Source organism: Mesoplodon mirus (genome assembly GCF_964341445.2).
Source record: "Mesoplodon mirus genome assembly, chromosome: 5".
NCBI classification, from domain to species: domain Eukaryota; kingdom Metazoa; phylum Chordata; class Mammalia; order Artiodactyla; family Ziphiidae; genus Mesoplodon; species Mesoplodon mirus.
In genome coordinates this window covers 34,958,228-35,102,406 of record NC_138980.1, presented here as the reverse complement: position 1 = coordinate 35,102,406, position 144,179 = coordinate 34,958,228, and the positions used below count along the sequence as shown (strand labels likewise).

Here is a 144,179-nt window from a genome sequence, read left to right as displayed (position 1 = left end):
GGGGACTCTTGCTCACTCAGGCCTAGGGGGAGGGAGGGGCACGGAGTGCGGGGCGAACCTGCAGCGGCAGAGGCCGGCGTGACGTTGCACCAACCCGAGGCACCCCGTGCGTTCTCCCAGGGAAGCCGCCCCTGGATCCCGGGACCCGGCAGTGGCGGGCTGCACAGGCTCCCGGAAGGGCGGTGTGGACAGTGACCTGCGCTCCCACACAGGCTTCTTGGCGGCGGCAGCAGCAGCCCCAGCGTCCCACGCCCGTCTCTGGGCTCCACGCTTTCAGCCTCGACTCGTGCCCGTCTGTGGAGCTCCTTTAGGCAGCGCTCTTAATCCCCTCTCCTCACGCACCAGGAAACCAAGAGGGAAGAAAAAGTCTCTTGCCTCTTCGGCAGCTCCAGAGTTTTCCCGGACTCCTTCCCGGCTAGCTGTGGCACACTAGCCCCCTTCAGGCTGAGTTCTCGCCGCCAGCCCCAGTCCTCTCCCTGCGCTCTGACCGAAGCACGAGCCTCAGCTTCCAGCCAACAATGTACTCTTTGCTAATAACTTTCCTTTTTCTGTCCCTTCTCTGTCTTTAAAAAAACCATTATTTCTGCAGGTCTTTGGACCTCCTTTCTGCTTGCTAGATGAAATGCTGCCTGATTCATGAGTCGTTTAATAAAGCCTATTAGATGTTTAAAAGTTACTCAGTTGAATTTTTGTTATTTAGCAGATTTGGTGGCAGTGATAGGATCTGAGGTGAACTTCTGATGGCATTTGGGGACAATGAGAAACACAGATGTGGTACGAGGGAACCCTTTGAGTTCACTGTCTTTCTCATTATCTCTGAGGGCTATGGGTAAATTCCTCTTGGTTCTGATCTCTACTCTCTTTCCCTTGAGCTCTCACTCTCGTTGGCTTTTTAGTTTGTAATTTCCAGGTGTTTGAGTGGAAAACTCCAACCCTTTTTTCTGTCCCAAGATCCACATGGGGACTGTTAGTGGCAGCTTGCAGTTCCCCAATCATGTGGAGCTCCTATTCCATAGTCCCCATTTATTGAGGTCTGCTGGATCAACACTTTCCCTACTCCACAATTCCACAGAAATTTCTGGTGGTGCACACAGAGCTTTCTCTTGGGAAGTCTGCAGTAATTAGGTTTGTGCCGTGACCAACACAACCTACTGCACCTGGATCAACATTTCTGGGAAAGGTGAAACTCGGTTATGTGAGCTCACTGAGTAAGCCCCTTGGCTGAAAGAGGTGACTCTTTTGGTGGGGTCTTTCTTTGACTTATTTGATTTTGATTGGTTTGGGCCATGGGGAACATGGCTGTAAAGTGCACTCTGAACATTGGGCATTATCTTCTTTCCACTAATAATAATACGCTTTCTGGTGCACTGTATCCCCTCAAGAGTCTTTAATGTGTGTTCATAGCTGCGAACCACCAAGCAAATGATCTAAGACTGGAATGTCAGAAAAGAAACAAGGGAATGACCAAATTTAAAATGGAAACCTAAAGCTGTGACCTGTGAATATCACAAGGATTAAGCAAAAAGTGTCATGACATATGGATACCACACAAAGGATCAACAAAATTCACAAAGCTGTGAGAACTACAGGGTAACAGCTGAGTGGTACTAATGCCTTAAATTTTGAACACATTTCTCAGTAAAGCTGAGACTGATCAAAAGAGGGAAATGTTTAAAAAAGGAAACTACAGGCCTCAGATGGAGTCACTTGTGTTAGGCCCCAGCCCCACTGCAGCAAACCAAGTCTTAATACCTAACTGAATAGCAGTGTCAACTTTTCCCAGGAATGTAACCTCTAGCCAGCCAGCCTCTGGCATCTCCTGGTCAACTGTAAGAGGTACTCCACTGGTAGACCCCTTCAGTTTCCCTTAGGAAGGTGACTTTGCCTGAAACAATGCATTCTTTGATGATAATTTCTTTTTTTCCACCTCATTCTTTCATTTTCTGTAGCTTTTTAGAGCTCCTTTCTACTTGCTAGATGAGATGTTGTCCAATTCATGAGTCATTTAATAAAGACAATTAAATCTTTTAAAATGATCAGTTGAATTTTTGTTTAACAGGTCTTTTCAGATATACTCAACACGAGTTCATAACAGATTAGAGTAGGTCTGGTCCAACGATGGATGTCCTTTTAGAAAGAGGGAACTTTGGACACAGAGACCTGCACAGAAGATAAATATGTCCTCACCACATGAAGTAAGAAGGAGCAAATTGGCATGATCTGTCCACAAGCCAAGGAATGTAAAGGGTTTTTGGAAACCACCAGAAGCTAGGAGAGAGGCCTGGAACATTCTCCCTCACAGCATCCAGAAGGAGCCAGTGCTGCCAATAGCTTGATTTCGGAATGTCAGGCTCCAATGCTTTGTTAGGGGACCTGAGTAGACTAATATAGTTCCTAAGGCAGCAGTAGGCCTTAAGTATTTGTAGGATAGCCAGAGGCCGGTGCACCTGGAGTAGAGTGAAATGATGGAACAACAGCAGAGGTCAGAGGAGAGTGTGAGGGTGGTAGGCACATCATGTATTGATGCACTGGCCTGCCATGGTGCACTGACATTGGCTGTGAGTGACATGGAGCCTAAAACTGACCAGATGAGGCAGCTTCACGGGATCCTCTGTTTCCTTGAGAACAGGCACTAGGATGATGTTGTCAATCAAGGTAGTAGATCAGACTGGGTTGGTAACAGTGGCAGTGTTGTATGGGGTTAGAGCCCAGACATAATTTGAAACTCGGGCTATTAGAATTTCTTGATGGCTGGAAGTTTGGGTGAGAGGAAGAGTCAATGGTTCCTCCATTATTTTGCACAGAAAAAAAAAACCCAGCATGATTGAGTTGCTATAACTGAGATGCAGGTTGTCACCCATGGAGAATAGTGCTGGAGTGTGATGAGTCCAACTCTAAGTGTGTCGGGATGGAGATGAAATCAAGACAGGCTGAAGCAGAACATAAACCAATAAGACTTACTAAGTTTACTACAAGTTAAATTTTTTTCAAAAATGTTACTAGAAACATTGGTCCAAAGAGTGAAAGTAACTGCTAGCAGTTGAATCAATACGTAAAAATGGTATTGTCCTACAAGGGTATGGATGACTAACCATTTTCAAAAGAAAGATATTTGATATAAAATGGTATATACCATTTATGTTTTCAAAGAACCAGCTGTGAATTTCATATATCTGTTCTATTTTTTTAGTCTCTATTTATTTCTGCTCCAATCTTTGATTTCTTTCGTTCTGCTAACTTTGGGTTTTGTTTGTTCTCCTTTTTCTAGTCCCTTTAGGTGTAAGGTTAGATTGTTTACTTGAGGTTTGTTTTGTTTCCTGAGGTAGGCTTGTATCACTGTGAACTTCCCTGTTAGAACTGTTTTCGTTATATCCCATAGATTTTGGAATGTTGTGTTTCCATTTTCATTTGTCTCCAGTTATTTTTTTATTTGCTCTTTGCTTTCTTCAGTCACTCATTGGTTATTTAGTAGCATATTATTTAGCCATCATGTATTTTGGGGGTTTGCCATTTTTTTTTCTTGTAGTTGATTTCTAGTCTCCTGTTGAGTTCAGGAATGATACTTAATATGATTTCAATCTTCTTAAATTTATTGAGACTTATTTTGTTACCTAGCATGTGGTCTCTCCTGGAGAATGTTCCATGTGCACTTGAAAAGAATGTGTATTCTGCATTTGGGGTGGAATATTTATATAGATAGATAGAGAGAGAGAGGGAGAGAGAGAGAGAGAGAGAGAGAGAGGGAGTGAGTCAGTCCATGTGATCTAATGTGTCATTTAAGGGCAGTGTTTCCTTATTGATTTTCTGTCTGGATGATCTGCCCATTGATACAAGTGGGGTGTTAAGTTCCCTACTGTTATTGAGTTACTGTCATTTCCTGTCTTTTTGTTTGCTAATATTTATTTTATGTATTTAGGTGCTCCTATATTGGGTGCTCCAATATTTACAACTAGTATTGCTTCTTTTTTGTTTGATCCCTTGATCATTATGTTATGTCCTACTTTGTCTCCTGTTAGAGCCTTTGTTAAAGTCATTTTGTTTGATATAAGTATTCCTACCCCAGCTTTCTTTTCATTTCCATTTGCATGGAATACCTTTTTTTATCCCCTCACTTTCAGTCTGTGTGTGTTTTTAGATCTGAATTGAGCCACCTGTAGGCAGCATATATATGGGTCTTGGTTTTTTTGATCCATTCAGGCCCTCTTTTGATTGGGGCATTTAGTCCATTTACATTGAAAGTAAATATTGATTGGTGTGTATTTATTGTCACTTTGTTTATTGTTTTCTGGTTATTTTGTAGTTCTTTTTTGTTCCTTTCTTCTTTTTCTTTCTTCCCTTGTGATTTGATGACTATCTTCAGTGTTCTGTTTGGATTCCTTTCTCATTTCTGTGTGTATATCTGTTATAGATTATGGTTTATGCTACCATGAGATTTTGTGTAACACCCTATATATATGTGATTATTTTAAGTTCATATCTTAAGTTCAGATGCTTTCTAGGAACCCTGGATCTTTACCACCACTACCCTCCCCTCAACATTTAATGCTTTTTCTTTCTTTCTCTTTCTCTCTCTCTTTTTTTTTTTGCTGTGCCACACGGCATGTGGGATCTTAGTTCTCCAACCAGGGATCAAACCCATGCTCCCTGCATTGGAGGCGCCATGTCCTAACCACTGAACCACCAGGGAAGTCCCACATGTAATGTGTTTTGTTTTTTTTTTAAATTTTTTTGCGGTACGCGGGCCTCTCACTGTTGTGGCCTCTCCCATTGCGGAGCACAGGCTCCGGACACACAGGCTCAGCGGCCATGGCTCATGGGCCCAGCTGCTCTGCGGCATGTGGGATCTTCCCGGACCGGGGCACGAACCCGTGTCCCCTGCATCGGCAGGCAGACTCTCAACCACTGCGCCACCAGGGAAGCCCCACGTGTAATGTTTTGACATCATATTTTGCATCTTTTATTTTGTGTGTTTTCTTAAACTACTTATTGTGGATGTAGATGATTTTACTACTTTTGTCTTTTAAACTTCCTACTAGCTTTATAAGTGGTTGATCTACTACCTTTACTGTATGTTGTCTTTACCAAAGAAATATTTCCTTTCCTAATTTTCACATTTCTAGTTGTGATAGTTTCTTTTCCACTTAGAGAAGTCCCTTTAATATTTCTGGTAAAGCTGGTTTAGAGGTGCTGAACTCTTTTAGCTTTTGCATGTCTCAAAAACACTATCTCTCCTTCAAATCTGAGTAATAGTTTGCTGGGTGGAGTATTCTTGGCTATGTGCTTTTCCCTTTCATAAGTTTTTATTTATTTATTTATTTTATTTTTGGCTGTGAGTCTGTTTCATAGACAGGTTCATTTGTGTCATATTTTAGATTCCACATATAAGTAATATCATACGGTATTTGTCTTTGTCTGACTTACTTCACTTAGTATGATAATCTGTACTTGCATCCATGTTGCTGCAAATGCCATTATTTCATTCTTTTTTATGGCTGAGTAGTATTCCATTGTATACGTGTACCACATCTTCTTTATCCATTCATCTGTCAATGGACATTTAGGTGGTTTCCATGTCTTGGTTATTGTGAATAGTGCTGCTATGAACATAGAGGTGCATGTATCATTTTGAATTACAGTTTTGTCCAGATATATGCCCAGGAGTGGGATTGCTGGATCATATGGTAATTCTGTTTTTAGTTTTCTGAGGAACCTCCGTACTGTTCTCCATAGTGGCTGCACCAATTTACATTTCCACCAACAGTGTAAGAGGGTTCCCTTTTCTCCACGCCCTCTCCAGCATTCGTTATTTCCTACTAGTGTATTTTTTATATAAATTTATTTAATTTTCTTTATTTTTGGCTGCCTTGGGTCTTCGTTGCTGCACACGGGCTTTCTCTAGTTGAGGCGAGTGGGGGCTACTCTTCGTTGTGGTGCGCGGGCTTCTCATTGCAGTGGCTTCTCTTGTTTCAGAGCTCTAGAGCGCAGGCTCAGTAGTTGTGGCACAGGGGCTCAGTAGTTGTGGCTCACGGGCTCTAGAGCGCAGGCTCAGTAGTTGTGGCTCACGGGCTTAGTTGCTCTGCGGCATGTGGGATCCTCCCAGACCAGGGCTCGAACCTGTGTCTCCTGCATTGGCAGGCGGATTCTTAACCACTGCTAACCACTGCACCACCACGGAAGCTCCCTACTAGTGTATTTTAAATTTCATTTATTGTATTCTTCAGCTCTGATTGGTTCTTCTTTATATTTTCTAACTCTTCATAAAAATCCTTGCTGTGTTCATCATTCTTCTTCCAAGTTTGTTGAACATCTTTATGATCATTACCTTGAATTCTTTATTCATTTGATTGCTTATCTCCACTTCACTTAGTTCTTCTTCTGGGGTTTTGTCTTGTTCCTTCATTTGGAACATATTCCTTCTAATCCTCATTTTGTCTAATTCTCTGTGTCTATTTCTATGTATTAGGTAGGTCAGTTTCATTTCCCAATCTTGTAGATGTGACCTTAATGTAAGAGACAACCTATGGTGCCCAGACGCAAACTCCCTTCTGGACCCCTGTGCTGTATGCTCTGGGGGTGCTCCCTAGGTGGGCTTATGGGTCCTTCTGTTGTGGTGAATCTGACCACTGTGGGTGCACTCATAGGTGGGACTGTTCCCTGGCCTGTTTGGCTCCCAGGCTTTGCTGGCCCACTGGTGGTTGGGGGCCAGGTCCTGGAGTGACTGGTTGCTCATCCCATGGGGGACCGGGGACAGGTGCTGGCCTGCTGGTGGGCTAGTAAGCCCCCAGAGCTTATAGGCTAGATGGAGGACCCCAAAATGGTGCTTTTCAACAATGATGTCCTTTTGGTAAAACAAACTCCCCAAAATGGCTGTTGCCAGCCAGCATCGGTGTCCTCAAAGGGAATCCCAGGTGCCTCCTGCCTCTCTGGCATGTCCTCCAAGATCAGCAAGTGGGACTGAACCAGTCCTGCAGGGAGACTAGGGCCTCATGGTCCGGCTTCCCATGGTGGAGCCTTGGGTTGCTAACCTCAAGCCCCAGATGTGAGGGTGGGGATGAAGGGCGAGGTCACCCCATGTCAAAGGTCACATGTCTGACAGAGTCTGACCCTGCCTTGAACGTGGTGACGTCACTGTCTTTTTTCTTAAATAAAGGGCATAGGCCCAAGGCGACCTTAAATTGGGCAGACCACTGGCCCAGGATGTCACCAGACCCCCATCCCATCCTGTCCAGTCCTGGCTCCCTGGGGAAACTGAATCAAGACACACACATTGTTTAAAAAAAAAAAAAAGACACATTTGGCTTCAGGAGGGTATGCCCACTCGGGACCAGGTTCAGCTCAGAGCCCAGGTCGAGGGTGGGCTGGTCAGCCACAGATGTCCTTTTGACCTGTCACTGAAGAGGCAGGAGCGGGTCTTGGGAAATTGTCCAATCAGAGCCCTCCATGAGAGGGTGAGCCCAGAGCACCCTCCAATCAGAGCTGGGGGCAGGCCCGCTGGCACCCTACATGGACCTCGCCCTCGCCCAGCTGCTGTGCTCACCTGCCACGTGCACTCCCAGGTGTACCGTCCCCATCGCTCTCACCTGCCTGGGCCGCGGGGCCACAGGGCCGCAGGGAGAATGCCCCTGAGAGTCAGGAGGGCTGGAAGCAGCCATGGATCCAGTCCTACCCCAGGGCTCACGATCCAAGTCTCCACCCTGTGCCCTGGGGTCAGGTACCGGCGTCCTGTCTGGACCTTACGCAGGGCTTCCACCCCAGTCCTTCGCTGGGCAGTGGTCGGAGGGAGGATGGGACGACCACTGGTTGCAGGGTGGGGGTGGGGTGCAGTTCGTGTGGCTGCAGGGGACCCACCCTGGACCTGATGGTTCTGCGTTCACTCTGACCACAGGTTTCAGCAAAGGTAAAATAACGGATCTTTTCCCAATTTCCTCCACTTAGTGAAAACAAGTGTTTCATTTCTGTTCTTTGCCTCCTGGTGGGGACGCTGTTTTGCCTTGTGCTGTTCTGGGGCTTAGTCTGGGAATGCAGCTGGGGAAGGAGTCACATCCGGCACAGGCAGAAAGTCCTGCCAGCACCCAGGAGAAAGGGGCCAGGTAGCAGGAGGACAGGCGGGGTGGAAGCTGTGCTCAGCCTGAGCAAGGTGCCCCGAGCTGGGAGCTGCCCCTCCCCACCCCCAGTGTGAGTCAGGCCCTTGAGTACCTCAGGCACACGGAGATCACATCGGGCCGTGCCTGGCACCTAACAGCCCCTTCCTAGCACAGGCAACTAACCTGCAACGTGCTGACAGGGCCCTGGCCTCCTCCAGGCACGCGGGGACAGGAGAGAAGAGGCTTGGGACCAGAGATGCACTCCTGAGATGTGGGGGTCCCCCTGATACCCTGAGGATTCCACTTCAGGCCCCCCCCCTCTGCCCCTAGCCCTCCAGGGCTCCCACCTCCCTGGGCAGGAGGGGAAGCCCAAGTCCTCCCCCGTGGCAGGCTAGGCCCTGCATGACCTGTGCTGTCCCCTCCCTGCCCTCACCCCCTCCCTCTCTCCCCCTCGCTCACACTGCTCCAGACACACGGGCCTCCTCACTATTCCTCCAACACACCAGGCCTGGTCCTGCCCCAGGACCTTTGCACATGCTGCGCCCTCTTCCTGAAACAGCCTTCCCTGTTCTCTCTAGGGTGGCAGGAACTCCTTATCTTCCATGTCTCACTGTGAACATCACTTCCTCCGAGAAGCCCTTCCTGACTACCTTAGCTCAAAATCTTGACTCACTTTCACCCGTTCACCTTCTATTTTCTTTTAGGTGCTTACATTTTGTGAATCTTGTTTCTCTATTTATTTATTTGTCTCTCTCCTTCCCTTAGAGCTGCCAGGTCCTGTGAGGTAACCCCTAGTCAAATGTGGCTCTTTAACCTTCAATCAGTTAAAATTCAGCTCCTTACAGGAGCTCAGTAGCCACATGTGGCTGGCGGGTGCTATATTGGACCCTGTTGATAGATAGCATCCCTATCATTGAGTCAGATCCTGTCCCTCCCCTGCTCAGACACCTCCCAGAGCTCTCAGTCTCCCAGAGTTGAAGCCGAAGTCCTCAGGTGGGTTTTGAAGGCCCCACGGGGTCTTTAGCCCCCCTCTGACTTCAGTCCCTTTATTCCAGCCACACAGGCCTCCCTGCTAGTCCTTGAACACTACCTCAGGGCCTTTGCTCGGGCTGATTCTTACCTGAAACAATCTTTGCTGGGACAGTTGCAGAATGATTGTTTGAGCCCTGGAGAACTCCCCCAGCCTTGCCCTTGGGGCCCTTGGCTTTCATCTCCTTAATTGTTTTAATGGTCCCATTGTCCCAGATTTGGCCAGTAGGAGCCCCTTCCAACTGGCTCCTGGGCTGTAGTGACAAGCCCTCATCATTTTGTGAGCACTGCCTGGCTTTCAGGCGTAACTAGATGCTCCAGGATTACTGTCCTAGCCTCGGGATCATCTTTGTCGACATGCAGATTTCTGAGCTCAAGCCTGGTGCTTCTAGTTAGAGGATTCCTAGGAGAATGACTAACTTTTTAAATTAAAAAAAAAAAACTTCCTGGTGGGTTAAGGTGGCAGGAAAACTAGGAGGGAGGTGGGTGTGATTATAAGGGCAACACAGGAGACCCTTGTGGTGATGAACATACTCTGTATCTTGACTGTGGATAAATGAACCCAACCAGGTGTTACAATTGTATAGAACTTAACACACACACACACACACACACACACACACACACACCCCTGAATAAAATAGATTGTATCAATGTTAAGATCCTGGTTGTGACATTGTACTATATAGTTTTGAAAAATGTTACTACTGGGGAAAACTTGGAAAAATGTAGAAGAGATCTCTCTGAATTATTTCTTACAACGGCATGTGAATCTACAGTTCTCTCAATAAAAATTTTCAATTAAAAAAGAGACATACTGGGAATTCCCTGGCAGTCTGGTGGCTAGGACTCTGCCCAGTCACTGCTGAGGGCGCAGGTTCAATCTCTGGTCGGGGAACTAAGATTTCCAGAAGCCACGCAGCATGGTAAGAAAAAAAAAAAAAAGACATACTAACAGAAATGTAAGAAAATGGTTTCATGATGGGAATGCCAATAACATGAGAGGCCATAAAAAAAAAATAAAAGAGTACATGGCCTGCAGCTTCCAAGCAATGATCGTGTAGAGCTAAATGAATGAATTTCCCCTGTCACTGTCCAATCTGCTTTTCAGAAATAAACAGATTAAAATTCAGGATGAAAAACAAAAAGAAAACGGGTGACACAGAGAAGCAGCTTCATTTGGGACCCATTGTTTTCAACCACAAATATTATAAAATTCCTTAAAGGGATGATCTTACCAGTTATATTCGTGGAAAACACAGCAATAAAACCAGAGAGACAGGAAAACAAATGAAACCAAATGGTCACAGACAATTAAAATCGATCACTGATATTCTCTGATCACTGGTTGGCTATCTATATGCTTTCTAGTACAAATTAGGAAACTATTTGTGGGGGGAACATTTTATTTTGATATAATTTCAAGCTTACAGAAAAGTTGCAAGATCAGTACAAAGAACTCCTGAATATTCCCTTCACCCAGTTTTACCAACATTAATAGCTGGTCCCTTTTGCTTTTTCATTTTCTTTGTGTGTATATATACATATGTATATATAAATTATGCATATTTTCCCCCTTAACTGTGGGAGGAAATTGCATTCTGTGCCCCTGTAACCAAGCAGGACCCTATGGGGCCTTTGTAGGACAAACCCACCCACCATGTCCTCCACCTTCCTCTTGTCTGTAAAAAAACCTTTAGCCTCCTAGGCCTTCCTCGAGTTCCAAAGAATAAATTCAATCAGAGAAGGGAGAAAATGCAGAAAGAAAGTAAAACAGCCAAGTAAGACGAAATAGCAATGATTTAGCCATTAAAGTCAAGGACCTTCCGTTCCTCCTCAAGGGTTATAGATCATATTCTGAGCCGTGTCCTTTGAGCTGTTTTGCAGATACTGAAACCACCTCTAGGTGGATGAAGTAAACTGCATGACGCCCACAAGCACGTAGACCCCAGACCAATTGGAACCAAAAGGTTTATGATGTTGACGCCTGATTACCTCACCACCAACCAATCAGAAGAACGTCCACCAGCTGATCACTCACACAAAAACCACCCCCTCCCTCACGCCGTCTTTAAAACCCTTTCCCTCAAAACTATTGGGGAGTGAGTCTGGGGCTTTTGGGCACTAGCTGCCTGGACTCCTGGCTTGGCGCCTGCGATAAACACTGCCCTTTCCTTCACCACAAGCCGGGTCAGTAAACTGGCTTTACTGCCCGCAGGTGACCAGACCCAGTTTGGTTCGGTAACATCCTCTTTATTCTGAAATACTTCAGTGGCTGTTCTGAAACAGTCAACTAGGAGGTTTTGCTAGTGAAAGGGCGCCGTCTTGTGGTCACTATTCTCCACTGAACGCTTTCTTTGTATATTGTGGATACAATTATTTGTCAGTGTCTGTTTCACAAATATTTTCTTGCTGTGGCTTGCCTGCTTGCTTTCTTCATAGTGCCTTTCAATGAGCAAATGTTTAAAAATTTAATGACGTACTTGATCTTTCCTTTGTGTGTATTTGCCACATTTTGTATCCTAGCTAAGAAATCTTTGCCTAACCCAAGGTCACAAAGATTTTTTTTAAATATTTATTTATTTATTTGGTTGTGCTGGGTCTTAGTTGTGGCACATGGGCTCCTTAGTTGTGGCAGGTGGGCTCCTTAGTTATGGCATGTGAACTCTTAGTTGTGGCATGCATGGGGGATCTAGTTCCCTGACCAGGGATGGAACCCGGGCCCCCTGCATTGGGAGCATGGAGTCCCAACCACTGCACCACCAGGGAAGTCCCAAGATTTTTCTCCTGTGTTTCTCCCAGATGTTTTAGCGTTTTATTTCTTACATTCATTTCCATGATTCACTCTGAACTGACTTGTGTACACTATATTATGATGAAGTTATCGTTTCTGAATCAACAGACATGCCCTTAAGAAGAAGACCTATAAGAATTTTCAATTCTCCCAAAATTGAGCCTGTTAATTTAATGCAAGTAAACCAGCTGCACCCCATCCTGGACACCATCCACTGCACATCTGAGCTTCTCCAAGTGCCTGAGATAACAGTTCAGAGCCAGGAACTGCTCGCAGAGCCCCCAGGCCTGTCCCAGCCTCACCTCAGTCACCCTGGCAGCCCTCCCTGTACCAGAAGCATCCTGCCTAGAACCTGGAAAAAGGCTGGGGATGGGTCCCTAAAGGCGGAGAAGGGGCGGTTAGGGCAGGGTAGAGGCTTCTCTGTGTGTGATTGGAATCAAACAGCTGTGCAGGGCCCTGGGGAGACAGCAGAAGCAGCAGGTGCTCAGAGCCACTCCCCTGTCCCCATTGGGATACATTATATTTATTATATATGCTCTTTATATGGTTAATTTTTGTCCCTCCCCACTGGAATCTAAGAAGGATGAGGGCAAGGATTTTTGTGTTCGTTTACTGCTGCCTTCCCCCGTGCAGACAATAGAGTCTGGAATACAGAGATGCTTAAAGAGCATTTTTTTTGAGGAGTCCCCATGCATTTTTCCCGACTACACCCAATACAAATACATATATAGGTACAAAAGTGAAAACATGAGGTAGGTCGCCATCCAGTGGCCACCATGGGATATCACAAGGCATATATTAGTAACAGAAGCAACACGTAGAGAAATGAATAAAATATGACCCCATTTCCCCAAGAAATAAAAGACTTTCAGGGGAGAAACATTCCAACAATGGGAATGTCTTTTTATACGGGTGTGTTAGCATGAGGAACGTGTTCGGAGAAATAAGCATTTATTGCTTATGCGAGCGGCAATTGCTTATCAGAGTAACCTGGGCGCTCAGGGATTAGCGGGAGGCCACACCCCCAGCAGCATCCCTGGGCCTCTTTAGGCGATAACCGCGCCCACGTAGGCGGATCCCTGATTAACCACGCCCACAACTTAATTTTGGTTTCAGGAATGACCTAGAGGGGAGAGGCCGGACATTGAGTCCCGCGGGGGGGGCGGGGGAAATCGCCTTTCTCTGCTCGGCGATTGGAGGATGCTGTTGGCCCGCCCATCTTCGGGGCTCCACCAGTCCCAAGCCGAAGGCTTGCCACTTTTCCGCTCCCAGCAGCCCTGGAACCGGAAGCGGAAACGGCAGTCGTGGAGTGGGGCGGGTGACGCGGGCTGCGGTTACCTTCGTGCGACATCCTCCTCCAGAGGGAGGTTTTTCCTGTGTCCACCGCAGGTCCTGGCCCCGCGTCTGCTCGTCGGCCGAGGCTGGAGGAGTGGCGGGCGGCGGTGGGAATGGGTCAGAGGGCGGGGCATAGTTCCAAGAGTAGGGGGCGAGGTCATTAAAAGCGCGAATCCCCGGGTCCAGCCCGGGTGGAGGCTGGTGGGATGGGACTGAGCCCTGGGGGTTTTGGTTGGCGCGGGACCTTCTGACCCCCTGGGCCTTAGGACCCGGGTCGGACTCACTGTAGGATTTTGGGGAAGGGTGGGTGTAGGTGAGATATAAGTGCAGCCTGGTTTCCATTGGCTCAGCAAATCTGAGCTCCGTGCAGAGGGGTCAGCGTTGGGTCTGGACGGCGACGTGGACCCAGGCCCTGTTTCCTTGGGAACCGCGAAGATAAGATGCCTGTGGATTGTATGTCCGGAAACCCCTTATCTGAGCCCTGCACCTGGGTGGAGATGGAGACGGATTCTTGGTATCTAAGAGAATCAGGCCTGACAGGCAGGAGAAGGACGTTGTCTTCCTTCTGATTGGACTTCGGTCAGAAGCTGTGCTTTTAATGGACAGAGTATTCAGCGAGGTAGACGGGAATGGTTTTAAAGGGAGTTGTTTTGACACTTTACAGCTGTAGCGTGTTCTTGGAGGATACGTTTCCTGCTAATTTTGCAGCTGGCTTCATCCGCCCTCCCAGCATGATGAATGACAGGGCAGGTACTTTCTCAACTGATTTTTACTATCTCACTCGTGTCCCGTCAGACCTTCTGCTCAGCTGAGCACCAGTCTTGGGCGCCAGTCGTGGCCCCAAGCCTTAATCAGCTCTCCGGTGGTAGTAGGCAAGTTGCTAAGCCTCAGAGCCTGTTTCCAGCCTGTAAATCGAACGTACATAACAGTACGTGCATTTAGCAAGTGATGTGTGGGATGTAAAGTGTGGATTATTATTGGAATTCCCTGGCGGTCCAGTGGTGAGGACTCTGAGCTTTCACCGACGAAGGCCCGGGTTCAATACCTGGTCGGGGAACTAAGATCCTGCATGCTAAGCGGTTTGGCCAAAAAAAAAAAAAGGTGTTAATTATTGTTAGTGTCAGCTCATCATTGTGGTCGTTCTCCTCATATTAAAGTCTTAGACCCCTGAACTGCAGGCAGCAGAATGATAGCACTTACGACCTTGAACTTGGGAGAAAAGACTCTAGTATCAAATGAACGGTCTAGAGCAGTGATTTTTCAACCCTGGGACAGTTTTACCCCCAGGGACACTTGACAATATCTGGAGACATTTTTGTACCACCTGGGGGGTGGAGGTGGGGTGCTACTGGCATCTAGTGGGTGGAAGCCAGGGATGCTTCTCAACACCCTGCCCTGAATGGGGCCACACTTACAACTAAAATTATTTAATAGTGCAGTTATGGAGAAATCCTGTTTAGAGTGAGTGATGTGTGATGTGGAGTAGACATTCATTAGATACCGTGATATCGTTATTATTCTATTATTGGTGGGTTTTCACAGAGAAATGATTGTCTTCCAGATCCAAAGTAATTCCTTAATCTTAACGAAACACCATTTCCGTATTTGCTTTTTAATGAAATAATTCAAAGAAGTGTACACAGATTTTGTATACAGAAGCAATATACAGATTTTAACACTTAGCCATATTTGCTGCACACATTTGTAAAACAGTATGGATATTTCTCCCCCTCCCTCCCCAGAGGTCACCATTTCTAATTTGACATGTAGTCTTGTAGTGTATATAGGCTTTTTTAAAACGTGTGTGCTCTTAAGCAACACATGGTAATTTTTTGTGTGTTTTTAAAAACTGCCATAACAGCATCCTACTGTTAGGATTCATTGCCAGCTTTTTTTCTTTTCCTTCAACGTTATTTTTGAGATTTAGTTTTTATACACCAGGGTTTCTGAAATTCAGCACCGCTGACGTTCAGAACCAGATCATTCCTTTTTGAGGGTCCTTTCTGTGCACTGTAGGGTGTGGACCAGCATCCCTGGTCTCCTTGCACCAGATCCCAGTAGCAGCCCCTCCGCAGTCAGTCGTGAGGTTCAAAACTGTCTCCAGACACTGCCGGGGGTCCCCCCAGGGAGCAAAATTGCCCTTAGTGGAGAACCAGTTTATACAAAAAGATGTAATTAGTTCCTTACATCTGCCTTGTATACGCCATGACTTACTTAACCATTTTCTTGTTGACAGTGTTTTGGTCTATTTTCTCAGTGTTTCACTTTTGTTACCCACTCAGGTCCTCGGAGTCTGTAATCAATAGAAATTGATAAGAGGCCAGAGGAGAAATTCAGGAAAGGCTTCTTTGGGACTCGCTGTGAGGGAATGAAAACAAGCAACAGGTGCCCTTGCTCGCCCTCCGAGGGGCTTGGATGGTTCCGTGAATGGGGTGAGGCGGGGGCAGACCTGGGTCGGGCCGGAGGGATGGCTTAGATGGTCTGCCCCCACTGCCGGTGGTGCCGTGTGCCGGGATCATGCACAGGACCCTGCTTTTCCTCAGCACCCCAGAAATGGCAGTTGTGTTTTGGCCTTTTCCTATCTTACGTTCTTAATTGTCCCCGCTGGGCATGTTTGCAGTTACTTTTAGTCCCTTAGAGTTTCTTTGTATCCTGTTGAAGGAGAAGATGTTTGTCCAAGGGCAAGGGCAAGCACTGCAGTGAAGGGTCCCAGCCTATCTCACTTTCACACACACCACCCATCCTTGCCCTTGAATCCTGTGTGCAGCTGTGACAGTGGTCCAGAGAGGTAGTGCACAATCACAGGATCATTAACAGTTTGGTGACACAATTTTTATGGAGCCCCACGTTTAAATATCACGACTTACGTGGAACACTTATGTGATTTGTGTCGCTAAGTGAACAAATTCTCTGTGTGAAAAATTGGGCAAAGTATGGTACCAAACGGTATACTGTGAAAAGAGGTCCCATGCTAGTCCCCATGTCACTTGGTTGGGCCCATTGAAAGCCTTCAGAATTTCCAGGTGCTTTTGGGGTTTTCAGATCTCTGCGTGTATCAACATGTGATCTTCTGTAAGTCTGAACGACCACTGACCTGTACGTTTTAAATTGTAATAGAAACTGCCAGATTGTTGTTGGAATGGCTCCCAGGGTCTGAGAAGGGCTGTTCTCCCCCATTCTGGCCAATAGCTCTGAAGTTCATGGTCACACGGAAGGGTTGAGTCAGCCCTCACTTGTGTGGCTGGGTTCACCTTACTCACCGAAGCTAGCTTTGCATCTTTTTGAAGTTTCCTTCTATGGCAAGATTCCCTGGCCAGGTTTTGCAGAACTAGAAGATTTGATCCTTCTATTAATTTTAGTCCACAGTTCTTTTTTTCCTACCATGTCTGACTTCTCAGAGTGAATTCTGGAAATTTTCAGTGTCCTACATGCTGTGGTTTTTCTGTTGTTCTTCTTTCACGGAGGCGTGTGCTCTCCAATATGATAGCCAGTAGCCACATATCTTGTTTTTATTTAAAGAGTTTAGTGTGTATTTTTAAAAAACAGCTTCATTGAACTATAACTCACATACCATATAATTCACCATTTAAAGTGTATGCTTTAGTGGCTTTTCGTATTCAGAGTTGTACAACCGTCATCACAGACATCTTTAGAATATCTTCACTACCTCAAAAAGAAACCCTATACCTTTTACCTGTCACCCCCTATCTCCCCAACCCCTACCCCCGCCCTAAGCAACCACTAACCTACCTTCTTTCTCTATAGATTTCCTTCTTTGGGGTATTTCACATGAATAGAATCATATAGAATGTGGTCTTTTACGATTGGCTTCTTTCATAATGTTTTCATGGTTCATCCATGTTGTAGCCTGTGTCAGAATTTCCTTCCTTTTTAAGGCTGAATAATATTCCCGTGTAAGGATGGATCCCATGTTTATCCATTCATCTGATGATGGACACTTGGGTGGCTAACACCTTTTGGCTGTTGTGAACATTTGTGTACAAGTATGTGTTTGAAGCTGTTCTCAACTCTTTTGCTAGATCCCTAGGAGTGGAATTGCTGGGTCATGTGGTAACTGTATGTTTACTCACTTGAGGAACTGCCAGACCTTCTTCCACAGCAGCTACACCATTTTACATTCCCACTAGCAGTGAATGAGGATTCTGATTTCTCCACATAACACCAAGACTCGTTGTTGTTTGACTCTTTGATCCCAGCTGTCCCAGTGGGTGTGAGCGATGCCTCGTCGTGGTTTGCGTTTGCACTTGCCTGGTGGCTCATGCTGTTGAGCATCTTTTCATGTGTTTATTGGCTCCTTGTGTATCTTTCTTGGAGAAATGTCTCTTTAGCTCCTTTGCCCACTTTTACTGGATAACTTATCTTTTTATTCTTGAGTTGTAGGAGTGTTTAAAAATCCATTCTAGATACAATTCCCTTATCACATATATGATTTCCAATTATTTCCTCCTATTCTGTGGATTGGCTTTTCACTTTCTAGATCATGTAAACACATCCCCAGCCTTGCCCCAACCCCTGTTCAGTCACCCTGGGTGAGCCCTCCAGCACCAGAAGCATTCCTTCTAGAACCTGGAAAAGGTTGGGGCTGGCTCTCTGGGGAGGTGGGGTGTGGGCGAGGTGGGGGTCAGGGCAGAGCAGAGGCTTCCCTGTGTGTGATGGGAATCAAACAGCTGTGCTGGGCCTGAGAGAGGCAGCAGAGGGACAGGTGCTCACAGACACTCCCCTGTTCCTTACCTGTGTACTGTGCCCTTAACATGTGCCCCCATACTGGGATATATTATATTTATTATATATACTATTCGTTAATACGGTTATTTCCTGTCCCTCCTTACTGGAATCTAAGAAGAGTAAAGGAGTTTTGCGATCATTTACTACCATACTGTCCAGTTCGGAGAACAGTCTGGGACATAGGAGATGCTTAACAAGTATTTATTAGAGGAATACGCTGCATTTTTCTTTGTGCGCACACAAAAAGTCTTTGTAAGGTTATACAAAATGCTGGTGATGGTGTTTGTCTTGAGGGAGGGCTCTGGGGGATGCGGTATTTGGATTGAGAGGATCTTTTTATTGATAATGAATTGCCACAAAAAGTCCTTAACCTTCAAATAGTTAGACCCTGTGCTTTGGTTTGGGCCAATTATCATATTTATTATTTAGTAAAAGAAAAAGATATAGTTGCACAAAAGTGTGTATGAAATGATGCCACTTTTGGAAAAAATTGGAAGCATCATAAGAAAACCCTAAATATGGGTGTATCATTTGACAGCCTTATAAGGATGAAGAAAAATAAACAGGATTTCCCTGTTCTGGACGTTTCCCATAAATGGAGTCACACACTATGTGTCATTTTGTGTCTGGCTTCTCTCACTGAGCATCCTGTTTTCAAGTTCTGTCCACATACCATGTGTCAGTGCTTCATTCCTTTTCAAGACAGAATAATATTCTACTGTGTTGATGGCTCACATTGGGTTTATCCACCCATCTGTTGATGGACACTTGAGTTGTTTCCACCTTTCAGTTGTGAATAATACTGCAGTGAACATTGATACACAAGTATCTGTTTGAGTACTTGTTTTCAATTCCTTTGGATATATTCTGTTGACCTAAAACAATAAAACAGCAAAATGGGTTTATTTGGGAACAGCAAAATTGCAGTCCTGGACTTGTAATTTATGGTGAGCCACAGGCAAGTCTGGAGGACCAAAGAGAGCAGGATTCTTCTATAGAGGAGAAGGGGGAGCTGGGAGGGGCTGTTATAAACAGAGTCCATTGGAGGAAACTGGGGGTTCAGAGTGTAGTGGTTTTTCCTTGGCTGAGTGCTGATGCTCCCTCATCGGCTGGGCTGTTGCCAGGCGAGGAGGAATTCTTCCTCCTCCTGCTGAGTAGTAAAGTAGTAAACTTCCTGCTAGAGATGCAAAGATATGTCTCTTCCTATTGAGTTAGAAAGGCTTAAGAGCGCCCCCTTTTGGCCTCCCGAAATTTTACGTGAGGATTTTGTTTATTTTCACAATACCTAGGAGTGGAATTAATGGATCATATGCTAATTCTCTGTTTAACTTTTTGAGGAACCACCAAACATTTCCATAGCACCTGCCCCATCTCACACTCCCACCAGAAGTGTACAGGGGTTCCAGTTTCTCCACCTCCTCACCAATGCCTTTACTCAAGGCTTTTTTTAATTTTCTGTGTCCTGATGCTCTGACAGCGGGGGCCTCAATGACCCTAGAGGGATCTGCCCCTCCCAGGGGTAGCCAATCCCTAGAGAGTAAACAACTCACCCATGAGTTCACCTTTCACACACAAACCAGCCAGTGCAGAGCTGCATCCCAGCCCCTCCTCTACGGGGTTCCCACACTCAGGGCCACTGTCCCCCTGTCCTAGTCACCCCAGCAGCCCCTCCTCCCCAGAGCCCTGGAATCATGCAAACTAGCCGATCCTGAGCCTGCTCACCCTGCCTGCCGGCTCCTTCCCCAGGGAACCGCAATAAAGCTTCTTGCCCACATTCTCCCTTCATCCCCCTGCCTCCTGAGCATGCCTGGTGCTTCTCCGTCTGGCCCTGTGTGCCCCCTCCCCTGGGGGGGGTTCTGTGAGAACACATTATCTTTTCAGTGACATTCACCTCCTAAACTGCTGGCCTCGCCATAGCTGAATAATAATAATCCCTGCATCTCAAAACAGCCAAGACTTGTTATGTTCCATTTTTTAAATTATAGCTTAATGAAATCTATTTTATCTTTTTTTTCTTCTTTTGTAGCTCATGCTTCCTGGGTTCTATCTAATAATTCTTTGTTCCTAGAACTCAAGGATAGACCCTAATGTTTCTTTCTCAAAGGTTTGCATTTTACAGATGGGCCAACAGGCACATGAAAAGATGCTCAACATCACTAATTATTAGAGAAATGCAAATCAAAACTTCAATGAGGTATCACCCCACACCAGTCAGAATGGCCATCATCTAAAAATCTACAAACAATAAATGCTGGAGAGGGTGTGGAGAAAAGGGAACCCTCCTACACTGTTGGTGGGAATGTAAATTAGTACAGCCACTATGGAGAACAGTATGGAGGATCCTTTATTATTTTTAAAAATATTTATTTATTTGTTTGTTTTTATTTTGCTGCACCGGGTCTTCTTAGTTTCGGCACAAGGGATCTTCGTTGCGGCATGTGGGATCTTTAGTTGTGGCATGTGGACTCTTAGTTGCGGCATGCATTTGGGATCTAGTTCCCTGACGGGATGGAACCCGGGCCCCCTGCATTGGAAGCACGGAGTCTTAACTGCTGGCCCACCAGGGAAGTCCCTGGAGGTTCCTTTAAAAATGAAAAACAGAGTTACCATATGATCCAGCAATCCCACTCCTGGGCATATAACCGGAAAAGACAAAAAAACTCTAATCTGAAAAGATACATGCACCCCATTGTTCACAGGAGCATTATTTACAATAGCTAAGACATGGAAGCAACCGAAGTGTCCATTGACAGATGAATGGATAAAGAAGATGTGAGATATATATATATATATACACACACACACACCACATATATACATATACATCTACACAGTGGAATACTCCTCAGCCATAAAAAAAGAATGAGATAATGCCATTTGCAGCAACATGGATGGACCTAGAGATTATCATACTAAGTGAAGTAAGCCAGACAGAGAAAGACAAATACCATATGATATCACTTATATGTTGAATCTTAAAAAATGATATAAATGAACTTATTTACAAAACAGAAATAGCCTCACAGACATAGAAAACAAACTTATGGTTACCAAAGAGGAAAGGTGGTATAAATTAGGAGTTTGGGATTAACAGATACTACTATATATGAAATAGATAAACAACAAGGTCCTGCTCTATAGCACAGGGAGTTTTATACTCAATAAATTTGTAATAACCTATAAGGGAAAAGAATCTGAAAAAGAATATAGATAGATAGATATGTATAACTGAATCACTTTGTTGTACACCAGAAACTAAAACTATTTACAACTATAGTTGTAAATCAACGGTACTTCAATAAATAAAAAGCTTTGTACTTTAGCTTTTACATTTAGATCTATAATCCATCTCAAAATAATTTTTGTTTATAGTGTGAAATTGGGATTAGAATTCATTTTTATATGGATTTCCAGGTGTTCCAGAACCATTTCTACCTTGAATTGCCTTTTGGCAAAATTAATTGAGCATATATATAGGGTTTACCACTGGATTTTTAAATTCCATTCCATTGATTGATTCAACTGTCCTTATGGCAATACAACACTGTCTTGATTACTAGATGTATTAATTTGCTGGGGCTGCCATAGCAAAATACCACAGACTGGGTGGCTTAAACAACAGAAGTTTATTTTTCTTCCAATTCTAGAGGCTTAGAAGTTCAGACTTCTAAGATCCAGGTGTCAGCAGTGTTGGTTCTTTCTGAGGCCTCACCTTGGCTTGTAGTTGGCTGTATTCTCCCCTTCTCCCTGTGTCCTCACGTGGTTGTCCATCTGTGTGTGTGTGTTTGTGTGTGTCCTAATCTCTTCTTATTAGGACACCAGTCAGATTGGATTAGTGTTGGAGTAAAATGAGGATTAGGGAAATTCCCTGGCTCAGCACTTTCACTGCCTGGGCCCCGAGTTCAATACCCAGTCTGGGAACTAAGATCCCAAATGCCTCGGGGCATGGCCAGAAAAAAAAAAAAAAAAGGGTTGGGAAAAAAATAAAATGAAGATTAGGATCTCATTTTGACCTAATCACCTTTTTAAAGATCCTCGTCTCCAAATATAATCACATTCTGAGATGTTGGGGGGTCAGGGCTTTGACAAATGAATTGGGGGGCACACAATTCAGCTCTGTGACATTAAACACTATCCTTATACTAAAATTCATAGAACTGCACACTGAAAGAATTAAATCAATTTTACTGTTTAATACTCTAAAAATAAAAAAAAGAAGATACAACAAGTGGTTTGTGTTGGATCTTGGTTAGGACAACCAGCTATAGAGAACACTTGGGGATAGTTAAAGGAAAGGAAGATACAGGCTATTGTCAACTAAAAAAAAAAAGCACAACCTAAAAGTTGAGAATTACATTTTATTCAGTGGACATTCATAGGACTTCAGGCCCGGGAGACAGCATCTCAAATAACTCTGAGAGACTCCTCCGAAGTGGAAGGGGGGAAGCCAGGATATATAGGAGTTTTTGCAACAAAAGCAGGTAGAACAGAAAATGAAACAGAAAATGAATTTTTCTAGTTACAAGTAAAATGGTCAACGGTATAGAAGTTTATAGTTTTTTACTCCAACTCAAGTTGGAGGGTATTTTTTTTTTAATTTCTGTGAACTTTATTGACCCTCGCGTGATACAGACCCTGTGCTTAAGAATACACCTTGCAGCACTACCCAGTTATTGCTGTATTTTATAGCAGCAATACACAAGCCATGTTTAAGGAAGAAAATATAAAAATGCTTATAAATAGACCTATGTTTTGCCAAAAGGAAGGTACAAAATGCCACATTCAAACTAAATGCTTCAAATGACCAATTGAAGGAGCTTCCCTGGTGGCGCAGTGGTTAAGAATCTGCCTGCCAATGCATAGGACACGGATTCAATCCCTGGTCTGGGAAGATCCCACATGCCATGAAGCAACTAAGTCCACGCGCCACAACTACTGAGCCTGTGCTCTAGAGCCCGTGAGCCACAGCTACTGAACCGACATGCCGCAACTAATGAAGCCCATGTGCCTAGAGCCTGTGCTTCACAAGAGAAGCCACTGCAATGAGAAGCCCTCACACCACAGCGAAGGGTAGTCCCTGCTCACCACAACTAGAGAAAGCCCGCGCGCAGCAACGAAGACCCAACGCAGCCAAAGATAATAAATAAACAAATATATATATATATATATATATATATTTTTTAAAGACCAATTGGAGAACAAAACCGTCAGAGTGGGAAGGTCTGTGGCATTTGGTTACAGTGAGACAATCACAAGACTGTGACAGTGCCGAGGCCCCCAGACCACGTGGGTACAGCCAGTGCAGAAAACACAACTTCAAAAAGGTGTCGACAACCAGCCAGACACAGCCAGCCCACTGAACCCACGTCCAAAAGGCTGTCTGTGCTTCTGGGTGAAGCCACCCAGCCATCAGCAGTGTGGGCAGATAAACCACTAACTGCTGGGGTTCAGCGTCCAGAGCCTTCTGAGTGGCAGTCAATCTACCTTGAATGCTGAGCTCACGGGTCTGGCTAAATACCACCAGTGAGTGGTTCATAGGCCCGAGGCAGCTCTTGTTATAGCTCTGGTACCTGGTCTGTCTTTTAATAAAGGACTTGAAGTGGACAAACACTAGCCTCAACCAGATGCCCTTAAAAACATACCAGCTGGGATTTTCCTGGTGGCGCGGTGGTTAAGAATCCACCTGCCAATGCAGGGGACACGAGTTCGACCCTTGGTCCAGGAAGATCCCACATGCCGTGGAGCAACTAAGCCCGTGCGCCACAACTATTGACCCTGAGCTCTAGAGCCCGCCAGCCACAACTACTGAGCCCATGTGCTGCAACTACTCAAGCCCACGGGGCTAGAGCCCGTGCTCCGCAACTAGAGAAGCCACCTCAATGAGAAGCCCGTGCACCGCAACCAAGAGTAGCCCCCACTCGCCGCAACTAGAGAAAGCCCGTGGGCAGCAACGAAGACCCAACGAAGCCAAAAATAAATTAATTTTTTAAAAAATCAGGGCTTCCCTGGTGGTGCAGTGGTTGAGAGTCCGCCTGCCGATGTAGGGGACACAGGTTCGTGCCCCGGTCCGGGAAGATCCCACATGCCACGGAGCAGCTGGGCCCGTGAGCCATGGCCACTGAGCCTGCGCGTCCGGAGCCTGTGCACCGCAGCGGGAGAGGCCACAACAGTGAGAGGCCCGTGTACTGCAAAAAAAACAAAAAACAAAAAAATCAACTGATTTTCTTCATCTACAGAAAGTAACAAACCAGGAGAGATTGTAGGGGAAGGTGACCCACTTTCAAAAGCCTGTCAAAGCACATCTTCCCCTAGAAGCTTCATCAACAGAAGACGTTTCCAATAAACTCAAAAGAGTAATTTGCTGCTTTACCTGGCAGACGGCGCTGTGTTGTTACCATCCAGTGACTGCAGGGCATCTACTAACTACTCACGCCACCTCACTTAGCTGGGATCCCGTCTACCAATCAGTGTAACCATCACTCATGTTAGACTCTGGCGTCAGCGTCAAGTCTTGAAACCACTGTCCATTTGCAAATCTGAAGAACTCTAGATCAGAAAGCTGCTGTGTACGCTGGCACTCTCAAGATCAGACAAGCAGCACGCCTTGGGGAACACTGCTCCATTTCTTTGATTCTTTCTCCAGCAGTGGACAAAACTGATCTTTGGCTTATGCCTCACATAGGGAAACAAACAGCTCCCTCGTACAGAATACTCTCCGAAACACAAAATGAAATATTCTCAATTTTTATTGTTCAAGTTAAACTTGCACACTAGCAATTCGGTTCTATTTCCCCTAACCAAAATGTACCCCTTATAGAAATTAATAACAACCCAAATCTACTTTTCATTAAAAAAATCACGACAATTTTAAGAGTTTAAAAACTAGCTCCATTCCATTAACAAACCAAAACAATAACCACCCCTCAGGCGTCTCTAGCTCAGGCCTCTGTCCTCTCCCTGTAACTCCCAGGCCAGTAGGCCAGCAGATAACTGACCTTCCATCCTCAAGTTTACCCAGGAACTTCCCTGCTTCCAAAAAGCCTTTGTATTCCACCTCAAGAACTATTACTCCAACAAGAGATGACAACGATTCATATCAACAAATTTAAAAAATGTCACACATACTCAAATCAGTCAAGAATCGCTGCAAGAACTATTTCCCATTCCAGAAACCCAGGGGTTATTAACCCCCTTGGCAAGCAAGACCCTGCCACAAGCCAAGAAGAATACAGACACCTGGCTGACAAACTGGCGGACACCAGCTCCTTTAAGAAAACCAAACAACCTTCCCTCGAGGTCCCCGGGAAGACAACAATTTTACAAATCAGCAATATTCATGAAGGGTATTTTCTGAAATGAGCAGTCATATGAAATGCTATTAAGTGTTTTCGCCTAACAATCAGAATATTAAGAGTTTTCAGGTCCAATGGAAACTTTTTTTTTTTTTACTTAATAAAATTTTATTTAAGAGAAGAAGAAAATACAGCTTTACACTGTAACAAAGACTTAAAATCAATATAAGATAAAATATAAATGACTTATTTAAAATAGAGTAAACAATGTCTAAAGCACCATCCAGCATGAAACTTGCTAGTGAGAACCACAGAGCCACCAGATAGGATTGATGCAAGTGAGTAATTCTTTCCCCAGTTTTACATGAACTTTAATTTTGAATAAGTCTAATCAAAGTTTATTCTTCCCATAACTTTCTAAGTTTCTAGAAACACAAGAAGGTAATCCAAGTGTGAGATAAAAGAGCACTAAGAAGTGAAGGTTTTAGTAAATTAGGCATTGACTTTGCTTAATTATAAAGGATTCTAAAAAGAAAAGCTAATAAAATAAGCATAAAGTCAATGGCTACTTAATTAAAAAATTCTACAGGAGTTTTAACTCTTTGTATAGAGTATTTTCTCAGGTTTTCACATGATGAAAGCAGTAATAGTTCTTTGTTCTGGGCCTTTAAGCATTGATTGCCAAGTGTTAAACTGACTAAGGGAGCTGTTTCTGGGTTGCAGTAAAGAGGCAAAGAATAAGTAGGCTATTAACAGACATTCTCTGCAGCAAACCTCATTCTAGACAAATTCAACCTAAATCAGAAAAATGTTCAACCACGGGGAAACCAGCAAGAAAAACACATATCAAAACACAGTACTCTGAGTTTACAGAGAATGAATGCACTACCACTATAAACAGCGATGTGATGGATCTCACAAGCATAATATTGAGACAAACTCAGAAGAGTACATTTTGTTTTGAACAGATATGCAGCCATATTTTCAGTAAAAACACGTGAAAGACTGTTCACAGCAGCACAATTCATAAGAATCAAAATCTGGAATCAACCAAATGTCCATCAACGTTAGAAGAGATAAACTGTGCTACATCCATTCAATAAAATATTACATAATAATGATAATGAATAATTACTGCTAGATATATAATATCAAATGAAAGAAGCCAGACACAAAAGCATATACCCTGCATGATTTTATTTATACATAGTTCAAAAAGGGCACAAAACTGTGCAAGGGTGTATTACTAACAGTGTTCTCTTTCTTTGTCTGAGTACTGGTTACATGAGTGGATTTACTTCCTGAAAATTTGTAAAACTAAACTCTGATGACGAGTGCACTTTTATGTTTATTTTTTAAGTTTACCTAAAAAATTACACAAATATATGCTTCCTTTTTAGCATAATTTTAACTTGTAAAGAGATGTCTTTTCACAAAGCCAAATATGTGTTACACATAAAGGTTTGAAAATACAAATTGATTCAACTTGGACATCTTTTGTGGTTAGAAGAAAATTATTATTCACTTGGCTTCTGAGATTTTTTTCAAAGATGAGGACAACATAGCTACAGACAAAGAAATAATTAGAATATTGGTTGTGTAATTCATCAGAAAAATATCTAACGAATATTTGAGGTTGTTCTTTTATTGACATAATCTGAATTCTATTATTGAATGTTACATTGTAAAATCCTAATTATTGACTGTTTGTCTTGTGCCTTACAGTGCAATGAGGATCACAAATATTATATAATTTCTCTTAACATCTCTATGACATAATTTAAGTAAGTGTTGGGGCAAATATTGTCATTAGGTTCTGTCTGATACTGAAATCAGTGCTATATGTGCACTAGACTGCAATTTCTCTGAGAGTGGATATGCATCTTACTCAATATTTTGGCTGCTTCTACTACTTTCTTGGCTGGTAACAGGTAATATGTATCTACTAAAAGCCTACTAAAACAATGGATGTACTAAATGATAAAAACATGACAACTTTGAGGTAATCCCTTTACACAAGGATATAAAATTACAGGATCTCCAGAATTTCCAATCGAAAGGGTTTCAATGGTCTTGGATAAGAAATGATTGTTTATTCTATCATAAGCAGCATCATTAATGACTGATAAGGTTAGAAAGGGTTGAGGTTTACAGAGATGCTGTGTTTAGGAAGAATATTGAGGAATCAAGCCAGTAAACATTAGCACTGATTAAATTCACCTCTCAGAGTAATCATAGTTTTCACAGTCTTACCTAACCTTTTTTATTTATAAGCCCATTGAGAGAAGGAACATCACTCACTAGTTTATTTTGTATGCAAAGCTACTAGTTAGTTTATGTTCTTGCACACACACACACATATATATATATATATATATGGTCATTTATCTATATATCTATATGTATAGATATAGACATGTGGATATAGATGTATTGATATATATGGAGAGATATTTGATTGAATGGAAGTCAACATTTTCATTTTCCTCCTTTAAAACAAAGGATGCATTTCTAATTTTATAGTACAAAGATATGAACACAAATCACAAGACACTGAATTCACCTTTAAACACTTCGTTTTACTTAGAAAATAGAGCAGGAAATTCATTAATAGTTTCCTGAAGTCAGATTGTTCTAAAGGCACGGAATCACTGCATTTCTAGGAGCATGAGGAATAATTATTCTACCTTTACAAATATGTTAGTCTCAACAACTTTCACAAACCTTTGTGAGGAAATGGTGTAGACACTATATTAGTTACTTGCATTTGAAAATTTGCTAAAACTGCTAGAACAATTTATGAGTAATGGTGGAAATGCTGCAGTGCCTTGAGCCATCACTCTCTTGTCCTTCAGAGTACAGGTCAGGTACCCCACTTTACCAGGATATCATGACCATCAGCTGCCAGGTGTTTTCAACTGCACTGAGAGCACCTGGGCTTCATAGTAATAGATGTTCTCCATGTGAACTTCACCTTGCAGAATCTGTGTTCTAAATTCTTGAATCTGCAAGTGAAGTATTGATGAAATCCTCCATGGCTGAACATTTCTCTTGAAGTCATCTCGTAGGGTTAGTTGTTAAATGACATTAAATGCCCTAATGCATGTAACATATGTGGTACATTCCCTGGCACATAGTTGTTGATGGGGTGTTTTCCTTCTAGATTCAAGAGATGGTACCTTTCTTATTTCTTCTTCATTTAGAGATTGTAGCAGCTTTAATATTTAGCAGGAGCTGTTGTCTTGCTTTCTTGTTGATGAGGTTGACCACAAACCCAAATGTTGTGGCCCACTGAGTCTCACTGTGAAAAATCTTCAGTCTCTCACACCCCAATTTTCCATCCAGAAGGGTTAGGACAAACAAGCTTGAAGAGCTCAGAATGCAAAGTAAGTAGTGCTTGATCTGAGAGAAGCTACTGGAGACCCCTTGAGAGTAGCCAAAGACAGTGAACCAAAGGGCTTGGTGGTACTTTCATCTGCATCAAGGAGCAGTCCCCGGAATCTTTAGCACCATATCGCTGTTATGAGTTGTTTTCTTATTATTTAGTGCTTCCTCCTCTTGAAGAGAGAAACCAAGATGGCATAGTAGAAGGATGTGCTCTCACTCCCTCTTGCGAGAACACCAGAATCACAACTAGCTGCTGGACAGTCATCGACAGGAAGAGCCAATGGAAACTTATTTAAGCTTTTCTTGCTTTTTCTTATGTCAGTTAAAATAGTTCAGTTGCTTTAGGGATATCACAGACTTTTTGTATTTCAGAATTTTCTAGCGACACAAAAAAACGGATCTAAAAAAACATTTCCTTGCAGTTTACAATGCACACCTGAAAACTGTGGCATCTCACAACTGTGGATGTGCTGAGACGGGTTCTGCACGCCCGCTGGGGCCTCGGGGTCCGACTTCTCACGGGGGAAAGGTCCCTGGCCCTTGGGTTGCTGATCTCAAGCCCCAGAGGCGGGGGAGGGGACGAAGGGCGGGGCTTTCCCGTGTCAAAGGTGAACCTGCTTTGCACGTGGTGATGTTAACTGCGAGTCTTTGTTTTTTTTTTTTTATATAGCTTTTTTTTTGGCTGTATGTGGGCCTCTCACTGTTGTGGCCTCTCCCCTTGCGGAGCACAGGCTCCGGACGCGCAGGCCCAGCGGCCATGGCCCACGGGCCCAGCCGCTCCACAGCATGTGGGATCTTCCCGAACCGGGGCACGAACCCGCGTGCCCTGCATCGGCAGGCGGACTCTCAACCACTGCGCCACCAGGGAAGCCCGAGTCTTTGTTTTTAAAGGGAATATTTCCACAGTGACCTCGGCCCTTGCAATGTCCGGCCTTCTCTCATCCTCACTCCGGATATGTAGCGATCCGCGGGGAAACTGAGTCTGGACTACCAGGTGCAAGAGGAGGACACAAGGGAGCCGCCCAGCTGTGGGCAGATGCCACAGGGTCGGCCAAGCAGGGAGCCCAAGTCCAAGGCAAGAGGATAAGCTACGCGTGTCCCTGTGGCCTGTCACTCAGGAGTAGGGGCGGGGTCTGTTTAAAATGTCCAATCAGCGGCGACTGGGTGGGGTCCGGACAACCTGCAATCAGAGTAGGGTGGGGTGAGGAGGATTGAGCATGGGGGCGGGGCAAGGATTACTGTCCAATCAAGGCCAGGGGCGGGCGCAATATCGGTCCCAAGAAGAGGCTGTCCGCCCTCTGCGGCGCTTGTACGCTCGCCGAGCTCGTGCGCGCCTACCCCGCGCAGCCTCAGGTTTACGTTCCTCATCGCTCTCACCTGCCCAAGTCTCGGGGCCGCTGACATGACGCTGGGGAGCGCTCAGAGCGAGGCGGAGATGGTGAGTGCCCGAGCCGGGGCCGGAGACAAGGAGGGGCTGGTTCGAACCGGCAAGGAACCCGCTGGAAGCTGACGCGGTCTCGCGTCGCCCTCCCCGCTCCCCCTGCTAGCCTCCACCCCAATAAGCCCTCCGCCCCGGGGTGGGGTCTTGGCGTCCTGTCCCGTCCCCACGCGGGGGTCCCTCCCCGAGTCCTTTGCTGGGTGGGGTCGGAGGGAGGACAGGACTTGGGGAGGCTGCAGGGGACCCGCCCTGGACCTGACGGTTCTGCTTTCACTCTGGCCTCAGTTTTCAGTAAAGGTAAAATAACGGATCCTTCCCCCCTCCTCTTCCACTTAGAGTAGTAAGTTCCTCAGGTCTGTTCTTGGTCTCCTGGCGCGGAGCGTGTTGTTTCGACTCGTGTTGTTTTGGGAAGGTTCTCAGGAATGTCCTGTCTTCCACTGCAGTTGTGGGGAAAATGCAGAAAGTTCCCTGGAATTAATTGAGGAAACCTCAGCTAAAGTTCGAGTGGGAATGGGCCTATAGGGAGAGCTCTCTGCGTCCCCCTCCCTCTCCCCAAGCTTCATCAATTACTCCAAACAGGTAGAGACCACCCTCTACATCTCCAACCGGAAGGCGCATCTTACTACCCAGCAGAAAGAAGAAAACCTCTCTGGGCCAGGACAGCCCAGCCACTGAGAAGCCTCCATATTTTGGACGCCCAGCTCCTCCAATGGACTCCTCGGTTATTACAGCCCCTCCAGACTACTCCTTTTCCCTGTAATAGTAAGCGCCCCGTCATTATCCTCTGGGTTTACCGGTGCTCCGTCATAGATTGCAATTACTCCCTCTGTGGCTGAACTCACTTTTGCTGGTAAGATAAGTGGCTGTTACACTGATAAACTTGACAGGACACTGAAATAAGGTCGACAAAGAGGTGGATTCATGTCTTTATAAAAATAATAGTGACTCATCCATACAAGGTACAGAGTTCCTGACGCTCTGGTCCTGTTCCATTTCCTGTTAACACGTGGCATTCAGATTAATGAAAATTCTGTAAAATGTGACCTGTAAAAGCAACTAGTGTTCAATTCTGATTAACAAACAGTGTGTTACCATGAGGGTATTAGCTGATAACTGTTACCTGGGTTCTTGGAGCCCTTAATCAGTAGAAATAGATCAGGCCAGGTGAAGAGTTCAGGCAAGGCTTTATTGAGGTTCGTGCTACAGCATGAGGGAGCGAGAACAAGTAACTGGTGCCTTTGCTGGATCCAGGAGGAGGGGCGGGCTGGTCCCTTAAACGGGGTGAGGGTGGGGGTAGGTGGGTGGGTCGGGCCGGAGCGGTGGCTTAGATGCTCTGGCCACCTCCTTGGTGCTGTGTGCGGGGATCATGCACAGGATCCTGCTTTTGCTCCCGTATACCTCGTTAGTGGCATTTGGGTTTTGGCCTTTTTGTATCTTGTTCTTAATTTGCCCCCACTGCGCATGCGTGCAGTTATTTTTAGTCCCTTAGAGTTGCTTTGCACCTGTTGCTGGAGGAGATGGTTGTCCAGGTGCAAGCACTGCAGCAAAGGGTCCCAGGTCCCAGCCCGTCTCAATACCTGTCTTCTGAAAGGAATAAGCAGGATCCAGTTATTAAAACCATAAAAGTGCCCTAGAATTTCCCTCCTTTACGTTATCCGTGAACACAGGTGGAAGCAGGGATCCTGCAGGCTGCCATTCACACTCTGGGAGGAGGGTCTTTGTCTCCTGTAAATGACCCACGGAGCTTGAAGCAGGGGCATGACCTGGGGTGGGGGACAAGCTGAGCACAAAGCTGAGCCTGCGAGGGAGGTGAAGAGAGGTGCCCTGGGGTCTTGCTGCCCCCCTCACCCCATGCAGGTGGCCTCCAGACCATGGAACTACCACAGGAGGAGCTGTGGACGCCGCGATCATGAGGGGAGGGGATCCGCTACGTGAGGTGCTTGCCGTGGGGCTGCTCTTAAATCGTGCGACTTTTGCATTAAGTTAATGATGCCAAAATCATCTTGGCTTTCTGTGCACCGATGCGGAACCGAAATAGGGAGACAGAGTTTTGAGGAAAAGAAAGAAAAGCTGGGCTTCCCTGGTGGCGCAGTGGTTGAGAGTCCGCCTGCCGATGCAGGGGACACGGGTTCGTGCCCCGATCCCGGAAGATCCCACATGCCGCGGAGCGGCTGGGCCCGCGAGCCATGGCCGCGGAGCCTGTGTGTCCGGAGCCTGTGCTCCGCAACGGGAGAGGCCACAGCAGTGAGAGGCCCGCGTACAGCAAAAAAAAAAAAAAGAAAGAAAGAAAAGCTGGATGCTTTGCCAGGCAAAGGGGGGGACACAGTAGGCTAGCGCCTCAAGCACTGTGCCCCCCTCGAGAGGGTAGAAGTTTTTTATACTCAGGACTCTCGTCTGGGGTAGGTGATAAGGATCAAAGTTGTGAAGGTGTTGAATTTTTTTCTTGCATTATTTCAAACTGGTCACAGCTGGCGTTAGGCAGCCTGGCAACCGGGTCTGGTATCCTTGAACTTACAGGCCTCTGGCCTTCTTTCTGAAATAAAGAGCGCTACAAGGGAGTGTAGGGGGAGAAGAGTGCCAGGTGCAGAGTGTAATTCATGTGGATTCCTAGGGTAATCAGCTTTGTGAAGGACAAGTCCAGCTACAAGTGTTTGTTAGTAGTAACAGCTAAAGAATAACCAAGGTTGCTTATCTCTTTCAGGCCCCTTGGCTGGTCTGTGCCTAAGCTCTCCTGTTGCCAAGGTGACCTCTGTCCTGATTCTTTGTTATTATTCATACCTTTACCAAGCAGTGTGTCGTCTGATTTTGCCCCTTCAGTTTCCAATAAGTGAACGTTAGTTCGTAAATCACCAGTAATGTCACACAGAAGTTTCTCTGGGGTTTCTCAGCCCCAGTCTGTTTCACACGTGCTGGTGTCTGAGGCTCAGCTCTCCCCATTGACTCTTGTGTTCCAGTGCCTTTGCTGCCTGGGTTTTTCCAAGTGTTTTTTTTCTTTTTTTGGCTGCACCATGGCTTGTGGGGACTTAGTTCCCGGGCCCCCTGCAGTAGAAGCGCAGAGCCCTAACCTCTGCATTGCCAGGGAATTCCCCAAGTGCATTTTTTGATTAGTTAGCAATGCTGCGACAGGCATTCTTGTTTTTATCTCCAAGTGCGAGATGTGACTTGAGTTTCTGCACTTCAGAGAAAAAAGCGTGGCTTTGTAGCTTATGGATAAGTTTAAATTTATTCAGAAAATGCTGGTCGTGTCTGGAGTGTATTCTTGCCCGCCTGTTTATTTCTTCCTTGTGGTCCCCGTCGCTGAGTGACCTCGATAAATGCTTGTCCACCTCGAATGGGACCCAGGGTCTCTTCGTGGTGACGTAGGGTTCTTACCGGACAAGGGTGTGGTGGTTCATCTTCTGTGTGATGTGTGTATTTGTATGTTTATTGATTTCTTCAGTTTTCTTTAGATGCTCTGGGCATGAATCCTTTTTCGTTTGCAGGCACTGCCAATATTTTCTCCCCGTGTGTGGTTTATCTTTTCATCCCCTTTATTCTGTGCTGGTGAATGGACTCAAGGTTAACAGGTCCATCTCCTCCTTTGTAGCTTCTTTTTTATTTTCCTTATAGAAGAAAAATCTGTATACAGAAGTCGTGGGACACTTGCCTTTAACTTCTTCTGAAAGTACTTCCCTGGCGGTCCAGGGTTAAGACTCTGTGCTTCCACTGCAGGGGGTGCGGTTTGGATCCCTGGTCAGGAAACTAGGATCCCTCATGCCTCGGGGCTCGGCCAAAAAAAACCCCCCAAAATCTGCATTAAATGGATTATTATACATGACATTGACAGTGTTACCCAGCCCCCTACCCCACTGCCCGTAGACAGCCGTTTGTCATCACCCTGTGGGCCAGTGCCTGCCCCGGAGGAGATTCCTGCCCCACGTCCATTCTTTCCCCAGGTCTGTGGGTCCTTCTTCCTGCTACTGCTGTGTGGCCCCAACTACTGCCCGGACTTAAATGCTTTGATGTGTTTTAGGGAAAGTTCTTCCACCTTGTTCTGTAGGAAACTTGGCTATTCTTAGACATTTGGCTCTCATTTCAGTTTTCAGAAGTAGTTTTTCATAAACAAACCAAAAAACCCGACCTGGTTTTGGATGGAATGGAATTTTGTTAACAGTCTGCATCTGTTTGGGGGAGTTGCCATCAGGATGGCATCGCGTCTCTTTTCCGAGAACTCGCGCTCTCTTTCTTTCTCCTTTGATGTTTTGGGTAATACTTTATAGTTTCCCATTAAGATCGTTTCAGGGACTTCCCTGGCGGTCCAGCGGTTAAGAGTCCGAGCTTCCACTGCAGGGGGCCCGGGTTTGATCTCTGGTCGGGGAACTAAGATCCCGCAAGCCAAGTGGTGTGGCCGAAAAGAAAAAAAAGATCATTTTATGTCCTTCATTAGAGATTGCCGTGGAAGAAACTACAGCTCTCCGCACTGTGTCTGTTTTACTTCCACACAGAACATTTCACTTCTGATACTTCTGGTCACCAGGGCTATAGGGGTTTCCCAGACCCAGCAATTCCGTGACACCAACCAGGTGTCCTACAACCCAACTCAGTTCTGACACCGTCCACCTGGAGACAGTGGCAGACCCCCCACAGGTTAAGGGCTCAGTCCCTAAGGACCGTCCCCCCACTTTAGATGCTAATCGAAAGTAGTTGGTCCCTAGGTTGCCCACAACTTCTGTCTGACTTGGCTACAGATCAGAGTTTCCCATAACCCCCTTCTCAGGTTCAGTTAATTTGCTAGAGTGGCTCTCAGAACTCAGGGAAACATTTGCTTATGTTTACCAGTTTAGTGAAGGATATGATAAAAGATACACACGGCTGTCCAGATGAAGAGATAACACAGGACGAGGTCTGGGAGGGTCCCGAGTGCAGGAGCTTCTGTGCCCCTGGACTTGGGGTGTGTCACCCTCCTGGTGTGGATGTGTTCACCTTGAAGCTCTCAGAACCCCCTGCTACTGGGATTTTATGGAGGCTTCTTCACACAGGCGTGATCACTTATTCACTCCGTTTCCAGCCCCTCACCCCTCTCTGGAGGGTGGGGGGTGGGGCTAAAAAGCCCAAGCTTCCAATCATGGCGCAGCCTTTCTGCTGACCAGCCCCATCCCGGAGCCCACCCAGTTGCCTCCACAGAACAGAAGATGCTCCTGGTGCTTTTATCGCTTAGGAATTTACAAGGGTTTTAAGAGCTCTGTGCCAGGAACCCGGGGTAGACATCACTATGTAAATTTTGTATTATTTCACAGACATACTTTAGGACTTAAAATTTCTAACAAATTGAAGAGGTGCCATTAAAGTTAGTTTTAATAGTCTAGGTTATCTTCTAAGAATGTCTTTTAGCTGCTGTTACTAGTGATTCAGAATGCACCAAGATCTGTTTTTGTATTGCATTTCTGGAAACTTACCAAAAACCCTATACTCTGATTATAAGCTTATTCTCTGATTCAACTTCTTTGTGGATCTTCCATATGTAATACTTAGAGTTATTTCATGTTGGACTGTATTTGATTTACAATGTGATAGTTTCAGATGTACAGCAAAGTGATTCAGTTATACATATATCTATTCTTTTTCAATTTCTTTTCCCATTTAGGTTATTATGGAATATATATTTTTAAATTTTATTTAGTTATTTTTGGCTGCATTGGGTCTTCGTTGCTCCGCGGCATGTGGGATCTTCCCGGAGCAGATCTCGAACCGTGTCCCCTGCATTGGCAAGCAGATTCTTAACCACTGCACCACCAGGGAAGCCCTACTATGGAATATTGAGTAGAGTTCCCAGTGGTCTTGTTGGTTCTTGTTGGTTATCTATTTTATATATAGTAGTGTGTGTATTTTTTTAAATTAATTAATTTTTATTGGAGTATAGCTGCTTTACATTGTTGTGTTAGAGTACTGTGTGTATGTTAATCCCAAGCTCCTAATTTATCCCACCCCCCAGGTTTACCCTTTGGTAACCATAAGTTTGTTTTCGAAATCTGTGAGTCTGTTTCTGTTTTGTAAATAAGGTCATTTGTATCATTTTTTCAAATAAGATCCAACATATGAGTGTTATCATATATTTGTCTTTCTCTGTCTGACTTACTTCACTTAGTATGACAATCTCTAGGTGCATCCATGTTGCTGCAAATGGCATTATTTCATTCTTTGTAATGGCTGAAAAATTTCATTGTATATAGGTACCACATCTTTATCTATTCATCTGTTGACAGACATTTAGGTTGCTTGCATGTCTTGGCTATTGTAAACAGCCCTGCAGTGAACACTGGGGTGATGTATTCTTTCAAAGCATGGTTTTCTCCAGATATATGCCCAAGAGTAGGATTGCTGGATCATATGCTAGCTCTATTTTAAGTTTTTTAAGGAACCTCCATACTGTTCTCCATAGTGGCTGTACAAATTTACATTAATACCAACAGGGTAGGAGTGTTCCCTTTTTCCCACACCCTCTCCAGCATTTATTATTTGCAGACTTTTTGATGATGGCTCTTCTGACTGGTATGAGGTGGTATCTTGTAGTTTTGATTTGCATTTCTCTAATAATTAGCGATGTTAAGCATCTTTTCATGTGGCTCTTGGCCATCTGTATGTCTTCTTTGGAGAAATGTCTATTTAGGTCTTCTGGGTTTTTTTTTGTAAGATTTTTAAAAATTTTTGATGTGAACCATTTTTAAAGTCTTTTTGAATTTGTTACAATATTGCTTCTGTTTTATGCCTTGGTTTTTTTAGACACGAGGCATGTGGGATCTTAGCTCCCCGACCAGGGATCGAACCCACCCCATGCATTGAAAGGCAAGGTCTTAACCACTGGACTGCCAGGGAAGTCCCTTTCTGCCTATTTTTTGATTGGGTGTTTTTTGTTTTTTGTTTTTTGTTTTTTTGGCGGTACGCAGGCCTCTCACTGTTGTGGCCTCTCCCGTTGTGGAGCACAGGCTCTGGACGAACAGGCTCAGCGGCCGTGGCTCACAGGCCCAGCCGCTCCACGGCATGTGGGATCTTCCCGGACTGGGGCACGAACCCGTGTCCCCTGCATCGGCAGGCGGACTCTCAACCACTGGGCCACCAGGGAAGCCCGGGTGTTTGTTTTTTTGATATTGAGCTGCATGAGCTGTTTGTAAATATTGGAGATTAATTGCTTGTTGGTTGCATGGTTTCTAAATACTTTCTCCCATTCTGTGGGTTGTCTTTTTGTTTTGTTTATGGTTTCCTTTGCTGTGCAAAAGCTTTTGAGTTTAATGAGGTCCCATTTGTTTGTTTTTGTTTTTGTTTTCATTACTGTAGGAGATGTATCAAAAAAGATCTTGCTGCGATTTATGTCAAAGAGTGTTCTGCCTATGCTTTCCTCTAAGAATTTTATAGTGTCCGGTCTTACATTTAGGTCTTTAATCCATTTTGAGTTTATTTTTGTCTGTGTTTTTACAGAATGTTCTAATTTCATTCTTTTACATTCAGCTGTCCAGTTTTCCCAGCACCACTTACTGAAGAGACTGTTTTCTCCATTGTATATTCTTGCCTCCTTTGTTGTACATTAATTGACCTAGGTGTGTGGGTTTATCTCTGGGCTTTCTATCCCGTTCCATTTACCTATATTTCTGTTTTTGCATCAGTACCACATTGTCTTGATCACAGTAGCTCCGTAGTATAGTCTGAAGTTAGGGAGCCTGATTCCTCCAGCTCCATTTTTTGTTGACCCAAAGATTGCTTTGGCTATTTGGGGTCTTCTGTGTTTCCATACAAATTAAAAATTTTTGGTTCTAGTTCTGTGAAAAATGCCATTGGTAATTTGATAGGGATTGCATTGAATCTGTAGATTGCCTTGGGTAGTATAGTCATTTTGACAATATTGATTCTGTCAATCCAAGAAAATGGTATATCTTTCCATCTGTTTGTGTCATGTTCAGTTTCTTTCATCAGCATCTTATGGTTTTCATAATACAGGTCTTTGCCTCCTTAGGTAGGTTTATTCCTAGGTATTTTATTCTTTTTGGTGCGATGGTAAATGGAGTTGTTTCCTTAATTTCTCTTTCTGCTCTTTTGTTGTTAGTGTATAGAAATGCAACAGGTTTCTGTGTATTAGTTTTGTATCCTGCACCTTTACTGAATTCCTTGATGAGCTGTAGTAGTTTTCTGTAGCATCTTTATGGTTTTCTATGTATAGTATCATGTCATCTGCAAAGAGTGACAGTTTTACTTCTTCTTTTCCTTTTATTTCTTTTTCTTCTCTGATTGCCATGGCCAGAACTTCCAAAACTGTGCTGAGTAAAATTGGCGAGAGTGGACATCCTTGTCTTGTTCCTGATCTTAGAGGAAATGCTTTCAGCTTTTCACCATTGACTGTGATGTTAGTTGTGGATTTGTCATATATGGACTTTATTATGTTGAGGTATGTTCCCTCTGTGCCCACTCTCTGGGGAGTTTTTATCATAAATCGGTTTTGAATTTTGTCAAAAACCTTTTCTGTATCTATTGAGATGATCAGATGTTTAAAGTGGTGTATCACGGTGATCGATCTGCAGATATTGAAGAATCCTTATATCCCTGGGGTAAATCCCACTTGATCATGGTGTATGATCCTTTTAATGTATTGTTGGATTTGGTTTGCTAGTCTTTTTTTTTTTCTTGCCCATGCTGTGTGGCTTATGGGGTTTTAGCTCCCTGACCAGAGATCGAAACCAGACCCTCAGCAGTGAGAGCATGGAGTTCTAACCCCTGGACCACCAGGGAATTCCCATGGTTTGCTAGTATTTTGTTGAGGATTTGTGTGTGTGTGTTCACCAGTGATATTGGCCTGCAATTTTCTTTTTTTTTAATTAAATTAAATTTAATTAATTAATTAATTTTTGGCTCTGTTGGTTCTTTGTTTCTGTGCGAGGGTTTTCTCTAGTTGGGGCGAGCAGGGGCCACTCTTCATCGCGGTGCGCGGGCCTCTCACTGTCACGGCCTCTCTTGTCGCAGAGCACAAGCTCCAGATGCGCAGTCTCAGTAGTTGTGGCTCATGGGCCTAGTTGCCATGCGGCATGTGGGATCTTCCTAGACCAGGGCTCGAACCCATGTCCCCTGCATTGGCAGGCAGATTCTCAACCGCTGCGCCACCAGGGGAGCCCTGCAATTTTCTTTTTGTTGTGGTATCTTTGTCTGGTTTTGGTATCAGAGTGATGGTGGCCTCATAAAATGAGTTTGGGAGTGTTCCTTCCTTTGCAGTGTTTTGGAATAGTTTCAGAAGCAAGGCATTAACTCTTCTCTAAATGTTTGATAGAATTCACCTGTGAAACAGTCTTGTTCTGGACTTCTGTTTGTTGGGAGTTTTTAAATCACAGTTTCAATTTCAGTACTTGTGATTTTTCTGTTCATATGTTCTATTTCTTTGTAGTTCAGTCTTGGGAGATTGTACATTTCTAAGAATTCCTCCATTTCTTCTAGGTTGTCCATTTTATTGGCATATAGTTGCTTGTAGTAGTCTCTTATGATCCTTTGTATTTCTGTGGTGTTTGTTGTAGCTTCTCCATTTTCATTTCTAATTTTTTTGATTTGAGCCCTCCATTTTTTTCTGGATGAGTCTGGCTAAAGGTTTATCAGTTTTGTAGTTTATCTTTTGAAAGAACCAGCTTTTAGTTTCATTGATCTTTTCTATTACTTTCTTTGTCTCTAATTTCTTTCATTTCTGCTCTGATCTTGATTTCTTTCCTTCTACTAACTTTGGGTTTTGTTTGTCTTTCTTTCTCTAGTTGCTTTAGGTGTAAGGTTAAGTTGTTTATTTGATGTTTTTCTTGTTTCCTGAGGTACAACTGTATTGCTGTAAACTCCCTTCTTAGAACTGTTTTTGCTGTGTCCTGTAGGTTTTGAATCGTGTTTTTGTTTTCATTTGTCTCTAGGTATTTTTGATTTCTGCTTTGATTTCTTCAGTGATCCATTGGTTGTTTAGTATTATATTGTTTAGCCTGTATGTGTTTGTGTTTTTTACAGTTTTTTCTTGTTGAATTATAATTTCATAGCATTGTGATCAGAAAAGATGCTTGATATGATGCTTGATATGATTTCAGTTTCATAAATTTACCGAGGCTTGCTTTGTGGCTCAGCGTGTGTTCTATTTTGGAGAATGTTCCATGTGCTCTTGAGAAGAATGTGTATTCTGCTGCTTCTGGTTGGAATGCTCTATAAATATCAATTAAGTCCATCTGATCTAGGGACTTCCATGTTGGCGCAGTGGTTCAGAATCTGCCTGCCAGTGCAGGGGACACAGGTTTGAGCCCTGGTCTGGGAGGATCCCACATGCTGCGAAGCAACTAAGCCCATGCGCCACAACTACTGAGCCTGTGCTCTAGAGCCTGTGAGCCACAACTACTGAGCTCGCATGCCACAAGTACTGAAGCCCCCGCACCTAGAGCCCATGCTCCAAAACAAGAGAAGCCACTGCATTGAGAAGCCTGTGCACCAGAATCAAGAGTAACTCCTGCTCACTGCAACTAAAGAAAGCCCATGCGCAGCAATGAAGAACCATCACAGGCAAAAATAAATAAATAAATAGGCATTAAAAACACTCAGTGTATAAATAAATAAATAAAAAATAGGGCTTCCCTGGTGGCGTAGTGGTTGAGAGTCCGCCTGCCGATGCAGGGGACATGGGTTTGTGCCCCGGTCCGGGAAGATCCCACATGCCACGGAGCGGCTGGGCCCATGAGCCATGGCCGCTGAGCCTGAGCGTGCAGAGCCTGTGCTCCGGAACGGGAGAGGCCACAACAGTGAGAGGCCCACGTGCTGCAAAAAACAAGACAAAACAAAAATAAAAAATAAAAAAATCCATCTGGTCTAATATGTCATTTAAAACCTATGTTTCTTTATTGGTTTTCTGTCTGGATGGTCTGTCCATTGATGAAAGTGGGGTGTTCAAATTCCCCACTATTATTGAGTTACTGTTAAGTTCTCCTTTGATGGCTGTTAGCTTTTGCCTTATATATTGAGGTGCTCCTCTGTTGTATGCATATATATTTACAATTGTTATATCTTCTTCTTGGATTGATGCCTTGATCATTATGTAGTGTCCTTCTTTGTCTCTTGTAACAGCTTTTATTTTCACGTCTGTTCCATCCGATACGAGTATTGCTGCTCCATCTTTCAGTTGATTTCCATTTGTGTGGAATACCTGTTTCCATCCCTTCACTTTCAGTCTGTATGTGTCCCTAGATATGAAGTGGGTCTTTTGTAGACAGCATATGTACGGGTCTTATTTTTGTATCCATTCAGCCAGTCTGTCTTTTGGTTAGAGCATTTAATCCATTTATGTTTAAGGTAATTATCGATTTGTATGTTCTTACTGTCATTTTCTTAATTGTTTTGGATTTGTTTTTGTAGGATTTTTTTGTTCTCTTGTGATTTGATGGCTAACTTTAGTGTTGTGTTTGGATTCTTTATTCTGTTGTGTGTGTGTATCTATTGTAGATTTTCGGTTTGAGGTTACCATGGAGTTTTGATATAGCAGTCTATATACATACAAGATTGTTCTCAGTTGCTGGTCTTTTAATTTCAGATGCATTTCCAGTATCCTGTATTTGTATTTTCTCTTCTCACAATTATTGGTTTTGATGTTATATTTGTATGTGGATGATTTCCTACCTCTGCTGTATGTTTGCCTTTAGTGGTGAGCTTTCCCATTTATAATTTCCTTGTTTGTAGTTTTGGCCTTTTCTTTGCCACCTAGAGAAGTTCCTTTAGCATTTGTTGTAAAGCTGGTTTGGTGGTGCTGAATTCTCTTAGCTTTTGCTTGTTTGCAAAGCTTTTGATTTCTCCGTTGAATCTGAATGAGAGCCTTGCTGAGTAGAGTATTCTTGGTTGTAGGTTTTTTCCCTTTCATAACTTTAAATATATTGTGCCACTTTCTTTGGGCCTTTCTGTGGGAAAATTTCTGCTGGAAAATCACCCTATCGCCTTATGGGGATTCCCTTTTATGTTATTTGTTGCTTCTCCCTTGTTGCTTTTAGTATTTTCTTTTTGTCCTTAATTTTTGTAAGTTAAAAAAATCTTTATTTATCTGTTTGGCTGTGCTGGGTCTTAGTTGCGGCACGCAGGATCTTCAGTCTTTGTTGCGGCACGTGGAATCTTGAGTTGCAGCATGAAGGATCTTTAGTTGCGGCATGCGAACTCTTAGTTGTGGCATGCAATCCCTTAGTATGGCATGTGAACTCTCAGTTGTGGCATGTGGGATCTTCCTGGACCAGGGCTAGAACCTGTGTCCCCTGCACTGGCAGGCGGATTCTCAACCACTGTGCCACCAGGGAAGCCTGGGATTGTAGTTCTTGATTCAGGTGTCTGCCCCCTGGTGGGTGAGGCTGGCGAAGGGCTTGTGCAGACTTCCTGGTAGGAGGGACTGATTCTTGCCCACTGGTGGGTATAGCTGGGTCTTGTCCCTCTGGTGCGCAGGGCCGTGTCAAGGGGTGTGTTTAGTGGGAAGCTGTAGGCTCAGAAAGACTGTCTTCTGATGGGCAGGGCTGTGTTCCCGCCCTGTTGGTTTTTTGGCCTGAGGCGTCCCAGCACTGGAGCTTACAGGCTGTTGGGTGGGGCCAAGTCTTGGTGAGAAAAATCTCAGCCTCCAGGCGGGTTCACACCAATGAGCACTCCCCAGAACTTACACTGCCAGTGTCTCTGTCCCCACAGTGAGCCATAGCCGCACCCCCGCACCCCCCCCCCCCCGCCTCCACAGGACATCCTCCAACATCAGCAGGTAGGTCTGGCCCAGCCCCTTATGAGGTCACTGCTTTTCCCTGGTGTGCTCGAGACCTTGTGTGCCTCCTCCAAGAGTACAGCTTCTGTTTCCCCCAGTCGTGTGCAATTTCGGTGATCAAACCCCAGTGGCCTTCAAGCCCAGCTGGTTTGGGCACTGTGCCTCCTGATGCCAGACTCCCAGGCTGGGGAGACGGATGTGGGGCTCAGAACGTTCACTCCTGTGTGCGAACTTTCCAGTGTAAATATTTTCTAGTTTGTGGGTTGCGCAGCCGGTGGGTGTGGAGTTTGATCTTGTCGTGATTGCGCCCCTCCTGCTGTCTCTTCCTCTTTGTCTTTAGATGTAGGGTAACTTTTTTGGTAGGTTCCGGTGGGTTTTGGTCAGTGGTTGTTCAGCAGTTAGTTGTGATTTTGGTATTTTCATGAGGGGGGCGAGCTCACGTCCTTCTACTCTGCCATCTTGTCTCCAAGCCCCGACTTCATAGAGTTTAATTGTCAAATATAGTGTCTCTAGAAAATGCATAAGCCACTGCAGGACCCACCTAAACCTACTAAAGTGGACATCCACGGAAGGACGGCCAGGCCAAGACCTGGCTGAATCCCTCATACCAGCCCCCGCTCAACATGACTCCCAGACAGGCCTCCTCTGTCGGGTGAGTGACAAGTGTGTGCCTCCCTGGGTCACTGTGTTTTAATTCTGTGTGCTTTCTTTGGAGTGCAAATGGCATTGTGTCAGTTTTCCGTTACTCAGTGCTGTTAGCTGCCTGTGGGATGGCAGTCTGGTCACTTTTGCTAGTCTGTAGGGCCCTGTGATGGGGCTGCACCCTGTTCATTTCTTGATTCTACTGCTAGTAGCCACTTGGGTGGCCTCGAGGGTTTTCTGTTATGATATGTGCTTCTGAAAACTTTGGAAATCATATACACTTGGATGTCTCGGCTTCATCTTCTCCAAATTGCCCATATTACACACACCCCTGTTTCTCAGCCCCCAAACATTTTCTCCCCTGTTTTATGGTTGCCCTTTAGGAGGGGGATCAACCCTGCCCCCCACCCAAGATGGGCTTGGTTGTCAGGATGATGCCACTTGTACCAAGAGGATCAGAAGACAGTTGGTGATCTGGGGACATGGATGCAGGTGGATGCTCTTGCAGGTGGCCAGAGGAAGTGCTGGGGGGGCCTCCGTTGTGGCTGGGCGTTTATGAGGTTTCATCTTCCCACCCACAGGATGCATGGCACTCGTGGGCCTCCGTATCCATTCACATAGACTGGGCCGGGCAGGGGAGAGGGTGGGGCTCTGAAAGTTCTTCCTAGTCAGACCACAGATCACATCACGAATGGATCCAGCCTCTTTTTTTTTTTTTTTTTTTTTTGCGGTACGCGGGCCTCTCACTGTTGTGGCCTCTTCCATTGCGGAGCACAGGCTCCGGACGCGCAGGCTCAGTGACCATGGCTCATGGGCCCAGCCGCTCCGCGGCATGTGGGATCCTCCCGGACCGGACACGAACCCGTGTCCCCTGCATCGGCAGGCGGACTCTCAACCACTGCGCCACCAGGGAAGCCCCAGCCTCTTTATTGTAATTCACCTCCGATGTCTGCTTGATGACTGACACACCTCATCTCATCGAATATGAACTTGTCTGAGTGTGAAGTTTAGAAGCCTAGTGTCCAAGCAGTGTAATTAAGACAAGCAGACGTCGGAAGAGTGTTGGAATCCGCTTAATCCCAGGGCATTGGAGAGGGGCGGGAGACACACTGGGGGATTCCGGGCTTTGTTCTACTATTTCTGCCATGCTTTTGTGCAGCCTTGCCAGGGCTGTCTCCCCACATGCAATGAAAGGCCCCTTCAGGGAAACTGCCCCTGCCCTGGCTGGTCAACGAATAGTCCTCAGCCAATCGGTCAGCAGCTCCATGGAAAGCATCTAAATACAAGCCATCTGCTGCATGTGGCTAGAGTATTTTGGGTATTTCCTGAGTGCCACCTGTGTTGTGGGTCCACAAGGCCATCGTCACGTGGGAGATGCCAGGGGCACTGGTTCACCTCTGTCCTGCTAGCACCAGTTCACTTCAGGAAGGAGGCCTCTGGAGGGGTGAGCCTGTGTGGTGCTGCATGCACAGCCCAAGGAATCCAGGCATCTGGTGCCAGCAGCCTGGTCTCAGGGCCTGGGAGGGCCTCGGCTCCAGCAGGGCCCAGGGAGTGGCCGTCGTGGTACGCCACTGCTCTGTAGCGGTAGGAGGGCTACCAGATGCCAATGGGCAGTTAACGGCGCATGGTAAATTGGGCCTGCCGGCCTACAGACCCCTGGACATGTGAGATGGTGGTGTGTTTGTTCCAGTGGACAAACCTACACTGACATGTCGCCATCACCCACAGTCCACAGTTGACTTTGCATGTATGTTCTGTGGGTTTAGATGAAGATGCGTCCACCTTTATAGTGTCCTACGAAACATGTTCACTGCCCTAAAAAATGCCCTGTGCGCCTCCTAGTCACCCCTCTCCCAACCCCGATCCCCGGCAACCACTGGTCCTTTTACTGCCATCTCCATAGTCTTGCCTTTTCAAATAAATTTAGAAAGATCTTTTGATATGCTGTGATTTTTCTAATCTTTTGATATGCTGTGATTTTTCTTCTTTAGACCGTTGAAGTGATTTTTTTAAATTATTTTATTTATTTTTATTATTTTTGGTTGTGTTGGGTCTTAGTTGCCGCACGTGGGATTTTCGTTGTGGCATGTGAAATCTATCGTTGCAGCGCATAGGCTTCTCTCTAGTTGCGGCCCACGGGCTCTCTAGTTGTGGTGCACGGGCTCCAGAGTGCATGGGCTCTGTAGTTCGCAGCATGCTGGCTCTCTAGTTGAGGTGCGCAGGGTCAGTAGTTGTGGCGCGTGGGCTTAGTTGCCCTGTGGCATGTGGGATCTTAGTTCCCTCACCAGGGATCAAACCCATGTCCCCTGCATTGGAAGGTGGATTCTTAACCACTGGACCACCAAGGACGTCCCCTGAAGTGATTTTTGAACGTTGAGCCAGCGTTGCATACCTGAGATAAATACCACTTGGTTATGGTGTATAATTCTTCTATATTATTGGATTCAGTTTGTTAATATTTTTTAAAAATATTTATTTATTTTGACTGCACTGGGTCTTAGTTGTGGCTTGTGGGATCTTCCTTTAGACATGCGGGCTTCTCAGTTGCGGCGTGCAAACTCTTAGTTGCGGCATGTGGGATCTATTTCCCCAACCAGGGATCAAACCTGGGCCCCCCCATGGAGTCTTACTCACTGGACTACCAGGGAAGTCCCCAGTTTGTTAATATTTTGTCTGGGATTTTTACATCACTGTTTATGAGAGAGACTGGTCTATAGTTTCCTTGTCATGTCTGTGTCTGGTTTTGTTATTAGGGAAATGCTTACCTCATAGAATGAGTTAGTGCACATTCCCTCTGCTTCTGTCCTCTGAAACTAATTGCAGAGAATTAATTTCTTCCTTAAATGTTTGGTAGAATTCACCAGTGAACCCATCTGGATCTGGTGTTTTCTGTTTTAGAAGGTTAGTAATTATATTATTTTTTATTTTACTTTTTTATTGAAGTATAGTTGATTTACAATAGTGTGTTAGTTTCAGGTGTACAGCATAGCGATTCAGTTTTATACACACACACGCCCACATACATATCTTTTTCAGATTCTTTACTCTTACAGGTTATTACAGAATATTGAGTATAGTTCCCTGTGCTATACAGTAGGTCCTTGTGGGTTATCTATTTTATACATAGTAGTGGGTATATGTTAATCCCAACTTCCTAATATAGCCCTCTGTCCACGCCCCTTTCCCCTTTGGTAACCATAAGTTTGTTTCCTATGTCTGTGAGTCTCATTCTATTTTGGAAATAAGTTCATTTGTATATTTTATTTTCTTTTACTTATTTATTGTTGTAGATTCTACACATAAGCGATATATGATATTTGTCTTTGGTTTACTTAGTATGACTATCTCTAGGTCCATCCATGTTGCTGCAAATGGCTTATTTCATTCCTTTTTATGGCTAAGTAATATTCCATTGTATGTGTAGCACATGTTCTTGATCCACTCATCTGTTGATAGAAATTTAGGTTGCTTCCATGTCTTGGCTGTTGTAAATAGTGCTGCTGTGAACATTGGGATGTATGTATCTATTTGAATTACAGTTTTGTCCAGATATATGCCCAGTAGTGGGATTGCTGGATCATATGGTAATTCTGTTTTTAGTTTTTTACGGACCCTCCATACTGTTTTCCATAGTGGCTGCACCAATTTACATTGCCACCAACAGTGTAGCAAGGTTCCTGGAAGGTTACTGATTGTTCATTCAGTTTCTTTCATAGATATAGGACTATTCAGATTATCTGTTTCTTCTTGTGTTGAGTTCTTGCAGGCTGTGTCTTTCAAGGAATAGGGCCGTTCCATCAAGGTTATTAAACTTGTGGGTATAGTTATTCATAGTATTCCATTATTACCCTTTCAACATCCATAAGAGGTGTAATGATATCCCCTAGTTCTTTGCTGATAATAATAATTTCTGTCTTCTCTAATTTTTTCCTAGTTAGCGTATGATTTTATTGATCTTTTCAGAGAGCCAGCTTTTGGTTCAGTTGATGTTCTCTACCAATTTCCTGTTTTAAATTTTATTGACTTCTCCAAATTTTAGTATTTTTTTCTTCTGATTACTTTAGATTTAATTTGCCCTTTTTCTAGTTTCTTAAGGTAGAGATTTCGATTTTTGATTTTTGATCTTGCTTCTTTTTAAATATATCCTTTCAGCGCTTTCTCTCTCTAAGCATTGCTTTCACTGCATCCCTCACATTTTTAAAAACCTTATTTATTTTACTTTTGGCTGCATTGGGTCTTCGTTGCTTCTTGCGGGCTTTCTCTAGTTGCGGCGAGCAGTGGCTGCTCTTTGTTGCGGTGCACGGGCTTCTTATTGCAGTGGCTTCTCTTGTAGCAGAGCACGGGCTCCAGGCATGTGGGCTTCAGTAGTTGTGCCTCACGGGCTCTAGAGCTCAGGCTCAGTAGTTGTGGTGCACAGGCTTTGTTGCCCTGCGGCATCCGGGATCCTAGGTCCTTGACCAGGGATCAAACCTGTGTCCGCTGCTTTGGAAGGAAGATTCTTAACTACTGCACCACCAGGGAAGTCCCCCATCTTATATCTATGTCCATGTATCCACACATCCAGAACCTTCCAAGCTTTTGTACAGATCTCCCATTCTAGCTGGTGTCTCTTCTTCCTGTCTCTTCTGCCTGAAAGACTTCCTTTCCCTTTTCTGGTAGTGCCGGTTTGCTGGGGATGGATTCTTTCAGCATTTGTGTGTCTGACTCAGTTTCCATAGTGTAGAAAGGTGCTTCCTCTTAGTATAGACATTTTCTGTGACATACAATTTTGCTCTGAGCATTTTCAATATGTTACTGCAGTGTATTTGCACTGGCATTATTTCCAGTGAGAACTCATGTGTCAACCTTATGTTTGTTCATCTGTGTATTATGTGTTGTTTTTCTCTGGGTGCTTGAAGATATTCTCTTCATCTCTGGTTTTTGTTTTGTTTTGCCTCACTGCCTGGCTTGTGGGATCTTAGTTCCCTGACCAGGGATGGAACCCAGGCCCTGGGCAGTGAAAGCATGGGGTCCTAACCACTGTACAGCTGGGGAATTCCCTCATCTCTGGTTTTGAGAAATACAGTTATGACAAGGCTTGGTGTAGATTTGTTTCCCGTGCTTGGTGATAGTCAACCTTCTTAGATCTGGGCTTTATATTTTTCATTCCCTTGGAAAAATTCTAAGCAATAATTTTGATTATTATAGCTAGAAGATTTTCTTCTAGCTTCCTTCTCTCATTTGGGAATCCAACTACATGTTTAAAGGTAGGGGTCCTTTCACAGCTCACAGATGCTCTCTACATTTTCTGATACTTTATTGCAGAGTTCACATCTTTGCAGTGACCCATCCTTATGTTCACATCTCTTTTTTCTATAATATTTTATCTGCTTTTAATGCCATGTAGTGTGTGTGTATATATATATATATATTTTTTTTAATTTATTTTATTTAGTTATTTTTGGCTGCATTGGGTCTTTGTTGCTGCACACGGGCTTTGTCTTGTTGTGGCGAGTGGGGGCTACTCTTCGTTGCGGTGCACGGGCTTTTCATTGTGGTGGCTTCTCTTGTTGCAGAGCACAGGCTCTAGGCGTGTGGGCTCAGTAGTTGTGGCGCACGGGCTTAGTTGCTCCGCGGCATGTGGGATCTTTCCGGACCAGGGCTCGAACCCGGTCTCCTGCATTGGCAGGTGGATTCTTAACCACTGTACCACTAGGGAAGCCCCTCCATTCAGTGTATTTTTCATCTAAGGTGTTGTAGTTTCCGTGTCCTGAAGTTTGATTTGGGTCTTTTAAAATAATATCTCCATTCCTCTATATAAGGTTTTTGTCATATAGAACAGGGGTCCCCAACTCCCAGGCCTGTTAGGAACCAGGCCGCACAACAGGAGGTGAGTGGTGGGCAAGCAAGCGAAGCGTCATCTGTCCGTCCCCATTGCTCACACTGCCGCCTGAACCATCCCCACTCCCACCATCCGTGGAAAAATTGTCTTCCACAAAACCAGTCCCTGGTGCCAAAAAGGTTGGGGATCACTGATATAGAAGACAATTATAAAAGTTCCTTCTCTAATGTTAACATGGTGTCACTGCTGGGGTGTTTCAATAGATTGATTTCTCTCATCATCATGAGTCTTGCATTTCAACATTTTCAAAATTTTTATTTATTTTTTGGCCACACCTCGAGGCACATGAGATCGTAGTTCCCCGATCAGGGATGCAAACCATGCCCCCTGCAGTAGAAGTGCGGAGTCTTAACCACTGGACCGCCAGGGAAGTCCCTACGTTTCAGCTTTTTCGAATGCCTTACGTCTGATCAGATGGCACACATTATGAACTTTACCTTGATGGGTGTTTGGTATTTTCATATTCCTGTCAATATTTGATGGTCCTGAATTCACAGAATCCTGTTGTTTACTTCTTTTGGGCCTTGGGTTCCGTGTCAAGAGCTTTGCACTTCTCCCTCACAGTTAATTTGCACAAAACTTCACACTTAAGTCCAAACTAAAAATTCTCCAAAATAATATTCCGATTGGAAAAATAGGCCTGTGTTTTTTTATTTTTTAATTTATTATTTTTATTTTATTTATTTTTGGCTGCGTTGAGTCTTTGTTGTTGTGCGCAGGCTTTGTCTAGTTGTGGTGAGCGGGGGCTACTTTTCGTTGCGGTGCGTGGTAGGCCTAGTGTTCTCTTAATGGCCTAGTGTTCTTCCAGAAAGATGGCCAGTGAAGATTACTGGTGGCTGTTCTGATTTCCCTCTGGGTTTCTGACAGTTTGGAAGGTGCATTAAAAAGAATACCACCTCCCCAGCCCTTCAGTGTTTTCCCATTGTTAACCACATCTGTAGATCTGATGCTTGTCTCATGTGCTGAGAGCTGTGTTGGGCAAGGAAAAGGGAGATAAAACAGTTGTTGTCATTTGAAATGGGTGATCTTGATGCAGACATGGTTCATTTCTAGAGCATGTCTGTCATTTCTTCATAGTACACACGGGGACGAAATAAACCAGGAATGGTCACAGTCTAACTGCTGGGGAAATAAGTTCAAGATGTCAGAGGTGCTTGGGGAATTCCCTGGCAGTCCAGTGCTTAAGACTCCATGCTTCCACTTTAGGGGGCGTGGGTTCAATCTGTGGTCAGGGAACTAGGATCTTGCATGCTGCTGTGGCTTGGCAAAAAAAGAAAAAAAAAAAAAAGATGTCACAGGTGCTGTTAGATCTACGGGATGTGATGAGATCAGTGAACAAGAGGACTCTGGATAGAGTGGAAAGGTCCAACTCCTAAGGCTTAGGTTTGAAGCTGGGGGACGACAGAGCCTTGGGTGAACATAGTATGACTGAGTCCAGTTCCCCTGGGCTGTGAGCTGCACCAGCCTTCCTGCTCGCACTGGAGGACGTGGGTTTGTTGCTCTAAAATATGTGTTCTGTTTCAGGACTCAGTGGTCTTTGAGGATGTGGCTGTGGACTCCACCTGGGCAGAGTGGGCTTTGCTAAGTCCTGTTCAGAGGAACTCTACAGAGGTGTGATGCTTCAAACCTTCAGGAACTTGGCCTCAGCAGGTAGGGGTGGCATCATTCCTTCACTTGTCCTTTTAGAGAACAACTTATCTTACTCTGTTGACCTTGTTCCAAGATTTGGGCTGAGAAACGGGCACACGTTAGCAAACACACAGACGTGGTCACAGGCCTCATGGAGTCTTGAGACTAATGAACAGCTTTACTTTGAAAACAAAGATCTTCTTAAACATCTTTTAAGATGTTTTAAGCTGACTTTTTAAAAAATACTTATTTGGCTGCACTGGGTCTTAGTTGCAGCACGCGGGATCTTCATTGCCACGTGCGAGATCTTCCTTGCAGCGTGCGGTTATCTAGTTCCCCCACCGGGGATCTAACCCAGGCCCCCCCTGCATTGGGAGCATGGAGCCTTAACCCCTGGACCACCAGGGAAGTCCCTAAGCTGACTTTTTATTTCTCTCTGGAGGCTCCTTAAACTGATAAGCGAGCATAGTTTTCAAATGTTGGGTTGGGGCACCCTTATCTGAGGAATCCTATGCTTAAAACGCACTGCAGCATCAAAAACATAAACAGTCACAAATATTGGGAAATGTGTAGTTATAATAATCGTAAAAAACTCAGTCCTTTCATCATTAATGATTATGAATTTTTTAAAATATTATTTATTTATTTATTTTTGCCTGCGTTGGATCTTCGTTGCGGTGCACGGGCTTCTCAGCGCAGTGGCTTCTCTTGCTGCTGAGCATGGGCTCTAGGCGCGCGGGCTTCAGTAGTTGTGGCTCGCGGGCTCAGTTGTGGCTCACGGGCTGTCGAGCGCAGGCTCGGTAGTTGTGGCGCATGGGCTCAGTTGCTCCGTGCCATGTGGGATCTTCCCAGACCAGGGCTGGAACCTGTGTCCCCTGCATTAGCAGGCAGATGCTTAACCCCTACGCCACCAGGGAAGCCCGATTATGAATGTACATCATCCATATGTGGAACAACAGTGATGTAGGTGATCAGTGGGGAGAAACCAAAGCGAGACTACAGTCTTGCTGTGAAACAAAGACACCCTCCTGGAGTCAAATCCTACAAATGTACCGAGTGCGGGGGCGGGGAGGGCTTCAGTGGAAACCCAAGTCTAGACCCCCGCCTTCAGTGTGAGGCTAGACGGGTCTCATATCTAAGCGTTGATGTGAGATCTGACGCTGTAGACAAAACCTGTCCATGTCAGGAATGTGGGATGGCCTTTCCTTTTCTCTCCTCTTCAGAAACATGTCTCCCTGGTAAATGCCACGAGAGGAATGTGGCAGAACTCTATCGTCACTCATCTTTTCAGACATGGGAGTGGTCACAAGCGAGCAGAAAACCTATGAAGGGAAAGAACACGGCAAGGTTCTTATTTATTGCTCTGCCCTTAGATGACCCGTGACTACTCATAATGGAATAAAGTCTTGGGAATATAAGGAATGTGGGAAAGGCTTTCGTCGTCATTACATGACATAAAAGCCCTCACCGTGTTAAGTGTGAGATGTGGGAGAATCTTTATTCATTCCTCACACCCAGCAGCACAATTATGGTTGAATAACATCTGCTTACTGACTGCAGTGAGTCTGCGAGGAACCATGTGTTAGCTCAGGAGGATGGTGGGAGAGACCTTATCAGGAGATCTCGCCTCGTGTTCGCCAGGTTTGTGCAAGGAGTAAGGGGGCAGGATTTGTGGATTGGATGTACTCATGGGGTCGCGTATGGAAAGAATGTTAGTAATTCTTACCTACAGAGCTGGAAAAATGGAGTGGAGCTCACTCGTAATTGGGGAAAGTGGAAAAAGTTCCTCCAGATATTGATACAATAGGTTTGAGTGCTGAGCTGATCTTATTTCTGGTTTGGACAATACTTTTGTGTTTTTAGACATGACTATACAGTGGCCTTATGGGTGTTCTCCATCCCCATCAGAGCAATGGTGTGGTTTTATGCTCCACGGATTGTTTAACAGAACCTGTCCACTGTTCCGTGAGTGCCAGCAGTATGTGCCAGGTCAACTGTTGGGCTGTCAGGCAGCTGTCTTTTGTCAGCCCCTTCTCTTGTCCACAAGCAGATGAACCACAAGCAGATGAAGTCCAGCTTCAAGACCCTACTGTATGGTACCCAGAACTTTATTACAGACTTTGTAATCTGGATGTTTTCCAGAGAATGTCTGTACTTGGAATAGGATTCGTCTCGCCTGCCTTTTTTTTTTTTTTTTGATGCAAAATGATCAGATGAATCCTCTGATGCGACAATGGCTGTGCAGTTGCATTTATTTTTAAAATATATTTATGTGGCTGCACTGGGTCTTAGTTGCAGCACACGGGATCTTTAGTTGCGGCATGGGGGCTGTTAGTTGTCACATGCGGGATCTAGTTCCCTGACCAGGGATCGAACCCAGGCCCCCTGCATTGGGAGCATGGAGTCTTAACCATTGGACCACCAGGGAAGTCCCTGCAGTGGCATTTAAACCTCTAAAGAGAGTAGGGCAACTGTAACACAGAAATTTACTAGAAATAAAAATGTTTCTTCCCCGAAGACAGGGTCCTAGGTTACCAAGCAGTGGAAATATCCCCAAGTCTAGATGGTCTTTTGCAAAGATCTGCATGGCTCTGTAAAAAAAAAATCGAGATGAAGTTCACAAAACCTACAGCTAACCATTTAATGATATACAATTTGGCCCGTTCACTGTGCTGTGCAACCCCCATCTCTAATGTGAAAGCCTCTTCCTCACACCAGCACACCCTGTACCCTTTAGGCTGTGGCTCCCGATTCCCCCTGTAGCCTTCCCGGCAAGCGGTCCTCTACTTCCTGCCTGTATGGATTTGCCCATTCTGGTGACTTCATATACAGGCAGTCACACGGGGACTTCCCTGGTGGTCCAGTGGTTAAGACTCTCCCTGCAGGGGGTGCAGGTTGGACCCCTGGTTGGGGAACCAAGATCCCGCATGCCAGGCTGCATGGCCACCCCCCCACCAAAAAAAAACCAGTCACACAATATGTGATCATTTGGGTCTAGTGTCTACTCAGCATAATGTTTTTGTGCAGCATGTGTCAGTACCTCTTTCCTTTTTATGGCAGAGTGTGACTGCATTGTGTGTGTGTACACCACAGTTGGCCTATCCATTTGTATGTTGATAGATATTGGGGTTGTTTCCACCTTTTGGTTGTGGAAGAAAACCCCTGCTGCTCTGAGCATCCGTGTACAAGCTTTTTTTTTTTTTGCGGTACGCGGGCCTCTCACTGTTGTGGCCTCTCCCATTGCGGAGCACAGGCTCTGGACACGCAGGCTCAGCGGACATGGCTCACGGGCCCAGCCGCTCCGCGGCATGTGGGATATTCCCGGACCAGGGCACGAACCCATGTCCCCTGCATTGGCAGGCGGACTCTCAACCACTGCGCCACCAGGGAGGCATATTTTAATTGGGACCTGGAAGCCTCACAAATGAGGAAATAATAAAATGGCTTCATTGTAAGAAACAAACCGAAAATGATTAGAAACGGTGGTGGCTGAATTAGAGAAAGCCTCAACCTCCGTCTCCAGCTTCTTTATGTTCTCTTCTTTCTGAATTGCCCTGCTCTGCCCTTACTGCTCTCCCTCCTCCAACACCAAAAGAAAAATATATTGAATGCGAGGTAGAAAATGAAAGCAACACCAAGTGTAAGGAGAAGCCCATGAGCAGAGGGGAACCTGCTCTATCTACAGCCCTTGGACTAGGATAAAACTTAGGAACTTGACTAAGTATTTTCCAGCTCCCTTACAGAGACCCTTTAGCTTTTGCTAAGGAATTTGATCTTACAGTAAGAACTTACGACCCTGGATATTCAGAGTTGTACCAGCTCGTACACTGTCTAGTCTCTGAAAGTAAAGCAAAAGAATGGCTCTAAGAATGGCTCTAAGACATAAATTGGAAAGCACCAATGGAGGATTTCCATAAGTGTGAGGCTACAGATTGCCAGAAATGTAGAGAAGTTGCCCACAAGTTATATCAGGCTATTCCAAAAATCTTCCCACAGAAAACAGACTGGGCATGGGACTTCCCTGGCAGTCCAGTGGTTAAGACTCCACGCTCCCAATGCAGGGGGCCCGGGTTCGACTCCTGGTCAGGGAACTAGATCCCACGTGCCGCAACTGAAAAATCCTGCATGCCACAATGAAGACCCAACGCAGCCAAATAAATAAATAAAAAACAAGTATTTTTTAGAAATAAAAGAGAGAAGAAAACAGACTGGGCAAAGGTCCATCAGTGTAAATAGAGGCCAGGAGAAACTATTTGATTATTTGAAAGATTTGAAAAAACAGTCAAACAACACTCTGGCATGGATCCAGAGAGTTTTGTAAACCATCAGAATGATTCAGTATTACATTCTATTTTTCTCAAAGGATTAGATGAAAAATTGGTATGCCTGGTTAAGAGACATGAACTTGATTGGGCTACTATGCATACTAATGCCCTTGTCACTACTGCTGATAAGCTTTCTAAAACCTTATGGAAAGGAGAGAAGGAAAAAGCTGCCAAGATTATGACTGCGCAGCTACAGCAGTTTGGCCGCCCTCCAAAACTCACCTGCCCAAATTCCAGCCAGGCTTGAAAGGATCACACCTGCTTGTATTGCAAATAACATGTACATTTTAAAAGGGAGTGCCACAAATTCAAGCGAGACTTGGAACAAGGTAAAATTAAAAAGGAAGAGGGGGTGCTCTGAGGATTACGAGAGGGTATTTTCCCCTCCTCCTCACAAATACCTTAGGGGAGACTGAAATAACTATCAGGAAACTTCTAAGGCCCTGTGGACACAGGGGCTCCATTCTCTGTCCTTAATCCGACCCTTATTCACTGCCCTCTCGCTCGGGGTCAACAATCGATTCTAATGATAGGGGTTTCAAACTTTCCTGTGTAGGTTTTAAAATCAGAACCAATAATTGTTCAGCTAGGAACTGTCACAGAAAGACATGTATTCCTTTTGGTGAAATGTGCTCCAATTAATCTGATTGGATGAGACCTTTTAGAGGCATATAATGCCCCTATTGCCTTTTCACCAATAGGTGAAATGATTTTAGATTTAGAAGCTGTAGATGCTGAGAACATAATTACTGAAAAGTGAATGGTTATGAAAATCAAAATTCAGACAAATCAAGAGGAAATTAATGATTTGCTGTTACAGGACAGCTGCATGTAAATCAATGGAGATAGAACACACCCTTACACCATGCACAAAAATAACTTCACGATGGCTTAAAGAGTTAAACATAAGACATGAAACTCCTAGAAGAGAGCATAGGCAAAACATTCTCTGATATAAACTGTACCAATGTTCCCTTAAGTCAGTCTCCCAAGGCAATAGAAACGAAAACAAAAATAAACAAATGGGACCTCATTAAACTTACAAGCTTTTGCACAGCAAAGGAAACCATAAACAAACAAACAAAAAAACTAAAAGACAACCTACGGAATAGGAGAAAATATCTGCAAATGATGTGACTGACTGACAAGGGCTTAATTTCCAAAATATATTGGGTGGGCCAAAAAGTTTGGGTTTTTCCACAATATCTTATTGGCCAACCCAATACGAACAGCTCATTACAACTCAACAACAAAAAAACAACCCAGTCGAAAAATGGGCAGAAGACCGTAATAGACGTTTCTCCAAAGAAGACACAAATGGCCAATAGGCATGAGAAAAGATGCTCGACATCACTAGTTATTAGAAAAGTGCAAATCAAAACTACAATGAGGTAATCACCTCACACCAGTCAGAATGGCCATCATTAAAAAGTCTACAAATAACAAATGCTGGAGAGGGTGTGGAGAAAAGGGAACTCTTACACTGTTGGTGGGAATGTAAGTTGGTGCAGACAGTATGGAGAACAGTATGGAGATTTCCTCAGAAAATAAAAATAGAGTTACCATATGATCCAGCAATCCCAGTCCCGGGCATATATCCAGACAAAATTATAATTCAAAAAGATACATGCACCCCAATGTTCATAGTAGCACTATTCACAACAGCCAAGACATGGAAACAACCTAAATGTCCACGGACAGAGGAATGGATAAAGAAGATGTGGTACATATATACAATGGAATATTAGCCATAAAAAAGAACGAAATAATGCCATTTGCAGCAACATGGATGCAACTAGCGACTATCATACTAAGTGGAGTAAGTCAGAGAGAGAAAGACAAATACCCTATCACTTAAGTGTGGAAATTAAATATGGCACAAATGAACGTATCTACAAAACAGAAACAGACTCACAGACATAGGGGAACAGACTTGTGGTTGCCAAGCGGTGCAGGGAGAAGGGAGAGGGATGGGAATTCAGGGTTGGTAGGCGCAAACTATTACATTTAGAATGGATAAACGACAAGCTTCTACTGTAGAGTGCAGGGAACCATATCCAATCTCCTGGGATAAACCATAATGGAAAAGAATATTTTAAAAAGACTGTACGCATAAAACTGAGTCACTTTGCTGTACAGCAGAGACTGGCACCACACTGTAAATCAACTATGCTTCAGTAAAAAAGTGATTTGCTATTACAAGTGCCTAAGGAATTACGGTCATCTTCCTCAGATATTGGGAAAATTTAAATGGCTACTCCTATTAAAGTAACTACGGATAATTCCAAGCCTCTACCTAATATCTGACAATAGCCATGCAGACCGGAGGCATTAAAAGGAATGAGACCTATTATTCAGGATTAAGAAAAGACGTATAATTCCTTGCACCAGTCCCTGCGATACTCCCAGTTTACCAGTAAGAAACCAGATGGAAAGGCCTGGAGGTCGGTTCAGGACCTGAGGGCTCTAAGTACTCTTGTGATTCCCCGCCACCCTGTCGTCCCCAATCCTCCCACACTGCTCTCAGCCATCCCATCAGACACCTGTTATTTCCCAGTAGTTGACCTACGGAGCGCATTCTTGAGGATTCCAGTAGAAAAAGAAAGTCAATACCTCTTCACCTTTACATGGGAAGATCGCCAATCTACTTGGACAGTTATGCCACAAGGCTATACTGAAAGCCCTACTTATTTTTCTCAAATACTTAAAGCCTGTTTGGCTGATGTACACTTTCCTAATGACTGCTCTGATTCAGTACGTAGATAATTTGCTCTGTGTTCTAGAACTGGACAGGATTGCCAAGAGACACTGTCCACTTGCTGCAACAATTAGTGTCAAAGAGGCATAAAGTGTCCAAAGACAAACTACAGTTCTGCTCACCAACTGTGCAATAATTAGGTCATTTAATATCTAAGGAAGGATTGTTGATTGATTCTGAAAGGATTAAGGGAATCCTAGCTTTCTCACTCCCCCAGACAAAGAAACAGCAGAGAGGATTTCTAGGTCTAACTGGGTATTGCAGGAATTGGGTACCGACTTTCTCCCTCGTGGCCTAATAACCTCTATGCATTACTCAAGTTTCATCAGCCAGAGGGACTTCCCTGGCGGTCCGGTGCTTAAGACTCTACTGCAGGGGGCACGGGTTTGATCCCTAGTTGGGGAACTAAGATCCCACATGCTGCAGGGCATGGCCAAAACAATTAATTAATTTAAAAATACTTAAAAAAAAAAAACAACCTGATCAGCCAGACCCAACTGAATGGATGAACAGAAGGAGAGAAAGCTATAAATGCCCTGGAATCTGCACTAGCCCAGGCTCCAGCTGTGGGCCATCCTAACTATAAACTACCATTTTCCCTCTTTGTGGCTGAAGACAGAGGACACGCCCTGGGTGTATTCACTCAGAGGCACTGTGACCACAGGGTGTTATAGTCGCCCTTTAGATTTGGTGGCAGAAGGGCTCCCACCCTGTATGGGAGCTATTTCGGCGACTGCCCTCTTTATGCAAAGCTACTGAAGAACTTGTCATGGGGTCTCCTCTGGCTATCTGTGTTTGAATCTCTCTTAAGTTCCCATCATACTCAGCACTATTCTGTGAGTTGCTTGGCCTCTTAGGAAGTATTGTTAACTCTCATCACCCAGTATTACTTTCGCTTGCTGGTGTAACGGTCTTAACCCTGCAACTTTGTTTCCAGCATCTCAAGATGACTGCATTATACTATCTTCTAACTCTGAGGACTGACGTGCAAGAAGTTCCCATTGATAATTCTGATTTAATTTGGTTTACAGGTGGATCCTGCTTAAAAGGACATGATTGAGCTGGGTTTGCAATAACTTCAACAGAAATAAGTGAAAGTTCTTATTTACCAGACACCAAATCAGCCCAACAAGCTGAACTGATTGCATGACTAGGGCTTGTCAGTTAGCCAAAGGTCAAATAAACAATGTCTATACTGACAGCTGCTATGCCTTTGGAGTGGCTCGTGATTTTAAAATGCTGTGGAAACAGGATTTCTCACCTCTTCTGGTCAGCCTGTAAAGAATGGACAGCTCATCTCAACACTATTAGACTCCACTCAATTTCCCAGACAGCTCACGATCATGAAGATACCTGGGCATTCCAAATCTGACTCAACAGAGGCCAAAGGACGTGGACCGGCTGATGCTGCAGGTAAACAAGCTGCCTGAAGTCTTGTCCCTGCCCAGTTTCAAGGATCTCCTCTGCTTGATCATAACTCTGACGAAACTTAAGAAATTTCTTTTGCAGGCTCAGGAACTGGCTTCAGAAAATGAAGAGCAGGGCTGGAAGAAAAAAAAGGGGGGCTATTTGGATCCCATCTCACAAATACGGAGTATCTGCGTGCGGTTGTTTAGGGGTGGCTGGTCATTACTGGGTGTTTTGGGTTTTTTTAATTTAGTTATTTTTCGTTGCCTTTACTCCAGCCAGGGCATTCCCTGGCCCACGGGCACCCGAGAAAATGGTATTATAGGGAAAACAATGTATCTGGAAACCTTCTCCCACTAAAGCTCATAAGATTTATGACCTATGTTCTGTCTGTCCTAAATATAATCCTGGTAAACCCCTTCATGGCTCGCAAGGCCACTTCCCCCTCCCTGAGGAACCCTTGTAGGTTTGGGCAACTGGACTTCATCCACGTGCCTTCCTCTGAAGGCTATAAATGCATCCTGGTCGTGGTCTGCATGCTTTCACACTGGGTGGAGGCATTTCCTTGCAGAAGGCCAGTAGCCTTAGCAGTAGGCAAATTACTATTGGAAAAAAAATAATTCCACTTTGGGGAATTCCTTCTGATTTGCATAGTGACCAGGGAACCCATTTTACTGGACAGATTATTAACTCCACTGGTCAGATTCGGCCGCTAATGCAACATTTTCACTGCACCTATGACCTCAATCCTCAGTGGTAGTAGAAAGGACCAAGAGCACTATTAAAACACAAGTGGCTAAATTTTCAGAGGCTTTTCATCTTCCATGGCCAAAAGCTCTTCCCTTGGTAACTCCTCAACCTTAGTTCTACCCGCTTTGGTAAACATCAGTTGTCTCTCTTTGAAATAATTACTGGGCAGCGACCTATGCCTTTAGATGAAGGTACCTATGAACCAGCACTGCTTAAAGGTCACATTCTACATTACTGTTAGGGACTCATCAAAGTGCTTAAAGAAAATGAAAAATTAGTAACTGATTCCTTCCACAGTGAGCTCCTGGGAGACGAAGACCTTATTAAGGGTCACGGGTTACAGCCTGGAGATGTCGTCTATTGGAAAAGACGTCAAAAAAAAGGACTCCTTACAACCACATTGGAAAGGACCATACCAGCTACTCTTAACAAATCCCTGTGGGGCAAAACTTAAAGGACTAATCTCTCTCTCTCTTTTTTTTTTTTTTTGCAGTACGCGGGCCTCTCACTGTTGCGGCCTCTCCCGTTGCGGAGCACAGGCTCCGGACGCGCAGGCTCAGCGGCCATGGCTCACGGGCCCAGCTGCTCTGTGGCATGTGGGATCCCCCCGGACCGGGACACGAACCCATGTCCCCTGCATCAGCAGGCGGACTCTCAACCACTGCGCCACCAGGGAAGCCCAAGGACTAATCTCTTGGCGTCACATCTCTCACCTCAAAAGGGCCTCCCCTGCTGAATGGACTGCAACTCCTATTTCTGACACCCCACTTCCACTAAGAGAGGCTCCATCAAACCAGGATGAGAAGAACACGACAACAGTGGTAGACAGCTAACCCAAGAGTCCAGACCAGACCTGTAAGAAACTGCCTCTCTCCATCAAAATGTCTTCCTCTCTATCAAAATTGAAAGTTATGGGACTTCCCTGGCGGTCCAGTGATTAAGACACCCCGCTTTCCCTGCAGGAGGCATGGGTTCCATCCCTGATCAGGGAACTAAGATCCTGCATGCCGCACGGTACAGCCAAAAAATAGAAAAATTGAAAGTTATTGTTCTATTTCTAGCTATGTTCTTAGGCCAATGTTTAGGGTGGAAAGAAAACTCTTTAGTAAAACTATCACAAAGTATACGTACTGGGGGAGGTTAACTGATTGTTGGATTTGTCATCAGATTGCTCCGTCAGTACGAGGCCGATTAAACCCCTTGTAATTCCCGTCACTGACTTTTCAGATGTTCCTAATGTTATACCACTTACTCAGACACACCTCCCTCTGGCCTAAGTTTTAAGTTTTCAGGTTCAAATTCTCCAAAACACTAATATGTCCGTCCCTTGACTGACACTATCTTCGTTTCTTAGAGACGGCACACAACTCACCCCCGGCCCCCCTCACTCTATCCCTTACTGTTTTTTGGCTGTGCCGCACGGCATGCGGGATCTTAGTTCCCCGACCAGGGATCAGACCTGAGCCCCCTGCAGTGGAAGCGCGGAGTCGTAACCACTGGACCGCTGGGGAAGTCCCCATGTCCTGTACTTAATTAACAGATGTCTTAGAGAAAAATACGAGTCACGTATGCCAGCAACTCCCCCACCTCCAATATCATACCGATAGCTTTTGGAAAGTCTGCAGAAGAAATGGCCCACGGTTTAAATACTGTGTTAAGGGAACTTCCAGTTAACGAAGCCATCAACAAAAGCGCTCTAGGTGGAGTCACTTGTGCTCCCCCAGGTTTTGTCTTCATATATGGTATTGGAACTGACCCACCTTCCCAAGGGTATTCACATACATGTCTGAAGAGCTGGCAAGTAGAAGGTTTATTTGATCGGGACGTTATGTTACCCCATTGTCTATCCAGAAAGAGACAGATGGGACCTCCTTTTTCTCCCCATTACAGAGTCAGGAGATCCATGCGAGGAGGATACCAAAGAAACCTGGTGGCAAAGTCTTTTTGGAATCTTGGTTCCTAGCGCAGGAGTATATGTAAACAGGGGTACGCTTAGAAACCTATCAGCCACCATTAGTCAAATGGTTGAAGAAACTGCAAAAAGCACTGCAGCACAGCAGAAATCCTTTGATTCCTCAGCCCAAGTTGTGTTAGATAACAGAATTGCCTTAGATCTCCTACTGCCCAAACAAGGAGGCGTTTTGTGCTATTGGTCACACGGGTTACACTTATGTTAACACCTCCAGAGAGGTTGAGACACACCCGGAAAAAATTTTCCGAAGAGCAAAATGGTTACAAGATGTAAGAAAGTGATCCTTTAAGTCAGTGGTCCCCAATCTTTTTGGCACCAGGAACCAGTTTCATGGAAGACAGTTTTTCCATGGACCGGGGCGGGGGCAGGCAGGTATGGTTCAGGCAGTGACGTGAGTGATGGGGAGCAGGAGATGAAGCTTCGCTCGCCTGCCTGCCGCTCACCTCCTGCTGAGCGGCCCGATTCCTAACAGGCCGAGGACTGGTAGTGGTCCGCGTGCCAAGGGTTGGGGACCCCTGCTTTAAGTGACCTTTTTAGTCAGCTACCCTCAGGACTAGGCAACGTTTTCCGCTTTGCTTTACAGACAATTGTTATTTTCATTATATGCACTACCATCCATTTCCCTTCCTGGCTATCAAATTACTCATAACATGTATCACTGCTTGTTCTAAGCAAAAGCACACATACAATGATTGTACAACAAACTGAGATGACTGATCAAATGTATAATCTATAAAACTTGCCTTCATCAATATATTTCTATGATTACTGCATTAAATTACTTTGGTAAAATATATAATGATGCTTAAACAAGTTGAAACTGCTGATCATTTCTATAGTTCTGTATAAGGTAATGGACATACACAATGCACATAAAGTACAATTGGCCTAAGTCCTATAGGACACCTTAGAATTGGCTACCAGTCCTTGCCAAGCATCCTACTAGTGCATTCCCCCTGCAAAAGGCAAAAAAAAGGACCGGGCTCTCAAGACCCAGCATGGAGGGACATGATGAATTGGAGGCAGGTAAGCAACCACCTCGGGACCAAATAGTTGATCATCTAATGCTTTCTATCAAAAGATTTATGATCAAAAGGGGGAAGATGATGAGGGAAATCATAAATATTCTGTGGCAGGACAATCAACTAAGAAAGAAAACAAAAAAACAAATGACATGCTCCCTTTGTGGCAAGCTTTTCCCAGTGTTCAATGTGCATATCTATATGATACATTAACCGGACCTCCTCAAAGCAGCAGGATGAAATCAGTCTTTGAGAAAAAGATGACCCTTTTCTTTAGACGCCTGCATTTCAATATTGTAATTCTATGACTAATATATTTCTTTTTCATCTCATACAAGGGTACATGGGGGTCGCACTGACCAAAGGCTTGTCTGTACATGCAATATTAAGGGGAAAAAAACCCAACTTGTTGACTGAACTATGTACACAGTGCTGATCTGTCAATATGAGACATAATTTGTCTCAAAAATGTATAAAACTGCATCTCTGACTCCTGATCAATGGAGCAGTTTTCAGACTTTCTGAGAATGTTTCCTGGGTTATAATCCTCAGTTTGACTTGAATAAAATTCTTTTCTTTTTTCTTAGCTTGACTGTTATTTGATTTTTCGTCAGCAGGCCTCACTACTGAAATGGAAATTACACCTTCAGGAAAGGGCTATACTTGATGTCAAGGGCCTTTCCAGAATACAGGAGGATGTGGCTTCCCCCATGCTCAGCCCCTTGCCCTCTGACATGAAGATACAGTTAGTGTCGGCCTAACAGCTGTGAAGCCCCTTGGGACCAACTGTCTGACATGGGAAGGGAGCTGGTGTTCTCCACTGTACACAAGGCCGCCTGCTGGAAAGCTGTGCTGTGCTTTCCTGCTAGTGGCATATCCCCCGTCTAGGAGGGCTTGCCTGGCAGAGTTGATGGTGGTGTGCCTGGTTCTACCACTGGCCCTCAGGCTCCCAAGGACACAGATTTTCACTGACTCCCGAGCAGTAGCCAGTGGGCTCACAGTCTGGTCTGGACAATGGCCTCCTTGGGGCACCTCCACTTGGAAAGAGATGGCAACACACACGCCGATTATGGATACTTGTGGCTCTGCCTACACATGCCAACACCACAAGGAGATACTCACCTGTTCCAGAGCCCAACGTAAGCCACCTCTCACAGTATGACACAGGTCCAGACACAGCTACTCCTCCAGAGATGCATACCTGCTAACACTGGGTCCACAGGGAAGTGGCAGTGCTCACTGGTGTGGTATACAGGCCCCTTGCCTTGGCTCCAGCCTAAGTGGTGGTAGATAGTTGCCCCCTCTGCTCTCAAACAAAACTCTGGAAGCCCCCCAGGTAAGCACGTGCATACACCCCGGGCTGACAGACCCTACTTCCGGTGAGAAATTGATTTTATCAGGCCACTGCCGCCCTCTGCTAGAGGTAGTGGGTATTCAACCACTGTCATTGATTCCTCCCCTGGACTTCTGCCACTCCCTCCAGAAATGCTGTAATCTCCTTCTTGACCAGGTATGTGCCCAACCCTTACGGCCCACCAGGCATCATGGATTCAGATCAAGGTACCCATTTCACCTCCCAGTCTGTTCGGTCATGGGCTCTGGCACATGGACTCTTGTAAAATTTCCAACTAACTTAGCAGCCCCAAGTGGCTAAACTTAAAGAGAGATACCATGGTCTACTCAAAGGCAGGCCCCCCCAAGCTTTTAAACAAAGGTGGTCCCCAAAATGGACAAAAAAACATTACCACAAGCTCTAACACTGCCTGACCCCCAGCCCTCAGATCTCCACACCCCACCATACACGCACCAGCTGCCAGTCTTCTCCACGGACGACTCTCTGTGAGCACGTAAAGGGAACCCTCAGCCCTCTGACGTCAGGCGTCGTTCACATCTGCTCAGCAGACGAATGCTCCCCTTGCCCACCATCTCACCATCTTCCACGCACCTAATCAGGTCAATCAAGGGCTGGTTGTGCAACGTGATATAGAGAGAAAGCCCCCAAGGAGACAAGCCTCTACCCAACGGCTTAGAGATCATGATTATACAGATTTTATTGGCCCACATGATGGCCCAGGACTAGCCGCAAATCTTAAGGCCACTGGCTTCACCTCACTTTCTGAACAGCTGGTTTGTTAAACCATATTCATCAAAGGTTTTGCAGGAGATTGAAGTTATAGCTGCAGGGCCCACTAGTGCAACGCACGTGGATCTCAGAGAAAAGACAACGAGGCTCCCCACCTAGTGGATGCTGGTGTCGTTAGGAAATGAAATCCACGGGGGAAACCCGGGATCCAGTGTCACTATCAGCAGAAGTGGGCCAGGTCCCTACCCGACTTTAGACCAAGAGACAAACAGCCTCTTGCCCCAAAGCAGCTAAACACAGTATCCACACTTCTCAACTCAAAGGAGGCCCCAGCAAGCCAGCTGCACATCTGAGTCTCCTTGGTTGTGGCTCTTAATGTGTACAGCCTGGATAGCAGGGTTGCTCGTGGACCCCTGGAGCCTAGTGCTGCCCCAGGAGCTGTGCAGGAACACATCAGCCAAGTGCATGACTAGGTCACGGGACGGCTGAGTGCCAGTGCAGGCAGGCCCTGTGAGAAGAGCTTCAGCTGGCACACGACTGGGTGTGGATTCTAACCAGAGCTCACCTCTCTCCACGTTACATGGTGCCAGTAGAAACGATGCTGAAACAAGTATCTCCCTCCTTTTACAAAACCTCAAGTTATATACCCCAGGCAAAACGGCCTTCCCAGTGTTAACCGAATCAGACCCAGATGGCTGGCAGTTTGGGGCTGTCATGATCCTACCGTGGTTTCATAGGGTGAACTCTGGATCCTGAAGCTGTAGGCCACAATGTGTGCCTACAATTAGCCCACCAGTGTGTCCGGAATCTGTGTGCGTCATGGATGGGATCCCCACAAGGCTCGGTCTTGGACACGGCACGCCCTTCCCAAGATGCACCCCTACTGCTCTGATGGAGCTTACTGATCCGCTCAACCACCAGCAGAGCCTGTGCTTGTAGTTGTGCCCTGCCCAGGCCTCCAGCAGATCTGCTCGGAACTTAACACCTCTTAGCCACTCTGCCCTTCACGGGTCTCCACCTGGGAAGGCCACCCCAAGCACACCAATGTCTCGGTGGGTGACGTCTCAACCCAAGAGAATTACGAGGGAAATCGTGCTCCCCGAGCTCGTGGGACAGTGGGACCTTCCCCTCCCAGACTGCCTTCACATCAGCAGGGAAGAGACTGGTGATGGTCAACCTGAAGGTCAAGCTGCACCACTGCCTCCAGGTGATGGACGCTGAGGGCCCTCTAGAAGACTGTTCTCGTGAAATCGCTAATTCCTTGCTGCACTCACAATACTTACTAGGCACTACTGTATAGAAAATAGGTAACTGATAAGAACCTGCTGTACAGCACAGGGAACTCCACTTTGCTGTACAGTAGAAACTAACACAACATTGTAAAACAACTCTACCCCAGTAAGAAAAAAAAGCAAAAAACAAACAAACAAAAAACAAACAGTAGGTCCCCTGCCAACTGCATGGCACCAGTAACGTCATTTGGCCTTCATGACAAGTCAAGCCGTGTACTCTAACCCCCATCAGCCACGGGGGGCACCTCCTCCCAACGGTCCTACCTTGACCTACCTAGAGCCTCTGATCAGGGGCCTCTTGCCGCCGTGTGTGCTGGCTGATGCGCTGATGACAGCGTTTGCTCCCCACCCGATGTGCCCACAACAGATCCGACTCCCACATTATTCCCACCACCACCTTCCGTACTCAAAGCTGCTGCCCTCCTTTGTACCCACAGCGAAGGCACTAGCTGCTCCCCGACATACGCCAGAATCCCCTCCAACACAACGACCAAGTAGGCCACACCTGCCAGGACAAATGTATTTGTGCAATCCTCTGACAGCAGCCTCGGCCTTACAAGCAAAACAACGCTGTCTCTGTCTCTACGCGGGCCAGACCTACATCCCCAGGTCACTAACCTGCAGTGCCTCACAGTGATCAGCTGTGTGCTAATTCCCTCCAAAATACCTTGAGCCTCAGTCAGGCTAAACAAAACCCGTAATCAGGACCCCATACGGGGCACCCTGAGGGTAAGCATCAGGATAACCAGAATAACTAACCACCCACACCTCGTGGTGGTACTTTCTTTTCTTTTTTTTTTTTTGCAGTACGCGGGCCTCTCACTGTTGTGGCCTCTCCCGTGGCGGAGCACAGGCTCCAGACGCGCAGGCTCAGTGACCATGGCTCACGGGCCCAGCCGCTCCATGGCATGTGGGATGTTCCCAGACCGGGGCACCAACCCACATCCCCTGCATTGGCAGGCGGGCTCTCAACCACTGCGCCACGAGGGAACCCCGTGGTGGTACTTTCTAAAGGCTACTAACTGTATGCAGGCACAAAGACTGCCCCTCACCCTGTACACTCACTGCCCCCAAATGACAGCTAACACCTCATTCAGATTCTGCTTTGGACCTGCCCCGAGCAGTCAGGAGCAAGCCCGCTGGACCCTGCCCAGTCTGCAGCATATCCACAGAGATAACCCCTATGGTTACAATACTGTTACTTTTAAGATCCCGGCACCCTTCACTCTTCTGACACTTCTCCACTAGAGCTGTCCTGCTCACATACAGAAAGGGCCATTCCTGTCCCTGTCCTGTTGGGACTGGCCATCACCAGTGGGCTGGGGGGCATAGGAATAACATCAAATATTAAAAGCCACCCAGCAGGGAATTCCCTGGTGGTGCAGTGGTTAAAAATCCACCTGCCAATACAGGGGACAGGGGTTCGAGCCCTGGTCCGAGAAGATCCCACATGCCGTGGAGCAACTAAGGCCGTGTGCCACAACGACTGAGCCTGAGTGCCAAACTACTGAAGCCCACGCGTCTAGAGCCCGTGCTCCTCAACAAGAAGCCACAACAATGAGAAGCCCGCGCACCACAACAAAGAGTAGGCCCGTCTCGCTGCAACTACAAAGAGCCCGCGCGCAGCAACGAAGCCCCAACGCAGCCAAAATAAATTAATTAAAAGAAAAAAAGCCACCCGGCGATGACCAACGACCCTAAACAACCACATGCAGACGCCGCACCGTGCTCAGAGTCTGATGCAGCAACAGCATGACTCACAAGCACAAACACTGATGATTAACCAAGTGAGCCTCTTCCTTGCAGGGCACCTCTTGCTGTAGGAACCCTAACTACTCAAGGCAGCATAGGCCAACCAACCTCCAGAAGACGTCTTAAGACATACAGGTCATGCAGAATGGAACTAAAGTATTTCAACTCCACACTCCTGAGGTCCCTGATTTGTTCCCGTGGGTCTTGCCATCCACTGGAGGAGCAGTGGCTGAGAAAAGGGTTTCAAACTCTATGGAGTCTTCGTCACAGGCTTCATCACTGTTGCCCTGGTTAAATGTGTGCTACAGTGGCCTCAGTATCTATGTCCTTGGACATATCTGCTACTCAGAGGATTGCTATTTCTCATTCCGAGGCATCACAGGATGGATCATCGAGGGTTTAGCCCAGCTGCTCCATGGTACCGCTGCTTTGGCATCCATTCTGTTGGGCCAAGCAGCCTTCAGGGTCCTTGAATTGACACTAGCCCCTTGCATGAGTGCATGCACTTGACGGCAGCCCCCAGAGTCATGAACAAACATAAGTTCCTCATATGACTTCACCAGTGGCCCTCGTGATCAACAGTCTCCCCTGCTTCCCCTTGTGCACCCCTTACGTAAGACCCCTGTGGAGCTTACCACAGAGATTGTCAGAGTGGATCAAGGAAACAAGACCCAACCATAGGTTGTCTACAAGAAACTCACTTTAAATATAAAGATGCGAATAACAGAAAATGGATGGAGAAAGACATACCATGCTAACACCCATCAAAACTAGAGGGACTTCCCTGGTGGTCCAGTGGTTAAGACTCCACACTCCCAGTGCAGGGGGCCCGGGTTCGATCCCTGATCAGAGAACTAGATCTAGCACGGAACAAATGAAAGCCCACATGCCGCAACTAAAGATCCCATGTGCTGCAACTAAGATCCAGTGCAGCCAAATAAATATTTTTTTTTTAATTTTATTTATTTATTTATTTTTAGCTGTGTTGGGTCTTCGTTTCTGTGTGAGGGCTTTCTCTAGTTGCGGCGAGCGGGGGCCACTCTTCATCGTGGTGCGCGGGCCTCTCACTGTCGCGGCCTCTCCTGTTGCGGAGCACAGGCTCCAGATGCGCAGGCTCAGTAGTTGTGGCTCACGGGCCCAGTCGCTCTGCAGCATGTGGGATCTTCCCAGACCAGGGCTCGAACCCATGTCCCCTGCATTGGCAGGCAGATCCTCAACCACTGCGCCACCAGGGAAGCCCCCAAATAAATATTTTAAAAAAATAAATGCAGGGCTTCCCTGGTGGCACAGTGGTTGAGAGTCTGCCTGCCGATGCAGGGGACACGGGTTCATGCCCCAGTCCGAGAAGATCCCACATGCCACGGAGCGGCTGGGCCTGTGAGCCATGGCTGCTGAGCCTGCGCGTCCGGAGCCTGTGCTCCGCAACGGGAGAGGCTGCAACAGTGAGAGGCCCGCGTACCGCAAGAAAAATAAATAAAACTGCACAGCCATTGTCGCATCAGAGGATTCATCTGATCATTTTGCATCAAAAAAAAAAAAAAAGGCAGGCGAGACTAATCCTATTCCAAGTACAGACATTCTCTGGAAAACATCCAGATTACAAAGTCTGTAATAAAGTTCTGGGTACCATACAGTAGGGTCTTGAAGCTGGACTTCATCTGCTTGTGGACAAGAGAAGGGGCTGACAAAAGACAGCTGCCTGACAGCCCAACAGTTGACCTGGCACATACTGCTGGCACTCACGGAACAGTGGGCAGGTTCTGTTAAACAATCCGTGGAGCATAAAACCACACCATCGCTCTGATGGGGATGGAGAACACCATATGGCCACTGTATAGTCATGTCTAAAAACACAAAAATAGTGTCCAAACCTATTGTAGTCTCGCTTTGGTTTCTCCCCACTGATCATCTACATCACTGTTGTTCCACATATGGACGAAGCACATTAACAATTCATAATTGGGCTTCCCTGGTGGCGCAGGGGTTAAGCATCCGCCTGCCAATGCAGGGGACACGGGTTCCAGCCCTGGTCTGGGAAGATCCCACATGCCGCAGAGCAACTGAGCCCATGCGCCACAACTACTGAGCCTCTGCTCTAGAGCCCGCATGCCATAACTACGGAGCCCTGCGCCACAACTACTGAGCCCGCGAGCCACAACTAGTGAAGCACGTGCGCCTAGAGCCCGTGCTCCGCAACACGAGAAGCCACTGCAATGAGAAGCCTGCGCACCGCAACAAAGATCCAACACAGCCAAAAATAAATAAATATTTTTAAAAATTCATAATCATTCATGATGTAAGGACTGATAGTTTTTCACGATTATTATAACTACACATTACCCAATATTTGTGACTGTTTATGTTTCTGATGCTGCAGTGTGTTTTAAGCATAGTATTCCTCAGATAAGGGTGCCCCAACCCAATATTTGAAAACTGTGTTCGCTTATCAGTTTAAAGAGCCTCAAGATGGGGCTTCCCTGGTGGCGCAGTGGTTGAGAGTCTGCCTGCCGATGCAGGGGACACGGGTTCGTGCCCCGGTCCGGGAAGATCCCACATGCCGCGGAGCGGCTGGGCCCGTGAGCCATGGCCGCTGAGCCTGCGCATCCGGAGCCTGTGCTCCGCAACAGGAGAGGCCGCAACAGTGAGAGGTCCGTGTACCGAAAAAAAAAAAAAAAAAAAAAAAAGAGCCTCAAGATGGAAATAAAAAGTCAGCTTAGGGACTTCCCTGGTGGTCCAGTGGTTAAGGCTCCACGCTCCCAATGCAGGGGGGGCCTGGGTTCGATCCCTCGTTGGGGAACTAGATAACCGCATGCTGCAAGGAAGATCTCGCACATGGCAATGAAGATCCCACATGCCGCAACTAAGACCCGGTGCAGCCAAATAAATATTTTTTTAAAAAGTCAGCTTAAAACATCTTAAAAGATGTTTAAGAAGATCTTTGTTTTCAAAGTAAAGCTGTTCATTAGTCTCAAGACTCCATGAGGCCTGTGACCACGTCTGTGTGTTTGCTAACGTGTGCCCGTTTCTCAGCCCAAATCTTGGAACAAGGTCAACAGAGTAAGATAGGTTGTTCTCTAAAAGGACAAGTGAAGGAATGATGCCACCCCTACCTGCTGAGGCCAAGTTCCTGAAGATTCGAAGCATCACACCTCTGTAGAGTTCCTCTGAACAGGACTTAGCAAAGCCCACTCTGCCCAGGTGGAGTCCACAGCCACATCCTCAAAGACCACTGAGTCCTGAAACAGAACACATATTTTAGAGCCACAAACCCACGTCCTCCAGTGTGAGCAGGAAGGCTGGTGCAGCTCACAGCCCAGGGGAACTGGACTCAGTCATACTATGTTCACCCAAGGCTCTGTCGTCCCCCAGCTTCAAACCTAATCCTTAGGAGTTGGACCTTTCCACTCTATCCAGAGTCCTCTTGTTCACTGCTCTCATCACATCCCGTAGATCTAACAGCACCTGTGACATCTTTTTTTTTTTCTTTTTTTGCCAAGCCACAGCAGCATGCAAGATCCTAGTTCCCTGACCACAGATTGAACCCACGCCCCCTAAAGTGGAAGCATGGAGTCTTAAGCACTGGACTGCCAGGGAATTCCCCAAGCACCTCTGACATCTTGAACTTATTTCCCCAGCAGTTAGACTGTGACCATTCCTGGTTTATTTCGTCCCTGTGTGTACTATGAAGAAATGACAGACATGCTCTAGAAATGAACCATGTCTGCGTCAAGATCACCCATTTCAAATGACAACAACTATTTTATCTCCCTTTTCCTTGCCCAACACAGCTCTCAGCACATGAGACAAGCATCAGATCTACAGATGTGGTTAACAATGGGAAAACACTGAAGGGCTGGGGAGGTGGTATTCTTTTTAATGCACCTTCCAAACTGTCAGAAACCCAGAGGGAAATCAGAACGGCCACCAGTAATCTTCACTGGCCATCTTTCTGGAAGAACACTAGGCCATTAAGAGAACACAGGCCTACCGTGCACCGCAACGAAGAGTAGCCCCCGCTCGCCATGACTAGACAAACTCTGTGCACAGCAACAAAGACTCAATGCAGCCAAAAATAAATAAAATAAAAAATAATAAATTAAAAAATAAAAAAGAACACAGGCCTACTTTTCCAATTGGAATATTATTTTGGAGAATTTTCAGTTTGGACTTAAGTGTGAAGTTTTGTGCAAATTAACTGTGAGGGAGAAGTGCAAAGCTCTTGACACGGAACCCAAGGCCCAAAAGAGGTAAACAACAGGCTTCTATGAATTCAGGTCCATCGAATATTGACAGGAATATGAAAATACCAAACACCCGTCAAGGTAAACTTCATAATGTGCGCCATCTGATCTAATATAAGGCATTTGAAAAAGCTGAAACGTAGGGACTTCCCTGGCGGTCCAGTGGTTAAGACTCCGCACTTCTACTGCAGGGGGCGTGGTTTGCATCCCTGATCGGGGAACTACGATCTCACTTGCCTTGAGGTGTGGCCAAAAAATAAATAAAATTTTTAAAAGGTTGAAATGCAAGACTCATGATGATGAGAGAAATCAATCTATTGAAACACCCCAGCACTGACACCATGTTAACATTAGAGAAGGAACTTTTATAATTGTCTTCTATATCAGTGATCCCCAACCTTTTTGGCACCGGGGACTGGTTTTGTGGAAGACAATTTTTCCATGGAGGGTGGGAGGGGGGAGGGTTCAGGCGGCAATGTGAGCAATGGGGACGGACAGATGACGCTTCGCTTGCTTGCCCACCACTCACCTCCTGCTGTGCGGCCTGGTTCCTAACAGGCCCGGGGGTGTGTGTTGGGGACCCCTGTTCTATATGACAAAAATCTTAAATAGAGAAATGGAGATATTATTTTAAAAGACCCAAATCAAACTTCAGGACACGGAAACTACAACATCTTACGTGAAAAATATACTGAATGGAGGGACTTCCCTCGTGGCACAGTGGTTAAGAATCCACCTGCCAATGCAGGGGACCGGGTTCGAGCCCTGGTCCGGGAAGATCCCACATGCCACGGAGCAACTAAGCCCGTACGCCACAACTACTGAGCCTGCACTCTAGAGCCCGCGAGCCACTATTACTGAGCCTGCGTGCCACAACTACTGAAGCCCACGTGCCACAACTACTGAGCCTGCATGCCTAGAGCCTGTGCTCTGCAACAAGAGAAGCCACCGCAATGAGAAGCCTGTGCACTGCAACAAAGGGTAGCCCCTGCTCGCCACAACTAGAGAAAGTCCGCGTGCAGCAACAAGAACCAAAGCAGCCAAAAATAACTGAATAAAATAAATTAGAACTATACACACACACACACACACTGCATGGCATTAAAAGCAGATACAATACTGGAGAAAAAAGAGATGTGAACATCAGGATGGGTCTTTACTGCAAAGATGTGAACTCTGCAATAAAGTATCAAAAAATGTAGAGAGCATCTGTGAGCTTTGAAAGGACCCCTACCAACTAAAAATGTAGTTGGATTCCCAAATGAGAGAAGGAAGCTAGAAGAAAATCTTCTAGCTATAATAATCAAAATTATTGCTGAGAATTTTTCCAAGGGAATGAAAAATATAAAGCCCAGATCTAAGAAGGTTGACTATCACCAAGCACAGGAAACAAATCTACACCAAGCCTTGTCATAATTGTATTTCTCAAAACCAGAGATGAGGGAATTCCCCAGCTGTACAGTGGTTAGGACCCCATGCTTTCACTGCCCAGGGCCTGGGTTCCATCCCTGGTCAGGGAACTAAGATCCCACAAGCCAGGCAGTGAGGCAAAACAAAACAAAGACCAGAGATGAAGAGAATATCTTCAAGCACCCAGAGAAAAACAACACATAATACACAGATGAACAAACATAAGGTTGACACATGAGTTCTCACTGGAAATAATGCCAGTGCAAATACATTGCAGTAACATATTGAAAATGCTCAGAGCAAAATTGTATGTCACAGAAAATGTCTATACTAAGAGGAAGCACCTTTCTACACTATGGAAACTGAGTCAGACACACAAATGCTGAAAGAATCCATCCCCAGCAAACTGGCACTACCAGAAAAGGGAAAGGAAGTCTTTCAGGCAGAAGAGACAGGAAGAAGACACCAGCTAGAATGGGAGATCTGTACAAAAGCTTGGAAGGTTCTGGATGTGTGGATACATGGACATAGATATAAGATGGGGGACTTCCCTGGTGGTGCAGTAGTTAAGAATCTTCCTTCCAAAGCAGCAGACACAGGTTTGATCCCTGGTCAAGGACCTAGGATCCCGGATGCCACAGAGCAACAAAGCCTGTGCACCACAACTACTGAGCCTGAGCTCTAGAGCCCGTGAGGCACAACTACTGAAGCCCACATGCCTGGAGCCCGTGCTCTGCTACAAGAGAAGCCACTGCAATAAGAAGCCCGTGCACCGCAACAAAGAGCAGCCACTGCTCGCCTCAACTAGAGAAAGCCCGCACGAAACAATGAAGACCCAATGCAGCCAAAAGTAAAATAAATAAGGTTTTTAAAAATGTGAGCGATGCAGTGAAAGCAATGCTTAGAGAGAGAAAGTGCTGAAAGGATATATTTAAAAAGAAGCAAGATCAAAAATCAAAAATCGAAACCTCTACCTTAAGAAACTAGAAAAAGGGCAAATTAAATGTAAAGTAATCAGAAGAAAAAAATACTAAAATTTGGAGAAGTCAATAAAATTTAAAACAGGAAATTGGTAGAGAACATCAACTGAACCAAAAGCTGGCTCTCTGAAAAGATCAATAAAATCATACACTAACTAGGGAAAAATTAGAGAAGACAGAAATTATTATTATCAGCAAAGAACTAAGGGATATCATTACACCTCTTATGGATGTTGAAAGGGTAATAATGGAATACTATGAATAACTATACCCACAAGTTTAATAACCTTGATGGAACGGCCCTATTCCTTGAAAGACACAGGCTGCAAGAGCTCAACACAAGAAGAAACAGATAATCTGAATAGTCCTATATCTATGAAAGAAACTGAATGAACAATCAGTAACCTTCCAGGAACCTTGCTACACTGTTGGTGGCAATGTAAATTGGTGCAGCCACTATGGAAAACAGTATGGAGGGTCCGTAAAAAACTAAAAACAGAATTACCAAATGATCCAGCAATCCCACTACTGGGCATATATCTGGACAAAACTGTAATTCAAATAGATACATACATCCCAATGTTCACAGCAGCACTATTTACAACAGCCAAGACATGGAAGCAACCTAAATGTCCATCAACAGATGAGTGGATCAAGAACATGTGCTACACATACAATGGAATATTACTTAGCCATAAAAAGGAATGAAATAAGCCATTTGCAGCAACATGGATGGACCTAGAGATAGTCATACTAAGTAAACCAGACAGAGAAAGACAAATATCATATATCGCTTATGTGTAGAATCTACAACAATAAATAAGTAAAAGAAAATAAAATATACAAATGAACTTATTTCCAAAATAGAAAGAGACTCACAGACATAGGAAACAAACTTATGGTTACCAAAGGGGAAAGGGGCGTGGACAGAGGGCTATATTAGGAAGTTGGGATTAACATATACCCACTACTATGTATAAAATAGATAACCCACAAGGACCTACTGTATAGTACAAGGAACTATACTCAGTATTCTGTAATAACCTGTAGGAGTAAAGAATCTGAAAAAGATATGTATGTGTGCGTGTGTGTATAAAACTGAATCGCTGTGCTGTACACCTGAAACTAACACACTATTGTAAATCAACTATACTTCGATAAAAAAGTAAAGTAAAAAATAATATAATTACTAACCTTCCAAAACAGAAAACACCAGATCCAGATGGGTTCACTGGTGAATTCTACCAAACATTTAAGGAAGAAATTAATTCTCTGCAATTAGTTTCAGAGGACAGAAGCAGAGGGAATGTGCACTAACTCATTCTATGAGGTAAGCATTTCCCTAATAACAAAACCAGACACAGACATGACAAGGAAACTATAGACCAGTCTCTCTCATAAACAGTGATGTAAAAATCCCAAAGTATTAACAAACTGGGGACTTCCCTGGTAGTCCAGTGGGTAAGACTCCATGGGGGACCCAGGTTTGATCCCTGGTTGGGGAAATAGATCCCACATGCCGCAACTAAGAGTTTGCACGCCGCAACTGAGAAGCCTGCAGGTCTAAAGGAAGATCCCACAAGCCACAACTAAGACCCAGTGCAGTCAAAATAAATAAATATTTTTAAAAAATATTAACAAACTGAATCCAATAATATAGAAGAATTATACACCATAACCAAGTGGTGTTTATCCCAGGTATGCAACGCTGGCTCAACGTTCAAAAATCACTTCAGGGGACTTCCTTGGTGGTCCAGTGGTTAAGAATCCACCTTCCAATGCAGGGGACGTGGGTTTGATCCCTGGTGAGGGAACTAAGATCCCACATGCCACAGGGCAACTAAGCCCACGTGCCACAACTACTGACCCTGCGCACCTCAATTAGAGAGCCAGCATGCTGCAAACTACAGAGCCCATGCACTCTGGAGCCCGTGCACCACAACTAGAGAGCCCGTGGGCCACAACTAAAGAGAAGCCTATGCGCTGCAACGATAGATTTCACACGCCACAACGAAACCCCCACGTGCTGCCACTAAGACCCAACACAGCCAAAAATAAAAATAAATAAAATAATTTAAAAAAATCACTTCAACGGTTTAAAGAAGAAAAATCACAGCATATCAAAAGATTTTTCTAAATTTATTTGAAAAGGCAAGACTATGGAGATGGCAGTAAAAGGACCAGTGGTTGCCGGGGATCGGGGTTGGGAGAGGGGTGACTAGGAGGCGCACAGAGCATTTTTTAGGGCAGTGAACATGTTTCGTAGGACACTATAAAGGCGGACGCATCTTCATCTAAACCCACAGAACATATATGCAAAGTCAACTGTGGACTGTGGGTGATGGCGACATGTCAGTGTAGGTTTGTCCACTGGAACAAACACACCACCATCTCACATGTCCAGGGGTCTGTAGGCCGGCAGGCCCAATTTACCATGCGCCGTTAACTGCCCATTGGCATCTGGTAGCCCTCCTACCGCTACAGAGCAGTGGCGTACCACGACGGCCACTCCCTGGGCCCTGCTGGAGCCGAGGCCCTCCCAGGCCCTGAGACCAGGCTGCTGGCACCAGATGCCTGGATTCCTTGGGCTGTGCATGCAGCACCACACAGGCTCACCCCTCCAGAGGCCTCCTTCCTGAAGTGAACTGGTGCTAGCAGGACAGAGGTGAACCAGTGCCCCTGGCATCTCCCACGTGACGATGGCCTTGTGGACCCACAACACAGGTGGCACTCAGGAAATACCCAAAATACTCTAGCCACATGCAGCAGATGGCTTGTATTTAGATGCTTTCCATGGAGCTGCTGACCGATTGGCTGAGGACTATTCGTTGACCAGCCAGGGCAGGGGCAGTTTCCCTGAAGGGGCCTTTCATTGCATGTGGGGAGACAGCCCTGGCAAGGCTGCACAAAAGCACAGCAGAAATAGTAGAACAAAGCCCGGAATCCCCCAGTGTGTCTCCCGCCCCTCTCCAATGCCCTGGGATTAAGCGGATTCCAACACTCTTCCGACGTCTGCTTGTCTTAATTACACTGCTTGGACACTAGGCTTCTAAACTTCACACTCAGACACGTTCATATTCGATGAGATGAGGTGTGTCAGTCATCAAGCAGACATCGGAGGTGAATTACAATAAAGAGGCTGGATCCATTCGTGATGTGATCTGTGGTCTGACTAGGAAGAACTTTCAGAGCCCCACCCTCTCCCCTGCCCGGCCCAGTCTATGTGAATGGATACGGAGGCCCACGAGTGCCATGTATCCTGTGGGTGGGAAGATGAAACCTCATAAACGCCCAGCCACAACGGAGGCCCCCCCAGCACTTCCTCGGGCCACCTGCAAGAGCGTCCAGCTGCATCCATCTCCCCAGATCACCAACTGTCTTCTGATCCTCTTGGTACAAGTGGCATCATCCTGACAACCAAGCCCATCTTGGGTGGTGGGCAGGGTTGATCCTCCTCCTAAAGGGCAACCATAGAACAGAGGAGAAAATGTTTGGGGGCTGAGAAACAGGGGTGTGTGTAATATGGGCAATTTGGAGAAGATGAAGCCGAGACATCCAAGTGTATATGATTTCCAAAGTTTTCAGAAGCACATGTCATAACAGAAAACCCTCGAGGCCACCCAAGTGGCTACTAGCAGTAGAATCAAGAAATGAACAGGGTGCAGCCCCATCACAGGGCCCTACAGACTAGCAAAAGTGACCAGACTGCCATCCCATGGGCAGCTAACAGCACTGAGTAACGGAAAACTGACACAATGCCATTTGCACTCCAAAGAAAGCACACAGAATTAAAACACAGTGACCCAGGGAGGCACACACTTGTCACTCACCCGACAGAGGAGGCCTGTCTGGGAGTCATGTTGAGCGGGGGCTGGTGTGAGGGATTCAGCCAGGTCTTGGCCTGGCCGTCCTTCCGTGGATGTCCACTTTAGTAGGTTTAGGTGGGTCCTGCAATGGCTTATGCATTTTCTAGAGACACTATATTTGACAATTAAACTCTATGAAGTCGGGGCTTGGAGACAAGATGGCAGAGTAGAAGGACGTGAGCTCGCCCCCCTCATGAAAATACCAAAATCACAACTAACTGCTGAACAACCACTGACCAAAACCCACCGGAACCTACCAAAAAAGTTACCCTACATCTAAAGACAAAGAGGAAGCCTCAAAGAGACAGCAGGAGGGGCCAATCACAACAAGATCAAACTCCACACCCACCGGCTGCGCAACCCACAAACTAGAAAATATTTACACTGGAAAGTTCGCACACAGGAGTGAACGTTCTGAGCCCCACATCCGTCTCCCCAGCCTGGGAGTCTGGCATCAGGAGGCACAGTGCCCAAACCAGCTGGGCTTGAAGGCCACTGGGGTTTGATCACCGAAATTCCACACGACTGGGGGAAACAGAAGCTCTACTCTTGGAGGAGGAACACAAGGTCTCGAGCACACCAGGGAAAATCAGTGACCTCATAAGGGGCTGGGCCAGACCTACCTGCTGATGTTGGAGGATGTCCTGTGGAGGCGGGGGCGTGGGGGGGTGGGGTGCGGCTATGGCTCACTGTGGGGACAGAGACACTGGCAGTGTAAGTTCTGGGGAGTGCTCATTGGTGTGAACCCGCCTGGAGGCTGAGATTTTTCTCACCAAGACCTGGCCCCACCCAACAGCCTGTAAGCTCCAGTGCTGGGACGCCTCAGGCCAAAAAACCAACAGGGCGGGAACACATCCCTGCCCATTGGAAGACAGTCTTCCTGAGCCTACAGCTTCCCACTAAACACACCCCTTGACACAGCCCTGCCCACCAGAGGGACAAGACCCAGCTATACCCACCAGTGGGCAAGAATCAGTCCCTCCTACCAGGAAGTCTGCACAAGCCCTTCGCCAGCCTCACCCACCAGGGGGCAGACACCTGAATCAAGAACTACAATCCCAGGCTTCCCTGGTGGCACAGTGGTTGAGAATCCGCCTGCCAGTGCAGGGGACACAGGTTCTAGCCCTGGTCCAAGAAGATCCCACATGCCACAACTGAGAGTTCACATGCCATACTAAGGGATTGCATGCCACAACTAAGAGTTCGCATGCCGCAACTAAAGATCCTTCATGCTGCAACTCAAGATTCCACGTGCCGCAACAAAGACTGAAGATCCTGCGTGCCGCAACTAAGACCCAGCACAGCCAAACAGATAAATAAAGATTTTTTTAACTTACAAAAATTAAGGACAAAAAGAAAATACTAAAAGCAACAAGGGAGAAGCAACAAATAACATAAAAGGGAATCCCCATAAGGCGATAGGGTGATTTTCCAGCAGAAATTTTCCCACAGAAAGGCCCAAAGAAAGTGGCACGATATATTTAAAGTTATGAAAGGGAAAAAACCTACAACCAAGAATACTCTACTCAGCAAGGCTCTCATTCAGATTCAACGGAGAAATCAAAAGCTTTGCAAACAAGCAAAAGCTAAGAGAATTCAGCACCACCAAACCAGCTTTACAACAAATGCTAAAGGAACTTCTCTAGGTGGCAAAGAAAAGGCCAAAACTACAAACAAGGAAATTATAAATGGGAAAGCTCACCACTAAAGGCAAACATACAGCAGAGGTAGGAAATCATCCACATACAAATATAACATCAAAACCAATAATCGTGAGAAGAGAAAATACAAATACAGGATACTGGAAATGCATTTGAAATTAAAAGACCAGCAACTGAGAACAATCTTGTATGTATATAGACTGCTATATCAAAACTCCATGGTAACCTCAAACCAAAAATCTACAATAGATACACACACACAACAGAATAAAGAATCCAAACACAACACTAAAGTTAGCCATCAAATCACAAGAGAACAAAAAAATCCTACAAAAACAAATCCAAAACAATTAAGAAAATGACAATAAGAACATACAAATCGATAATTACCTTAAACATAAATGGATTAAATGCTCTAACCAAAAGACAGACTGGCTGAATGGATACAAAAATAAGACCTGTACATATGCTGTCTACAAAAGACCCACTTCATATCTAGGGACACATACAGACTGAAAGTGAAGGGATGGAAAAAGGTATTCCACACAAATGGAAATCAACTGAAAGATGGAGCAGCAATACTCGTATCGGATGGAACAGACGTGAAAATAAAAGCTGTTACAAGAGACAAAGAAGGACACTACATAATGATCAAGGCATCAATCCAAGAAGAAGATATAACAATTGTAAATATATATGCATACAACAGAGGAGCACCTCAATATATAAGGCAAAAGCTAACAGCCATCAAAGGAGAACTTAACAGTAACTCAATAATAGTGGGGAATTTGAACACCCCACTTTCATCAATGGACAGACCATCCAGACAGAAAACCAATAAAGAAACATAGGTTTTAAATGACATATTAGACCAGATGGATTTTTTTATTTTTTATTTATTTTTGTTTTGTCTTGTTTTTTGCAGCACATGGGCCTCTCACGGTTGTGGCCTCTCCCGTTCCGGAGCACAGGCTCTGCACGCTCAGGCTCAGCGGCCATGGCTCATGGGCCCAGCCGCTCCATGGCATGTGGGATCTTCCCGGACCGGGGCACAAACCCATGTCCCCTGCATCGGCAGGCGGACTCTCAACCACTACGCCACCAGGGAAGCCCTATTTTTTATTTATTTATTTATACACTGAGTGTTTTTAATGCCTATTTATTTATTTATTTTTGCCTGTGATGGTTCTTCATTGCTGCGCATGGGCTTTCTTTAGTTGCGGTGAGCAGGGGTTACTCTTGATTCTGGTGCACAGGCTTCTCAATGCAGTGGCTTCTCTTGTTTTGGAGCATGGGCTCTAGGTGCGGGGGCTTCAGTACTTGTGGCATGCGAGCTCAGTAGTTGTGGCTCACGGGCTCTAGAGCACAGGCTCAGTAGTTGTGGCGCATGGGCTTAGTTGCTTCGCAGCATGTGGGATCCTCCCAGACCAGGGCTCAAACCTGTGTCCCCTGCATTGGCAGGCAGATTCTGAACCACTGTGCCAACATGGAAGTCCCTAGATCAGATGGACTTAATTGATATTTATAGAGCATTCCAACCAGAAGCAGCAGAATACACATTCTTCTCAAGAGCACATGGAACATTCTCCAAAATAGAACACACGCTGAGCCACAAAGCAAGCCTCGGTAAATTTATGAAACTGAAATCATATCAAGCATCTTTTCTGATCACAATGCTATGAAATTATAATTCAACAAGAAAAAACTGTAAAAAACACAAACACATACAGGCTAAACAATATAATACTAAACAACCAATGGATCACTGAAGAAATCAAAGCAGAAATCAAAAATACCTAGAGACAAATGAAAACAAAAACACGATTCAAAACCTACAGGACACAGCAAAAACAGTTCTAAGAAGGGAGTTTACAGCAATACAGTTGTACCTCAGGAAACAAGAAAAACATCAAATAAACAACTTAACCTTACACCTAAAGCAACTAGAGAAAGAAAGACAAACAAAACCCAAAGTTAGTAGAAGGAAAGAAATCAAGATCAGAGCAGAAATGAAAGAAATTAGAGACAAAGAAAGTAATAGAAAAGATCAATGAAACTAAAAGCTGGTTCTTTCAAAAGATAAACTACAAAACTGATAAACCTTTAGCCAGACTCATCCAGAAAAAAATGGAGGGCTCAAATCAAAAAAATTAGAAATGAAAATGGAGAAGCTACAACAAACACCACAGAAATACAAAGGATCATAAGAGACTACTACAAGCAACTATATGCCAATAAAATGGACAACCTAGAAGAAATGGAGGAATTCTTAGAAATGTACAATCTCCCAAGACTGAACTACAAAGAAATAGAACATATGAACAGAAAAATCACAAGTACTGAAATTGAAACTGTGATTTAAAAACTCCCAACAAACAGAAGTCCAGAACAAGACTGTTTCACAGGTGAATTCTATCAAACATTTAGAGAAGAGTTAATGCCTTGCTTCTGAAACTATTCCAAAACACTGCAAAGGAAGGAACACTCCCAAACTCATTTTATGAGGCCACCATCACTCTGATACCAAAACCAGACAAAGATACCACAACAAAAAGAAAATTGCAGGGCTCCCCTGGTGGCGCAGTGGTTGAGAATCTGCCTGCCAATGCAGGGGACATGGGTTCGAGCCCTGGTCTAGGAAGATCCCACATGCCGCATGGCAACTAGGCCCATGAGCCACAACTACTGAGACTGCGCATCTGGAGCTTGTGCTCTGCGACAAGAGAGGCCGTGACAGTGAGAGGCCCGCGCACCGCGATGAAGAGTGGCCCCTGCTCGCCCCAACTAGAGAAAACCCTCGCACAGAAACAAAGAACCAACAGAGCCAAAAATTAATTAATTAATTAAATTTAATTTAATTAAAAAAAAAGAAAATTGCAGGCCAATATCACTGGTGAACACACACACACAAATCCTCAACAAAATACTAGCAAACCATGGGAATTCCCTGGTGGTCCAGGGGTTAGAACTCCATGCTCTCACTGCTGAGGGTCTGGTTTCGATCTCTGGTCAGGGAGCTAAAACCCCATAAGCCACACAGCATGGGCAAGAAAAAAAAAAAGACTAGCAAACCAAATCCAACAATACATTAAAAGGATCATACACCATGATCAAGTGGGATTTACCCCAGGGATATAAGGATTCTTCAATATCTGCAGATCGATCACCGTGATACATCACTTTAAACATCTGATCATCTCAATAGATACAGAAAAGGTTTTTGACAAAATTCAAAACCGATTTATGATAAAAACTCCCCAGAGAGTGGGCACAGAGGGAACATACCTCAACATAATAAAGTCCATATATGACAAATCCACAACTAACATCACAGTCAATGGTGAAAAGCTGAAAGCATTTCCTCTAAGATCAGGAACAAGACAAGGATGTCCACTCTCGCCAATTTTACTCAGCACAGTTTTGGAAGTTCTGGCCATGGCAATCAGAGAAGAAAAAGAAATAAAAGGAAAAGAAGAAGTAAAACTGTCACTCTTTGCAGATGACATGATACTATACATAGAAAACCATAAAGATGCTACAGAAAACTACTACAGCTCATCAAGGAATTCAGTAAAGGTGCAGGATACAAAACTAATACACAGAAACCTGTTGCATTTCTATACACTAACAACAAAAGAGCAGAAAGAGAAATTAAGGAAACAACTCCATTTACCATCGCACCAAAAAGAATAAAATACCTAGGAATAAACCTACCTAAGGAGGCAAAGACCTGTATTATGAAAACCATAAGATGCTGATGAAAGAAACTGAACATGACACAAACAGATGGAAAGATATACCATTTTCTTGGATTGACAGAATCAATATTGTCAAAATGACTATACTACCCAAGGCAATCTACAGATTCAATGCAATCCCTATCAAATTACCAATGGCATTTTTCACAGAACTAGAACCAAAAATTTTTAATTTGTATGGAAACACAGAAGACCCCAAATAGCCAAAGCAATCTTTGGGTCAACAAAAAATGGAGCTGGAGGAATCAGGCTCCCTAACTTCAGACTATACTACGGAGCTACTGTGATCAAGACAATGTGGTACTGATGCAAAAACAGAAATATAGGTAAATGGAACGGGATAGAAAGCCCAGAGATAAACCCACACACCTAGGTCAATTAATGTACAACAAAGGAGGCAAGAATATACAATGGAGAAAACAGTCTCTTCAGTAAGTGGTGCTGGGAAAACTGGACAGCTGAATGTAAAAGAATGAAATTAGAACATTCTGTAAAAACACAGACAAAAATAAACTCAAAATGGATTAAAGACCTAAATGTAAGACCGGACACTATAAAATTCTTAGAGGAAAGCATAGGCAGAACACTCTTTGACATAAATCGCAGCAAGATCTTTTTTGATACATCTCCTACAGTAATGAAAACAAAAACAAAAACAAACAAATGGGACCTCATTAAACTCAAAAGCTTTTGCACAGCAAAGGAAACCATAAACAAAACAAAAAGACAACCCACAGAATGGGAGAAAGTATTTAGAAACCATGCAACCAACAAGCAATTAATCTCCAATATTTACAAACAGCTCATGCAGCTCAATATCAAAAAAACAAACACCCGGGCTTCCCTGGTGGCCCAGTGGTTGAGAGTCCGCCTGCCGATGCAGGGGACACGGGTTCGTGCCCCAGTCCGGGAAGATCCCACATGCCGTGGAGCGGCTGGGCCTGTGAGCCACGGCCGCTGAGCCTGTTCGTCCAGAGCCTGTGCTCCACAACGGGAGAGGCCACAACAGTGAGAGGCCTGCGTACCGCCAAAAAAACAAAAAACAAAAAACAAAAAACACCCAATCAAAAAATAGGCAGAAAGGGACTTCCCTGGCAGTCCAGTGGTTAAGACCTTGCCTTTCAATGCATGGGGTGGGTTCGATCCCTGGTCGGGGAGCTAAGATCCCACATGCCTCGTGTCTAAAAAAACCAAGGCATAAAACAGAAGCAATATTGTAACAAATTCAAAAAGACTTTAAAAATGGTTCACATCAAAAATTTTTAAAAATCTTACAAAAAAAAACCCAGAAGACCTAAATAGACATTTCTCCAAAGAAGACATACAGATGGCCAAGAGCCACATGAAAAGATGCTTAACATCGCTAATTATTAGAGAAATGCAAATCAAAACTACAAGATACCACCTCATACCAGTCAGAAGAGCCATCATCAAAAAGTCTGCAAATAATAAATGCTGGAGAGGGTGTGGGAAAAAGGGAACACTCCTACCCTGTTGGTATTAATGTAAATTTGTACAGCCACTATGGAGAACAGTATGGAGGTTCCTTAAAAAACTTAAAATAGAGCTAGCATATGATCCAGCAATCCTACTCTTGGGCATATATCTGGAGAAAACCATGCTTTGAAAGAATACATCACCCCAGTGTTCACTGCAGGGCTGTTTACAATAGCCAAGACATGCAAGCAACCTAAATGTCTGTCAACAGATGAATAGATAAAGATGTGGTACCTATATACAATGAAATTTTTCAGCCATTACAAAGAATGAAATAATGCCATTTGCAGCAACATGGATGCACCTAGAGATTGTCATACTAAGTGAAGTAAGTCAGACAGAGAAAGACAAATATATGATAACACTCATATGTTGGATCTTATTTGAAAAAATGATACAAATGACCTTATTTACAAAACAGAAACAGACTCACAGATTTCGAAAACAAACTTATGGTTACCAAAGGGTAAACCTGGGGGGTGGGATAAATTAGGAGCTTGGGATTAACATACACACAGTACTCTAACACAACAATGTAAAGCAGCTATACTCCAATAAAAATTAATTAATTTAAAAAAATACACACACTACTATATATAAAATAGATAACCAACAAGAACCAACAAGACCACTGGGAACTCTACTCAATATTCCATAGTAGGGCTTCCCTGGTGGTGCAGTGGTTAAGAATCTGCTTGCCAATGCAGGGGACACGGTTCGAGATCTGCTCCGGGAAGATCCCACATGCCGCGGAGCAACGAAGACCCAATGCAGACAAAAATAACTAAATAAAATTTAAAAATATATATTCCATAATAACCTAAATGGGAAAAGAAATTGAAAAAGAATAGATATATGTATAACTGAATCACTTTGCTGTACATCTGAAACTATCACATTGTAAATCAAATACAGTCCAACATGAAATAACTCTAAGTATTACATATGGAAGATCCACAAAGAAGTTGAATCAGAGAATAAGCTTATAATCAGAGTATAGGGTTTTTGGTAAGTTTCCAGAAATGCAATACAAAAACAGATCTTGGTGCATTCTGAATCACTAGTAACAGCAGCTAAAAGACATTCTTAGAAGATAACCTAGACTATTAAAACTAACTTTAATGGCACCTCTTCAATTTGTTAGAAATTTTAAGTCCTAAAGTATGTCTGTGAAATAATACAAAATTTACATAGTGATGTCTACCCCGGGTTCCTGGCACAGAGCTCTTAAAACCCTTGTAAATTCCTAAGCGATAAAAGCACCAGGAGCATCTTCTGTTCTGTGGAGGCAACTGGGTGGGCTCCGGGATGGGGCTGGTCAGCAGAAAGGCTGCGCCATGATTGGAAGCTTGGGCTTTTTAGCCCCACCCCCCACCCTCCAGAGAGGGGTGAGGGGCTGGAAACGGAGTGAATAAGTGATCACGCCTGTGTGAAGAAGCCTCCATAAAATCCCAGTAGCAGGGGGTTCTGAGAGCTTCAAGGTGAACACATCCACACCAGGAGGGTGACACACCCCAAGTCCAGGGGCACAGAAGCTCCTGCACTCGGGACCCTCCCAGACCTCGTCCTGTGTTATCTCTTCATCTGGACGTCCGTGTGTATCTTTTATCATATCCTTCACTAAACTGGTAAACATAAGCAAATGTTTCCCTGAGTTCTGAGAGCCACTCTAGCAAATTAACTGAACCTGAGAAGGGGGTTATGGGAAACTCTGATCTGTAGCCAAGTCAGACAGAAGTTGTGGGCAACCTAGGGACCAACTACTTTCGATTAGCATCTAAAGTGGGGGGACGGTCCTTAGGGACTGAGCCCTTAACCTGTGGGGGGTCTGCCACTGTCTCCAGGTGGACGGTGTCAGAACTGAGTTGGGTTGTAGGACACCTGGTTGGTGTCACGGAATTGCTGGGTCTGGGAAACCCCTATAGCCCTGGTGACCAGAAGTATCAGAAGTGAAATGTTCTGTGTGGAAGTAAAACAGACACAGTGCGGAGAGCTGTAGTTTCTTCCACGGCAATCTCTAATGAAGGACATAAAATGATCTTTTTTTTCTTTTCGGCCACACCACTTGGCTTGCGGGATCTTAGTTCCCCGACCAGAGATCAAACCCGGGCCCCCTGCAGTGGAAGCTCGGACTCTTAACCGCTGGACCGCCAGGGAAGTCCCTGAAACGATCTTAATGGGAAACTATAAAGTATTACCCAAAACATCAAAGGAGAAAGAAAGAGAGCGCGAGTTCTCGGAAAAGAGACGCGATGCCATCCTGATGGCAACTCCCCCAAACAGATGCAGACTGTTAACAAAATTCCATTCCATCCAAAACCAGGTCGGGTTTTTTGGTTTGTTTATGAAAAACTACTTCTGAAAACTGAAATGAGAGCCAAATGTCTAAGAATAGCCAAGTTTCCTACAGAACAAGGTGGAAGAACTTTCCCTAAAACACATCAAAGCATTTAAGTCCGGGCAGTAGTTGGGGCCACACAGCAGTAGCAGGAAGAAGGACCCACAGACCTGGGGAAAGAATGGACGTGGGGCAGGAATCTCCTCCGGGGCAGGCACTGGCCCACAGGGTGATGACAAACGGCTGTCTACGGGCAGTGGGGTAGGGGGCTGGGTAACACTGTCAATGTCATGTATAATAATCCATTTAATGCAGATTTTGGGGGGTTTTTTTTGGCCGAGCCCCGAGGCATGAGGGATCCTAGTTTCCTGACCAGGGATCCAAACCGCACCCCCTGCAGTGGAAGCACAGAGTCTTAACCCTGGACCGCCAGGGAAGTACTTTCAGAAGAAGTTAAAGGCAAGTGTCCCACGACTTCTGTATACAGATTTTTCTTCTATAAGGAAAATAAAAAAGAAGCTACAAAGGAGGAGATGGACCTGTTAACCTTGAGTCCATTCACCAGCACAGAATAAAGGGGATGAAAAGATAAACCACACACGGGGAGAAAATATTGGCAGTGCCTGCAAACGAAAAAGGATTCATGCCCAGAGCATCTAAAGAAAACTGAAGAAATCAATAAACATACAAATACACACATCACACAGAAGATGAACCACCACACCCTTGTCCGGTAAGAACCCTACGTCACCACGAAGAGACCCTGGGTCCCATTCGAGGTGGACAAGCATTTATCGAGGTCACTCAGCGACGGGGACCACAAGGAAGAAATAAACAGGCGGGCAAGAATACACTCCAGACACGACCAGCATTTTCTGAATAAATTTAAACTTATCCATAAGCTACAAAGCCACGCTTTTTTCTCTGAAGTGCAGAAACTCAAGTCACATCTCGCACTTGGAGATAAAAACAAGAATGCCTGTCGCAGCATTGCTAACTAATCAAAAAATGCACTTGGGGAATTCCCTGGCAATGCAGAGGTTAGGGCTCTGCGCTTCTACTGCAGGGGGCCCGGGAACTAAGTCCCCACAAGCCATGGTGCAGCCAAAAAAAGAAAAAAAACACTTGGAAAAACCCAGGCAGCAAAGGCACTGGAACACAAGAGTCAATGGGGAGAGCTGAGCCTCAGACACCAGCACGTGTGAAACAGACTGGGGCTGAGAAACCCCAGAGAAACTTCTGTGTGACATTACTGGTGATTTACGAACTAACGTTCACTTACTGGAAACTGAAGGGGCAAAATCAGACGACACACTGCTTGGTAAAGGTATGAATAATAACAAAGAATCAGGACAGAGGTCACCTTGGCAACAGGAGGGCTTAGGCACAGACCAGCCAAGGGGCCTGAAAGAGATAAGCAACCTTGGTTATTCTTTAGCTGTTACTACTAACAAACACTTGTAGCTGGACTTGTCCTTCACAAAGCTGATTACCCTAGGAATCCACATGAATTACACTCTGCACCTGGCACTCTTCTCCCCCTACACTCCCTTGTAGCGCTCTTTATTTCAGAAAGAAGGTCAGAGGCCTGTAAGTTCAAGGATACCAGACCCGGTTGCCAGGCTGCCTAATGCCAGCTGTGACCAGTTTGAAATAATGCAAGAAAAAAATTCAACACCTTCACAACTTTGATCCTTATCACCTACCCCAGACCGAGAGTCCTGAGTATAAAAAACTTCTCTCTACCCTCTCGAGGGGGGCACAGTGCTTGAGGCGCTAGCCTACTGTGTCCCCCCCTTTGCCTGGCAAAGAATCCAGCTTTTCTTTCTTTTCCTCAAAACTGTCTCCCTATTTCGGTTCCGCATCGGTGCACAGAAAGCCAAGATGATTTTGGCATCATTAACTTAATGCAAAAGTCGCACGATTTAAGAGCAGCCCCACGGCAAGCACAGCACACCTCACGGAGGACACACTACCGCCAGCACTGCTGGGAGCGGATCCCCTCCCCTCATGATCGTGGCGTCCACAGCTCCTCCTGTGGTAGTTCCGTGGTCTGGAGGCCACCTGCATGGGGTGAGGGGGGCAGCAAGACCCCAGGGCACCTCCCTTCACCTCCCTCGCAGGCTCAGCTTTGTGCTCAGCTTGTCCCCCACCCCAGGTGATGCCCCTGCTTCAAGCTCCGTGGGTCATTTACAGGAAACAAAGACCCTCCTCCCAGAGTGTGAATGGCAGCCTGCAGGATCCCTGCTTCCACCTGTGTTCACGGATAACGTAAAGGAGGGAAATTCTAGGGCACTTTTATGGTTTTAATAACTGGATCCTGCTTATTCCTTTCAGAAGACAGGTATTGAGACAGGCTGGGACCTGGGACCCTTTGCTGCAGTGCTTGCACCTGGACAACCATCTCCTCCAGCAACAGGTGCAAAGCAACTCTAAGGGACTAAAAATAACTGCACGCATGCGCAGTGGGGGCAAATTAAGAACAAGATACAAAAAGGCCAAAACCCAAATGCCACTAACGAGGTACGGGAGCAAAAGCAGGATCCTGTGCATGATCCCCGCACACAGCACACCAAGGGGGTGGCCAGACCATCTAAGCCACCGCTCCGGCCCGACCCGCCCACCTACCCCCACCCTCACCCCGTTTAAGGGACCAGCCCGCCCCTCCTCCTGGATCCAGCAAAGGCACCAGTAACTTGTTCTCGCTCCCTCATGCTGTAGCAGGAACCTCAGTAAAGCCTTGCCTGAACTCTTCACCTGGCCTGATCTATTTCTACTGATTAAGGGCTCCAAGAACCCAGGTAAGAGTAATTAGCTAATTCCCTCATGGTAACAGTTTGTTAATTAATCAGAATTGAACACTAGTTGCTTTTACAGGTCACATTTTACAGAATTTTCATTAATCTGAATGCCACGTGTTAACAGGAAATGGAACAGGACCAGAGCGTTAGGAACTCTGTGCCTTTTATGGAAGAGTCACTATTATTTTTATATAAAGACATGAATCCACCTCTTTGTCGACCTTATTTCAGTGTACTGTCAAGTTTATCAGTGTAACAGCCACTTATCTTACCAGCAAAAGTGAGTTCAGCCACAGAGGGAGTAATTGCAATCTATGACGGAGCACCGGCAAACCCAGAGGATAATGACGGGGCACTTACTATTACAGGGAAAAGGAGTAGTCTGGAGGGGCTGTAATAACCGAGGAGTCCATTGGAGGAGCTGGGCGTCCAAAATATGGAGGCTTCTCAGTGGCTGGGCTGTCCTGGCCCAGAGAGGTTTTCTTTCTGCTGGGTATTAAGATGCGCCTTCCGGTTGGAGATGTAGAGGGTGGTCTCTACCTGTTTGGAGTAATTGATGAAGCTTGGGGAGAGGGAGGGGGACGCAGAGAGCTCTCGCTATAGGCCCATTTCCACTCCAACTTTAGCTGAGGTTTCCTCAATTAATTCCAGAGAACTTTCTGCATTTTCCCCACAACTGCAGTGGAAGACAGGACATTCCTGAGACCCTTCCCAGAACAACACGAGTCGAAACAACACGCTCCGCGCCAGGAGACCAAGAACAGACCTGAGGAACTTACTACTCTAAGTGGAAGAGGAGGGGGGAAGGATCCGTTATTTTACCTTTACTGAAAACTGAGGCCAGAGTGAAAGCAGAACCGTCAGGTCCAGAGCGGGTCCCCTGCAGCCACCCCAACCGCCCTCCCCAAGTCCTGTCCTCCCTCCGACCCCACCCAGCAAAGGACTCGGGGAGGGACCCCCGCGTGGGGACGGGACAGGACGCCAAGACCCCACCCAGGGGCGGAGGGCTTATTGGGGTGGAGGCTAGCAGGGGGAGCGGGGAGGGAGACGCAGGACCCCGTCAGCTTCCAGCGGGTTCCTTGCTGGTTCGAACCAGCCCCTCCTTGTCTCCGGCCCCGGCTCGGGCACTCACCATCTCCGCCTCGCTCTGAGCTCTCCCCGGCGTCATGCCGGCGGCCACGAGACTTGGGCAAGTGAGAGCAATGTGGAACGTACACCCGGGACTGCGTGGGCCAGGCGCGCATGAGCTCGGCGTCCTCATGAGCTCGGCGTGCGCACCAGCGCAGCATAAATACAAGAGCCACGACCACGGGGGCCGAAATTGCGCCCGCCCCCGACCCTAATTGGAAGGTGCTCCTGGGACCCGCGCCCTGATTGGGCGGAGTTCCGGGACTCCACGCCCTGATTGGCGGATTTCCAAATTCTCCCTAGACCCTTGATTAGGCAGCTCTCCAGTCCCTACTTTCAGATGAGAGGTTAGTCCTCCAGGCCGTCCCCCGCCGTCCCTAATTTGAAGCATCACGGACTCCCTGGGAACCCGAGCAAAAGGCCGGCTGAGGTCACGTGTTGTCTGCCTCAGACGGTACCTACGTGGCCTCCTTCCCGGGACGTGTCTCCGAGCGGAAGCCCCTCCCTGCAAGGTGGACTCGCCGTCCGCCCGCCACTCGGCGGCCCCTCGTGGTTGTCCTGCTGGACCTGGATGTCCTGACTCAGTTTCCTTGCGGAGCGCCCCATGTCCGGAGCGGGGACTGGAAGGACGAGAATGGGACAGGGCAGGAGGTGCTGTTCTGGTGACCTTCGGGGTCAGGGGTCGGCCCGATGCGAGGTCATCCTGGGTCTGTGCCCTTTAAGAACAAAGACTCAGTGATGTCACCGCGTGCAACGAAGGGTCAGGCTCCGTCCCACAGGTGACCTTTGACACGGGGAGGGCCCGCCTTCCATCCCCTTCCCCATCTCTTGGGCTGGAGGTCAGCAGCCCTCAGCCAGGGACCTTTGCCCCGTGGGAATTCGGACCCCCAGGCCCCAGACTCCGTGCAGGACTGGTCTCAGCACAGCCACAGGTAAGAGAGGCCACAGACCTCAGGGGTGCATTTTACACTACAAGGAAATTTATGTCAGATCAGGCTTTAGTCCATGTGAAATTTGAAACGTTAAAAGCTATTATTACCTTTTTCAGATTATAAAGTGATGGTTGCACATGTGAGCGACATACAAAAAACTGAGTTTTACACTTAAAATAGTGAACGTGGGCTTCCCTGGTGGCGCAGTGGTTGGGAGTCCGCCTGCCGATGCAGCGGACACGGGTTCGTGCCCCGGTCCGGGAGGATCCCACGTGCCGCGGCGGGGCTGGGCCCGTGGGCCATGGCCGCTGAGCCTGCGCGTCCGGAGCCTGTGCTCCGCAACGGGAGAGGCCACAACGGTGCGAGGCCCGCGTACCGCAAAAAAAAAAAAAAAAAAAAAAGAGTGAACGTTATGGTATGTGAGTTACATCGCCATTGAAAAAGAATTAAAAGCAGTAATAGCCATGATAACTCTACCTCCTGGTCACCACTAAAATGTTTTCTGACTCTAGATTTGCCTATTCTGGATCTTATATATATATATATATCATACAATATTGGCCTTTTCTGCCTGATTTTTTCCTCAGCATGTTTTCAAGGTTCATCCACGTTGCAGCATGTGTCAGAACTTCCTTCCTTTTTGTGACTATTATTCTCATCTTATGTACAGGTAACACTTTATCCATTCATCCACTGATGGACATTTGGAATGTTTCACCTTTTAGCTATTTTAAATAGTACTGCAACCAGCATTCATGTACATGTATTTCAGCATCTGTTTCAGTAAAGGCAGGAGTGGAATAGTTGGGTCATAGGCTAATTCTATGTTTAACTTTCTGAGGAACTACCAACATCTTACCTGCAAGTGGCTGCACCATTTCACATTCCCACCAGCAGTGTACAGGGTTCTAATTTCTCCATATCCTTGACATTTCTTTTCTGATTTTTTTATTCTACTCATCCTGGTGGTTGCAAAGTGGTTATCTCATTGTGGTTTTGACTTGCATTTCCCTGATGATTAGTGGTGAATATTTTCATGTCTTTATTGGCTATTAGTATGTTATCCTTGGATAAATGTCTATTTAACTCCTTGGCCCGTTTTTTAATTGAGTTGTTTGCATTTTTGTGACTGACATGTTAGGCTTTTTAATGTGCTCTGGATAATGAAACCTTATCACATTTATGATTTGCAAATACGTTCTCCTACTCTGTAGGGATGTCCTTCCGGTATCCTGTGATGCACGAGAGATTTTAATTTTGATGATGTCCAGTTTATTTTTTCTTGTGTTCCTTGTGCCTTTGGTGTCATATTAAGAAATCATTATGAAATCCAAGTTCACAGATTTATCCCTGTGTTTCCGTCATTCACTGGGTTACCCAGGATAGCCTGCGGGGTGGGGATGGGATTCTCAGCAGACACTTTCAACTCCAACTCCTGGGACTGGAAAGAAGCTCCTGGTAAAGCAGGTGTCCCTAGGTAAATTTTTAATGCGAAAGCCTGTGAAGTTTAAGGTATATCACTCTTTTAAATGGTAATCATCCATTCCTATGGGAACATACTTTACTTTCATATTTTCATAATTAAGCTATCAATGTTAATTTTGTTTTGTTTTGTTTTGCGGTACACAGGGCCTCTCACTGCTGTGGCCTCTCCCGTTGCGGAGCACAGGCTCCAGATGCTCAGGCTCAGTGGCCATGGCTCACGGGCCTAGCCTCTCCGCGGCATGTGGGATCTTCCCAGACCGGGTCACGAACCCGCGTCCCCTGCATCGGCAGGCGGACTCTCAACCACTGCGCCACCAGGGAAGCCCCCAACATAAGTTTTTAATCCTTGATCATTTTAAGCTAATTTTAAGTTGGGGTTTTCTAAACCCCAACATTGTTTAGAAAAACACTGCTACTACTAAACATTTGTTCTTATTTGTAAAGCTTAGAAGTGAGATTTGTGAAGTTCTAAGAAACACTGATTGTAGAAAAAAGGGATTTTATGAAGACACTATAGCCATTTGTGGAGGACTGACATCACGGTGATACTGCTCTCTCCTTTCTTACAACATGCTTTACCTTTCCATTTATTTAGTTTGATGTCATTCAATATAATCCTACATTTTTTTACATTAGGTTCAATCTTTCATTAGACTTATTTTGACACGAGTGTCATTTCTACTTTTGGACACATTATCTTTTAAATTAAATCTTCAACCTCTTTTCCATAGTGATTAGAAATGTAATGACTTTTTTTTTTTGGTCTGTGTTGGGCCTTCATTGCTGTGCGGGCTTTCTCTAGTTGCGGTGAGCAGTGGCTACTCTTCATTGTGGTGCGCGGGCTTCTCATTATGGTGGCTTCTCTTGTTGCAGAGCACGGGCTCTAGGCACGCGGGCTTCAGTGGTTGTGGCACGTGGGCTCAGTAGTTGTGGCTTATGTGCTCTAGAGCTCAGGCTCAGTAATTGTGGTGCACGGGCTTAGTTGCTCCGTGGCATGTGGTATCTTCCCGGGCCAGGACTTGAACCCGTGTCCCTTGCATTAGCAGGCAGATTCTTAACCACTGCACCACCAGGGAAGCCCATGACGTTTATTTTTATATTGAGTTTGCATCCAGAAAACCTGTTAATCTTTTTTTTCCCTATGGTTCCCTTATATACTTTTGAAGTTCTATATACACAATTGTTTCAGCTATGAAACAAGATAAGTTACTTTTTTCTTGCTTTATAATTCTTGTACCTATTTCTCATGACACCGGCTAGGATATCCAGTAGACTGCTGATGGGGGCAGGACTATGGGTATTCTTGGTTTGTGTATAATTTTATTAGACAAGTGACCTTTTGCCAATTGACAGTTCTCATCTATTCCTTACTAACCAATATCTCAGAAACAGAGGCCTGATTGAAATACAGAGGCATTGATTTGGGATTTGTTAGGACTTCAGCCTGGGAGATGCAGATTCAAGAAGTGCTTGAAGGACTTCCCTGGTGGTGCAGTGGTTAAGCATCCACCTGCCAATGCAGGGGACACGGGTTCGAGCCCTACTCTGGGAAGATCCTACATGCCACAGAGCAACTAAGCCTGTGTGCCACAACTACTGAGCCTGTGCTCTACAGCCCACAAGCCACAACTACTGAGCCCGCATGCCACAACTACTGAAGCCCGTGTACCTAGAGGCCATGCTCCACAACAAGCCACCGCAATGAGAAGCCCGCACACCGCAACAAAGAGTAGCCCCTGCTCGCTGCAACTAGAGAAAGACCGCGTGTAGCAATGAAGACAACGCAGCCATAAACAAACAAACTTTTTTTTTTTTTTTAAAGCCTCTGCACTCCCAATGCTGGGGGCTCAGGTTTGATCCCTGGTCAGGGAACTAGATGCCACATGCATGCCACAACTAAGGACCCAGTGAGCCACAACTAAGACCCAGCACACCCAAATAAATACTTTTTTAAAAAAGGCAAAACTACAAGGCCACACTTAGTTACATAAGTTGTTTGTAAAAAATTATAATTAGGTCCGGCAAGAAGTAAGGGTGCTTGTTAAGCAAGGATGTGTTGGGGTCTGAAATTGTTACACAGTTCCAAAGGGGGACCTTGAGAACATAAGGTCTCAGATTGGTGTACTGTGTTCTGAATAAAACTGGTCGTGTTCTTGGGTCTGGTCATGTTCAAAAAAGTTCAAGTTAACAGTGGAGGAGGGACCTATCCAAGACCAGATCCTCGATAGTTGCCTGACCCCATTTTTGTATGCCTGAACTATTCCCTTATAATTACAACTTGCCTTCATCATAAATTATTAATTAGTCATTCATAAATGTTGAATAGTATAAAATGTTTTTCCACATCTATTGAGAAAACTTGAGATAGTGTGGGTTTTTTTTATATGGGTTATGGTGCTACTGTGGTGAGTTATATTAATTGACATCATAGTATTTTACTAAAACACACATGAAGAAAAATGCAAAAAGTATACATTTGACAGAAATATTATGATTTAAGCATCCATGACATCACAAACCAGACAATGTACATGTGACATCCCACTTGGGTTGGTGCCCTGTCAGAAGCCCCACCCTGCTCACAGCCACCAATATCACACTTTTTAAAAAAATTGCATTAATTAGTTCAGGGAAGAAATCTTCACTCTTTTTTTTTCTGTGACCCACACCACATAGCTTGCAGGATCTTAGTTCCCCAACTACGGGTAGAACCCAGGCCCTCAGCAGTAAAAGTGCAGAGTCTTGACCACCGGACTGCCAGGGAATTCCCACCATACAATATGACTGACTCTATAAATGCTGTATATTACATCCCTGTGACTGACTGACTTTAAAAGGACTGGAAGTTTGTTTCATCTCCCTCACCTATTTCACTCATTCTCCTTACTACCCTCCATTCTGACGACCACTTGTTTCTCTGTATCTGTGAGTCTATTTCTGTTTTGTTATGACTCTCCATGTTTTGTTTTTTTCATTCCACATGAGTGAAACCACACAGCATTTGCCTTTCTCTGCCTGAGTTATTTCACTTAGAATACCCTCTAGTGCCATATATATTGTGCCAAATGCTAAAATTTCATTCTTTTCTATGACTGAGTACTATTCCATTGTACATACATGCACCATCTTCTTTATCCACACTTCTGTTGAGACATTGAGGTTGCCTCTGTACCTTGGCCATTGTAAATAATGCTGCAATGAACATAGGGGTGCATATGTATTTTTGAATTACTGTTTTCATTTTCTTCAAAAAATACCCAGAAGTGGGATTGCTGGATCGTACAGTAGTTCTATTTTTATTTTAAGAAACTCCACGTTGGGCTTCCCTGGTGGCACAGTGGTTGAGAGTCTGCCTGCCGATGCAGGGGACACAGGTTCGTGCCCCGGTCCGGGAAGATCCCACATATCGCGAAGTGGCTAGGCTCGTGAGCCATGGCCACTGAGCCTGCGTGTCCAGAGCCTGTGCTCCGCAACGGGAGAGGCCACAACAGTGAGAGGCCCGCATACCGAAAAGAAAAAAAAAAAAAAAAGAAACTCCATGTTGTTTTCCATAATGGCTGCAGCAACTGATATTCCCAGCAACAGTGCACTAGATAACACTTTTCTCCAAATGCTTCACAACACTTGTTATTGGTGGTCTTTTTGATAATAGCCATTCTGACAGGTGTCATTGACAGGTGTTATCTCACTGTGGTTATGATGTGCATCTCCCTGATTAGTGATGTTGAGCAGCTTTTCATGTGTCTGTTGGCCATCTGTATGTCTTCTTTGGAAAAATGTCTATTTCGGTCTTGTACACATTTTTTAAGTGGGTTTTTTTTTTGTTCATATTGAGTTGTACAAAGTCTTTACATATATATGTGTGTGTGTGTGCATATGTATGTGTGTGTGTGTGTGTGTGTGTGTATATATATATATATATATATATATATATATATATATATATATATATATATGGTGTGAGAAAAAAGTCCAGTTTGATTCTCTTACATGTAGGTTCCAGTTTTCCCAACACTATTTATTGAAGAGGCTGTCTTTGCCCCATTGTATATTCTTGCGTCTTTTTTCCTACATTAATTGACCTTACATTGTATTTATTTCTGAGCTCTCTATTCCATTCCATTTATGTATGTGTCTATTTTTCTGTCAGTATGGTTATTGACCTGGGTCCTTGGACTCTCTAATCAACAGAAATTGAAACGAGGCCAGACGAGAAATTCAGGCAAGGCTTTATGGGGACTCACACTGTTCATCAAATATATGTGTTGTTGGAGCTCTTCCATATGGGCAGAGCCATAAGTCAGAAAACTGTGCTAGAACTCAGGGCCAGTAGGCTGCCATGCATCTCTGTCTCCTGATAGTACAGAAGACCCAAGAATCATGGCTTCCTTGGGGACTTCCCTGGCGGTCCAGTGGTTAAGACTCCATGCTTCCACTGAAGGGGGCAAGTGTTCAATCCCTGGTCAGGGAACTAAGATCCTGTATGCCAAGTGGTGCAGCCAAAAAAATAATAGTAATGATATTGGTTTGGCCAAAAAGTTCGTTCAGTTAGTGAATACATTGTTCAATAAAATTCTTGGTGAAAATGAAAAATGCGATACTTTCTATTTTTACTTAAAACCCAACGAACTTTTTGGCCAAAACAATAATAAAATTTAAAAACAGAATCATGGCTTCCTCACTTCTGCTTTCCAGACCTCATGCATCTTCCTCTTCTCAAGAACTTTAACTCAGAACTACTAACAGAAGGACTCCGGATATAGTTTCCCACCTTACCCAAGATGACAACACAGTTCAGCAGAACAATCTGGACAGGAGCTTTCATCTTCACACCACCAGGTCGCTCTTATTTTTTTTTTTTTACTTTTTTTGGGGGACGGGGCGGGGCGGGTGGTGGCCACAGCATGTGGGATCCTAGTTCCCCGACCAGGGACCGAACCCACACCCCCTGCATTGGAAGCTCGGGTCTTAACCATTGGATTGCCAGGGAAGTTCCTCAGGTTGCTCTTCTTAACTCAATGTATTGTGTTCAATTTGCAACCAAGATCATGGACATGAACAGAGGTCAGATTATGAACATAATCAGATAAGCCTGTCATCTTCCATGACCTTCCACAATTACTAATTTCTGGGAGGAACACATATACGGTATCTGCTAGCAACAAACAACTTAGAAGACACACCTTTCAGTAATGAAGACTCAAGGAGAGGGTAAATATTGATTCAGGAGATTCTAGTATCTCTTAACAGTGGACAAGGAAAGATATTTAATTAATGCCAGCCTCATATTATGATCACATATTAGGTACATAATGGAACATAATGGAAAGTAAGAATCAAAAATCTGTTCATCGGGCTTCCCTGGTGGCGCAGTGGTTGAGAGTCTGCCTGCCGATGCAGGGGACACGGGTTCGTGCCCCGGTCTGGGAAGATCCCACATGCCGCGGAGCAGCTGGGCCCGTGAGCCATGGCTGCTGAGCCTGCGTGTCTGGAGCCTGTGCTCCGCAACGGGAGAGGCCACAACAGTGAGAGGCCCGTGTACCGCAAAAAAAAAAAAAAAAAATCTGTTCATCAAAAATGAAAGAAATCACAAGTTGCACATGAAAAAAATCACAAACCAAAAGCCATTTAGCACCCCTGATATCAAAGACATTCTAATGGAAATGAGACAAGTTTTATGTGATTGTACAATAATATGAACTCAGAGATAACAAAATGTAAGTGGTAGAGACGAACATGAAGGGATACTTACATGTTCAGATCAGCAACATGAAGTACAAATTAATATACTGAGATCAGTATTGAGGATAAGACACTTACAAAGGAAAAAAATTTTTCCAACATTTTTTCCATTCATAAGGTTGCTCAGTAATTCCCTGGTGGTCCAGTGCTTAGGACTCTGTGCTTCCACTGCAGGGGGCCTGGGTTCAATCCCTGGTTGAGGAATTAAGATCCCACAAGCCATGTGGTGTAAAAAAAAAATTTCTTGACACTGTTTTGCTCCCACTTCTAAGTTTTAAGAAAGAATTATGGCTTTCCCACTATTCTTGGATTCAAGTTTTCCCACAGTGTGTGTCTTCATGTGTCTTTGCAGGGATATGAGATAACAGTAGGCTTTATCACACTGCTGACATTCACACGGTTTCTTTTTACTGTGTGTTTTCATGTGTCCTTTCAGAGATATGGGATATTTGAAGGCTTTCCCACACTGCTGACACTGATGGGGTTTGTCATCACTGTGAGTAATCATGTGTCCTCGCAGAGATCTCTGAAGCCTGAAGACTTCTCCACAATGCTGACACTGATAGGGCTTCTCTTCACTGTGTGTTCTCATATGTTCTCGAAGGGATGAGGGAGTAATGAACGCTTTCCCACATTCTGTACATTCATAGGGTTTTATTCCACTGTGTCTTTTTATGTGCCTTCTAATGTACCTGGGACAATGGAAGGCTTTTCCACATTCATTACACACACGAGAAGGCTTCTCCCTAGTGTGCATTCCCATGTGTCCTTGCAGGGATTTGCAATATGGGAAGGCTTTCCCACACTGCTTACATTCATAGGGTTTCTCTCCAGTGTGCACTCTCACACGTTCTCAAAACTGTGTGCTGCAAGTGAAGGCTTTCCCACCTTCTTTACATTCATAGGGTTTCTCTCCAGTGTGAGTTTTCACATGCCGTGCAATCTGGGAATAATAACTGAAGGATTTCCCACGTACTTCACACACGTGGATTTCCGTCCATAATGACCTCTATTACGTCGCTGAAAAGATGGCAGGCAGGTGAGAACTTTTCCAGACTTCTCACACTCCAAAGGCTGTTGACTACTGCCACTCTTCACGCACCTCTTAGATGCTCTCCCAGCATCCTGATGTTTATCACGTTTCTCTACAATGTCTGTTTCCCCAGGAGGATTTAGGCACGAGACAGAGCTGCAGGCTTGCCCACATCCTTCACATGGGTAAGGTTTGTGTCCAGGGTGAGATCTTTGCTGATTCCTCTGGAAAGAACGATCCCTGAAGGTTTTTCCACACTTAGTGCATTTATAGGGCTGAACTGCTTATAGGGCTGAACTGCAGTGGGATAACCCTTATGCACAGTAAGATTTGTAATCTGGTTCAGGGTTTCTCCACATTGATTATCTTCTTTACCTTCACACAGACTCTCCACCAAATGATTTCTGTTCAAAATGGGAAGCACACTATTAGGGATTAATACTTATCAGTAATTTACTAATTAATGATTTACCGATGATTGTGAGTATTTGTGTTGACTAAGTGTTTGCCATTGGCATGTTTCCAGCATGCTTTTCAACTGTTACAAAGTGCAACAAATTTAATACTCTAGCTGAGGGATCAAATAGAACTGTAACTTTCAGTATTTTCCAGATGAGGTTTCCTGACCATTGTTTCCTACTGAATTATGTTTCAGATGCTTAATATCGACATCACATTTATGAAAGTACTGTCTTGTGAAAATACTCTGAATACACAATTGTTTAACTAAGTTTCTATTCAATTTCAAGTGAGTCTAACACTCTGGGCACCCACCCCACCACCACCCCCGTGGGAATGCCACTCACCTCAAATGCCTCTCCTGGGTTACATGCTGATCACGCATGTTATGAAATGCCCAGTTTTCTCCAAAAACAGACTAGGAATCATTTCTTCTGAATCTTACTATTTTCTCTTCACTGCATAGTTCATTCTCCAAAATATCCCACTGAGGACTTGATCCACTGGTTTTAACTTGAGGGCAAGAACCTGCAACAATTGGTAGCATAACTAAATCCTTGGGGAAGAAATGGTGGGGAAAGGAAAGAAAAGAGACCATATGTAGATGTCTTTCCACAGACTGATTCAAAAATGTAAAACTAACTTTATAAGGAAGGATGGTCATGTGCAACATTGTGGTTTATAAGAAATACATACATAGGGCTTCCCTGGTGGCGCAGTGGTTGACAGTCCGCCTGCCGATGCAGGGGACACGGGTTCTTGCCCTGGTCCGGGAAGATCCCACATGCCGTGGAGCGGCTGGGCCCGTGAGCCATGGCCGCTGAGACTGCACGTCTGGAGCCTGTGCTCCGCAGCAGGAGAGGCCACAACAGTGAGAGGCCTGCGTACTGCAAAAAAAAAAAAAAAAAAAGCTACAAGCTGACATGTCTTCACACCCACCAAGATGGATATAAAGACAGAGAAACAAGTGCTGGCGAGGACACGAGGAACTTGGAACCCTCACCCAGTGCTGGAGGGAAGGTAAGATGGTGAAGCCACTTTGGAAGACAGTCTGGTAGTTCCTCAAAATGATGAACACTGAGTCACCAATTTCACCCTAGGTATCTATCTACTTGAGAGAGGCGAAAGCAAACACCAACATGAAAGCTAATAGACAGGGATTTTCCTGGTGGCGCAGTGGTTAAGAATCCGCCTTCCAATGCAGGGGACACGGGTCTGATCCCTGGTCCATGAAGATCCCACATGCCACGGAGCAACTAAGCCCGTGCACCACAGCTACTGAGCCTGTGCTCTAGAGCCCGTGAACCACAACTACTGAGCCCACATGACACAACTACTGAAGCTGCCACAATGAGAAGCCCACGCACCGCAACAAAGAGTAGCCCCCACTCACCGCAACTTGCAAAAGCCTGCGCGCAGCAACAAAGACCCAGTACAGCCAAAAATAAATAAATTTATTTAAAAAAATTTTTTTAAAGGATGCATATATGTATATGTATAACTGATTCACTTTGCTGTACACCTGAAACTAACATAACATTGTAAATCAACTATACTCCAACAAAGATTTTTTTAAAAATTAAAAGATAATGAGCAGAATAAAAACAAAGAAACAAACAAAAACCACAGAACTTGGGCACATAAAAGACAATGTGAATTGCATAAGGAGCAAAATTACAGATGTTTCAGAGATCCAGCCGGTTAAGGAGATATTAACAAACCAATTATTAAGCATGTGCATGTCCCCACAAGGCAAAACTGCTTGCCAGCAACTGAAATACCAGCCTTGGGAATCTATACATCATCTGCTTTGTAGTTCCTTCCTATTATTCAACAGGGAACTGCTCCTCTTTAGTGAATAGATATCTGTGTACACCGCTGGGCTGCTTTGGGTCAAGATGTGATTGACGATTGACCATGAGAGCTTTCAGGGTATGTAGAACTAGAAAATATATTTTAAAAAATCTGCCCAATGGGCTTCTCTGGTGGCGCAGTGGTCGAGAATCTGCCTGCCGATGCAGGGGACATGGGTTCGTGCCCTGGTCCGGGAAGATCCCACATGCCGCGGAGCAGCTGGGCCCGTGAGCCATGGCCACTGAGCCTGCGCGTCCGGAGCCTGTGCTCTGCAACGGGAGAGGCCACAACAGTGAGAGGCCCGTGTACCACAAAAAAAAACAAAAAAAAAAATCTGCCCAATGCATTGGAGCAGAAGTGCTGGTTTCTATTTAAAACGTGTTTTTCTGCTCTATATACAGGGATGGGAGCAAAAGATGTCTTAATATGTCACGTGTCACGTGCTGGAGACAAGCAGCTTGGTAAATGGCTGTTTATCTTCTCTTCTGTGTTTTTAGTATTGGGTGACTGAGGTTTTCTGAGTGGTTTATCATAAAACCACACTTCAAGTCTTGTTTCTGCTCAGAGAGTCTTTTCAAATATCCAAATGTATTTCTCATCCTGAGCTCTTGGTAATAATAGATATAGAAAGCTCTCTAATGATGATCAGTAGAACATGCTTGATTTTTTAAAATCATTAATAGAAGATCAATGATGTGGTTTTACCAGGAAAAAAATACAGGCAGACCTCAGAGACATCAGTTTTTACTCCAGAACACCCAGATAAAGTGAATATCAAAATTAAGGGAGTTACACAATTTTTTTTGTTTCCTGGTGCATAAAGTCATGTTCACACTATAGGGTAGTCTACTAAGTGTGCAAGAGCATTGTGACTAAAACCTTGTCTGTACCTTAATTTTTTAAAAGAGTTTACTGCTAAACAATTAGTTTAGCCATTAGCAAGCAAATGCTCTTGGGAAAAAATGGCACCCAAAGACTCTGGATGCTGGGTTGCTACATACCTGCAATCTGTAAAAATCAAAGTATTTGCAAAGTGCAATAGTTGTAACAAGATAAAACATGTGCCTATATTCATAGCTCAAATGACTGTCTATGTCTACCCAAAAAGAATATTAAGATAATCACAGATGGGAGGGAGATGCAAGAGGGAAGAGATATGGGGATATATGTATATGTATAGCTGATTCACTTTGTTATAAAGCAGAAACTAAAAAACACCATTGTAAAGCAATTATACTCCAATAAAGATGTTAAAAAAAAAAGATAATCACAGAATCAGATTTTTAGTACATTTCCAGAATGCAAACTCATAAATATAAATCTCAGTGTACTCTGATCATTAGAAACAAGCAGTTGAAAAGTAAATGTTTAAAATTTTATAAACATAGACTTTTAAAACTACTTGGGGGAATTTCCTGATGGTCCAGTGATTAGGACTCTGTGCTTCCACTGCAGGGGGCACAGCTTCGACCCCTGGTCAAGGAACTAAGATCCCACAAGCCGCATAGCGCAGGCAAAAAAAATCCTACTTGGTATTAAAACTAATTTTCTTTCGAGATGCTCAACTTTGCTAATTATTAGAGAAATGCAAATCAAAACTACAATGAGGTACCACCTCACACTGGTCAGAATGGCCATCGTTAAAAAGTCTACAAATAACAAATGGTGGAGAGGGTTTGGACAAAAGGGAACCCTCCTACACTGTTGATGCGAATGTAAATTGGTGCAGTCACTATGGAGAATAGTACAGAGGTTCCTTAAAAAACTGAAAATAGAGCTACTGTTATGATCCAGCAATCCCACTCCTGGGCATATATCTGGAGAAAACCATAATTTAAAAAGATACATGCACCCCAGTGTTCATTGCAGCACTATTTACGATAGCCAGGACATAGAAGCAACCCAGATGTCCATTGACAGATGAATGCATAAAAAGATACACACACACACACACACACACACACACGTATACTACTCAGCCATAAAAAAGAATGAAATAATACAATTTGCAGCAACCCGAATGGACCTAGAGATTAGCATACTATGTGAAGTAAGTCAGACAGAGACAGACTAATATCATATGATATCACTTATATGTGGAAACTAAAAAAAATGATACAAGTGAACTTATTTACAAAACAGAAACAGATTCACAGACTTAGAAAACAAATTTATGGTTACCAAGGGGGAAAGGTGGGGGGAGGGATAAATTAGGAGTTGGGGATTAACAGATACTACTATATATAAAACAGATAATCAACAAGGACCTACTGTATAGCACAGGGAACTCTACTCAATTTTCTGTAATAACCTAAATGAGAAAAAAATCTGAAAAAAAAAATATATATATGTATAACTGAATCACTTTGCTGTACACCTGAAATTAATACAACATTGTAAATCAACTATACTCCAATATAAAATGAAAATTTTAAAAAAGAAATGCTGAACACCAGTGGGTTATCAGTAAAAACCAATATACCATCACAAGGAGATCCCGTTTCAGACACTTGAGATGGACAAAATTAAGGTGGATTCTCCAAGTGCTGGAAATGGCGTGGAATAAACACTCGACTCCAACCCAACATCCACACTTCCTAGTATTTTAAAAACATCCATAATCTACAACCTGGCAATTTTTGCCCACAAGTAAAAAATTGGTGATACATTTGACCCAGGAGACAAAAAGGAGTGTAACAGCATTGGTGACAGATCAAAAATTAACATGAGACAGGACTTCCCAGGTGGCGCAGGGGTTAAGAATCCGCCTTCCAATGCAGGGGACAAGGGTTTGATCCCTGGTGGGGGAACTAATATCCCAAACTAAGATCCCACATGCCTGGGGGCAATTAAGCCTGCGCCCCACAGCTAGAGAAGCCTGCGTGCCGCATCAAAGAGCCTTGCAGGCCAAAACAAAAAATTTCTAAATTTAAAAAATAATAAATAAATAAATTAACATGAGACAACCATGAGCAAAATCCACAAGGACTGGATGGAGGAGTTAACCGGGGGACCCCTTTCCTCTGACTGCAGCACGTGTGAAACAGACTGTAACTGAGAGCCACACAGAAGCCTTCCATGTGATGACACTGGTGTAGCACTGCTCATATTCACTTACCGCAAATTCAGCAGAAGCAAAATCAAATAAAACACTGCTCGGGGACTTCCCTGGTGGCCCAGTGGTTGAGAGTCCACCTGCCGATGCAGGGGACATGGGTTCGTGCCCCGGTCCGGGAAGATCCCACATGCCGCGGAGTGGCTGGGCCCGTGAGCCATGGCCATTGAGCCTGCGCGTCCAGAGACTGTGCTCTGCAACGGGAGAGGCCACAACAGTGAGAGGCCCGTGTACCGCAAAAAAAAAAAAAAAAAAAAAAAAAGAGTTGCCATATAAGCCAGCAATCCCACTCATGGTCATATATCTAGACAAAACTGTAATTCAAAAAGATACACACACCCCTATGTTCATAGCAGCACTATTTACAATAGCCAAGGCATGGAAACAACCTAAATGTCTATCGACAGATGACTAGATAAAGAAGATGTGGTATATACATACAATGGAATATTACTCAGCCATAAAAAAGAATGAAATAATGCGATTTGCAGCAACATGGATGGCCCTAGAGGTTATCATACTAAGTGAAGTAAGCCAGAAAGAGAAAGACAAATACCATATGATATCACTTATATGTGGAATCTAAAATACGACACAGGGAATTCCCTGGTGCTCCAGTGGTTAGGATTCCATGCTCTCACTGCCGAGGACCCGGGTTCAATCCCTGGTCAGAGAACTAAGATCCCACAAGCCTTGCGGTGCAGCCAAAAATAAAAAAATAAAATAAAGTAAAATACAACACAAATGAACTTACCTACGAAACAGAAACAGACTCACAGACATAAAGAACAGACTGTGGTTGCCAAGGGAAGGGGGTGGAGGTGGGAAGGAGTGGAAGTTGGGGTTAGCAGATGCAAACTATTATATATAGGATGCATAAACAAGGTCCTACTGTCTAGCACAGGGAACTATATTCAATATCCTGTGATAAACCATAATGGAAAAGAATATGAAGAAGAGTATATATATACTTATAACTGAATCACTTTGCTGTACAGCAGAAATTAACAACTCTACTTCAATTAAAAAAATAATAATAATAATAATAAAATAGAGTAGCCAATTCACCATCTGTGCCTTCTAAAAAGGCAGAGTTAAGTGGAGGATCATTTTGGTGGTTAGAGAATGAGTCAGGTGTCACGCCTGAATATTGTTTCGAAGTTTTCTCGAAGCCCTCACAGTAATCTGCAATTGATTCCTCTGGTCTTTGTCTACATTGCTGAATCTTTGACCAGTCTAAAGCTTTGGGGAAAAGCCCTGGGATAAGTCTGAGTAATTTACCAGCCAACTGCCTGCATTCAGCTCCAGTCTGCGGGCTACGTAGATGGAAATTCTCTAAAGGCGTCTTTCAGCTTGCTTTCTCTATCCACTCCTGTGCTTTACTTTCAGAAACTAACAGCTATATTAATTGATATAGATCTGCAAAGCTGGGCTCATAGGTTCGGATGGTTAACTCAAACTCCTTAGCAAATCCCGGTGGATCTTGACTAGGTTTAGGAAATTCCTTAGCTAAAGCTCTGAGTTCTGCTCTGGGCCAAGGGTGTGCACCTAAGCACCAAGGACAGTTCACCTCTCCCTGTAACAGGTTTCTCCATAAAGGGAGCTACGATTGCTTCTGATTTTCTGTCTTCCTTTGCTGGGAAAGGGGAAGCAGCAGGAGGCGAGGTTGATGGGAGGGAGGGAGGGAGGGAGGGGGAGGGGGGGAGAGAGAGAGAGAATGAGAGAGAGAGAGAGAGAGACCCTTGGGATCAGGCATTTCAGATAAAAGAGGGAGAGACAGAGTTAAGGCTAGTGGCTTTTTAAATTCCAATATACACCTCAGCTATCTGGGGCCAGTATCCCGGGCTTTCTCATCCTGAGTCTCCTCAGGGTGCATCATTGGAGGGTGGGGGGTGGCTGCAGAGGCTGACAGCTTGCTGGGGGACATCCTGTCTCCACCTTGAGTTCCCTCGGGGCTCACCTTCGGGGGTGGCTGTCATGTGATGGCCGCACGTCCTTTGTTTACTGATAGGGCAGGCAGCATTTTAATTTTTTTTATTTTTATTTTTATTTTTATTTTTTGGCTGCCCCGCAGGGCTTTGGGATCTTAGTTCCCCGAACAGGGATTGAACCCCGGCCCCCCAGCAGTGAAAGCACCGAGTCCTAACCACTGGACCACCAGGGAATTCCCAGCAAGTAGCATTTTTAATTCACAAAGAGTTGAAAACAAGACCTCCTGCCAACCCAGAAAACCTCTCTCACAAATGTAGAAAAGAAAGAAAACAGATATAGAGTCATAGGTGTAGAAAACAAACTTATGGTTACCAGCAGGGAAAAGGGGGGAGGGATCATTTGGGAGATTGGGATTGACATACACACACTATTATATATAAAACAGATAACTAATAAGGACCTACTGTATAGCACAGGGAACTCCGCTCAATATTCTGTAATGACCTATATGGAAAAAGAATCTAAAAAAGAGTGGATATATGTATAACTTATTCACTTTGCTGTACAGCAGAAACTAACACAGCGCTGTGAATCAACTATACTCCAATAAAAAAATTTTTTTAAAAACTTTTATTATTGACAGCACTAAGCCAAAATGTGAGGCACATCGCAGGCAATCCGCTAAGAGGTTGCAAAAACAGAAAAACATTTCGTCCCCTTTTGGAGCTAAATTGATGCAACTCATGAATACCTGTTCTCAAGATAAGCCATAACCAGTCCTCAGGTGAGAGACCCCGACAGCATCGGTCACGCTTAGTTCAAATTCACTTCTCCTGGTAATTGGGTGACCGTCCGTGTTAATTAACTGACTTTATTCAAAGGCAAAACCCACTTTTACCTTTAGGACAGGAGGGAGTTTTGCACAGAGAGGCACGGGCTCCCCTGACAACTGCATTTCAGGGAGAAGGCTCTCAGGTCCTCCCGAAAGACTCCCGGGTGGTAAAGCTGGCAAGAGCCTTATTTAGTTTTTAAAAAGGTTTATTTACATTTCAAAGGATAGAGAAAGAAATTTACCCCACCACACATTCTCTAAAGAAAATGCTCTACCAAAAGGAGGAGGGATAAATCTCTTTCCTTATTTTCAACAGGGAGAGTTAGGGCTCTTGTTCTCAATTTGATTTGCCCTTACATCTGTAGAAAAACAAACAAACAAAAAAACCAATGGTTAAGTTTCAAGGGACCAGAATTAAAGATTTTAGAAGCTCTTCCAAACCAAGACTGGAATCAAAACTGGGAGGGACGGAGCCTGTGCTCCGCAACGGGAGAGGCCACAACAGTGAGAGGCCCGCGTACCGCAAAAAAAAAAAAAAAAAAAAACTGGGAGGGGGTGACCTAATATGGTGAAGAAAATATTGGAAAACTGGATATTGTTTCATGCTTAAAATCGCCTTTGAAATATTATGGAGAAGTACAATACGTGGCACTCAGAAAAGAATGCACTAAATGTTGTACGCTACGTTTAATCATTTTAAGTTAAAAAAATCGTGTTCAGATTGTGAATGAAAAATGTTGCCTGCCATAGCAGCAAACAAAGGGTGCTGTGGCCGTAAAGCCATCAGCCACTACCAGCCCTACCCCGCCGCCCCCGAGCCCCAACAGTGAGCCAGGAGGGAACTCAGGATGGAGACAAGGGGCTGCTGCCCGCCAAGTCCTCGGTCACTGCAGCCACCCCCAAAAATGGTGCACCCTGGGGGCGGGGGGCGGGGGTGGGACTCAGGATAAGAAAGAACAAGATACTGGTCCTAGGGGCTTCCCTGGTGGCGCAGTGGTTGGGAGTCCGCCTGCCGATGCAGGGGACACGGATTCGGGCCCCGGTCCAGGAAAATCCCACATGCCGTGGAGCGGCTGGACCCGTGAGCCATGGCCGCTGAGCCTGTGCGTCCAGAGCCTGTGCTCCCCAACTGGAGAGGCCACAACAGCGAGAGGCCCGCGTACCACAAAAAAAAAAAAAAAAAAAAAAAAAAAAAGATACTGGTCCTAGACAGTCAAGGTGCACAGCAAAGGAATGATTTCAATGAGCCCAGACTCTTGCATCTTCACATAACCAGAAAAGTGCTAAATTCATTAACTTGAGATGTCTGGATTTCTTTTTTTTTTCCCCCTTTTAATGTGTTTTTTTATATTTTGGCCACACGGAGTGGCATGCAGGATGCTTCCCGGACCAGGGATCGAACCCAGGCCTTTGCAGTGAAAAGTCCAAATCCTAACCACTAGGCCACCAGGGAACTCCCTGGTTTTCTTTAATTAACAGTAATCTTTTTGCTGTTCCAACTACTTGGGTTTTGTTGCAAAAATTCTCTGTACCCTGGTTTCTCCCTTACCTCTTTGGAGCAGTTCCTCAGAGCGATCTGAGAAGCTGTCTTCTGGGCTTGAGTCCTCAGAACATCTGCCAAATAAAACATAATTCTCAACATTTAGGTTGTGCATTTTTTTTCAGTCTCTAAGCTTAAGGAATAAATAATAAACGGGCACCGTAGACTGGGCACCCACACTTATGAACAGACTGAGGCAACTCCTGGTCTTTTGAGGGTGCCCCACTCTGACTGCTACTCCCCCAGCCCCCAGCGGTCACCACCACCCTGAATTTTGTGGTAATTCTTCATAACTTGTATCATCTATTATTTATTACTAAGCAGGGTTGGGTGTAATTCTGCTGCCTTTGAAATTTCAGAAACTATTCCTGGAATTACCCTGAAAAGCCTTTCCTGTGGTGTGTATGTGTCTATGTGTTCTTACCAGGCTCTGTTCAACCGAGTGTGCGGTTTCTTTTCTTTTTTTTTAAAATTAATTAATTTTATTTTTGGCTGTGTTGGGACTTCGTAGCTGCGCCCAGGCTTTCTCTAGTTGCAGCAAGCCGGGGGCTACTGTTCCTTGTGCTGCGCAGGCTTCTCACTGCGGTGGCTTCTCTTGTTGCGGAGCACGGGCTGTAGACGCACGGGCTTCAGTAGTTGTGGCGCGCCAGCTCAGTAGTTGTGGCGTGCGGGCTTCAGTAGTTGTGGCGCCTGGGCTTAGCTGCTCCGTGGCATGTGGGATCTTCCCGGACCAGGGCTCGAACCCGTGTCCCCTGCATTGGCAGGCGGAGTCTCAACCACTGCGCCACCAGGGAAGTCCCTGTGTACAGTTTCTTAAGCTCACCTAGTGTTTCTCTCAGAGAAAACTGCACCCAAACAAATGTGAAATTCATGTTATGCTCAATTCACTCCCTTATATGGAAGTCATCTTGTAACCCATCTGTGCTCAAAACGCAGGTGTTCAGGCAGCCCTGACAGTGCCTGTCCTGGACTAAGAATGTTGCCTGCCCCATCAGTAAACAAAGGATGTTGGGGCTGGCCAACCAGCAGCCCCTGCAGCCGCCCTCAGCAGTGCAACCTGGGGCGATTCAGGATGGAGAAGAGCAGGATACTGGCCCTAGATGGTTAAGGTGCATAGGAGAGGAATTATTTCAATCCGCCCAGACTAAAACAGAATAGAGGGACTTCCCTGGTGGTCCAGTGGGTAAGACTCCACGCTCCCAAGGCAGGGGGCCAGGGTTCCATCCCTGGTCGGGGAACTAGATCCCGCGTGCCGCAACTAAGCGTTCGCATGCCTCAGTGAAGACCCGGCACAGCCAAAATTAAAACACGCACACGGACGCGCACACACACACACACAACAAGTACAGTATTGCAAAACTAGCATAGCATATTAAAAAAAAGAATAAAATAACAGGGACCTACTCTATAGCACAGAACTATACTAAATATCTTGTAATAACCTATAATGGAAAAGAATCTGAAAAAGAATATAGACATAGATATATATGTATAACTGTATCACTTTGCTGTATACCTGAAACTAACACAACACTGTAAATCAGCTATACTTAAATTAATAAAGTTCAGAAAATAAAAATAAGCCCAGACTCCGCATCTCCCCTTACCTAGAAAAGCGCTAAATTCACTAACTTAAAAGATGTCTGGTTCCCTTTAATTAGCTGTTCTGACTACCTGGGGGTTTTTTTGTTTTGCAAAAACTCATATGGGACTTCCCTGGTGGTCCAGTGGTTAAGACTCCGCCCTCCCAATACAGGGGGCCAGGGTTCCATCCCTGGTCGGGGAACTAGATCCCATATGCATGCTACAACTAAGAGTCCGCCTGCCACAACTAAGGAGCCTGTCTGCTGCAACTAAGACCCGGCGCAACCAGATAAATAAACTACATAAAATAAAATAAAAAACAAACTCATATATATTCTGGCCCCTCCGTTATCTCTTTGGAGCAGTCCCTCAGACCTATCTGAAAGGCATAATTCTCAACTTTTAGGTTGTACATGCATTCCTTCTCAATTGACAGTGCATATTTACTATTTATATCTAAGTCAAAATTGAAGGCAATGTCACATCCCTAAATACTTCCAATTAGTTTTCCCCAACAAACTAATACATCTAGTGATCAAGACAGTGTTGTATTGCCGTAAAGATAGTTGAATTGGGCTTCCCTGGTGGCGCAGTGGTTGGGAATCTGCCTGCCAATGCAGGGGACACGGGTTCGAGCCCTGGTCCGGGAAGATCCCACATGCCGCGGAGCAGCTAAGCCCGGGCGCCACAACTACTGAGCCTGCGCTCTAGAGCCTGCAAGCCACAACTACTGAGCCCGCATCCCACAACTACTGAAGCCCGCGCATCTAGAGCCCGTGCTCTGCAACGAGAAGCCACCGAAATGGAAAGACCACACACTGCAACAAGGAGTACCCCCTGCTCACCACAACTAGAGAAAGCCCAAGCAGAGCAATGAAGACCCAATGCAGCCAAAAATAAATAAAATAAATAAATTTATTAAAAAAAATTTTTTTAAGATAGTTGAATTGATGGATGAAATGGAATTTAAAAATCCAGTGGTAGACCCTACATGTATGTTCAATTAATTTTGCCAAAAGGCAATACAAGGTAGAAATCGTTCTGCAACACCTGGAAATCCATATAAAAATAAACTCTAATCCTAATTTCACACTATAAACAAAAATTATTTTGAGATGAATTATAGATCAAAATGTAAGTGCTGAAGTACAAAGCTTTTTATTTATTGAAGTATAGTTGGTTTACAATGTTGTGAGTTTCCGGTGTACAGCAAAGTGATTCAGTTATACATGTATCTATCTATCTATACATGTATATATTCTTTTTCAGATTCTTTTCCATATAGAGTATTACAAGATATTAAATATAGTTCCCTGTGCTATACAGTAGGACTTTTAAATTTATTTTATATATAGTAGTATCTGTTAATCCCAAAGTCCTAATTAATCTCTCCCCACCTTCCCCTCTGATAACCATGTTTGTTTTCTATGTCTGTGAGTCTGTTCCTGTTTTGTAAATAAGTTCATTTCTGGCTTACTTAGTATGATCATCTCTAGGTCCATGGATGTTGCTGCAAATGGCATTATTTCATTCTTTTTTTATGGCTGAGTAGTATTCCATTTTATATATGTAGCATTTCTTTATCCATTCATCTGTCAGTGGACATTTAGATTGTTTCCATGTCTTAGCTATTGTAAATAGTGCTGCTATAATGTAAATAGTGCTGCTATGAACATAGGGGTACATGTATCTTTTTGTTTTAATAGATCTTTACTGGAGTATAATTGCTTCACAATACTGTGTTAGTTTCTGTTGCACAACAAAGCAAATCAGCCATATGCATACACATGTCCCCACATCCCCTCCCTCTTGAGCCTCCGTGCCACCCTCCCTATCCCACCCCTCTAGGTCATCGCAAAGCTCAGAGCCGATCTCCCTGTGCTATGCGGCTGCTTCCCACTAGCTATCTATTTTACGTTCAGTAGTGTATATATGTTGATGCTACTCTCACTTCGCCCCAGCTTGGCCCTCCCACCCCATGTCCTCAAGTCCATTCTCTCTGTCTACCTCTTTATTCCTGCCATGTCACTAGGTACATCAGTTCCAATTTTTTCTCCCTAGATTCCATATATATGCGTTAGCATACGGTATTTGTTTTTCTCTGACTTACTTCACTCTGTATGACCCTCTAGGTCCATCCAGCTCACCACAAATGACTAAATTTCATTTCTTTTTATGGCTGAGTAATATTCCATTGTATATACGTGCCACATCCTCTTTATCCATGCATCTGTTGATGGACATTCAGGTTGGTTCCAGGTCCGGGCTATTGTAAACAGAGCTGCTGTGAACATTGGGGTGCGTGTCGCTTTCTGAATTATGGTCTTCTCAGCGTATACGCCCAGTAGTGGGAGTGCTGGGTCACACGGTAGTTCTGTTTGTAGTTAGTTGTTGTTGTTGTAGTTGTTGTTGTGGTACGCGGGCCTCTCACTGTTGTGGCCTCTCCAGCTGCGGAGCACAGGCTCCGGACACGCAGGCTCAGCAGCCATGGCTCATGGGCCCAGCCGCTCCGCGGCGTGTGGGATCTTCCCGGACCGGGGCACGAACCTGTGTCCCCTGCATCAGCAGGCAGACTCTCAACCACTGCGCCACCAGGGAAGCCCCTATTTTTAGTTTTTTAAGGAACCTCCATACTGTTCTCCATAGGGGCTGTATCAATTTACATTCCCACCAACAGTGCAAGAGGGTTCCCTTCTCACCACACCCTTTCCAGTATTTACTATTTCGAGATTTTTGGATAATAGCCATTCTAACCAGTGTGAGGTGATACCTCATCGCAGTTTTGATTTGCATTTCCCTAGTGATAAGTGATCTTGAGCATCTTTTCATGTGCCTCTTGGCCATCTGTATGTCTTTCTTGGTGAAATGTCTATTTAGGTCTTCCCCCAATTTTTTAACTGGATTTTTTTGATATTGAGCTCCATGAGCTGTTTGTATATTTTGGAAATTACTCCTTTGTCTGTTGTTTCATTTGCAAATATTTTCTCCCATTCTGAGGGTTGTCTTTTTGTCTTGTTTATGGTTTCCTTTGCTGTGCAAAAGGTTTTAAGTCCCATTTGTTTATTTTTGTTTTTATTTCCATTATTCTAGGAGGTGGGTCAAAAAAGATCTTGCTGTGGTTTATGTCAAAGAGTGTTTTTCCTATGTTTTCCTCTAAGAGTTTTATAGTGTCTGGTCTTACATTTAAGTCTTTAATCCATTTGGAGTTTATTTTTGTGTATGGTGTTAGGTAGTGTTCTAATCTCATTCTTTTACATGTAGCTGTTCAGTTTCCCCAGCAGCACTTATTGAAGAGGCTGTCTTTTCTCCATTGTATGTTCTTGACTCCTTTGTCATAAATTAGGTGCCCATATGTGCATGGGTCTATCTCTGGCATTCTATCCTGTACCATTGATCTATATTTCTGTTTTTGAGCCAGTACCATACTGTCTTAATTACTGTAGCTTTGTGGTATAGTTTGAGGTCAGGGAGCCTGATTCCTCCAACTCCGTTTTTCTTTCCCAAGATTGCTTTGGCTATTCAGGGTCTTTTGTGTTGCCATACGAATTGTAAGATTTTTGTTCTAATTCTGTTAAAAATGCCATTGGTAGTTTGATAGGAATTGCACTGAATCTGTAGATTGCTTTGGGTACTACAGTCATTTTCACAATATTGATTCTTCCAATCCAAAAACATGGTATATTTCTCCATTTGCTTATGTCATCTTTGATTTCCTTCACCAGTGTATTATAGTTTTCTGAGTATGAGTCTTTCACCTCCTTAGGCAGGTTTATTCCTAGGTATTTTATTCTTTTTCTTGCAATGGTAAATGGGAGTGTTTCCTTGATTTCTCTTTCTGATTTTTCATTGTTGGTGTATAGGAATGCCAGAGATTTCTGTGCATTAATTTTGTATCCTGCAACCTTACCAAATTCATGGATTAGTTCTAGTAGTTTTCTGGTGGCATCTTTATGATTTTCTATGTACACTATCATGTCATCAGCAAACAGTGACAGTTTTACTTCTTCTTTTCCAATTTGTATTCCTTTTATTTCTTTTTCTTCTCTGACTGCTGTGGCTAGGACTTCCAAAACTATGTTGAATAAGAGTGGCAAGGGTGGACATCCTTTTCTTGTTCCTGATCTTAGTGGAAATGCTTTCAGTTTCTCACCATTGAGTATGATGCTTGCTGTGGGTTTATCATATATGGCCTTTATTATGTTGAGGTAGGTTCCCTCTATGCCCATTTTCTGGAGAGTTTTTATCATAAATGGGTGTTGTATTTTGTCAAAAGCTTTTTCTGCATCTGTTGAAATGATCATATGGTTTTTATTCCTTAATTTGTTAATGTGATGTATCACATCGATTGATTTGCACATATTGAAGAATCCTTGCATCCCTGGGATAAACCCCAGTTGATCATAGTGTATGATCCTTTTGATGTGCTGTTGGATTCTGTTTGCTAGTATTTTGTTCAGCATTTTTGCATCTACGTTCATCAGTGATACTGGTCTGTAATTTTCTTTTTTGTGATATCTTTTTTTTGGTTTTGGTATCAGGGTGATGGTGGCTTCGTAGAATGAATTTGAGAGTGTTTCTCCCTCTGCAAGTTTTTGGAAGAGTTTGAGAAGGATCGGTGTTAGCTCCTCTCTAAATGTTTGATAGAATTTGCCTGTGAAGCCATCTGGTCCTGGACTTTTGTTTGTTGGAAGGTTTCTAATTATGGCCTCAATTTCATTACTTGTGATAGGTCTGTTTATATTTTCTAATTCTTTCCTGGTTCAGTCTTGGAAAATTGTACCTTTCCAAGAATTTGTCCATTTCTTCGTGGTTGTCCATTTTATTGGCATATAGTTGTTTGTAATAGTCTCTTATAATCCTTTGTATTTCTGCAGTGTCCGTTGTGATTTCTCCTTTTTCAGTTCTGATTTTATTGATTTGCATCCTCTCCCTTTTTATCTTGATGAGTCTAGCTAAGGGTTTATCAATTTTGTTTTTCTCAAAGAACCAGCTTTTAGTTTTATTGATCTTTGCTATTGTTTTCTTCATTTCATTTATTTCTGCTCTGATCTTTATGATTGCTTTCCTTCTGCTGATTTTGGGTTTTCTTTGTTCTTCTTTCTCTAGTTGTTTTAAGAGTAGGGTTAGATTGTTTGAGATTTTTCTTGTTTCTTGAGGTGAGATTGAATTGCTATAAACTTCCCTCTTAGAACTGCTTTTGCTGCGTCCCATAGGTTCTGGGTCATCATGTTTTCACTGTCATTTGTTTCTATGTATTTTTTAATTTTTTTCTTTGATATCTTCAGTGATCTCTTGGTTATTTAGTAGCACACTGTTTAGCCTCCATGTATTTGTGTTTTTTACAGTATTTTTTCCTGTAATTGATTTCCAATCTCATAGTGTTGTGGTCAGAAAAGATGCTTGATATGATTTCAATTTTCTTAAATTTTCCAAGGCTTGATTTGTGACCCAAGATGTGATCTATCCTGGAGAATGTTCTGTGTGCCCTTGAGAAGAAAGTGTATTCTGCCACTTTTGGGTGGAATGTTCTATAAATATCAATTAGACCTATCTGGTCTATTGTGTCATTTAAAGCTTGTGTTTCCTTGTTTATTTTCTGTTTGGATGATCTGTCTATTTGTGTAAGTGGGGTGTTAAAGTCCCCTACTATTAATGTGTTACTGTCGATTTCTCCTTTCATGTTGTTAGCATTTGCCTTATGTATTGAGGAGCTCCTTTATTGGGTGCATAAACATTTATGGTTCTTATGTCTTCTTCTTTGATCCTTTGATAATTATGTAGTGTCCCTCCTTATCTCTTGTAACAGTCTTTATTTTAAAGTCTATTTTATCTGATACGAGTATTGCTACTCTAGCTTTCTTTTGATTTCCATTTGCATGGAATATCTTTTTCCATCCCTTCACTTTCAGTCTGTATGTGTCCCTAGCTCTGAAGTGGGTCTCTTTGTAGACAGCATATATATGGGTCTTGTTTTGTATCCATTCAGCCAGTCTGTGTTTTTTGTTTGGGGCATTTAATCCATTTACATTCAAGGTTATTATCGATATGTATGTTCCTATTACCATTTTATTAATTGTTTTGGGTTTGTTTGTTTATTTATTTAATTTATGTATCTTTGGCTGCATTGGGTCTTCTTTGTTGTGTGCGGGCTTTCTCTAGTTGCAGCAACTTCTTCGTTGTGGTACATGGGCTTCTCATGGTCGTGGCTTCTCTTGTTGCAGAGCACGGGCTCTAGGCATGCAGACTTCAGTCGTTGTTGCGCACAGGCTCAGTAGTTATGGCACACGGGCTTAGTTGCTCCATGGCATGTGGGATCTTCCCGGACCAGGGCTCAAACCTGTGTCCCCTGCATTGGCAGGCAGATTCTTAACCATTGCGCCACCAGGGAAGTCCCTTTGGGTATGTTCTTGTGGGTCCTTTTCTCCTCGTGTTTCCTGCCTAGAGAAGTTTCTTTAGCATTTGTTGTAAAGCTGGTTTGGTGGTGCTGAATTCTCTTAGCTTTTGCTTGTCTGAAAAGCTTTTGATTTCTCCATCGAATCTGAATGAGATCCTTGCTGGTAGAGTAACCTTGGTTGTAGGTTTTCCTCTTTCATCACTTTAAGTATATCCTGCCACTCCCTTCTGGCCTGCAGAGTTTCTGCTGAAAAATCAGCTGATAACATTATGGGGATTCCTTTGTATGTTATTTTTTGTTTTTCCCTCGCTGCTTTTAATACTTTTTCTTTGAATTTAATTTTTGTTAGTTTGAATAATATGTGCTTTGGTGTGTTTTTCCTAGGGTTTATCCTGTATGGGACTCTGTGCTTCCTGGACTTGGGTGACTATTTCCTTTCCCATGTTAAGGAATGTATATATACATTCTTTTTCCTATTCTTTTCTATTATGGTTTATCACAGGACATTGTTACTGCTGTACATTGAATATAGATCCCTGTGTTGTATAGTAAGACCTGTTGTTTATCCATTCTATGTATTATAGACTGCATCTGCTAATCCCAAACTCCCAGTCCAGCCCTTCCCTATCCCCTCTCCCCCTTGGCAACCACAGGTCTGTTCTCTATGTCTGCGAGTCTGTTTCTAGTTCGTAGGTAAGTACATCTCTGTCCTGTTTTAGATTCAACATATGAGTGACATCATTGGGTATTTCCTTCTCTTTCAGACTTACTTCACTTAGTATGAGAATCTCTAGGTCCATCCATGTTGCTGCAAATGGCATTATTTCATTCTTTTTTATGGTCAAGTAGTATTCCATTGTATATGTGTACCACATCTTTATCTGTTCATCTGTCAATGGAAGATGCAGTAATAGTACAGAGACCTCTCGTGTGTTTTTTCTGCAGCTTCCCCCAGCGGTAACATCTTATGTAACTACAGTGTGGTGTCAAAACCAAGAGATTGGCTTTGGTACAATACAAAGGCCTTATTCAGATTTCGCCAGTTTCACATGCACACATTTGTGTGTGTGTTTACATGTGTGGAGTCCTGTGCCATTTTACCACATGTGTAGGTTCTTGCACCTGCCACCAAAATCAGGTCACACTGCTGTTTTTTGTTTGTTTTTAATTTTTATTTATTTATTTGGTTGTGTTGGGTCTTCGTTGCTGCGCGCAGGCTTTCTCTAGTTGCAGTGAGTGGGGGCTACTCTTTGCTGTGGTTCGTGGGCTTCTCACTGCATTGGTTTCTCTTGTTGCGGAGCTTGGGCTTTAGGCGTGCGGGCTTCAGTAGTTGTGGCACATGGGCTCAGTAGTTGTAGCTCATGGGCTCTAGAGCGCAGGCTCAGTAGTTGTGGTGCATGGGCTTAGGTGCTCCGTGGCATGTGGGATCTTCCCAGACCAGGGCTCGAACCCATGTCCCAGCACTGGCAGGTGGATTCTTAACCACTGTGCCACCAGGGAAGTCCCCACACTGCTGTTTGTCACTACATAGATCCCTCTTTAAAAAAAAAAAAAATTATTTATTTATCTATTTTGGCTGAGCCAGGTCTTCATTGCAGCACGTGGGATCTTCGCAGCAGCATGTGTACTCTTAGTTGCAGCCTGCGGACTTCTTCATCATGGCATGTGAACTCTTAGTTGCAGCATGCATGCGGGTTCTAGTTCTCCGACCAGGGATCAAACCCAGGTCCCCTGCATTGGGAGCCTGGCGTCTTACCCACTGGACCACCAGGGAAGTCCCTATAGATACGTTTTTTTTTTTTTTGAAGATGTTGGGGGTAGGAGTTTATTAATTAATTAATTTATTTTTGCTGTGTTGCGTCTTCGTTTCTATGCAAGGGCTTTCTCTAGTTGTGGCAAGCAGGGGCCACTCTTTTTTTTTGTTGTTTTGCGGTACACGGGCCTCTCACTGTTGCAGCCTCTCCCGTTGCAGAGCACAGGCTCCGGACGCTCAGGCTCAGCGGCCATGGTTCACGGGCCCAGCCGCTCCGCGGCGTGTGGGATCTTCCCGGACCAGGGCACGAACCTGTGTCCCCTGCATCACCAGGCGGACTCTCAACTACTGCGCCACCAGGGAAGCCCCTAGGGGCCACTCTTCATCGCGGTGAGCGGGCCTCTCACTATGGCAGCCTCTCTTGTTGCGGAGCACAGACTCCAGACGTGCAGGATCAGTAGTTGTGGCTCACGGGCCTAGTTGCTCCGCGGCATGTGGGATCCTCCCAGACCAGGGCTCGAACCTGTGTCCCCTGCATTAGCAGGCAGATTCTCAACCACTGTGCCACCAAGGAAGCCCTATAGATCCCTCTTGAAGCCATTGTTTTAAGGATGCTTGCAATCCCTGATGCGTCCAATATGTTGTTACTTTAACGTTAACTCTCCATGTGGGTTCATTACGATTGTGTATTTTCTAATTGTTGGTTTAATAGTTTTACATAAGTGCATTAGATCAAGCTATGAGAAAACCTGAAAAACAACTGTGGAAACTAATTTTTAACTGCTGGAACTTACTCTTACTCAGAGAGTTGAGCCTAAATCTCTCTCTCTTTTTTTTTTTGTGGTATGCAGGCCTCTCACTGTGGTGGCCTCTCCCGTTGCAGAGCACAGGCTCCGGATGCGCAGGCTCAGCGGCCATGGCTCATGGGCCCAGCTGCTCCACGGCATGTGGGATCTTCCCGGACCAGGGCACGAACCCACATCCCCTGCATCGGCAGGCGGACTCTCAACCACTGCGCCACCAGGGAAGCCCTAAATCTCCCATTTTGACTGTGAATTTTGCACTTTCTCCTTTAATTCTGTCTTTTTTTTTTTCTTACAGTATTTTGAGGCCAAGTTATTAGGTGCATACAGGTTTAGAAATTTTATAGAGCTCCCCAGACCCTTATCTGCAATTCCAAAATCCACAAGTCTTTGAATGTGTAATTTTGGCAACTCATTTTGCAGTAACGAAGATCATTTCTGCATTAATTTTTGGGAAAATCTGACCTCAACTTTTGTACACTGCTTTGTAGTATTATCTATCCCACTTAGGATGACTCTTTCTACATCTCACTGTAGGACTATTAATACATTTTGTGTGGGTTGAAGGCTCTGAGCACTGGGCATCCTTGCAGGGCCTCCCCCGGTGGGTTCTCACGTGCTTCCGGAAGGATGACGGACTTCCCAAGTTTCCTGCCGGTGCTTGTGCCGCATCACATCCAGGCTCCTCCTGGAGGCTCTTCTGCCCCATAGGGCCTTCCCCAGCACAAGCCCGGCCGTGATCACAGACGCATAGTCTCTGGGTCTGGGCAAGTGTGAGCGAGTGTGAGAGGGGCCTGGGTCCTTAGTAAGTGTGTGTGAAGCGAGGAGGGTGAATTTATTGCCAGAGACTCCATCACATTTGTGGCTCTCTTGAGGCAGATTACAGGAAGTGGGTTTTGGATCCCTGTTTAATTCTGAATTCTCCTTCAAACACTCACTCCAACTGAGGAACGTCTGTGGAAATGTTTACTTCTGGGAATGTTCCAGGAAAAAAAACTTTTGAGTTAGGTTTAGGGTGGGGCCGGCAAACTCTGGCCTGCCGGCCAAATCCAACCCCATGTAAATAAAGGATTACTGGGAGGGAAAAAGGGGGTTACTGGAACACGGACACGTTCCTTCCTTTATTGCCTGAACAGCAGAGGCCAGGTGTTGTCATAGAAAACCCATGGACCTCAAAACCAAAAACATCTGCCAACTGGCTTTAGGCAGAAAAAGTTTGCATTAGTTTTCTCCTGATTCATACTTTTCAAAGACTTTCCCCAGAGATACAATTTTGTCTTGAATAAAAGTCATTTGCCTCACATTTCTCTCCTGATCCCAACTGACTTTACCAAGAGCAAAGGACCAGTAGCTATCCCTCCAGAATCTTACCATTTTTATGCCCTCAAATGTCTTTTCTCCAAAAATATCCTGTTTCGAAGTTGACTCCTTGGTTGTAAGCTGAGTCCTCCAGTCTACAATAAAATGGACAAAAAAATTACTAAAGTCTTAGAAAAAGAGAGTGACACTGAAAAATAAAAAGAAAACAATTAAAAATGGACAGAGGATTTTAATACACATTTCTCCAAATAAGACATATAAATGGCTAATAAGCAGATGAAAAGATGCTCAACATCACTACTTAACAGGGAAATGTAAATCAAAACGACAATGATACCACTTCACACAAAGTAGGATCAAGAAGACTCATACAGGGACTTCCCTGGTGGCTCAGTGGTTAAGAATCTGCCTGCCAATGCAGGGGACACAGGTTTGATCCCTGGTCCAGGAAGATCCCACATGCCACGGAGCAACTAAGCCCGTGTGCCAAAACTACTGACCCTGTGCTCTAGAGCTCACGAGCCGCAATTACTGAAGCCCACGCGCCTAGAGCCTGTGCTCGGCAACAACGAAGCCACCTCAATAAGAAGCCCGCACACCGCCAACGAAGAGTAGCCCCCGCTCGCTGCAACCAGAGAAAACCCACACGTAGCAACAAAGACCCAATGCAGCCAAAACTAAATAAATTAATTAATTTATTTAAAAAAAAAAAGAATACTCATACAGGGACTTCCCTGGTGATCCAGCGGTTAAGACTCCATGCCTCCACTGCATGGGGTGCAGATTTGATCCCATGCTGCACAGCATGGCCGAAAACAAAAACTCATACAAAAGAGTGTTGGCGAAGATGTGGAGAAGGTGGACCTCATGCACTGCTGGTGGGAATGTTAAACTGTGCAGCCACTGTGGAAAAGTTTGGAAGTTCCCCAAGAAGTTAAACATGGAGTTACAAGAGAAATGAAAACAGATGTCCACACAAAAACTTGTACCCAAATGTTCACATCAGCATGATTCACAACAGCCAAAAAGTAGAAACAACCCAAATGTCCATCAATTGGTGAACAGATAAACACTATGTGTCCATGCATACAAACTCAGCCATGAAAAGGAGAAAAGCACTGACACTCACTACAACATGGATGGACCTTGAGAACACGATGCTCAGTGAGAGAAGCCAGACACAGGAGGACACACAGAGTGTGATTCCACTGACGTAAAACATCCAGAAAAGACTTCCCTAGTGGCGCAGTGGTTAAGATTCCACCTGCCAACGCAGGGGACATGGGTTTGATCCCTGGTCCGGGAAGATCCCACATGCCGCAGAGCAACTAAGCCCATGCACCACAACCACTGAGCCCACATGCCACAACTACTGAGCCTGCGTGCTGCAACTACCGAAGCCTGCGCGCCTAGAGCCTGTGCACCACAACTAAAGAATCCACTGCAATGAGCAGTCCGTGCACCATAATGAAGAGTAGCCCCTGCTCGCCACAACTAAGGAAAGCCCATGCGCAGCAACGAAGACCCAATGCAACCAAAAATAATAATAATAAAATAAAAATAATTTTTAAAAATTAAAAAAAAAACCCATCCAGAACAGGCAAATCTACAGAGAGTGCATCTGTGGTTGTCAGGGGCTGGGGAAGGAGGGTGGGGACTGACTACTAATGGGCAGGGGGTCTTGTTTTGGGGGTGATGAGAATGTTCTGGAACTAGATAGTGGTGATGGCTGCACAACCCTGTGAATATACTATAAACAAGTGAATTGGACAGTTTAAAATGGTGACTTTTATTGTATGTGAATTATATCTCAATTTTAACATGTTAGAAAGAAAGAAAGAAATGGCTGGACAAAGGTGAGTAAAACCAGGCAAACCCCATAGAGATATCTTAAAACATGGGCCCCAAAATGTGAAGGGAAATGTGGGGAAGCAGCATCCACCACTGGATAGAGAACAGGGCTGGTGTTGACCTCCAAGGGGTCTGCTGATGTTGGTAACAAAGGGTAGAAATGACAAATACTTTTTTTTTTTTTTTAGTTTAATTTAGTTTTTTCTCCAGGTGCCCTGGAGAATTTTTCCATCCAGAGTCCCTGACTCTTCTTGGTCCCACTGGGAGATCCTGGGAGGTCTGTGGGGCTTCCTGATCGCACAGGAAGATGCGGGATGGAAGGTGTAGGAGGACACAGCCCCGAACTACAAATCCTTCCCTCAGACTGGAGCCGATTCTGCCATCTCCAGGGCTCCGAGGATAGGCAAATCTGACCCTAGACCTGCCAACGGGGACCCAAACGTCTGTGGACACAGGTGATGGTTTTCACGGGACCAAATCCCCCAGCCGCCCTCACCCTGCACGCCAAGGGGATCAGGAAACAGGAGGTCGAGTCACTGCTGGGGAAACGTGGCCGCCTGGGGAGGGCTCTTCACTGAGGGCAGGTCCCAGTGCTGTTGCCACGGCTCCCGAATCCGGGGAACACTCCAGCAAGAGCAGAAGCCAAATAAACACACCCTGCCTTAAGGTGTGAACCTGCCTGTTCTCACCCAGGTGAGCTTGCCCCTGGACACGCGGACATGTCCGGCGACCTCTGAGATTGTTACCACTGGGGGGCTCCCGGCATCGAGGGGGCGGGGCCAGGGATGCCACTCCAAACCCCACAGCGCCCAGGATGGCCCCCATGTCAGCAGTGCCGGGGAGCCCTGGCCCAGGGAACGTGGAGGCATGGACAGTGTTACCAAGCAAGGCCAGGTCTCCAGCATTATTTCTCCGTGGACATTCCTTTGGGAAGGATTCGGCAACACCCACCCCTCGGGGTGAAGTTCACGGCCACACCCTCAAACACTCCTGAGTCCTACGCCACCCCACACGCTTACGGAGCTGGCTGAGGAGGGGAACCAGCACACGCAGCGTTGTTCTGAGCCCGCCCTCCAACCTGGCCGGCACTGTGGGTGCCTGACGGTGATCACCTACCAGCTGGAGGTTCCAGAATCTCTCTGATGCAGGTCTGGAGGCTGAACGTGGCTCTCTGCTGTCAGACGGGCTCGTCCCACCTCACCCGGACCTGTCTCGGGTCCACACAGGCCCAGGCCCACTGAGGGCATGGAGTGAACACCCAGGGAACAAGTCACCATCCCCCAACGGGGACCGTGAGTTCTTGGGATGTTGGGGCCTCACAGCTCCTTCTGTGTCCCCACAGAACCTCAAGACATGCAGCAACTAGTTGGCTAAAAAGAGGTGTGAGAGAGACCCCGTGTGTCAGGGCAGCCCCTCCAGCCCCTAAGAGGCCCAGGGACTTGAGGGAAACCGGAGCCCAGCCTTGGATGGCTGCTGACTCCAGGCTGGGAAGGAGAGGCGTCCACCCTTGAGAAAATGGAAAGTCCTGGGACTTCCCTGGAGGTCCAGTGGTTAAGACTGCGCCTTCCAGTGCAGGGGGTGTGGGTCCGATACCTGGTCTGGGAGCTAAGATCCCACATGCCTCGCGGCCAAAAAACAAAAACATAAAAACAGAAGCAATAGTGTAACAAATTCAATAAAGACTTTAAAAGTGGTCCATGTGAGGACTTCCTCGGTGGCGCAGTGGCTGGGAATCCGCCTTCCAATGCAGCGGACACGGGTTCGAGCCCTGGTCCAGGAAGATCCTACATGCTGCAGTGCAGCTAAGCCCATGCGCCACAACTGCTGAGCCGGCGCTCTAGAGCCCGTGAGCCACAACTAGAGAAAGCCCATGCGCAGCAGCGAAGACCCAACACAGCCAAAAATAAATAAATTTATTTTAAAAGAAAGTGGTCCATGTGAAAAAAATCTTAAAAAAAAAAAAGGAAAGTCCTTCTGAAGGAGGAGGGATTTTCCACTCATTCATTTACAACCAACTCATCAGAAGCCCAGCAAACATCCCATCTTCTACTGGGTTCCCCTCATGGAGAGGACAAGATCCTGAGTGGGCAGGGCTGCAGGGAGTTGGGGAGACAGAGGCCAGGTGACCCCACGCATCCCCAAGTCCTCCAGGCCACCACACTCCTACCCCCAAAGACCTGTGGCCTCATCATACACAGGGCCCACCCGCACAACCCACAGAAGGGGTGACAATATCCCCGATGTGCATGGGAGGAGACCAGCTCAGAGAGATCGGCTGTTTAAGGGGGCAAATGAACTTTCGAGTGGGCTTCTGGAGTTGCACCCTCAGAAAATGCCCTGCCCAACTCAGACATCAGCCAGCTGGCTGCCTGGGCCTCCATCTGGCCAGCCTCTGGCAGGACCATGCAGCATCCCCACAGAGGGAAGGTGCCCACACCAAGACCAGGGACTCACCTCACTCGGGGTGCCAGTCAGCAAGCTGCCGTCTGGTGAGAACATCCATACCACTGTTGCTGGGCTCAGCAGCAGCAATGCCAGAATGTTCCCCTTCATGGCCCTGTGGCCTCTCAGGGAATGGTGGTTTCTGGGTCCTGTCCGAGCCATCAGTCACTAACGCCAGCCCCGAACAGGTCCCCACCCCAGGGGAAGAGGCTTACCATGAAAACCACCCCAAGTTTAAGATAGGGCACAATCTTATTAATAATAAAAGACGCCACCCCTGAGCAATGATGACACACCAGATGGGCTGGGAACTCGGCACAGGTGAGTTCAGTAAATTTCATAATAATTCAGTGCCTGCTCAGGCTGCTATAACAGAATCCACAGACTGGGCACTAATCCCATCATGGGGCCCCACCCTCATGACTAATGACCTCCCAAAGGCCCCATCTCCCAACACCATCCCACAGAAGGGAGGGAGTAGGAGTCAGCATGAACTTGGGGGGACACATTTAGTCCACAGCAGATACTAAGCGTGGATATAAAAGGATGATAAAAGCAACAGAGTTCAAAGTGGCCAAATACCGCACTGAAGTGTCAGAGAGTAGAATGAACTTTATCAGGACCATGCAAGGGAACTATGCAGTGGTGCAAACAGGTGAGACTCCATATGGACATGGAAATTTGGCCATGTGGGAGATCAAAGGGAAGAGAGGGGGTGAACGTTCCCAGAACTGAAAGAACTCTGGACAGAGTGCTCCCTCGGGCCCCACTCCTGGCTGCCACTGCACAGCCTCTTCTGTCTTAGGTCCTAAGTCTCTCTTTGCAATCAGGACAATGACTGGCACCCCTGGTGAGCAGGACAGTTTGTCCATTCCCAAAGGCTCTTCTGCCTACTTCTGCTACCCACACTCCCCCCCCAAGTCATCCTCTCCCCATTGCCATCACCAACTTCCTCTCCAGTCTCTATCATGTCCCCCTCCCCCGTTCACTCCCCTTCTCCCTCTGGGGCTACCTAGCACCCTCAGATCTGCATCATTCAGGGTCCCAAAGTCCCCAACAAGGACACTCCCAGCGCTCTGTCCTCCACACCCTGGACTCCTCACCGCCTAACCCTCCCCCTAACTCCCATGGCCTCTGCTCCTGCCTTGTCATCACCTGCCAGGGTCCCCGCTCTGCTGCAGGTCAAATTGTGTCCTCCAAAAAGATATGTTCAAAGCCCAACCCCTGGCACCTGAGAAGTGGGTTTTATTTGGAAACAAGTCATGGCAGATTTCATTAGTTAAGATGAAGTCATACTGGAGTAGGGTGGGCCTTTATCTAATGACTGGTGACCTTATAAGAGGGAAACCCGACACAGACACACAAGGAAACGGCCATATGAAGGGACTTTCCAGGTGGTCCAATGGATAAGACTCTGCGCTCCCAATGTAGGGGGTCCAGCTTTGATCCCTGGTCAGGAACTAGATCCCACATGCCACAACTAAGACCCGGTGCAGCCTAAATAAAAAAATAAATATTAAAAAAAAAAAGGCCACATGAAGATGCTGGCAGAGACTGGTGTGATGGTCTACAAGCCAAGGAGCACCAAGGGATTGCCGGCCACCAGAAGCTGGAGGAGACAGGAAGCATCCTCTTTCAGAGCCTTCAGACACCTGCCGACACCTTAATAAGCCCCTCTTGTTTGATGCCATCTGAGTTGGTGGTCCTTTGTTACGGCAGCCCCAGCCCAGGGGCCCTTCCCCTCAGCGCTCACCCACGCTCAGATCATTCTGATCTCAAACCAAAACTTTCAGCTGACTCCCTCTTCCCTCCTGCTATGTCTCTCTTCCGGCACCCACAGGCCACCTGAAAGGCCCTGGCGCCAGCCGAGCTCTCCCAGATGTGATCTGTACCCACCCGTGTGACTGAGACACAGCACTTCCACCTGCAGCCTCAACACCCCCACGATCCATGAAAGAAAGGATTGATAGGGACTTCCCTGGTGGCGCGGTGGTTAAGACTCCACGCTCCCAATGCAGGGGGCCCGGGTTCAATCCCTGATCAGGGAACTAGATCTCACACGCATGTCGCAACTAAGAGTTCGCATGCCACAATTAAGGAGACAGTGAGCCGCAACTAAGGAGCCCACGTGCCACAACTAAGACCCAGCACAACCAAATAAATACATAAACATTTTTTTAAAAAAAGGTTTGACAAGCTGGACTTCCTGCCCTGTGACAGGCACTGCTAAGAGAATGAGAAGACAAGCCAGAGACTGGGAGAAAAAAAATCCGCAAAACACATATCTGATACAGGACTTGTGCTGAAAATATAAAAAGCATGCTTCAAACTCAACAATAAGGAAACAAATGACCCAATCTAAAAATGGGCAGAAGAACTAAACAGACACCTCAGCAAAGAAGATACCAATGAGCATATGAAAAGATGCTCTACATCCTGTGTCATCAGGGAAATGCAAATTAAAATGAGAAACCACTGCACATCTATGAGCATGGCCAAAATCCAGAACACTGACACCACCAAGTGCTGACAAGGATGTGGAGCTACAGGAACTCTCATCCATTGCTGGTGGGAATGCAAAGTGGTCCAGCCACTCTGGAAGGTTGGCGATTTCACAGGTTGGTGATTTCTTACAAAACTAAACATACTCTCACCATATGATCCAGCAATGGCACTCCTTGGTATTTATCCAAAGGAGTTGAAAACCTGTATCCACACAAAAATTTGCACATGGATGTTTACAGCCTTATTTGTAACTGACCAAAACTGGGAGCAACCAAGATATCCTTCAGTAGGTAAATGGATAAAGTATGGTACATCCAGACAATGAAATGTTATTCAGTGATAAAGAGAAATGAGCCATCAAGCCACAAAAAGACACGGAGAAACCTCAAATGCATATTACTAAGTTAAAGAAGCCAATCTCAAAAGGCTACACACTATGATTCCAACTCTAGGACATTCTGAAAAAGGCAAAACTATGGAGACAATAAAAAGATCAGTGGTTGGACTTCCCTGGTGGCGCAGTGGTTAAGAATCCACCTGCCTGGGCTTCCCTGGTGGCGCAGTGGTTGGGAGTCTGCCTGCCGATACAGGGGACATAGGTTCGTGCCCCGGTCCGGGAAGATCCCACATGCCGCGGAGCGGCTGGGCCCGTGAGCCATGGCCGCTGAGCCTGCGTGTCCGGAGCCTGTGCTCCGCAATGGGAGAGGCCACAATAGTGAGAGGCCTGAGTACCACAAAAAAAAAAAAAAGAATCCACCTGCCAATGCAGGGGACATGGGTTCAAGCCCTGGTCCAGGAAGATTCCACATGCCGCGGAGCAACTAAGCCCATGTGCCACAACTACGGAGCCTGCACTCTAGAACCTGTGAGCCACAACTACTGAGCCCACGTGCCACAACTACTGAAGCCCACATGACTAGAGCCCGTGCTCAGCAACAAGAGAAGCTACCTCAATGAGAAGCCTGCACACTGCAATGAAGAGTAACCCCCGCTCGCCACAACTAGAGAAAGCCCATGCGCAGCATCGAAGACCCAATGCGGCCAAAAATCTAAAAAAAAAAAAAACTTAAAAAAAAATCAGTGGTTGCCAGGTTGGGGGAGGGAGGGAGGAAGAGGTGGAGCACAGGGGATTTTTAGGGCAGTGACCCTATTCTGTATAATACAATAATGATGGACACATGCCATTATACATGTGTCGAAAACCACTGAACTGTACAAAGCCAAGGGTGAAACCTAATGTCAACTAAGAACTTTAGTTAATAATAATGTATCTGGATAAACAACAAGGTCCTACTGTATAGCACAGGAACTATATTCAATATCCTGTGATAAAACATAATGGAAAAGAATATTAAAAGAAAATGTCTATACATGTATAACTGAGCCACTTTACTGTACAGCAGAGACTGGCACAACATTGTAAATCAACTATACTTCAATAAAAAAATGTTAAAAGTAATCATGTATCAATATCAGCTCATCAATTGTAACAAATGTACCACATGAATGCAAGGCAGGGAAACTCTGTGTGTGTGTGTGTGTGTGTGTGTGTGTGTGTGTGTTTGTGTGTGTGGTGGGCAAAGGGTATGTGGGAACTTTCTGTATCTTCTGCTCAAATTTTCTACAAACCTAATACTGCTCTAAAAGATAAGGTTTATTAATTTAAAAAAATTTTAACCAATTAAGATTATATATATATCACAAAAAAATAAAACTACAGGCCAGTATCACTGATGAAAAATAGATGCAAGAATCCTCAACAAAATACTAGCAAACCAACTCCAACAATACATCAAAAGGATCATATACCATGATCAAGTAGGATTTATCCCAGGGATGCAAAGATTCTTCAATATCCACAAATCAATCAATGTGATACACCACATTAACAAACTGAAGAATAAAAACCATATGATCACCTCAAGAGGTGCAGAAAAAGCTCTTCATAAAACTCAACATCCATTTATGATAAAAACTCTCCAGAGAGTGGGCACAGAGGGACTATATCTCAATATAATAAAGGCCATATATGACAAACCCATAGCTAACATCATACTCAATGGTGAAAAGCTGAAAGCATTTCCTCTAAATAAGGAACAAGACAAGGACGCCCACTCTCACCACTTTTATTTGACATAGTTTTGGAATTCCTAGCCACAGCAATCAGAGAAGACAAAGTAATAAAAGTAGTGCAAATTAGAAAAGAAGTAGAAGTAAAACTGTCACTGTTTGCAGATGACATGATACTGTGTGTACAAAATCCTAAAGATTGCCACCAGAGAATTACTAGAACTCATTAATGAATTAGGTAAAGTTGTGGGATACAAAATTAATATATAGAAATTGCATTTCTATACACTAACAATGAAATAGCAGAAAGAGAAATTAAGGAAACAATCCCATTTACCACTGCATCAAAAAGAATAAAATACCTAGGAATAAACCTACCTAAGGAAGCAAAAGATTTGTACTCTGAAAACTATAAGATACTGATGAAAGAAATCAAAGAGGACAGAAAGAGATGGAGAGATATACCATGTTCTTGGATTGGAAGAATCAATATTGTTAGAATGACCAGACTACCCAAGGCAATCTATAGATTCAATGCAATCCCTATCAAATTACCAATGGCATTTTTCACAGAACTAGAACAAAAATTTTAAAATTTGTATGGAAACACAAAGGATCCCAAAAAGCCAAAGCGATCTTGAAAAAGAAAAACAGAGCTGGAGGAATCAGGTTCCCTGACTTCAGACCACACTACAAAGCTACAGTCATCAAAACAGTATGGCAAGGGCACAAAGACAGAAACATTAAATCAATGGAACAGGATAGAAAGCCCAGAAATAAACCCATGCACTATGGTCAATTAATCTACGACAAAGGAGGCAAGAATATACAATGGAGAAAAGACAGTCCCTTCAACAAGTGGTGCTGGGAAAACTGGACATCTACACATAAAAGAATCGAATTAGAACATTCTCTAACACCATGTACAAAATAAACTCAAAATGGATTAAAGACCTAAATGTAAGACCGGATACTATAAAACTCCTAGAGGAAAACAGGCAGAACACTCTTTGACATAAATCGCAACAATATTTTTTTGGATCTCTGTCCTTGAGTAATAGAAATAAAAACAAACAAATGGGGCCTAATTAAACTCAAAAGCTTTTGCTCAGCAAAGGAAATCATGAATAAAATGAAAAGACAACCTACAGAATGGGAGAAAATATTTGCAAATGATGTGACCCAGAAGGGATTAATTTCCAAAATATCCAAATGGCTCATACAGCTCTATATATAAAAAAATTTAAAAATGGGCACAAGATCTAAATAGACATTTCTCCAAAGAAGATGTACAGATGGCCAAAAAGCACATGAAAAGATGCTCAACATCACTAATTATTAGAGAAATGCAAATCAAAACTACAATGAGATATCACTTCACACCAGTCAGAATGGCCATCATCAAAAAGTCTACCAATAATAAATGCTAGAGAGGGTGTGGAGAAAAGGGAACCCTCTTACGTTGTTGGTAGGAATATAAATTGGTGCAGCCACTATGGAAAACAGTATGGAGGGTCCTTTAAAAAGTAAAAATAGAGTTACCATGTGATCCAGCAATCCTGCTCCTGGGTATATATCCAGACAAAACCATAATTTGAAAAGATACACATACCCCAATGTTCACAGCAGCACTATTTACAATAGCCAAGACATGGAAGCAACCTAAGTGTCCCTCTACACATGAATGGATAAAGAAGATGCAGTACGTATATACAATGGAATACTACTCAGCCATAAAAAAGAATGAAATATTGGCATTTGCAGCAACATGGATGGACCTAGAGATTATCATGCTAAGTGAAGGAAGTCAGACAGAAAGACAAGTATCATATGATATCGCTTATATGTGGAATCTAAAAAGAAAAAAGAGATACAAATGAACTTACTTACAAAACAGACTCACAGACATAGAAAACAAACTTATGGTTACCAAAGGGGAAGGTGGGGAGGGATAAATTAGGAGTTTGTGATTAAAATATACACAGTACTGTATATAAAATAGATAACCAATAAGGTCCTACTGTAGAGCACAGGGAATTATACTCAATATCTTGTAATAATCTATAATGGAAAATAATCTTAAAAAGAATAGATATATATGTATATGTATAACTGAATCACTTTGCCATACACCTGAAACTACACAACATTGTAAATCAACTATATTTCAACAAAAATTTTAAAAAATTACATTATACATACTGCTCTGTAACATTTTCATTTAATAATATATATTGAACACTTTCCTCTGTCATCAGATAATATAAAATACAATTTTAATGACTGGTTCATAGTCTTTCAAAAAAGATAGCTATGAGAAATACAATACCATTTACATTTATGTAAACTTTCCAAAGCCACAGAAGAATTCCACACACTGTTCAAGGATGCTCACTCAGGTAGTAAAAGTGTGACAACATAAACAGAAAGACTCACAGATGCTAAATCCTGCTTACCTCTGGGGAGAGTGGAAGGGGCTTCAAAGGGAGCTTCAAATACATGTTTTATATTTTTATGCAGTTAAAATGCCACACTGATGAATTTTATTAAACCTGGGTGGCAAATATGCGAGGGATTTGTTTTATTGGTCTCTGAACTTTCCTTTGTTTGAACTGTTTCACACTCAACAAGAAATAAAATGCAGATGGAAGGAAATGTTTTAAATGCCCGAACACAAGATTCAAGAATTGACTTTTGGGCTTCCCTGGTGGCGCAGTGGTTGAGAGTCCGCCTGCCGATGCAGGGGACACGGGTTCGTGCCCCGGTCTGGGGGGATTCCACATGCCGCGGAGCGGCTGGGCCCGTGAGCCATGGCCGCTGGGCCTGTGCGTCCGGAGCCTGTGCTCCGCGGCGGGAGAGGCTATAATGGTGGGAGGCCTGCGTACTGCAAAAAAAAAAAAAAATTGACTTTTGAAAGTAATTTGTGATGAAGTTGAATAGTAATGAGGATGTGCCATTTGTCAGAAATTGGTCTGTACCCTTTTGCACGTGTGATGGATGATGATAAAAATCTCAGCTGCACTAATACAGTACTTGCCAGGTGCCGACACTGCTGGAAATGCTTCTGTGTTAGCCCATCGGGGCCTCCCCAGGCAAAGACCACCAGGCACATGCCTGTGGTTGAACAGAGTGGGTTTATCACTCCCTGCAGCCAGGAAGAACACACAGCATAAGGAATCATGGCGTTGCTCTTAGACAGTGATTTGGCTTAGATGCGGTGATACTGAGGGAATTCCCTGGTGGCCAGTGGTTAGGGCTTGGTGCTTTCACTGCTGGGGGCACAGGTTCCATCCCTGGTTGGGGAACTAAGATCCCGCAAGCGGAGGTGGGGGGCAAAAAGAAAAAGAAAAAGAAAGAAAGAAACTAGGTTTGGTGATATTGAGGAAGGCTTAAAGAGAGCCAGGCTTGGGCTTCCCTGGTGGCACGGTAGTTAAGAATCCGCCTGCCAATGCAGGGCACACGAGTTCGAGCCCTGGTCCGGGAAGATCCCACATGCCATGGAGCAACTAAGCCCGTGCACCACAACTACTGAGCCTGCGTTCTAGAGCCCGCGAGCCACAACTGAGCCTGCGTGCCACAACTACTGAAGCCCACACGCCTAGAGCCCATGCTCTGCAACAAAGAGAAGCCAGGGCAATGAGAAGCCCGCGCACCACAACGAAGAGTAGCCCCCGCTCACCGCAACTAGAGAAAGCCTGCGTGCAACAATGAAAACCCAACGCAGCCAAAAATCAAATAAATAAATAAGTAGGGAAACTGAGGCACTGGGAGGGGGCGCAATTCGCCCACCATGGCAGTGGGACCCCAGACCGGCGCCGGCAGAGGAGTCTGGCGGCGGGACCATCGGGGGTCCCGGACTCCCGGGGTGAAAACGTCGGGAGCCCCTACCTAGGTCCCCGAGGTCCACCGGCTTTCGGAGCTACCTCCATGGGGCAGGAGATGTGTCCAAACGACCCTAACCGCTGCCCATAGAGGTCCGCCCCGGCCTGTGGCCGCCCCACCCCTCGCTGAGCCCTGCTGGCCTCGGAGAACTGGGGCCGCGCCCAGCGGTGGCGGCAGCTACCACCACCACTCCGAGACCAGAAGAGATGGGACGTTCCTGGAATTGGCGGAACCTCTGGGGTGGGAGGGGCGAGCAGCATCCACCGATCATGGGCGGAAGCACTGGAGTTCCCGCCCGCTGCAACGCAATTGGGCTCTAGGACAGAAACCGTGCACCTAGGGCGTGTTTTGAGGCTGAGACCGCCCCATGGGCGGGTACCTGTCCCCGCCCTTCTGGGGGCGTACCTAACAGATGACGCTTCCTCGGGGGTGTGGTTTCTATTTGTCTCCACCTCTGCGTCGTGGTTTTTGTTTTTGTTTTTCTCCCCCACCCCGCGTGCTCGAGGAAGTTTTACTTTTCTGCATGTTTATAAGGCTATCAAACGATATGCCCATATTCAGGATTTTCTCTTAATTTCTTTACAAAAATGGGACCGTTTCATACACATTTATATGCAACTAGTTTAAAAAAAAAAAAAAAACTAATACAATGATTATCTGCCCAAACCAAAGCATAGGGTCTCTTTGAAGGATAAGGACTTTTTGTGGCAATCCATTGTCAATAAAAAGATCCTCTCAGTCCCAACACCCTGTCCCCCAGCGCTCTCCCCAAAGACAAACATTGTCACCAGCATTTTGTGTAACGTTTCAAAGACTTTCTGTGTGTTCACAAACAAAAAAGGGGCTGATTCCTCTAATAAATACTCATTAAGCATCTCCTATGTCCCGGACCTGTCTCTGCACTGGACAATATGGTGGTAAATGACCGCAAAAATCCCTTATCCTTCTTAGATTCCAGTGAGGAGGGACAAGAAATAACCATATTGGGAATTCCCTGGCCATCCAGTGGTTAGGACTCCATGCTTCCACTGCCAGGGGCCCGGGTTCAATCTTTGGTGGGGGTGGAGGAACTAAGATCGCACAAGCCTCTGGGCAAGGCCAAAAAAAAAAAAAATACACAATGGATGCAACTAGAGATTATCATACTAAGTAAGTCAGAAAGAGAAAGACAAATACCAAATAATATCACTTATATGTGGAATCTAAAATATGGCATAAGTGAACCCATCTACAAAACAGAAACAGACTGACAGACATAGAGATCAGACTTGTGGTTACCAAGGGGGAGGGGGTTGGGGGGAGGGATGGACTGGGATTTTGGGGTTGATAGATGCAAACTATTACATTTAGAATGGATAAGCAACAAGGTCCTAATGTATAGCACAGGGAACTATATTCAATATCCTGAAAAAACACAATGGAAAAGAATTATAAAAAAAGAATGTACATATATGTGTACGTATTTGTATAACTGAGTCACTCTGCTATACAGCAGAGACTGGCACAATATTGTAAATCAACTATACTTCAATTAAAAATAAAGAAATAACCGTATTAACGAATAGCATATATAATAAATATAATATATCCTAGTATGGGGGCACACATGTTAAGGGCACAGTACACAGGTAAGGAACAGGGGAGTGTCTGTGAGCACCTGTCCCTCTGCTGCCTCTCTCAGGCCCAGCACAGCTGTTTGATTCCCATCACACACAGGGAAGCCTCTGCTCTGCCCTGACCCCCACCTCGCCCACACCCCACCTCCCCAGAGAGCCAGCCCCAACCTTTTCCAGGTTCTAGAAGGAATGCTTCTGGTGCTGGAGGGCTCACCCAGGGTGACTGAACAGGGGTTGGGGCAAGGCTGGGGATGTGTTTACATGATCTAGAAAGTGAAAAGCCAATCCACAGAATAGGAGGAAATAATTGGAAATCATATATGTGATAAGGGAATTGTATCTAGAATGGATTTTTAAACACTCCTACAACTCAAGAATAAAAAGATAAGTTATCCAGTAAAAGTGGGCAAAGGAGCTAAAGAGACATTTCTCCAAGAAAGATACACAAGGAGCCAATAAACACATGAAAAGATGCTCAACAGCATGAGCCACGAGGCAAGTGCAAACGCAAACCACGACGAGGCATCACTCACACCCACTGGGACAGCTGGGATCAAAAAGTCAGATAACAGCGAGTCTTGGTGACATGTGGAGAAATCAGAATCCTCCTTCACTGCTCATGGGAATGTAAAATGGTGTAGCTGCTGTGGAAAAAGGTCTGGCAGTTCCTCAAATGAGTAAACATACAGTTACCACATGACCCAGCAATTCCACTCCTAGGGATCTAGCAAAAGAGTTGAGAACAGCTTCAAACACATACTTGTACACAAATGTTCACAACATTTGTTCACAACGCCAAAAGGTGTTAGCCACCCAAGTGCCCATCAGCAGATGAATGGATAAACATGGGGTCCATCCTTACACGGGAATATTATTCAGCCTTAAAAAGGAAATTCTGACATATGCTACAACATGGATGAACCATGAAAACATTATAAATGAAGCCAATCACAAAAGACCACATATTGTATGATTCTATTTATATGAAATATCCCGAAGAGGGAAATCTAATAAGACAGAAGTAGACTGGTGGCTGCTTAGGGCTGGGGTAGGGGTTGGGGAGATAGGGGGTGACAGGTAAAGGGTACAGGGTTTCTTTTTGAGGTAGTGAAGATATTCTCAAAATGACTGTGACGGGAGTTCCCTGGTGGTGCAGTGGTTAAGAATCCGCCTACCAATGCAGGGGACATGGGTTCGATCCCTGGTCCGGGAAGATCCCACATGCCACGGAGCAACTAAGACCGTGCGCCACAACTACTGAGCCTGCGCTCTAGAGCCCACGAGCCACAACTACTGAGCGCACGTGCCACAACTACTGAGCCCGCGCACCTAGAGCTCGTGTTCTGCAACGAGAAGCCACCATAATGAGAAGCCCGAGCTCACCACAACTAGAGAAAGCCCACACCCAGCAACGAAGACCCAATGCAGCTAAAAATAAATATAAATAAATAAATTTATTGTAAAAAATGACTGTGATGATGGATGTCCAACTCTGTGAATACGAAAAGCCATTAAAGTGTACACTTCAAATGGTGAATGGTATGGTACGTGAGTTATATTTCAATGAAGCTTTTTGAAAAAAAAATACACACTAAGCTCTTTAAATAAAAACAAGATTTGTGGCTACTGGCTATCGTACTGGTCTGCACATGCCTCCGTGAAAGAAAAACACCAGAAAAATCAGAGCTTGCAGGACACCGAAAACTGCAAGTATTCACTCTGAGAAATCAGACATGGTAGAAAAAAAAAAAAAAACTGTGGACTAAAATTGACAGAAGAATCAAATCTTCTTAGCAAAAGAAAGCTCTGCAAAACCTGGCCAGCGAATCTTGTCATAGAACAAAACTTCAAAGAGATGCAAAGCTAGCTTAGGTGAGTAAGGTGAACACAGCCACACAAGTGAGAGCTGACTCAACCCTTCCACCTCACCATGAACTTGAGAGCTGTGTGCATTCACGTACTGGCCAGAATTTGGGGAGGGGGGGAGCTCGTTTCACACCCCGGGGAGCCACTCCGAGGACACTGTGGCATTTTCTATTACAATCGAAAATGTATCCATCAGTTGTCTTCTTGGGCTTAACGAACACACGTCGGTACATGCAGAGATCTAAAAACTCACAAAAGCAACTGGAAAGGTTGATGGCTTTCAAGGGGCTCAACCAAGTGACATGAGGACTGGTGTGGGAGACCTCTTTTTCACAGTATACCATTTGGTACCATACATTGCCCAGTTTTTCACAAGGAGAATTTGTTCACTTAACTACACAAATTGAGATAGGCTGGGACCTGGGACCCTTTGCTGCAGTACTTGCACCTGGACGAACATCTCCTGGAGCACCAGAATCTCCGCAACAGAATACAAAGAAACTATAAGGGACTAAAAATAACTGCATCCAAGCACAGTTGTGGCGAATTCTGAACAAGATACAAAATGACCAAAACCCCAGTTGCTACTTCTGAGGTGCTGGGGGAAAAGCAGGGTACTGCACATGATACCTACACACAGCACCACCAAGGGCGTGAGGCCACCTACGCCACCCCTCTGGGGGGACCCATGGACCTGCCCCCCCATTCCATTTAAAGGACCAGCTCCCCCGCCTCAGGGAGCAAGCAAGGGCCCCTGATACTTGTTTCCTCTCCCTCACAGCACGAGTCCCAGTAAAGCCCTGCCTGAATTCCTCATCTGGCTTCCTATCAATTTCTATTGATTAAAGAGTCCAAGCAGCCAAGTGGGTAACAAAAGTAAAACACCGAGAAAAAAAATACCACATACAAAGGAGATGTCAGGAACTAATTACATCTTAACATATATACTGGTTCTCTACCAGGGGCAATGTTGCCCCCTGGTGGGACCTTGGCAGTGTCTGGAGACAGTTTTGAATGTCACGACTGATTGGGGAGGGGCTGTCACTGGCATCTGGTGACTGGAGGCCAGGGATGCTGCTCAACACCCTACAGTGCACAGGACAGCCCCCCAAAAAAGAACTATCTGGTACTGAATGTCAACAGTGCTAAATTTGAGAAACCCTGGGGTATAAAAACTAAATGCCAAAAATAATGTGGGGGGGGGCGGGGAAAGCAGGCAATGATTACACACAGTAGTATTCCATTATGGCAGTTTTTAAACACACACACACACACACACACACACACACACAACCAACCAACCAATCAAAGAAACAAACAAACAGGGCTTCCCTGGTGGCGCAGTGGTTGAGACTCTGCCTGCTAATGCAGGAGACACGGGTTCGAGCCCTGGTCTGGGAGGACACCACATGCCGCGGAGCAACTAGGCCCCTGAGCCACAACTACTGAGCCTGCGCGTCTGGAGCCTGTGCTCCGCAACGAGAGGCCGCGATAGTGAGAGGCCCGCGCACCGCGATGAAGAGTGGCCCCCACTTGCCACAACTAGAGAAAGCCCTCGCACAGAAACGAAGACCCAACGCAGGAAAAATAAATTAATTAATTAATAAACTCCTACCCCCAACATCTTCTAAAAAACAAGCAAACAAACAAAAAACCTACATACACAGACTAGAAAGTGATATGTCAAATTACAGATGGCTACCTCTGGGGAGGGAGGTGGACAAATATCTGTACTGTTTTACCAGTGTGTGCAGCAAATATGGCTAAATGTTAAAATTTGTATATTACTTCTGTATATTTCTTTGAATTATTTCATTAAAAAGCAAATATGGAAATGGTGTTTCGTTGAGATTAAGGAATTACTTTGGATCTGGAAGAAAATCATTTCTCTGTGAAAACTCACCAATAACAGAATAATAACGATATCATGGTAGCTAATGAATGTCTACTCCACATCATGCATCACTCACTGTAAACAGGGTTTCTCCGTATCTGCATTATTAAGCATTGGGGGATAATTCTTAGTTGTAAGTTCGGCCCCATTCAGGGCAGGGTGTTGAGAAGCATCCCTGGCTTCCACCCACTAGATGTCAGTAGTACCCCACCTCCACCCCGCAGGTGGTACAAAAATGTCTCCAGATCTTGTCAAGTGTCCCTGGGGGTAAAACTATCCCAGGGTTGAAAAATCACTGCTCTAGACCGTTCATTTGATACTAGAGTCTTTTCTCCCAAGTTCAAGGTCGTAAGTGCTGTCATTCTGCCGCCTGCATTTCAGGGGTCTAAGACTTTAATATGAGGACGACGACCACAATGATGAGCTGACACTAACAATAATCAACTTTTTATTTTATTTTTTTTGGCCAAACCGCTTAGCATGCGGGATCTTAGTTCCCCGATCAGGTATTGAACCCGGGCCCTCGTCGGTGAAAGCTCAGAGTCCTAACCACTGGACCGCCAGGGAATTCCAATAATAATCCACACTTTACATCCCACACATCACTTGCTAAATGCACGTACTGTTATGTACGTTCGATTTACAGGCTGGAAACAGGCTCTGAGGCTTAGCAACTTGCCTACTACCACCGGAGAGCTGATTAAGGCTTGGGGCCACGACTGGCGCCCAGGACTGGAGCTCAGCTGAGCAGAAGGTCTGACGGGACACGACTGAGATAGTAAAAATCAGCTGAGAAGTACCTGCCCTGTCATTCATCATGCTGGGAGGGCGGGTGAAGCCAGCTGCAAAATTAGCAGGAAACGTATCCTCCAAGAACACGCTACAGCTATAAAGTGTCAAAACAACTCCCTTTTGAGCCATTCCCGTCTACCTCGCTGAATACTCTGTCCATTAAAAGCACAGCTTCTGACCGAAGTCCTATCATAAGGAAGACAACGTCCCTCTCCTGCCTGTCAGGCCTGATTCTCTTAGATACCAAGAATCCGTCTCCATCTCCACCCAGGTGCAGGGCTCAGATAAGGGGTTTCCGGACATACAATGCACAGGCATCTTATCTTCGAGGTTCCCAAGGAAACAGGGCCTGGGTCCACGTCGCCGTCCAGACCCAACGCTGACCCCTCTGCACGGAGCTCAGTTTTGCTCTGAGCCAATGGAAACCAGCTGCATTTACATCTCACCTACACCCACCCTTCCCCAAAATCCTACAGTGAGTCCGACCCGGGTCCTAAGGCCCAGGGGGTCAGAAGGTCCCGCGCCAACCAAAACCTGCGGGGCTCAGTCCCATCCCACCGGCCTTCACCCGGGCGGGACCCGGGAATTCGCGCTTTTAATGACCCCGCCCCCTACTCCTGGAACTGTGCCCCGCCCTCTGACCCATTCCTACCGCCGCCCGCCACTCCTCCAGCCTCGGCCGACGAGCAGACGCGGGGCCAGGACCTGCGGTGGACACAGGAAAAACCTCCCTCTGGAGAAGCAGGCTGGCACACGAAGGCAACCGCAGCCCCCCGCGCCCGCTCCCGCTCCCCGACCGCCGCTTCCGCTTCCGGTTCCAGGGCTGCTGGGAGCGGAAAAGGGGGCAAGCCTTCGGCTTGGGACTGGTGGAGCCCCGAGGATGGGCGGGCCAACAGCATCCTCCAATCACCAAGCAGAGAAAGGCGATTTCCCCCGCCCCCCTGCGGGACGCGATTGGGCCCAATGTCCGGCCTCTCCCCTCTAGGTCATTCCTGAAACCAAAATTAAGTTGTGGGCGTGGTTAATCAGGGATCCGCCTACGTGGGCGTGGTTATCGCCTAACGAGGCCCAGGGATGCTGCTGGGGGTGTGGCCTCCCGCTAATCCCTGAGCGCCCAGGTTACTCTGATAAGCAATTGCCGCTCGCATAAGCAATAAATGCTTATTTCTCCGAACACGTTCCTCATGCTAACACACCCGTGTAAAAAGACATTCCCATTGTTGGAATGTTTCTCTCCTGAAAGTCTTTTATTTCTTGGGGAAATGGGGTCATATTTTATTCATTTCTCTACGTGTTGCTTTTGTTACTAATATATGCCTTGTGATATCCTATAGTGGCCACTGGATGGCGACCTACCTCACGTTTTCACTTTTGTACCTATATATGTATTTGTATTGGGTGATGGGAAAAATACATGGGGACTCCTCAAAAAAAATGCTCTTTAAGCATCTCTGTATTCCAGACTCTATTGTCTGCACGGGGGAAGACAGCAGTAAACGAACACAAAAATCCTTGCCCTCATCCTTCTTAGATTCCAGTGGGGAGGGACAAAAATTAACCATATAAAGAGCATATATAATATGATGTATCCCAATGTGGACAGGGGAGTGGCTGTGAGCACCTGCTGCTTCTGCTGCCTCCCCAGGGACCTGCACAGATGTTTCGTTCCAATCACACACAGAGAAGCCTCTACCCTGCCCTAACCGCCCCCTCTCCCCCTTTAGGGACCCATCCCCAGCCTTTTTCCAGGTTCTAGGCAGGATGCTTCTGGTACAGGGAGGGCTGCCAGGGTGACTGAGGTTAGGCTGGGGCAGGCCTGGGGACTCTGCGAGCAGTTCCTGGCTGTGAACTGTCATCTCAGGCGTTTGGAGAAGTTCAGATGTGCAGTGGATGGTGTCCAGGATGGGGTGCAGCTGGTTTATTTGTATTAAATTAACAGGCTCAATTTGGGGAGAATTGAAAATTCGTATAGGTCTCCTTTTTTAAGGGCATGTCTGTCGATTCAGAAACGATAACTTCATCATAATATAGTGTACACAAGTCAGTTCAGAGTGAATCATGGAACTGAATGTAAGAGATAAAACACTAAAACATCTGGAAGAAACACAGGAGAAAAATCTTGGGACTTCCCTGGTGGCGCAGTGGTTGGGACTCCACACTCCCAATGCAGGGGTCCAGGTTCCATCCCTGGTCAGGGAACTAGATCCCACATGCATGCCACAACTAAGAGTTCACATGCCACAACTAAGGAGCCCATCCTCAACTAAGACCCAGCACAACCAAATAAATAAATAAATATTTTTTAAAAAATCTTTGTGACCTTGGGTTAGGCAAAGAATTCTCAGCTAGGATACAAAGTGTGGAAATACACACAATGAAAAGATCAAGTTGGTCATTAAACTTTTAAACATTTGCTCATTGAAAGTCACTATGAAGAAAG

The 144,179-nt window shown here is 45.1% G+C and overlaps 3 long non-coding RNA genes across 10 annotated transcripts; 1 reads left to right on the top strand and 2 right to left on the bottom strand.

The window, feature by feature from the left end:
• Positions 1-29,951: 29,951 nt before the first annotated feature.
• LOC309805742 lies at positions 29,952-63,822 on the top strand. 3 transcript variants are annotated; one of them, XR_014294295.1, is made up of 5 exons: positions 29,952-30,105; positions 30,685-30,867; positions 50,898-51,023; positions 59,117-59,498; positions 60,736-63,822. It is a non-coding gene; the product is annotated as an uncharacterized lncRNA (long non-coding RNA). The 3 variants fall into 3 exon arrangements; XR_014294296.1 differs by having other exon boundaries at positions 30,685-30,955; XR_014294294.1 differs by lacking the exon at positions 30,685-30,867.
• LOC309805744 lies at positions 49,485-92,843 on the bottom strand. Of its 4 annotated transcripts, XR_014294297.1 has the most exons (4): positions 92,048-92,843; positions 91,276-91,455; positions 71,474-71,599; positions 59,498-59,629 (listed from the first exon to the last, which is right to left on the bottom strand). It is a non-coding gene; the product is annotated as an uncharacterized lncRNA (long non-coding RNA). The 4 variants fall into 4 exon arrangements; XR_014294298.1 differs by lacking the exons at positions 59,498-59,629; positions 91,276-91,455 and adding an exon at positions 49,485-50,342 and having other exon boundaries at positions 92,048-92,524; XR_014294299.1 differs by lacking the exons at positions 59,498-59,629; positions 91,276-91,455 and adding an exon at positions 53,110-53,593 and having other exon boundaries at positions 92,048-92,523.
• Positions 92,844-100,118: 7,275 nt separating this feature from the next.
• LOC309805741 lies at positions 100,119-142,541 on the bottom strand. 3 transcript variants are annotated; one of them, XR_014294291.1, is made up of 7 exons: positions 142,392-142,541; positions 122,873-122,955; positions 110,977-111,041; positions 106,667-106,857; positions 102,391-102,581; positions 102,042-102,250; positions 100,119-101,639 (listed from the first exon to the last, which is right to left on the bottom strand). It is a non-coding gene; the product is annotated as an uncharacterized lncRNA (long non-coding RNA). The 3 variants fall into 3 exon arrangements; XR_014294292.1 differs by having other exon boundaries at positions 102,042-102,222; XR_014294293.1 differs by lacking the exon at positions 102,391-102,581 and having other exon boundaries at positions 102,042-102,222.
• Between the last annotated feature and the right edge of the window lie 1,638 nt (positions 142,542-144,179).